At 59.3% G+C, this 136,251-nt stretch overlaps 5 protein-coding genes, 1 long non-coding RNA gene and 1 pseudogene across 15 annotated transcripts in view; 4 read left to right on the top strand and 3 right to left on the bottom strand.

Annotated features, from left to right (window-relative positions):
• Positions 1-621: 621 nt before the first annotated feature.
• Positions 622-12,078, top strand: PTGES (prostaglandin E synthase). Its single transcript, XM_015087867.3, has 3 exons — positions 622-1,242; positions 4,311-4,393; positions 10,970-12,078. The coding sequence occupies exons 1-3, from the start codon at positions 784-786 to the stop codon at positions 11,217-11,219; spliced, it is 792 nt and encodes a 263-aa protein (XP_014943353.3). The 5' UTR covers positions 622-783; the 3' UTR covers positions 11,220-12,078.
• Positions 12,079-22,241: 10,163 nt separating this feature from the next.
• Positions 22,242-63,185, bottom strand: PRRX2 (paired related homeobox 2). Of its 2 annotated transcripts, none has more exons than XM_053204510.1 (4): positions 62,735-63,185; positions 24,555-24,742; positions 23,561-23,739; positions 22,242-22,377 (listed from the first exon to the last, which is right to left on the bottom strand). In XM_053204510.1, exons 1-4 carry the CDS (start codon positions 63,009-63,011, stop codon positions 22,242-22,244), a joined length of 780 nt encoding a protein of 259 aa, XP_053060485.1. In that variant the 5' UTR covers positions 63,012-63,185. The 2 variants fall into 2 exon arrangements, with proteins under 2 accessions (XP_053060485.1, XP_053060486.1); XM_053204511.1 differs by lacking the exon at positions 62,735-63,185 and adding an exon at positions 39,430-39,768.
• Positions 63,186-77,756: 14,571 nt separating this feature from the next.
• ASB6 (ankyrin repeat and SOCS box containing 6) lies at positions 77,757-86,807 on the top strand. Of its 4 annotated transcripts, XM_015087864.3 has the most exons (7): positions 78,399-78,523; positions 78,965-79,114; positions 82,519-82,700; positions 83,766-83,872; positions 83,969-84,077; positions 85,122-85,208; positions 85,318-86,807. In XM_015087864.3, exons 3-7 carry the CDS (start codon positions 82,631-82,633, stop codon positions 85,983-85,985), a joined length of 1,041 nt encoding a protein of 346 aa, XP_014943350.2. In that variant the 5' UTR covers positions 78,399-78,523; positions 78,965-79,114; positions 82,519-82,630; the 3' UTR covers positions 85,986-86,807. The 4 variants fall into 4 exon arrangements, with proteins under 4 accessions (XP_014943351.2, XP_014943350.2, XP_026891167.1 ...); XM_015087865.3 differs by lacking the exon at positions 78,965-79,114 and having other exon boundaries at positions 77,757-78,523; XM_027035365.2 differs by lacking the exons at positions 78,399-78,523; positions 78,965-79,114 and adding an exon at positions 80,741-81,017.
• Positions 86,808-87,287: 480 nt separating this feature from the next.
• On the bottom strand, positions 87,288-98,101 carry NTMT1 (N-terminal Xaa-Pro-Lys N-methyltransferase 1). Of its 4 annotated transcripts, none has more exons than XM_053204515.1 (4): positions 97,952-98,101; positions 90,073-90,284; positions 88,967-89,219; positions 87,288-87,918 (listed from the first exon to the last, which is right to left on the bottom strand). In XM_053204515.1, exons 2-4 carry the CDS (start codon positions 90,232-90,234, stop codon positions 87,662-87,664), a joined length of 672 nt encoding a protein of 223 aa, XP_053060490.1. In that variant the 5' UTR covers positions 90,235-90,284; positions 97,952-98,101; the 3' UTR covers positions 87,288-87,661. The 4 variants fall into 4 exon arrangements, with proteins under 4 accessions (XP_053060490.1, XP_026891170.2, XP_026891171.2 ...); XM_027035369.2 differs by lacking the exon at positions 97,952-98,101 and adding an exon at positions 96,088-96,258; XM_027035370.2 differs by lacking the exon at positions 97,952-98,101 and adding an exon at positions 95,613-95,982.
• Positions 98,102-98,323: 222 nt separating this feature from the next.
• Positions 98,324-104,847, top strand: CD4H9orf50 (chromosome D4 C9orf50 homolog). 3 transcript variants are annotated; one of them, XR_008290902.1, is made up of 7 exons: positions 98,324-99,614; positions 99,856-99,946; positions 100,048-100,164; positions 101,527-101,612; positions 102,117-102,280; positions 102,673-103,487; positions 103,803-103,942. XR_008290902.1 is itself a non-coding variant. In XM_053204513.1 (7 exons), the coding sequence occupies exons 1-7, from the start codon at positions 99,119-99,121 to the stop codon at positions 104,685-104,687; spliced, it is 1,278 nt and encodes a 425-aa protein (XP_053060488.1). In that variant the 5' UTR covers positions 98,397-99,118; the 3' UTR covers positions 104,688-104,847. The 3 variants fall into 3 exon arrangements, 2 of the variants coding, with proteins under 2 accessions (XP_053060487.1, XP_053060488.1); XM_053204513.1 differs by lacking the exons at positions 101,527-101,612; positions 102,673-103,487 and adding exons at positions 104,162-104,336; positions 104,619-104,847 and having other exon boundaries at positions 98,397-99,614; positions 103,803-103,968; XM_053204512.1 differs by lacking the exon at positions 103,803-103,942 and having other exon boundaries at positions 102,117-102,816.
• Positions 104,848-132,178: 27,331 nt separating this feature from the next.
• LOC106989367 (40S ribosomal protein S2-like) lies at positions 132,179-133,070 on the bottom strand (annotated as a pseudogene).
• A 1,229-nt stretch (positions 133,071-134,299) lies between these two features.
• The window catches only part of LOC128312091 (uncharacterized), a 6,424-nt gene continuing 4,472 nt past the window's right edge, over positions 134,300-136,251 (top strand). Inside the window, exons 1-2 of the long non-coding RNA XR_008290903.1 lie at positions 134,300-134,479; positions 134,931-136,251. The exon at positions 134,931-136,251 is cut by the window's right edge and continues 1,766 nt beyond it. This is a non-coding gene — a long non-coding RNA (uncharacterized LOC128312091). The remainder of the gene's footprint in view (positions 134,480-134,930) is intronic.

The following is a 136,251-nucleotide window of genomic DNA, read 5'->3' on the forward strand; positions in this document are numbered from 1 at the left end:
CTCCAGCAGCAAGCACGGGTGCTTCCAAGAGCCTCCCTCCTGGCAAGCCAAGCGTTACCCCCATGTGGAGGAGGAGGAAACTGAGGCTCAGAAGCTCATACAGATGAGGGCTTCCTAGGTGCCCGGTGTTTAATGATTAGACACGACTCTCTTTCGTTGAAGACAAGGATTCGGAGGAGGAACCTGCTTGCCCGAGACCACACGGCTGCAGTCGCCAAGGGCTGGCTCTGGGACGCAACGTCAGCTGAGTCGGGCTCCGGAGCACATGGCCAGTGTCTCTGCCCTCTGGCCAGTCTTTTCTCTTGGTCTCTGCTGCTTTGGGGGCACAGCCCAGCCGGACACCGCGGTCCCTTCGGGGCAGGCGCCAGGGCGGAGAAGGCACAGGACACTGAGGTTTCCCTCTTGCCCCCCTCCCCAGGGGACCCCCGAGCAAAGCGAGCGCAAAACTAAAGGCAAAAGATTCCTGCCTCTGCCGACGTCTGACTCTCCGTGCCAGCTCAGGTCGTGGGATGGATGGAGCTCGCGTCGGGCCCCGAGCGGACAGCTCACATCGGGATTCTCTCTCCCTCTCGCTCTGCTCCAGCCTGCTCCTTCTCGGCGCTCGCTCGCTCTCCCAAAATCAATAACTAAACGTAAAAAAAAAAAAAATCAGAGTCACATCAAGGTAGGTACGACTGTGGTTCAAGCGTCCAGGCTGAGAGTGGGGACGGATGGCCCAGCTCTCCTGCCCGACACCCGTCCTGACCCGCGGGGACAGATACCAGAGCTATCGGCCACCTGTGGATGTCCCGCCAGGCGTCTTTGTCACACACACACACACACACACCCCCTCCCAGAAGGCAGGCCCTGCCGGACGCCCCCATGTTACAGATGAGGAGACAGACTAGAACGCGTTTAAGGATTTGCCAGGGGAGGGGTGTCTGGGGCCGGAGGCTGAACAGGGGACACAGCTCAGCCCTGCGCCTCCCCCAGCATCTGGCCGCTGAGAGTGGGCGTGTGCTGTGTGCAGACAGGCCTCCTGGCGGGCTCTCCCCGCCTCCTCCAGCTCATAGAGACACAGCCACACGCGCCTGCTGCGGCCGCCTGCCCCAGAGCTCCCGCCTGCCCATGGAGATGCCTGCCCCTGTCCTGGCGTTGGTAAGAGGCCAGGCGCTGCCGGCCTTCCTGCTCTGCAGCACGCTGCTGGTCATCAAGATGTACGTGGTGGCCATCATCACGGGCCAAGTGAGGCTTCGGAAGAAGGTATGCTCCCCTGGAGCACCCCCCCCCCCTCCCCGGCCCCAGCCCTGCTGGGAAACTGCAGGGATGGGAAACTTGGCCGAGGTGTTCTCAGGGCCAGAATGTGAGGGCCCTGGAGACCTTTGGGATGGCAGGACCCGCACCTTCTTGTCCTCTGTTGTAAGAGCATTTACTCACCCCGCCGTGTTACCAGGTAAGTTCTGGCACGACGGGTGCTGCTGAGCTCTGCTGGGTGTCTCAGAGAGAAGCAGGTCCCGGAGGGTGGAATGAGACAGCAAGAATGCCTCCATCAGACCTGGCAGCTTCCCAGCACAGGAGATCGGAGATTTGGGTGGAGTGGGAACCGGCGACGCAGGAACCCCAGGAATTTTAAGTGGAAATTCCCAATTCATTGGCGAGGGGGCTTACGAACGCACGGCAGCGTCCAGAGGCCAGGTCTCGGCCGGCCTGGGCTCCACTGGAATTTTCAAGGAGGAATTCCCCCCGCCCTTCCCCCCGCCACCCCACCGATCCCAAGTCCCCGGAGCCAAAACAACAAAGAGGCTAAGATCGGCGGAGGCTGGGTGGGCGGGACGGCCCATTCAGAACAGCTCGGCTCGCATTGGACGCGACCAGAGTCAGAGAAGTTTTGGGCCAAGCCGGCCGGCTGTCCTGTTTTTCAGTACAGGACTCGTTTCCAGAAACCGTGGCCCCTTTGTCCGCCTTTGTCCAGTTCAAAGGCAAGGCAAGGTTAGCTCTGGCATCACGTTGGGTGTGGACACCCAGGAGTGGGGGTCTTGCTGGGGAGTCGGACTCAGCCCCTGGCATAGGCGCGGGCAGGGGTGAAGGCGGGACGGCTTTAACGCCCAGAGGCACAGACACAGGCACCCGGATGACCCCTGCCTCCTCCCTGCGTCACCCCGGTCCTGGATGCGGGATACGGGGAACCCAGCAGGGACAGGTGCATTCAGCCATTAAGTCCTTCCTTGGAGCTGAGCGTTTAATAGGTGGGAGCCACATTCACCTTGTCTTCCGGGAGACGACACCTGTGAGGCCACGCAGCAGGGTTTGAACGGGGCTGTCCAGCCCCACAACCTGTCCGGAGGGGGCGGGGGCGGGGATAGAGTTCTCAACAGCAAAGCGCAGGGGTCCGGAGCCTCCCTCTTCAATGTGAATTCAGGGATAGAAGGAGGGAAACCCGAGAGTGCCTTTCTCTCTGGTGGGTGGAGAGTGCCAGAAAGAAACCTTCCCTGGGGCTGTCCCCCAGAGGCTCCTTACCGGCTGTGAGTTTCCCTCCCATGCCAGGAAGGAGCCTGGAAGCCTCATCCCTGGGCAGGTGACAGATAAGGGCTCTGACTCGGCCACCCTTTGCCCCTGGGGCGAGTCTGGGAGCCGTTTCCTCATCTGTAAAGCAGGGGATAGTCACGCTCGAGCCGGGCGAGTTCGGCACCTGGCGCAGAGCAAGCGTGACTTCTCATTACGTACGAACAACTGGAATTCACTCGAAGGCCGCAACCACAGCTCGGTCCCGGGAGTGCATCCAACGGCCTGCCCCCTTGTCCCAATTAAAGGTAGCAATTCTAGCTTCGGACGACAGCGGTTCCTCGGTCTGCCCTGCGACCGGCTCCCGGCCCGGCGGGCTTGTGTTCCAGTTCTGTCTTTAGGAACGAGCCACCCCTCGGACCCGGGCCTAGGACCCTTTGAAAGGAGTCGTGGGTCCACGGACTCTGTGCCGGCCCATCGGGATTGGCGATTCCGCGAGTGCAGGGCCAGTGGAGAGGAATTCTGGGTGTGGGGGCTCTGATCCTGACCCTGACGGGCCTCAGGCGTGGGACAGGTGGGACGCACCAGAGCTTGGGGACGGGGGTCACCAGGGCTCATGAGTCAGAGGCGGCAGTATTTGCCATTGGGTGAGCAATCCAGAAAGCGTGCTGCTGAGATTCGTGTTTGCTGTGGGGTTGGTGAGCGCTGGACGTGGGCCTCCGGTGACGGAAACGTGACCTGAAGTTTCTGCTGTCCGCAGACTATTCGTCGAGCACCTTCCCCATGCCGGTGCTCCCAGTGCCCGGCGTTGGGCGGAGGCCTCTCCAGTTCTCCCCTTCACTCTTCGCGCGGGAAATGAGCTCCGCTGGATCCAGAGTTCATGGATGAGGGAGCTGAGGCTCAGGGAAGCGAAGAAATGGGCAGCTAGTCTTTGTGGAACTGTCAAAAACCCTCTCACTGCTCTTAGTTCAAAGTCCAAAGTCTTAGAGTGCCCTCGGGACCCCAGCAACTTCATCTTGGGCCTCTGTCCCTCGCTCTCTATACTCCAGCCACGCTAGGTTTCTGTTCTTCAAACACCCCCATCGTCTTCTGACCCCAGGGCCTTTGCACATGCTTTCCTGGATGTCTTCAATGCTCTTTCTCCAGCCCGCCCTCATCGGGCTCATGTTGTTGCCTCCTTCAAAGCTTAGCTTGAATGCCCCTGCCTCAGAGAAGCCGCCTCTGACCCTCAGGCTTGATCAGGTCTCCTGGAAACATTCTCAAGGCCAACCTTGTCTTCTCTTTGTTTAACACTCACCACCTGGTCTTCCCTGGTTCGTAGGCCATTTCCCCATCAGACTGTGAGCTTCCCACAAGCCAGGACATGAGGGCCTTTGCCTTCGTCTGTTCTGGCTGCTATAACAGTGTCGGGGGCACATGGGGCCTGGACTGGGGGGGGGGGGGGGCGGGGCTTGTAAACAGCAGACTTCCTTCTCACCATTCTGGAAGCAAGGTGCCTGGAGATTCCGCGTCTGGTGAGGGCTCACTTCCTGCTTCACAGATGGCCGTCTTCCGGCTGTATCCTCTAGTGGCAGGAGGGTGAAGGAGCTCTCTGGGGTCTCGTTTCTAAAGGCACTAATCCCATTCCCAAGGGCTCTACCCTCCTGACCTAATCACCCCAGAGGACCCCCCCCCCCCCCCGCTCCCCAACACCATCACCTCAGAGGTCAGCTTTCAACATACGAATCCGCGGGGCACACGTTCAGCCCATAGCAGCCTTGGTCATGGCGAGTGCCAGCACTTGGCACGTGGAGGGGGCTAGGCCAGTAACTCTCGCTGACGTATTCCAGGCTTTTGCCAACCCCGAGGATGCCCTGAGACACGGAGGCCTCCAGTACTGCCGGAGTGACCAGGACGTAGATCGCTGCCTCAGGCAAGTACTGTTGGGCCCCAGCCTGGCCACGGTCTGCCCCCCGAGGCTCCGCTCTGAGCACCAGGGCCGGGGGGCACCCAGAGGACCGAGGTCTCCTGCCTTCCGGGGCCCCTCAGATAGTTCTAATTTATTCATTGATTTCATGTCTTTCTTTCTTTTTTAAAATGGTTTCATTTATTTTTGAGAGAGAGATTGAGAGTGCGAGCCGGGGAGGGGCAGAGAGAGAGGGAGACACAGAATCGGAAGCAGGCTCCGGGCTCCGAGCCGTCGGCACAGAGCCCGCACGGGGCTCGAACTCACGAACCCTGAGCTCAGGACCTGAGCACAAGTCTGACGTTTAACCAGCTGAGCCGTCCAGGCAGCTGCAGTGCCTCCACCATGGATGGGTATTCTGCCAATGGGATGGGTGAACATTTGCCACGTTTTGGTTTTATTTTGCATTTCTTTCGTTCGGAGTGAAGCTGAACGTCACTCCCTCTGCCGAGCAACCCCCCAGTCGATCAAAAACAATTTTTCTCATTATGAAAGTCAGAACTGCTGACGATCGCCGATGACCTGGGTCGCACTGCAAACACACGGAGGGCAAAGGGAGACCAGTCCCGACTCTCATCTCCCGCTAACCTCTAACACTGTGTTCACCCAACTCCTCTTTGTAGATGTTTCCCAGAAAATCCCGTGCGCATTGTGTGCCCAGGGTGGGGTTCTGGTATTTCTTTTTCCGTGAACGTTATTTGGTGAGCATTTTCCGTGTGGGTAAATGCTACTCAAAACCTGATTCTTTAAGAATAGCCGTGTGAAATGGGGCGCCTGGGTGGCTCCGTTGGTTGAGCGTCCGACTTCAGCTCCGGTCATGGTCTCGCGGCTCGTGAGTTCGAGCCCCGCGTCGGGCTCCGTGCTGACGGCTCGGAGCCCGGAGCCTGCTTCGGACTCTGGGTCTCCCTGCCCCCACTCTGCTCACACTCTGTCTCTCTCAAAAATAGAAATAATAAAAACATGGGGAAAATGGAAAAAAAAAATAGCTGTGTAAAATCCCATCGGAGACTAGATGTGGATTGATGTCACGTTCCTGATCTGAATGCTGTGGTTTTAGCAGTTGGCTCTCCCCTGGCTGACCCCGGTGGGGTGGAGAGGGAGGAGGCAGCACTCGCAGGGCACAGGGACTGCCGGCGGAGTTGAGGGACAGGCGGAAGGACGGGCAGCTGCCCAGGGGCAGACAGGAGACAAACTCTCCCGTAGTTCCCAGGGCATGCCCGTGCACCGCGGGCAGAAATGGGTGGGACACTGGAGTGTAAATACGAGATTCTTTTCTTCGAGGAGAGCGCTTTTTTTTTCTCTTCGCTTTCTTGCCCGTTGAAAATAATATGCATACTTGTGGTTTTTAAGAATGACAGAGATGTGTAAGGTAGGAAGTGAAATCCTGTGCTGTTCTAACATTTCTAACATAACTACGGTATGTAGTTCTTCCTATGAGGTCCATCCATCCGTCCATCCATCCGTCCATCCATCCGTCCATCCACCGGACACGTAGTGAACAAGTGGACAAAAGCCAACCCCCTTGGTTGGCTTGACTCTCCTGGGCGGTGGAGAAGGGCCTGAGCAGTCGAGGCAGCCGTGACCGTGGATAGCCTGGGCTGGCTCACCGCAGCCACCGAGGGGGTTTACTTGGCTTTTCACAGGGTACACGCGTCCTACGTAGCGAAGCTTTCTTGTGGCGCGGGAGCGGTTGCGTGAGCCGACGAGCACTTTGTTTTAGTTTTGACTGGCTGTAACCAAGCCAAGGAGAGATAACAGACCCGTGTGGTGCCCAAATGTTTCTACGTACCCAGTACACTGTCTTCTTCCGATCAAAATGACCCTCTACTGATAGTGGCGATGCTCCAACGGCTGGAGTTCGATTCAGCGCTTTTTAAAAAAAGGCTTATTTTTGAGAGACAGAGTGTGAGTGGGGGAGGGGGAGAGAGAGAGGGAGACACAGAATCCGAAGAAGGCTCCGGGCTCCGAGCCGTCAGCACAGAGCCTGACGCGGGGCTCGAACTTCTGGACCGCGAGATCATGACCTGAGCTGAAGTCGGACGCTCCACCGACTGAGCCACCCAGGCGTCCCAGTTCAACCCTTTTTGAGCACCTCTTACCAAATAACGTTTTATGTCCATTTGGCAAGTGTTTATCGGTGGAGGGGACGTGCGACGTACTGGTCCTTATTGGAGACTTACCACAGCAGGTCTGGGGGTTCCTGGTCCCCCGGGGTCTCCTCCACCTCCTGCCTTCACAGAACGTCGTGGAACCGTGAAGGTGCAGGGCTCAGAGGATCACACGTCCCGTCATCCCCTGCTGGAGAACTTGCTGGAACCTGAGGGGGACATGCCCTGGAAGCAGAAGTTAGTTAAATATTAGACCAGAGTTTATGGTGCAGTCAGGGTCACCCTCCTGCCCAAACAGGAAAGCACTTAGGTCTAGGTTCTTGGAGGAGAAATCTGCCTTGCAGATTAGCCACATGCCAGAGCCAAAACGAACGTGAGCCTGGCTCTGGGAGAGGTCAGGAGCCGGATTTCCAGGGAAATGATGAAACCCGGCCACCTTGTTTCATGACACCAACCCCAGCCTCCTGCTCAGGTGTCTTTGGGCCAAATCCCGAGTCCGTGTGTGGGAAACCTCAGGGAGGGAGTCTCCGAGTGGCCCCAAGGGAGGCAGACGGGCACGGGGCCCATGCTTGGCGAGGTTTCTGACTACTCGGAACACGCAGCCTGAATCCGACTGAACCGGTTTGTCCGGAGACTGGTCCCCGAATCGCAGTCCTAGAAGTCCCTTCGATGTTGTGGACGGTGAACCGAGGCCAGGGGGCAGGTGAGAGGCACGCCGAACCTCGGGCTCATGCCCAGCCCTCCTGTCTGCGGCTCCACGCCGGGTTCCATTCACCCGGCCGAGGCAGGAGAGGCTGGCAAAACCGAGAGGGCGAGATTAGCGTCCAGGGTCGTGCCCCAGACCAGGCTGGCGATGGTGGCGAGGGAGAGGAGGAAGACAGCAGGTGCATCGGGGCGCAGCCCCTCCGCGACAGCGGGGTCCTAAGCACCTTGTCGATAGCTGCCAACCCGCCGGGACCCCCAACAGCCTCCCCAGGGAGGGTGCTGTTATCTCTGGAGGCAGAGCAGGCTTGCCGAGGCCACGCGGTTGAGCCCGGGACCGTGGGCTCTGTAGGAACGCGGTTTTGCCCCGCTTTATGCCTGCCCTTGACATTGAGCAGCAGGGGCCCTGGCATCACCAGTGTGGGCAGCGGGGAGGGCCAGGGATGAGGACGGACGTCCCTGCCAGCTGCCTGGGGCTACTCGCACACCTTCTCCCCGCCCATCACCTGCCGTCATGCAGCCGGTGTTGCAATGTCTGGGGGGTGGGGAGGGGCGGCCCAGTGCGGCAGGAAGCCCAGCAAGTCCGGTCTGGCGGGGATTTGCTTTGGGTGACTTTTATGTTAAAAAGTGGCTGTTATTGGAATGACACGTTTTGCCCAACCACGTCTCTCCGGTACGTGACTCCCTCCACGTCTGTCAGTTCACATCCGGGCCCCCCGGGGAGGGGAATGAGTTTTCTTGCCTCACCTTTGATTTCCCCACAGCTCCCTGTCCTCGGCACCACTTGTGGCTTCGTGGGGAACCCCCGCTTTGATCCCTACCGGAGGGAGGAGGGAGAGGGAGGAGGGACGGGCTGGGCCAGCTCTCAGTGGGGGGTGGGGGGTGGGGTGGAGGGCGGGGTGCTGAGGGTCAGAGCCTCAGGGCTTTCTCAGCTCCCAGCCACCTCTCCTCCCTCACTGGTGACCTTGGGGCCCTCGGTCCGGCCTGGAGCTGGGAGGTGGGCTCAGGACCACGGCTTGGTTTTCTGCAGGGGCTGCACCGCCCCGCCTCTCGGTTCTGCCCCGAAGAATGGGTCCCCACCTGCCACGAACCTTGCCCATCCCACCCTCCTCTCCACCCTGCTCCCCTTTGTCGGCTCTTTGGGGTTTGGCCAATGTCAGCTCTCTAAAAAGTGACTCACTCGTCCGATGTGAATACCTGCTTTAAAGGACAGTATCCGGATGAATGGGTTTCCCATACTAGTGGGTGCTTTTCCTGAAACTTTCAGATGAGCGTGTGACAGAAAGGCCCATCCAGGTGGGTCAGCTGGGAGAGGCAGACCGATTTCTGGGACACGCTGACTTCATTTAATGTTTATTTATTTTTGAGAGAGAGAGAGAGAGAGCACGAGTGGAGTGAGGAGCAGAGAGGGAGGGAGAGACAGAATCCGAAGCAGGCTCCAGGCTCCGAGCCATCAGCACAGAGCCCGACGCGGGGCTCGAACCCACGAACCGCGAGATCATGACCTGAGTCAAAGTCGGACGTGACTGACTGAGCCATCCAGGCGCCCCATCACTGACTTCATGTAAAGTAAGCTTTCCAGGGGCGCCCGGGTGGCTCAGTCGGTTCATCGTGATCTCAGCTCAGGTCATGATCTCACGGTCTATGGGACTGAGCCCCACGTGGGGCTCTGCACTGACAGTGGCTCCCTCTCTCTCTCTGCCCCTCCCCCTGCTCTCTCCCTCTCTTAAAATAAGTAAATAAACATTAAAGAATAAGAAGAATAAAGCACGTTTCCCAAGGGTGTCCCTCTAATGGGGGGATGTTGGGGGGCACAGCCCCATTTCCATAGGGTAGAGGGGTCTGGAGGAAGCCTTGCTGTCCCCTCACAAGTGAGGTAAGGGACTTGCTTGATCAGGGAGCGGGGGGGGGGGGCGGGGGCGGGGGGGCCCAGCCTAGTTTTCCCTCTTCTTCTTTCCCACGGCCAGGATCTGACCAGGGCCTACGACTTGCTCTCAGGCACAGGCAGGCAGCAGGGCCTCACCCAACTGGGTGAGACCGGGCCTTCCTGCAGACCTGCTTTCCCCGAGGCTGGGTCCCACGGTGGCGATTTGGGAGAAAAGGGGAAGGCGGGCTCACGTTGGCTTCGGGATATGGGGCCAGAGACGCCAACCGCTGTGTCCCGAGTTTCACCTAAGAACGGTCCAGGCCCCGCTGGGTTAATGGGGGCTTTTGCACACGCGGATTGAATTCCAGGCCCCAAGCCCCCCTTCACGAGCCCCCCCTCCTGCTTTCAACCTGCCTCGCTCCCTCTCATGCCACCCCACTCCAGACACGCTCCAGGGTCACTTTTCTGTGCCGCGAACACCCTATGCTCAATCCCACCCCAGGGCCTTTGCGCCTGCCCCTCCCGCTCCCTGGAAAGTTCTTCCCCTGCACCGGTGGTGACCTGCTGATGATCCCTGATCATTCAGGCTTCGGTGCGAACATCTCCTCCCCGAACCCACCCACGCCGGTCACTTGGCAGAGACCCCTGCAGCACGGGGCAGCCGAGTTAGGGCCTCTCCCATGCCCTGCCCAGCCCCATTCCCTAGGTCAGGCCACACACCGGGCCCTTGCCTAAGGCTCTGCTTGCGAGTGGGAGGGAAGAGGAGGGCTGTGTTACAGGCCGTCCGTCACACAGGAGCTGCTGGGCCGGGCCCGGCCCGCGGGCGCACAGCGTTGGGGGAACGCGTCCCAGCTGGAAGGCGCACCTCGCTTCCCGCCCCGAGTCCCCCCTGCCTCACACATGCGGCCTTGTCCTCGGGGGAGGTCCCAGCCCCGGTACTAGGTTCCTGTTTATTCTTCCAACATACCGTCTATGGCCTCAGGCACGGGTTCGGTCTCTCGTTTATGAGACTTGACCTCCTCACCTCTCCCCAAGGAAGCTGTCCATTAGCGGGAGTCATGGAAAATGTGACCCAACTCTTAGCAGACGCGGGTGGGTTTTCTTTCTTGGTCATCGATTTACGCCAGGGCTATACTCAGCCCTTCCACTTCCCCCGCGCCACCCCACGTGCTCACGCGCTTGACCGTTTTGAACAAACAAACACAAAGACACAGGACAGCGTAGACGAAATGAAGAGCTTTACCGGGGCGGGGGGGGGGGGGGGCAGGGGCAGTGAGTGGCAGCTGTTCTGTTATTATTATTATCCCTGAAAGAGGCAGGAGGGTTTGCCGACATCTAGGGGCAGGACAAGACGGTTAGGCAAGGGTTTCAGACGTGTGCTCTAGCCCATGCCCCTGGGGAGGGCCCAGGCACCTGCATTCAGAAGGAGGGAGGGTGTCCCCCCCCCCGCCCCAAAAAGCCCTGCCCGGGGGGGTAAAGGGCGCAGGTTGGAGTCAGACCTAGGCTCCACCCCGGCTGTCAACCCCCTCTGAGTCCCACTGTTCCCGGCTGGCGTCCAAGGCCACACGAGGGAAGACGGTGGGGAGCGTGGCCGGGGCCAAGTCCTGGGGAGCCCCAGGGCTCGGGAGGAAAGCCCCGGCTAGCTGCCTGTCACGGCCACTGGCCCATAAGTGGGGTTTTATGTCCTGGCAGCAGCTGACTTGGAGTTGCTGTCGCTTCTGCCTCCATGGTACCTCTTTCTCCCGGCCACGAACGGACGCGAGTCGGGCACCCCAGGGGCGTGGGGCCCTTCGGGGCAGAGGGCCCCGGCTTCCATGAGCTTCTCCCTGCTGACGCCCGGCTGACCGCACACCCTTGCCTTCCCAGAGCCCACCGGAATGACATGGAGACCATCTACCCCTTCCTGTTCCTGGGCCTCGTTTACTCCTTCCTGGGGCCTGACCCCTTCATCGCCCGGATGCACTTTCTCGTCTTCTTCCTGGGCCGCGTGGTGCACACCGTGGCCTATCTGGGCAAGCTTCGGGCACCCACCCGCTCCCTGGCCTACACCCTGGCCCAGCTCCCCTGTGCCTCCATGGCCTTCCAGATCGTCTGGGAAGCTGCCTGCCACCTGTGACCAGCAGCCGACAACTGCTCAGCCAGCAGACCGCTGGCCACGAGCCCCCGTGACTGTACCCGGAGGGCGCCGGGCGGCCCTTGGGGATTGTGCTCAGCCCAGGGACCCGGTTTCTTGGCAACCCACGGAGCGCGGGATCCTGGGCACCGCGGGCCTGTGCGTGTTTGCCCATGTGTGTGCACGCGTGTGGGCGGGCGTGCCTCTCGGACTTCTGGGTGGAGTGGCTGCCCGGACCGTGCGGAGATGGCTTCTCAAGACTGACAGAAAAATCCTCCCACTCGAGCACCAGCGCATTAAAAGCCATGTTCCTTCTCCGTCCCTACGAGTGAGAGAAGAGTCCGTTCGGGTTCCTCAACGAAACCACCATCCGGATTCAGGGCTGTACTAGCCGCGAGCTTCTTAGACCCACCCCAGAGATTCCGATTCGGCTAGTTTCGAGGGGACCCTGGGCATCTGTGTTTTTGTAAAGCTCCCCCGTGTCCCGGCGGTGTCCGGGCCCCGGCTCCACACCACCCCTTTCCTCCAGAAGCAGGACCCGGCACAGGGTGGGGTGTGATATTGCAATTTCTTTTGTGGTGGGAGTTTAGCGAGGGGGGCGTGGGATTACGTTCCCCGGAGCCCTGTTGACACTCCCCGTGCTCGGTCTCCGTTCCTTTGCCGGATCCTTCTCTCCTACGTGCCGGTGCCGAAAGGCGGGGCCCACAGTGAGGGTCGCTTCTCTTCCCTGGGGAGTCACTCACTCGTTAAGGGCCATAAAGCAAGAGAATGGGCCCGGCATGACCAACCGCTCAAAGGAACTTTCTGGCTCCTTCTGTACCCGCAAGATTTGAAAAGTACAACTGTGCACCCCTGCGGGGAATCTGTGTGTGTGTGTGTGTGTGTGTGTGTGTGTATCTCCTAGACTCTTGTTCTAAGATGTGTGGGGCCTTGATCATTCAATGGAAGGGTCTGTCCAGCTTGGGCCACCACCCTGCAACCCCTTGGCTGCCCGCCCCTGGGGTCTATCGCCGCCCGAGTGGGTCATTTTCGCGGGACATTTTTGTTAGTGTGTGTCTGGGGCCACACTGACGGGACGACGTCTCTGGAAAACACACAAATGCGCCCTGAACGGGGGGGGGGGGGGGGGGGGAGGGGTTCGGTCCCGCGCAAACATGCAAGCAGGGTGCTCGCGGGCCCCCTCCTGCCTCCTTCCCACGGGTGAGTAAGGTGGTCTGTCAAGTCCATCCTTTACAGATGAGGACACCGAGGCTCCAGGAGGTGGGCCCCTGACGCGCAGGGCCCGCTCTGAATCTGGCGCGTCCGCCTCCAAAGCCCCGCTCTAATCACCGTCCCCTACTGCCTCACCTCCCCTGACCGCCTCTCAGCGCTGCCCCTTCTCTCCAGGGTCTGGAGAAGCCGCCGGGCAGGTCTCCCGCCCAACAGCCCGAAGCCGCTGAACTGCCCTTGATGGACCTGCCGGGCGGGGGCCTCGTGGGGACCCCTGGCCTCTCCAGAAATTCCAGCTTCCCCCGATCCCTGAGGCTCCGTGGGTGGGGAGGCGCTCACAGCTGGGAGTGGACAACACTGCCCTCTGGTGGTGAGATGAGACTCTAGTCTCCGGAGGGAGCCGAACGCTCATCCAGAACAGGGAAGGGCCCCCGTCGCAGCCCGAGAGCCTGCCTTTTGCTAAGCGCTGGCTGGGCGCGGTGCTTACGATCTTTTTTCACGCGATCCTTGCACTGATCCCGGGAGGGAGGCATTTCTGTTTTCAGATGGCGGAAGTAGGGCTCAGAGGGGAGAGGTCGCTTGCCCACTGTCCCCGAGCTGGGGTGTGGTAAAAGGCCAAGGGTGTGTGTGTGTGTGTGTGTATTTGTTTGTTTTAGAGAGAGGGAGGGCGCTAGCCGAGTCGGGGAGAGGAGCAGAGGGAAAGAGGAAGAATCTTAAGGAGGCTGCGCCTCAGCCCCACGCGGGGCTCGATCCCACGACCCTGGGATTGGACGCTCAACCGACGGAGCCACCCAGGCGCCCCCCTCCCCCCACTTGTGTGTATTTTCCCTCTTGGAGAAAGAGGGCCTGAGAGGGCACAGCTCAGAGCCGGGTGAGGAGGGAGCCCTGTGAACCTGGATGAAGGGGGTGGCCCCGTGGAGCCAAGGACCTGATGAGCCCCTGCGCCTTGCCCCCCAGCCATTCACCTCTGTGGAACCTCCTTAGATGCTGGGCCAGGCCTGGGGGACAGCAGGACAGCACAGTGACCACCTAGAGTGCCGGCACCCTAATGGGGGGGGGGGATGAGGCAGTGGGGGCACAGGGAGCGCCTTAGGAGCCCTGTGGAGACAGGCTTCCGTGGCGGGGGCGGGGGGGGGGGGTGCAGAAGTCACCTGGGAATAGAGGTGAGACAGATCTGTTTTAGGGGGATTATCCAAACGGAGGAAACTGAGGGGGTGGCAGGGAGGGGGGTGGAGGGAAGATGGGGGGGAGGGAAGGGGGCGGTGGAGGGGAGGTGGAGGGTGGGGGGGGCGTGGGCATGGAGGGGAGGGGGTGAAGGGAAGGCTAGCAGAGGAGCGGGAGGAGGGGAGGGGAAGGGGAGGGATGTGCAGAAAATGACGCTAAGGGGTCAGCAGCAGCGGGGCTCATTTGAGGCTCTGGGGCCTTGTCGGGGGTCTTTGGAGGGGGGATCGGTAGAGTTGGGGTCTGCGTCCTCAGAGGATGTCTGAGAAAGCCAGCAAAGTAGGGTTGACCGCCAGGCAGTGGGCGGAGCAGAGCGGGAGGGCCCAGGGGAGAGGCAGGTGTGAGCGGAGGGCTGGGGGGGGGCCAGCCCAGGGCGCTGTCCGGGGGCAGCTGGCCCGAGCAGGGGAGGAGGACGCCCAGGGATGTGCTGTGCTCCTGCGAGCCGGGCAGACCCAATCCAGGGTTGGGGAGGGCTGGGAGCCCCATGGCTGCCCACCCGAGCCCGGGAAGCTGAGCTGGCCCTGGTTGGGGTGTCGTGTCTGGGGGCATCTTCTCCTGGGCTCTGAGTGAGCAGGAAAGGCCAGAGCCGGGCTGGGGTGTCACAGAGACCCCAGGGTCAAGTTGGGACCCTGCCCCCAAAATGTTGCCAGTGTGGTCTAGCGTCATAGAAGCTATACCCCCACTCCAGCGTGCACACATTCTACGGAGGAAGCTCAAGACAGGTGGTGACTGGGGGCCCCTGTCCCGTGAAGGCCCCTGCCGGGAAACCCTGGGGCTCCCTGGTCCAACGGATTTCTTGGCTCGAGGCTTCCAAAAGCTTCCCCGGTGTGAGAGGGACCTGAAAAACCAGGAAACTATTGAGAAGGTGAAGAAGCCTGGATTTTAGTCCTGGAGGCAGGGACAGGATCTGGGGACCCCCTGCAGAAGCAGAGCCTGGTTCCCAGAGGACCCACAGAAGCCTCTGTGTGTGTGTGCGTGTGTGTGTGCGTGTGTGTGTGTGTGTGTGTCCCCAGGAGGCTGTTGGCCAGGGAGGAAAGACCTACCCCTTCTAAGCGGGCTGGGCCTTGGCGGGGGGAGGGGGGGGTCACAGCAAAGGGGCTATGTGTCTGGCTGGTGGAATCCAATCAACCTTGCCAGGAGAGGTATCCTTTGAACTGGAACCTGAAAGGGGGGTGTTGTTTGTTTGTTTGTTTAACTTATTAAAAAAAATTTTTTTAACGTTTATTCATTTTTTTGAGAGACAGAGAGTGAGTAGGGGAGGGGCAGAGAGAGAGAGAGGGAGACACAGAATCGGAAGGAGGCTCCAGGCTCTGAGCCATCAGCACAGAACCCGACGAGGGGCTCAAACCCACGGACCGCGAGATCGTGACCTGAGCCGAAGTCGGATGCTTAACCTGCTGAGCCACCCAGGCGCCCCGAACTGTGAATTATAGGTATGACCAGTGGTCAATGTCAAAGGTTCGGGAAGTATGGGAAAGCTCGAAGAAGAAAATAAAAACCTTCTGTACTGTCACCACACAGAGGCAGTCCTGGGTCACCCTCCGGGGGCTCTGGGACACTTGTTCGTGCCCGTTGTGATGAGGGCTGGGCCCGTGTCCCCAGGCCTTGGAAGGGCGCCTGGCTCCTAAGGTGTTTGTGTTAAGTGAACAGATAGTGTGTAAAATGAACGTGACTGTGTGTGTACGTGCAACACAAGATAAGCCTTCAGGATTGCCTTTATCCGGTGTGGGATTCCACGACCTAAAGTTTTTGTTAAGGGCTTCTTGGTGCGTCACAGACCCGGGTGGCATCCGGGCTCGGGGCTCCCACAGTCTTGCAGCGACACGCGGGACTGGCTCTTCTGTCACCGCTGGGGGCTTTTCCTTAACGGTACCTTTGCACTTCCTCCCGGGGCTTTCGACGGTCAAGAACGCGGATTTTATTCCCCTGGTTTTTCATCATCCCGGACAACCTCATCATTTATTTACTCGGCCCTTATCGTCGGATAAATCAATTTTCCCGGGCCGCGTCAGGATTAGCTCTGCTTCCACGAGCATCTTCGAACATAAATCTCCGTGCACGTCCGTTTCTTGAAGGTACGTTTCTAGAAGTAAAATTGCTCAGTGAGAGGCGTGTGTTTTTCTCGAGGCTCGCGGTATAGAGATTGTGCTCCAAAACAACAGTCCCCGTTTGGATGGGATTTAAAATTTTTTTTTTCTTTTCAACGTTTTTTATTTATTTTTGGGACAGAGAGAGACAGAGTATGAACGGGGGAGGGGCAGAGAGAGAGGGAGACACAGAATCGGAAACAGGCTCCAGGCTCCGAGCCGTCAGCCCAGAGCCCGACGCGGGGCTCGAACTCACGGACCGCGAGATCGTGACCTGAGCTGAAGTCGGACGCTTCACCGACTGCGCCACCCAGCCGCCCCAGGATTTTAAAAAGAGTTTTGTCAAGTTTTAGTGCCCGCGTGGGGAAATTTACAAGCGTGTATATAAAGAGCGGAGACCCCCCCACGATCCCGCGTCCTTGAGAAAAATCACCGTTCACATTATGGTTCATTACTTGCCAGATTTTTTTTTTAACCATGCATATCACAAACATGCATATGAGATGTAATAAGCATAATATATCTGTGCACATTAGATACATGTAAATGTGTCAGTGTATAAATAATACACCTATATATGAGTGTGTGTGTATATATCTCTCCAAAGAGAGAGAGAGAGAGAGAGAGAGAGAGACGGTGAGGCATGTCAGGTTTCTTCACCTCTGCTCCCTGGAGAGCCTGTCGTGTGGCCACCCACGGGACAAGGGTATCTGTGCCAGCCAAGAAGATTCTGAGCCTCTTCCCTTTCCAAAGCTCGAACCTTGAAAATAACAGGGTCCTCCTTTCCATTTCCAAATATAAAATGATGACATTGAATTATTCTTTTTCAAACTTCACACAGCTCCCCAGACATGCAGAGGTATCTGCGGGCTGTCTAGAACTTGACTTTGTTTTTTTAAAAAGCTGACACTCCAGGGGTGCCTGGGCGGCTCAGTCGGTTGAGCGTCTGACTCTCAATTTCGGCTCAGGCTGTGAGCCCGGGGTCCTGGGATTGAGCCCCGCGTTGGGCTCCGTGCTGAGTGTGGAAACTGCTTGAGATTCTCTCTCTCTCTCTCTCTCTCTCTCTCTCTCTCCCTCTACCCTGCTTTCTCTCTCTCTCTCTTTCTCTCTCTCTTAAAAAAAAAAGTTGACACTACATTGTAACCCTCGTTGGAATGCATTTTCACGGCCATAAGAGAGCAGCCAGAGGAAGGAACGAGACAGGGAAAAGGAACCGTCTGGAGGGATTGTTTGGAGAGTCTGGGGCGGGGGACAAGGAGGGGTTAAGGCTGGACAGGAAGAGCAGGGCTAGGTGGTGGAGCCCCAAACACCTGGCCTGGGTGATGGAACATCGTTGAGAGAGCCCTCGGGAGCCGCAGGAGGCTTTAGACGGGGAAGGGACATGATCAGAGCTGGGTTTTAGGGCAAGAAATCGGTCAGCTTGTACAGAAGGGCCCAGAAAGAGGTGAGAGGGGAGGCTGCTCCTGTGGCCTGGCAGATAATTCGAGCAAAGGCTCCAGGTCGCCTCTGTGGTGGGTCTGGGGTCCTTGGGCACCAGGTCCTTGGGTCCTGTGCCACGGGCAGAGGGAGGCCCAGCTCAAGGTAGACATCCAAGCTCTATCTCCACCCTGTGTTCCTGTCTATGCCGTGTAACAAGTCGCCACAAACATAGCGGCTTAAAACAACACCCATTCATGATCTGACAGTTTCTGTAGGTCAAGAGTTGGGGCACAGCTTAACTGGGTCCTCTGCTAGGGGTCTCGCGGCAGTCAAAGAGGCCTTTGGGGCTGGGGCCTCTTGTGGAACTCGGTGTCCCCTTCTAAAGCACATTCACGTTATACGGGGAATTGAATTCCTTGCAGTCAGCTGTTAAGACTGAGCCCCCCCCTCCCCCCCCGCTGCTGGGGGCCGCCGCCCCCAAAGGCAGTTCACAACAGGGCTGTTTGGTTATAAGGCCGGCAGGCAAGAGAGCATCTCTCTACTTTGAGCCCCTTCTTTCAGGGAAGACCGGAGTCTCTTTAGAAGGCTCACCTGCTTAGGTCAGGCCCACCCAGGATAACCACTCTCCCTTTTGATTAAGTCAAGTCAACTGATTAGGGACCTTCATTAACTCTGCTAACTTCCTTCATTTTCGGTTAGAAACAAGTCAGAGTTTCCACCCACACTCAAGGAGAGGGGATTTCACAAAGCTGTGGTTACCTGGGGGTGAGAATCACGGGGCCATTCTAGAATGATGCCAACGGCACACCTCTCCTTTCAGTGCCTTTTCTTTTCCATTAATGTTTATTTATTTTTGAGAGAGAGAGCATGTGAGCAGGGAAGGAGCAGAGAGAGAGAGAGAGAAGGCGAGAGAAGCCAAAAAAGGCCCAGGCTCCCAGCTGTCAGCAAAGAGTCCGATGCGAGGCTCGAGCTCATGAACTGTGAGATCATGACCTGAGCTGAAGTCAGACGCTGAACCGACTGAGCCACCCAGGCGCCCCAACACATTTTCCATCTTTGAAGAGCTCCTTCGTCAGTGGAGACGATTACGTGGGCCTGTTTGTTTTTGGTTTTCGATAGGGTTATATCAGCCACGTCGCAGAAAATACGCAGACGAGTGGATTGCAAGCCGCCCATAGAACGTAAGCTACAATGTTTACCTCTTGGTTCCCGCCTTCTCAGGGTTTTTACACCGCGGGGATGAAACGTGGGGCAAACGGCTCAGCACGCATTGGTTTTGATTCCCCTTTTGGAGTCTTTCTCAAAGTGGGGCTGAGGGATGGCATCAGATGGGACACGTTCCGGAAGGCTGGTGCCAGTGTTTACGCCGTGACCCCTGCTGGTGATGTAGGATTTGTTCGTCCCTTTGTGTTTCAAGAGAAGGGTAGGTCAGGGGCCCCCCTAATAGGCCTGTGGGTCTCCCAGCTCTGTGCCCGACAGTGGCCTCACAGCGCCCTCCAGGGAGGGATGACACAGGGGTGGGACGTGGGGATGCCATTTTGCTTTGGTCCTCAACTGGCGTTCCCCAAGAGTGTGGGCAAAGAAGGGGCCCTGAATGGTGTGCGCCAGGTTCTCCGGGCAGGAACAGTGTTCAATGCACCCCGGGACCTCAAACTCCACTCTGCGTGCTGTCACCATAAACACCAAAGTGCCCGTTGATAGAAGGTAACTCTGTGCCAACAATGCTGTGGCGCGGCTTCTGTGATCATTACCTGTTCTTACCCCCATTTTACAGAGGATGAAACTGAGGCCCGGAGAGGTGCTCTGCCCAAGGTCAAACCGGTCTGTTTCTCAGGTCTGGGGTTTTCCGAGAGCCGGGCTGCCTTTTCTCTTTCTCCCAATCACCTTCCTTTATTTCAAACAAACAAACAAACAAAAAAAATAGAGGCCGATGCTTGCAATCTCCTCTCCCAAGCGTGCTTGGCCAAAGGGGCAGAGGGAGGCCGAGAGAGGAAGGTTCCAAGTTCTCCCAGCCTGGGACGGGGCCTGGGGTACCTTATCCTCGTGGAAAATTCTATCCCAGGACGGCTGCCCACGCAGCCCAGCAATCAGGGCTACAAAAGTGACAGCAATGTTTGAATAGATTTTCTGTTACGGGGGCGGGGGGGGGGGGGGCTGCTGTGCTCCCCTCCCTCAGCTCCCGGAGCAGCATATGAAAACGATTAAGACGGTTTGTTTTCTCTAGCGTGCTTGGGAGGAAGTGACACCGAAATCCTGGTGGCCCAACGGCAGGGCCAGCGCCTCCGTGGGAAACGGGCCCCCAGCTTTTTCTGCAGCGGGTGTTGTTGGGACCCGCCTTCCCCCCACCCCCCAACCGGAGCCCTCCGCCCAGTGTGACCCCATCTCCGCCGCAGGCAGCCCCGACCTGGCGATGCTTCGTGAGACCCTCCCTTTGGATGAGAAATAAACCGATGGGCCTCCATCCAGTGGCGAGGGCACTGCTCTGGACCCCGCGGGCCGGCCCTTCACTCGTGCAGATTCCTGGGGTCGGGGGTGGGGGACACGGTCAGCTCCTCACGAGGGAGGGCGCCACTCCCTGCTTGGAAAAGGACGGCCCAGCTCTCGTGTGGGTAGAAGGGCAGGCCAGCTTCCAGAATCTTCCCCGACACCTCTGCCAGGCAGGCCCTGCTTCCAGAATCTCTTTCTCCCAGGCACGTCCGTGTGCCTGAGCCACATCCTGGCCACCTGGCCGTCCCCCTCAGCCCGTCATCTGGTCATTAACCCCTGCCCTGCTGTGTCCGGGACACCTCCCAGATCTGCCCGCTCTGTCCCCATCCGGTCCGGGCTCCTGTCCATCCAGCATCTGCCCTGGCCCCCGCAGGGTTCACTCTGCCTCCACTCTTAGCCCTGGGGCCACTCCTCCACACGGAGCCCCGGGGGGCGTGTCCCTCCACCACGGCTCCCCACCGCCAGGATGACATCCAGAATTCTCCATCTGGCCCCACGGGCTCCACTTAAGTCAGCCTCCACTCTTCTCCACCTTCATCCTGTCAGGAGATCCAGCCCGGGAACTGGCCCCGCCGGCCCCGAGAGACAGCTTTTGGCTCGTCCCGGGGCCTTCACACACGCTGTTCCCTTAGCTAGAAACACTGTTCCCCTCCCCACCCCCACCCCCGCCTTGGCCTGGCAAACTCTTCGTCCTTGCAGGACACCGCTTCCGGGAAGGCTGCCCAGATGTCTGAGACTAAGTTTGGGGCTCCCCGGGCCTGGTGTGGCCTCTGCCCCGAGGGACCCTGCGTCAGTTCTGTGCTCTCTCCTCACACAGCGTGTCATGCTTGTTCAGTGAATGAGTGGCAAATGGAGGCCCAGGAGCCACTTACCCGAGGCAGAGGCCACACGGAGGAAGACGACAGTCCAGGGCACAGGTGTCTCCCCCGCTCTGGCCCTCGCAGTCAGGGTGAGCCCGAGCCCCCTCAAGACATCCGCAGGACGCCCCCTCCCCACGCCTTCAGCCGGAGCCCGTGCCTCCCTCACCCTCAACGGTGCCCCACGCTCTCCTGCGGATGGAGTCCCAACTGTCCAGCCGCAAGGCAGTCACACGGGGAGCGTCCTGGGGCTCGTCTGCGCGTCCGAAGGAGGCAAGAAGCTCAGTGCTCGAGAACCCCGTTTTCATGGCGAAATTCCAGCTGAAGGGTGGGGAGGGGTCCTCGTCTGACTCGCAGGTATGATTACCATACCTCCCAAGACACAAATGGGGATCGTCCCCGACACAAGGATTGTCCCTGAGGCTTTGACCCGTTTGGGGTCATCAGGGGTGTGCAGCTGATGGGCGGGAACACGGATGCTTTGGGGCACTTGGCTGCACGGGCAGGGCAGACTACGGGACAAGAGGCCAGCTGATCTACCCCATGGGGTGTGACCGCCGTGTCACCGCGAGGGCCATCGCCAGGAGGGACTGGCCGCCTTCGTGCCCTCTGGGGGTCGGGGAGCGCTGTCCTACTTACTTGGGGGCTGACTGAGGGCCCCCTCAGCAGAAATGACTCTGAACTTCCCTGGAGGGTGCGCCCCACAGAAAGAGTGGTACGGGGCCAGGCGGAAGGGGCCCGGGCTTCCCGCAGGCTCCCTTACAAGTGACGTCACTGGCTGGTGGCACGTGTGTCCTCTGTGACCCTTATCGTCTGCAAAAAGGCGGCCAGACTTGGATAAGGTCTTCTGGTGTCCTTGGCTATTGGGACCACTCCTCCGTCCCGGGGGGCCACCTGGGACCTCCACTTTGCACCATGTCTGGGGCGTTTGTCTCAGCCGCTCTACAGTCAAATGCCCAGGAAGGTCCCATACGTCCTGCAAGCCCCAGAGATAAGGAATTGAATTTCTAGCACCTGCCCCACACACTGTCAGGTCAGCCCAGGAATCCACGGTCACCTACCCTGCCCCCCACCATAGGGCAGAGGGGATACTCCCTGCCCAGACAGGGAAGGGATCCCGCCCAGTGTCACACAGCAGGGCTTTCTCCCAGATGCCTGGGCGTCACGGGGTCCAGGGCCGGTCTCTTGATTTCCTCCCCGACTCCCCAGCCCTGGGGCTCTGCAGGGTGATGGAGAGCTTCGTGCAGAAGAAGGTTGGGACATGAGGGCATCTGGTCCTGCCATGGCTGCTGGTCCGAGCATGGCCCAGGGCCGGCCCCACGACGGCTGCAGGCCAGAGCAGGGCCCCAAAAGGCCATCCCTCAATTACTTTGCTGCCCTCGTCCGCCCGCCCTCCCTCAACCTTTCTGGGGCTTAAAAAAAAATTTTTTTTTTATTTCTTAAAGACAAAAGCTTTTTGGTTTTAATACACAAAATAAATGCAGTCCTTGTGGGGTTCCTGCTCCACCTCTGGCCCAACCCCCCCCAAAGGTCACGGGCCAAAGTCTCCCACGGCTGTAAACGGGGGCCTGAGCCAGGCTCCCGGGATCTCAGCAGCCTCTTGGGCCCGGGAGTCCAGACTGGAGAGAGGGCCCAGGAGATCCCTGTCCTGGAGACAGGGGACATGAGAAGGGCACTCTCCTGCATGTCTGCCCTCTCTGCCGTTGTGAGACCAGGCGGGCAGCTGGGTCCTGGCAGGCCGACCATCAGTTCACCGTGGGCACCTGGCTGTGGTGCAGGCTGAACTCCTTGGCCTTGAGACGGAGGCTGGCGATGCTGTTGGCCATGTTGACTCCCGGGGTGGCAGGGCCTGAGCCTCCAGGGCTGTAGGGCGGCACCGTGCTGGGGGCGACAGAAGATACCAGGACATGGGGCTGTGGCTGACATGATGCCCGAAGCCGACCACTTCTGGCTGCCAGCCCTGGACCCCAGCCTCTGGTCCCCCCCGCCTCCCTTCCTCGGTTTACGTTCCCGGGAAGCCCTCCCCGCCACGGGATGGGCATGACCGGGGCTGCAGAATTTGGGGAGGAGTCAGAAATGCCCACAGACAGCACGGGGACACAGGCAGCTCCTGTGGATCTGTAGGCGTCCCTCCCTGGATCAGGAGCCTCCAGAGAGCAGGTCCTGGGTCCCGTCCCCGCCCCCGCCCCCCCCCCCCCCCCCCACCCAGCACCTGCACTGGGCCTGGTGCACAGCAGGATGGAGACACGGTAAACCACCTCTTGGTGGCTCTTCTGCTCTGGGCAAGGACAGGGCAGGAGACCTGGCCAGCACGGGATCACGAGGACTCTGACCCCACAAGCCGACCCGCTGGATCTTGCCTCCCACAAGACCAGGGCTCCAGCAGAGTGACTCACACAGACTAAGGGACAGGTGTCACCCCCTGGAGTTGTGGGCACAGAAAAACGACTCCCTGGCACCCCTTCCCTCTTCCTTCCTGCCCTGCCGCCTTTTTCCAGCTTTGACCAGGACAAAACTGCCCCAGAACGTGGCTCTGGACCCCAGCCAGGTCCCTGGGACAGGGGAGCCGTGCCCTCAGCCCTCCCTGCCCTCCCAGGGAGATCGACACAGGGTGCTGGGGCTTTCTTGCGAACCCGGAAATCTTCCTCCAGGTTTTCAACTTCCTCAGGGTGGCCTGATGGGTCCTTCCCCGCCCCCTCCAGACAGGCCTCATCTTCTCGCCCCTACATTCATGCACAGTCACGCGCACAATCGCGCGTGCACATTTGGGCGCACGTGTTTGCACACACAGACGCACGCACAACCATGTGCACATACCGATGCGGAAACGCACGCGCACACGTACTCGCAAAACACAGCCACACGCGTGCTCGTGGAACACCCACGCGCATACACTCATGAGCGTGCACACACACGTGTCCCCACACGGAAGGCCCAGGCTTCAGGGGCGCCTGGGCACCATGCACAGCTGTCTTTAGATGCTCAAAGGAGCCCCGGGCCCTACGAGGCCGCACGGGTCGCCCAGGCTGCTCCCCCTCCCGCCAGAAGGGGTTCCTGCTCTCACCTGTAGGGGGACGAGGCCGTCCAGGAAAGATAATCGGGGCTCAGGGTGGCGGGCCGGGGAACCACGGGCTGCTCGATGGCGGCCTCCTGGCTGTAGGACTTGAGCAGCGAGGCGGAGCGGTTGGCCAGCATGGCCCTCTCGTTTCGGCGGAACTTGGCCCGGCGGTTCTGAAACCAGACCTGGGGGCGGGAAGGCGTGCTGAACGGGGCGCAGCAGGCCGCAAGGGGGGACCCCAAGTCCTTTGGGACGGCGGTGCGGGCCCGCTCTGCCACCAGCTCTGGACGGGCGGCCCCACGGACCCTCAGCTTCCTCATCCGGAAGATGGGGATGCTAAAGGCTGCTGGGTAAGCGTGTGCTGGAGAAAGGGATGCAAAAATGAGCACTTCACCGTGGTAAGGTTGCAATTAGAAAGGGGCACTTGGCTCAGAGCAGGGCTGAACACTGCAACACGGCGTTTATTCACCCAAACCTTCCACGCCGGGCACGGCTCCAAGCCCGCTTACAAACATATTAACCAGGGGCGCCCGGGGGGCTCCGTCGGTGGAGCGACGGACTTCGGCTCAGGTCATGATCTTGGGGTCCGTGAGTTCGAGCCCCGCGTCGGGCTCTGTGCTGATGGCTCGGAGCCTGGAGCCTGCTTGGCATTCCGGTCTCCCTCTCTCCCTGCCCCTCCCCCGCTCATGCTCTCTGTCTCAGAAATAAACATTAAAAAAAAAATTTTTTTAACTCCCAAATATATCAACTACTTTGGTTCTCATAAGAACCCCAGGAAATAGACCCACGCGATCCTCATTTTACAGGGAGGCACCAGAGAGGTTAGGTAACCTGCCCAAGGCCACACGGCTGGGAAGTGGCAGGGCTTGGCCTCGAACCTCGGTGCTCCGGGCCTCTGACGCTCCCGCTCTTAATTACCGCCCCTCCGCAGCAGCTGCGCCCCCCAGAGGGCGAGGGGGCTGCGCGCTCCCGCGGGCGCCCACGCGTGCGCGGCGCTCACCTGCACACGCGCCTCGCTGAGGTTGACGCGCCGCGCCAGCTCCTCGCGCACAAAGGCGTCGGGGTAGTGCGTGCGCTCGAACACGCGCTCCAGCGCCTGTAGCTGGCTGCTGTTGAACGTGGTCCGGTTCCGCCGCTGCTTCTTCTTTCGCTTGGCGGCGCCGCCGCGCCCGGGGCTCGGACACTCACCTGCGGAGGGATCGAGTGTCAGCAGGTGCAGCCCCGCCCCGCCCCGCCCCCGGAGGTGCCCAGGGGGTCCCGACCCCCCCACTGGCTCGGCAGCGTGCGCTGGGCGCTCTCCTTGTGTCTCCCTCAGCGGATGGATGGAGGGTCCAGCCCCGAGAGCGGGAGCAGATCCCTTGAATTCTCTCCTTCACGCATCCCTTCATTCATCCATCCGTTCATTCTTCAACACGTATTAACTGAGCAGCTACTGTGTGACCGGCGCAGTGCTAGGGCCCATAGGGAATATAACAGTCAGATTCCACAGGAGGTGGAAATGAGCCAGAGGGTGAATCCCAGCAGAGGAGCCGACCAAGGGTCTGTGCTGGCCTCTGGTTCAGAACTGGCGGCTCAGGTAAGGGTGCCCAGCACAACCTTAGGGAACGCACGGGGTCAGCAACTCTTACCTTTTAGGTTCACCCTGTCTTTTGAGAGGACGGGTTGGGGGGTATTCAGCCACTATTGCCACCTCGGTGGGCAGAACTGTTGACCCTTCGTCCCCAAGAGCCCAGTTCATTGCCCACTCCTCCAGGCAGCCCTCCGGATCACCCGGGTCCACGTGGGATCCCCTCCCGCGCTCACCGGCACCAGCCGCGACACTGCCCAGTTCAGCCCTTCCTTACGTATCCGATTTTCTTATTAAAAACGTACATGATAATAACAAAGTAATGTCATTGCTGGTGGCGGGAACAGATTCGAAAACCAGAAGGGGGTAAAAAAGTGACACAAAGTACCCTCCTCTCCCCACGCTTTACCAGATTACAGATGTACATGTAAAAAACTTACAAGCGTGAGACCGTGCTGAACACATTGGTGCTTCAACTTGCCTGTTTTTTACTTGATAATATTCCAGACATTCCATTTCGCATACGGCAAACACAGCCCTCTTTATTTGGATTGTTTTGCATACTCTATTTTCTCTCCTGCTCCCTCCCTCCACGCGTAGGGACTTATTTTTTTTAGGTCCGTTTTTGCTTTTGCTGGAGCATCGCTCTTTGCAAATATAATAAAATACGTACAATATTTTTCCTATCAAAAAGTCGCCTACGACGTCCTGCCCCCCACCTCACCTCTTCCCCACTTAGCACCTATCTCAGGGATCCCTCCATCCAGGGCACAGAAATCATTCACATTCCTCTCCCCAGCCCCAAGGCCCTTGGCTGGGGGACCGTCCCCTGGTTTATCCTACCAGGGTCCTATGGATGGGCCTCTGGCGTGTTTCCAATCTTCCACAACTGAAAGAGTGCCATGATGAATAAGCTCGTGAAGACATGATTTTCTATTTTTGCCAGTGCCTGTTTGGGATAGATTCCTAGAAGCGGGAATCGCTGGGCCAATAAAAAACAAAACAAAACAAAACAAAACAAAAAACCGCTAGATGTGGCCAGGTTCCCGCACCAGCCTTCCCACCAGCGGTGTAGGCGAAGGTCTGTTTTGCCCAGTTTGGACAACAGAACGTATTGTCGGCCTTTGGGAGTTCAGTCCACGCCTTGTGTTTTTGCTTTCCCCGGCGACACGTTCCCTTCATACATTCAGTGTTGTCTGCACAATGCCGGGTATTGGCTCTGCTGAGCATCTAGAACATTCCAGGCCTGGCAATGGCTACCACTCGGTCCCTGCTTTCAAATAAGATCCCACGTGAGCAGGGTTTATTGCCTCTGGGGCAATCCACTGATTGGACTTGAGGCTGAAGTGGTCCACGGGACTGGTAAATGATCGTGGGGGCAAAGGGGGGGGGTCTTCTCAGGCAGGACTCAGGGAATGCCCGGGCACAGGTGACCTTACAGCTGAGTTTGGACCAGAAGTTCCCATCTGAGGGCGGTTCTGCCTCCGGGGGGACATCTGACAGTGTCTGGAGATAGTTTTGATTGGGAGGACCGGGGGCGGGAGGTGCCATGGGGATTGAACGGGTGGAGGCCAGGGGCTGCCGCCAAATACCCTTCAGGACGAGAACAGGCCCCCACAGCGAAGAATTTTCTCGTGCACCATGCCCACGGCCCTGGCTCAGCGGGACGTTCAGGACGGTTGCAAACACAGGAGACACAGGCCGGGGAGCGACAGGGAACGCAAGTGGTCCCAAGGGAGCCGCCGCGTCCCCTGGCCTGGCTCCAGCCTTCTCCCCTCCCCCCCACCCCCCCAGGAAAACGGAAAAGTGGAGGAGAATGCCTGGTGCCTGTGACCGTGTCTCTGCCCCGCATCCCTGTCCCCTGGAGCGGGAGGAAATCTAAACCCAAACAACGAGGGCCCGTGAGCTGAAAACCGGGGGGTGATCAACAGCCCCGAAAGCGGGGACAGAAGCTTCTGGAACATCAGCCAACCCAGAGACGACTTCCGTCCCCCTTCAGGCAACGCCGATTGGGCACACACCCAACGCAGGAGGCATTTCGGCCAAAAAAGGAGACTTTTTCGAGAAGTTTCCGAGCAATCCCAAACGGAGGGTGTCTAAATGAAAACCAGTCTTCAGCTTCTGCCCCGCCAAGTGGGTGTCGGAAGAGACTGGGCTCTTTCGCCGCCGGTTTAAACCGAGTAGTGACTTGGAGCCGGAACCCTCATGCAAAGACATTTGTCGCCAGGTCCCCGACAACCTGCCACACCAGCCCCAGCTGGGCTCCTCGCCGGTCTGGGGTCCGCTCTCTCCGGGGTCACAGCAAGGCCGCTCCGACGGGGGCCGCTCTGCCAAAGCTGGTTTGGGGCCACGGGGGGTGCCAAGCGGGCCACCCGCTCCCTAACCCCCACCCTGGGAGGTGTGACCCCATTTCACACACAGGGAAACTGAGGCCAAGGTGGCACCTCTGGGTTGGAATTCATGTTTGTCAGAGGCTCAGCCGGCCCCGGGGCTGTAGGCTCGGCCTCTCCTCCCTCACCCGCCTTGCTCCCAGGGAAGGTGACGCAGGGGTCTGTCACAATCTCAGTCCTGGCTCTAGGAGGCCTAAGTGCGGAAATGCCCTTGGGTCTCCATCCCAGACTGTGGGAAATACGTCCCTCGGCCCCGCTTTTGTTCCGAAGGAAGACGACACCTCTGGAAGCGGCAAGGGACAACAAACAGCGTGCCCAGAGTCACATAAAGTTCCTAAGAGGAGCAGAGCTTAATTCCGTGCCGAGAGCATAGTAATTGCTCAATAAATGGCGGCTGCCTTTAGCATTGTCGCTTATGAGGAAGCCAAGGGTCTTTCTCCCCGGCCCTTGGGTCTCCTCGACCCAGTCCGCAGTAGAAAGACGGGTCTGCAGTCCCTGCTGGGGACTGAGAGGCTGAGAGGTGGCCGAGGACGACTGAAGCATCTTCCTGAAGGTGACCCAGGACTCGAACCCACTGGCTGGCCTCTGCTTCCCAGCGGATGTGCTGGATATTTGTTACCCTAAGTCCCTGAGTCACCGCCTGAGAAATGTATTGCAGCGGGCGTGTGTCCCCCTGGGGGATCCACGCTGGGACTTTGAAGCATTTGGAAAAGAAATAAATACTCACTAAGCCTCAGGCCAGCGATGGCTGGCCCCGCACCCCCCCCTTTCCAAGTCGGGCTAGTCCCCAAGTTTCCTTTTGTTCAGTAAAAGTCCTGCTTTTCTCTGGGGTTGAAAAAGAAAGCCTGAAACCGCCTCTCTCTCTCTAGGGGGAGAGAGAAAGGTATTCAGATGGGGGAGGCCCGCCGCCCACGCTCCCTCTCCCTTAAAACCGAATTACTTCGTCCCCCGGTTACATTACAATAAAAAAAAAAAAAAAAAGAATGACTTGTGCACAGTTTTCTGCCATTAAATTATTTCACACGTACCATTTATTTGGCTGACTGCGGGCCAAAGACATTTAAAAACTCCGCTCTCAGCCAGATAATCGAGTGGTCCTGGCTTCTCTCCCCTGCACCCATGGTTTTTCTTATTCCGTGTAATTTAAGGGTCTAAATAGTCTGGAGGGAATTAACTGCAAATTCTTCCTAAGACAAATAAACCCAGCCTCTTCGTTTCTGCCTTCCTCAAGCTGTTGAGAGACACCCTCTGTTTGTTTTTGCTTCAAATAGTCAGTTTGTGCCTGACCCCGGGGCCGCGGCGAGCTCCAACCCAAATAAATAACTTTTATTAATTAGCATTTATTCTGACCAGAAAAGCAGCCCCTCTCCTCGCCGCCCCCCCCCCCCAATGTGATCTCTGCCAACACGTTCGCAAAAATAAACAACGGGTCCCCAGGACCTTGATGTGGATTTAACAAATTAACACCGGCCCTTGGTCAAAGGAGCTCCAAGCTGCAGAAATATTTACAGCTGGGAAAGTCTGAGGAAGACTGGAGAAAAGAAGGTGGAGGGCCCGGAGGGGCCTGCAAAAGCTTCGGGCCCACCCCCCAGGTCTCCTGGAAGGGACGAGGGTTCCTCTGAAAGACCCCTGGTTCTGCCTTGTCGGGGCTCAGACGGGAACTCTGGAATCTGTCCTTAGCTGTCTCCTGTGCCAAGAGGGGACACCCGAAGGGAAATGTGTCACCTCTTCAGGTGAGACGTGAGAGGCCTACAGCCCCGTGGCTGAGGGGGAATGATCTCCAGCAGAGTGGCCAGGGCAAATCTGTTAGCGACTCCCAGCCTCTGGAATCTCCCGGAAAACTGGGAACAACAGAAATGACCTCATTAACCCTCCTATGGGCCTTACACGAGGGCTCCTAGCCCACGATTCTACAGATGAGGCTCACACGGGACAGCAACACATCAAAGCCGCAAGACTCGTCAAGGCCGGAGCTGGGATTTGAACCTGCCGATGGGCACCAGGCCCAGGTTCTTAAACACCTTGGCGCGGCGGGGCGACCGGCCCTGAGAGGCCCGCACCCTCGTTCCTCCTGCAGCGGGATTCTGAGAATCTCTCCGCGGGCTTAGGGTGAACCAGGAGGAGGGACACGGAAGGCAGCAGCTGGAGAAGCACAGGAGGGAAGGGTGCGCGGGCCGCCCAGCCTGGGAGACAGGGCCAGCGGGAAGCACGGCACCCAGTCAGGCCAACGTTCGAAGGAAGAAAGGAAGCAAAGACGGGAGGGGGGAGGAGGGAGAACGGAGAAAAAACATGGTCCCTGGAGCCTTCTGGACAAGGGCTTCCCTAGGCGGCCGGCCCCACTCCAGCCAGGATCCCAAGCGAGGAACCTTAAGAGCTGGTTTCATGTCCGGCCAAGCTGGCGTTGGTCCCGGACACTGAGGGACCAGGCCTAAGACACAGGGGAGGGGCTCGGGTCCTCGGGTGAGATCACACAGGCAGACTTTCCAGCATCACCTCCCCGGAGGCCCCCAACAGCCTCAAGAGGGGCGGGCAGGGCGGTCTCTGTCCTACAGAGAAGGCAGAGGGAGGCCCAGAGAGGGGCCAGGACCCACCCGGGGTCACACAGCAAGGAAAGCCCACCCCCGCGGCCCTTTCTCTTCTCGATACATCCCTGGTAGCCAGTCGTCTGGGATGATGGAGAGAGGAGGTAGCCCGGCCCCCAGCCCAGGGCTGGGCAAATCCAATGATGAGCACAACAGAAGGACAGAGGCTTTCTCTTGAGGGCCTTTCTGGCTCTATCCAGTGGAGGGGGCCACCCAGGCCACCCTGGTGGGCAGAGCCAGGGCCTGGACCTCAGGAGGGCTGGTGGTACTCACATTGGACGTGCCCACCCCTCACTGTGGACCCCTTCTGCATACCATTCCTGGGCTTTCCACCGCCCCCCCTCTGTCCCTCCCTGACTTTTACCTTCAGCAGCAGAATGCCCCCTCCTCCAGGAAGCCCTCCCAGGCCCCTGTCATAGCTGTGCCACACTGTAGAGTAGACGTGGGGTCATTCGTCCAGCAGGGACTGGAACTTACTGGGTTTTGTCTCTCTGGAACCCATCACAGGACCTAGCTCAGGGTAAACTCGTCACAAATATTTTTTTGAGTGCCCGGTGAACGCGTGAATGGAAAACCTGGGACTGTCACGCCCATACTCCCCTCACAGCCCCCAGGCCAGTGACCGGTGTGTCTACAAGGGGGCCTAAGCAGGCTTCGGCAGACCCTGGAGTCTAGAGGAGGCTGGGGGAGGCTCCCACGTGTCCCCTAGAAACCTCAGCAGAGCCCTGGAGGCAGCTGCCACGCATTAGGGTCTCTCTAGGCTCTGGAGCCTCTCCTTCACATGCACAAAGGTCTTGGGGTGCTGCATACGCTTCCACAGGATGACTGGACCCCCTCCCCACCCCAAGAAACCCAGTGCACCAATGGAATCTACCCTACAAGACCACATGAGCTCCTCCCCACCTCAGGGCCTTTGCACATGCTTTTCCCGCTGCACTCCTTCTGCCTCATGCTTACCCAGTTTTTAGTCTAAACCTAAATTCCCTGCCCTGAAAGGCTTTCCAAGCCCCCAGGTCAGGCCAGATCTCCTCGCCACAGGCTCCCGGGCTGTCTCCCTCTCCTGAACGTCTGCAATGAAGTTGTTCTTCTGTTCTGGTTCTCCACTTCGTGCTTGTCTCTTCCCTTTACCTCAGCTCTAGGAGGTAGGGACTGTGTGTGCCTTGTCACTGCTATATCCCCGGGACTGGGCAAGAAGTTTGGTCTCAAAAAGATTTCTCAATATAAAGGAAGGAAGGCCTCCCTCCAGAAAACAATGGGAAGTCCGAGCATCCAAACCCAGCTCCCCCTGCCCTTCAAAAGGCCAGACAATGGTTACTTAGATGGGACAACTCAAAGCACAAGCCAGTAAAGAAAGGAAGATAAATCAGACTTCATAAAGATTAAAACTTTGGTGGACACCGTCAAGAAAGTGAAAAAGGGGGTCGGGGCGCCTGGGCAGCTCGGTCAGTTGAGCGTCCAACTTCAGCTTAGTCATGATCTCACATCCGTGGGTTCGAGCCCCGCGTCGGGCTCTGTGCTGACGGCTCGGAGCCTGCCTGGGATGCTCTCTCTCTCCCTCTACTCTGCCCCTCCCCCACCCTCTCTCTCAAAATAAGTAAACATTTAGGAAAAAAAAAAAAGATAGTAAAAAAGACAACCCAGAGAACGAGGAAAATATCCACAAATCGCGTATTTGGTAAGGGATCGTATTTAGAAAATATGAAGAACGCTTTCAACACGACAATAAAAAGGCAAACCATCCCATTAAAAATGAGCAAAAGGTCCGCATCGGCGTTTTCCCAAAGGAGGTATGTGAATGGCCAACAAGCATGTGAAAAAGTGCTGGTCCTGAGTCATCAAGAAAATGCAACACGCAACCACAAGGAGATGCCGCTTCACACCCAGTATGACGGCAAGAATCAGAAGGCAGATAATAACAAGTGCCGACAAGAATTTGGAGACACTGGACCCCCCCGTGCACCGCTGGCGGGAAAGTCCAATGGTGCAGCCGCTCTGGAAGAGTCTGGCAGGTCCTCCAAATGTGAAATTCCGAGTTACCATCTGACCCAGCAGTTTCACTGCTAGGTATCTACCCCGGGGGGGTGGGGGGCAGGGAATGAAACCTACGTCCACACCACCATACTCCAAACAGCCCGAACTTGGAGACAACCCAAACGCCCGGCCAACTGATGACTGGGTAAACAGAATGTAGTCTGTCCACACAATGGAATGTTTTTTGACCGTAAAAAGGAACGAGGTGCTGATTCATGCTCTGATGTGGGCGAGCCTTTAAAAACGTTATTTATGTTTAAAAATACCGTGCTACGTAAAAGCAGCCCATGCCATCCAGGAAGGGCCGCATAATGAAGGATTCCGAGGACGAGAAACGTCCAGAACAAGCAAAACCTAGAGAGACAGAATGTCCGTCGGCGGCTGCTAGGGCCTGGGTGGGGTGGGGTGGGGGATGGACGGTGATGACCGAGGGGTGTGGGGTTTCTGTTTGGGCTGCCGGAAAAGCTCTAAAATCTTGGTGATGGTTGCACAAGTGAACATATTAAAACTCACTGGCGTGCACACTTTAAGGGGATGAATCGTATGGCCCGTGCAGTATATCTCAATAAAGTCGGTCTATAAAAAGAAGTACACAGGAAAGGGTGGGGGCAGAACGTCTCCATGGGAGAGGGGACATGTGGGGCTGCCACCCCTGGGGGAAGCCAGGGGGCAGATACAGACTAAGCCAAAGCCTCTTCTCAGGCCCAGGAGCCTTTTGAGAAATGGCGTCACTGGGCCCAAGGGGGGAGCAGAGACAAAGCTACTGGGCAGAGAATATCTACGTCCTATTCTCAGGCACAGAAAAGGGCCAGGGGGTCAAGGCCAGCTACAGCTGGCCATCTCAAAGGCTCTGGGTTTCCCGAGCCTCCTCCTGTGTCCCGCACCGAGGCCTCTGGCTTTAGCAGCCCAAGAGCCAAGGGTTCAAACTTGACATCGGCGGTCGGCCCAGCCTCCTCCGCTCCCCACACCCCAAAACCACCTCCAGAAAGTGGGAGCACAGGAGGGAAGGGAGTCGGGGAGTCATTCAGGAGGAAGAGGAGCAGGCCCCCCTCCCCCCGGCTCACAAGTTGGTCAGAGAAGGAGGGCAGTGTCTGTCCCGTCTGGTTTTAATCTGAGGTTGGTGGCCCAATGCCAAATTTATTGTCAGACCTACATTTTAATAAGGGGTTGGTATTTGGAGGCAAGCTGCCCTCGTTAACCACTTCCAGACCGGGGTGACGTTGCCGCTCAGGGGCCAGCGTGGGGTCCTGCCTCCCAGTTAGGAGCCTGGGGAGGGGGGGCCTTGCAAAGCCCGCCCCCGGCACCTGCTGGGAACCGCGGTGAGCGCTGATGGTCAGGGAGAGAGACGTTGGGAGAGCTCGGTTCCGAAGGAAACCCGCAAACAGCCCTGGGGGCCTCAAGCCTGGGACTCTCGTCTTCTCGAGGGCTCAGACCTGAAGGGCCCTCACAGCTCCTCTGTCAAAGCCCCTTATATTTGTAGATGCGGAAATGGCGACAAGGAGGGGGGCGCTGGCTTGGCCAAACGCTCCCAGCGAGGCACTGGGGTCCCAGGTTCTGCCCCCTGAGGCGAGGTGCGATCCCTGAGAACACACGTGTGCCTCCCCCCTGCTCCCCGCGTCCCTGGGTTCCCCGGGAATGGGGCGGACGCGGCTTACCCCTGACCCAGCGATGGGGCACGCTTGGGGACAGTGGGGGAGGGGCAACCCGCAGCCCACCCAGAGAGCAAATGGTGCCTCCCTCTGCCCCCCCAGCATCTGAGAATGGGGAAAACTCCCCTCTCCCTCGCTTCGGGGCCCTCAGTTTCACCATCTGTGCGCTGGGGTGAGAGGAGTTACCATCGCCCCCCTGTCCCCGATGGAACAGTCCGGGGCTCCCCTGAGAGCTTGACACAGACAACCCTTCTCCCCCGCTCTGACTTTTTTCCCCAAGGAAAACCTAGGCCCTGGCTCACTGGTCCTCCCCCCTGTTTCGACTGTGAACCCCCGGAGGAATCTGAGGAATTCTACGGGTCCTTCCCAGAAAAACACAGGTGCACACAAAATTCTGCCTGGAACCTCGTTCGGGTGATTCACGGACTCGGAGAATCCGGTCCGCAGACCCCACCCTGTAAAGTCAGCGTGACGGAAAGCCAAGTCTCTTTTGCCCCAGAAGGACCCGCCCCCTCCGCCCCCTGTTCCATCTTGGGGTCCCCACCGGTCGCCCCCTCCCACCCCAAGGGAGCAGGCAAGACCGAGGCCGTGCCCATTAGCCCCTCTCCCGAGGCCGGCGGGACCTCGCGGAGCCCTGGCTCTGGGTCCACGCCGCGCTCCCAGAGAGGGTAACCTTTAAAGCACCGCCAGAGGGTTTTTATGACCCGCTGGTGAGTTCCAGGCCTTCTGGAAAATGTGTCTGAGGCTCAGCTCAGAGGAGCTCCAAGGCTGTGTCTTGACTGTTAGGCTGCTCTCGTCACTGCAGCTGGGCCTGTGGGTGAGGACAGGGACTCCTTCCCCTCCCTTTCCTTTGCTCTTCCTTCCCCTCCCCTCCCCTCCCCTCCCTTCCCTTTTTCTGTTTTCTTTTTTCTTTTCCTTTCTTTTCTTTTCTTTTCTTTTCCTTCTCTTCTCTCTTTTCTTTTCCTTCCCCTCCCCTCCCCTCCCCTCCCCTCCCTTCCCTTTTTTCTGTTTGGCCTCCATTTACTAAACTTGATTACGTACCTGGCCCTGGGTTATAGAGCCCTGCCTTCAGAAAGGTGGAAGGCACCGTTATTAAGCCTTGTTCTCAGTGGGGGATGGGCAGGTTCAGAGAGGGGAAGTCACCGACCCGGTCACCCAGCCAGGCTATGAGGCAAGCAATTTATGCCTAGTCTGCTGGTCCCCAAAAGCGGTTGCTCCCTGGAGGAGAGAGGCTCTGGTTAACCCTTTCGGGACCAGGGTGACGTTGCTGCTAAGGGCCCAGTATGGTTTCCTCTGTCCCAGTTTATTTTATTTTATTTTATTTTTTTAACATTTTATTTATTTTTGAGACAGGGAGAGACAGAGCATGAACGGGGGAGGGTCAGAGAGAGAGAGGGAGACACAGAATCCGAAACAGGCTCCAGGCTCTGAGCCGTCAGCACAGAGCCCGACGCGGGGCTCGAACTCAAGAACCACGAGACCACGACCTGAACCGAAGTCGGACGCTCAACCGACGGAGCCACCCAGGCGCTCCCGCTGGGACTTTGCGGCAAAGTCTCTCCCACCCACAAGTGTGGCAACCGCGGGCTTCAGGGCCGCAAACTGGGAATGGCGAGGCACGACACGAAAAGCAGCGATGGGCGCTCTGGCTGTGCCCCGTCCCATGCGGTAGCCGCTAGCTACCCGCGATCGTCTCCGTTCACATCGATTCAAGTGAAATAACAATATAAATCCCGTTCCGCAGTCACCACGTTTTCAAGGGCTCAACGGCCACAAGTGGGACGGCACAGATAGGGAACATTTCCATCATTACGGAAAGTTGTATCAGCGGGAGCTGCTCTGGTATCCCAATTTTTCTTCTTCTTTTTTTTAATGGAAAGGGAACAAACCACAACAAAGACCAGCCCTGAAGGACCTTTGAAAGAAGAAAAAACACCCCTTGATCCCACCATGCCAGCCTATCGGCTTAGTTTTTTGCGGACTTTTTGGCCCGCGTCCACATGTATCCAGCTTGCACCTGACTCCACTTAATGGTGTGCATGAATAACATTTTCTTTTTTGGACGAGGCATCGGTGAAAAGGCCAGGATTAAGATCAGACGTGCGCAGCAGAGACAAACATGTACGGTTGCACAGGCTGTGCACTGCACGACTCCAAGGGCACCATCCCCATAGACTATAGTGTACTTGGTGCCCCCTATAGTTGTGCAGTGGACAACCCGCTAGACCGCACTCTGCTTTCTGGAAATAGCTGCATTCAAGTTCTGGCTCCACCTCGCACCAGCTAAGGGAGCTCTGTGGACACGTGGCTTCACCTCCCGGAGTCTGGTTTCCTCACTGTAAACGGAGGCAGCGGTACCTGACGTGCTCGGACAACGCCCCTGGCACCTCGGAAGTGCCCAAGTCACTTAGCTATTATGTCGGCGACTACCACCTCACAATTTTAGGGGGCGGATTCCCCAAGATTCACTCCCTTTTGCTGTGAGCTGCACAGACCAGGGCTCAGCACGTGTTAGTTGATGTTCATTTAAGCTCCGTCCTCTTCGTCAAGCTCACTGTGAGCGGCTGCATCATTTCACTTCGTGGGGGTCCTAAGACCACCTCACTAGTCATTCCCCTCTTGTTGGACAGCTACGTTCTGCCCGATTTTCCTCTGCCGTCAACCGCCGCGGAAATGGCTTTGTCCTCCCGCTGGATTTCCAAACTCCACCCACTTCAGCGGAAGTTCTTACAACCTCTCTTCCAGGACCTTCTGGGCTCTCTCCTGCCACCAAGTCGGCCAGAACAGGTTCCCCACAGGAGTATTGAAGCTGATGCACCCGGCACGATGGTTAAAAGCTGGACTCTGGAATCAGCCTGCCCGCCCCCTCCCGCCGGGGGTTCAAATCCTAGCTTCACTGCTCAGGACCCTGAGTAAGTTGCAACCTTTCTGTACTTTGGTGCTCCCGTCTAGAAAACGGAGATAACCACATATCCCTTACGCGGATTGAATGAGTTCACATTTATGCAATTCTGAAAACAGCATCTGGGACCTAGTACATGCTACGTCACATCAGCCAAGAGTATATCATGTGGGGTCAGATGGGTCTCCGTTAGAGTCCCAGACTGGCCATCTAGTGGCTGGGCGACCTTTGGGCAAGTTACTTAACCTCTCTGAACCTCACGTTTGCATCTGTGTTGTGGAGACCTTGGCTACTGAGAGGTCTTGGTGCACTGAAGTCTCACTCCCAAACACTCCTAAAGGTCACCTTTGCCCCAGGGCTGGTGCCCCGCCCCCCCCAACAGAGGCTTCCCCGAATGTGCCCCCAAAAGTCTGTCCTTCACGGACGTTTCCACAGAAGCTGGGCTGCTTCCAGCAGGAAGCCCTCCCAGTCTCAGACTGAACTTGCCTCTTTATGCTCAGAGCCTGGCACCTAGTAGGTGCTCAATAAATACTGGATGAATAACTCTATGAATGACTGATTGCAAGAATGAATGGATGGATGGATGGGTGGAATTGCGGCCGAAGGGGAGGTAATCCCAATTCTCTGGCCACCCCAATCCGTGAAGACTTTTATGCACTATAGATCGGGGTGAAGTGTACGAGCTTTCCCACTCTCCTGACCCTCCCATCTGAAGAAACGAATGTATTTATTGTTTCTCTAAATTTGGGGGCCAGAGCCTGATCCAGTGGGCCTGGGTCTCCTCACGAGTGATGTGCTCCAACGGGCCGGCGGTGGCGAGAACGGGAGCCTCCTCTGCAGCAGGGGGAAACGGCCAGCCGGTCGGCCACCCGCGTCTCACCCTCTCCACGCCATCCCGAGCCCCTGGGGATGGCGCAGCAGATACAGGAGCCCTCACCCCACAGGCACCTGCTTCCGGGGGCTGGTGTTTATGGGGCGGATGTTCCCTTCCCCCCATTCAGCGTCCCAGCTCCCCACTTCTAGGATCCTGGAAGGCCAGGAGCAAGCACTCTTCCCACATATCTTCAAAGGTTTTCTGTGCAACACTTCCCACGAGTCCGGGAAGGACTGCAAACCGAGGGGACCACCCCAAACCCCAAGGCCCTGGGTGACGCCCGCCTCCTCCGCAGCCAGACTTGGGCCGGCCCAGACCGACAGCGCCACCCTGTCCCGTGCTTCCTCTCTGCTCTCCACGAGGCCTCCATCTAGGGGGACCAGGGTGCCCCCTCGCCACCCCCGCCCCCATCTTCCTAACTTCCCCTGCTGGGAGTGGTCTTCTGCTGGGGGCCCAGTCCCTTGCTCACCACAGCACCCCAGAGGGGGCCCAGGGAGGGAAGGAGGGGGTCCGGAAGGGCAGGGCACCCCAAGACGCCGGGGGAGGCTGAAGCCCGTCCTGCGTCCTGCGGTCGATGCCGATTTGTTGCCAAGCGGGGACAGGCCTCGCTGAAACCTTTACCCCGGCGGGCGAAAAGCCCCCTCGCGCATCCATGCGCTTCCAAGCGGCTAACCCCCACGTTTCCTTCGCCCCGTTTCCTGCTCCCCTCCCCCCCCACGCTGGCATGTCTCAGTGTGGCCCAAACTCCTCATCTTAGGGGAAGCTCTGACTCAGAACTTGAAAAATCTTACGCACTGACTTGAGAAAACAAACTTGGGGGGCGGCCGGGAAGAGTCCCCGGTCCTTGGGGGGAGGGGGTGGGGCTCTCCAAGAGGCCATCCTTCCCTCCTGGGGAATGAGGCCAGCGGGCTGGGCGGACCCCAACCGGGGAAGCCCCGCGCCCCGGGGGTCGCTTTCCCCGCCGGGCGGGGCGCACCGGCGCTCGGCTGGCGGGTGGGGGGCTGGGGTCGCTTTTACGCACACGCGGGGCCGGGGTCGACCCCGAACCCCGCGGGGCGGGGGTAGGGGTGGGGGGGGAGGGGGTGGTGCCCGGCCCGGCGCGCCAGCCGCCGCCCGCCCCGCCCGGCCATGTGCGCGCCAGCCCGTGCGTGCGAGCGCGCCGCGCCGGTGGCGGCCAGAGCGGCGCCGCGGCACATCTGGTTCCAGGCGAGCCCCTGGCGCCTGCCTCGCCGCAGACCCGCGGCCCAGACACACAGACGTTAATAGATCGGCGCGCCCAGCCCCGCGCGGCCCGCGCCCGCCGCCGCCAAGCCGCTCAGCGGGAGTGCGAGGCGGCCGCCCGCGCGGGAGGGCGGGCGCGCAGGGGTGGGCGCGGGGCGCGCGGGGGCCGGCGCGCCCGCCCTCCCCCTCCCTCCCTCCCTCCGGCTCCGACACCTCCCTCCCACCCCCGCCCCCCAGCCTCCGCTCCGTCCCCGGCTTGGAACCGGGGCTGCCCTTTTCCCATCCCGGGAAACCGAGTTCGCGGAGGCCTCCGCCAGCCGGTGACCGGCGCTGCCCGCTTGCCCCCGCGCGCACGGCCGGGCCAAGCGCGGGGGTTCGGCGCCGCGAGGGCGCATCTCCGCGCACCGTGACCCTCTGCGAAGACGCCGCTACCATCGCCCGTCCATTTTACAGTCGGGAAACTGAGGCTGGGGCGGCCGGTCGCACCAAGGTTACCCATCGAGAAGGCACCCCAGCTGGCCTCCCACTGGGGCGGAGGACTCCGCCCCCCCCCCCCCCCCGGGCGGCTTGGCATCAGTTTTGCCGCCTCCTCAACTCCTCACGCGCACACCCGGAACCCAAGGTCACTGCAAGTCGGCGGAGGCAACACCGGCCTTTACCTGGGGCGCCCACACCCCCTTTCTCGGAGGAGAGCCTGTCCTCAGCTGCAACCCCTGAGGCTTCGGCCGAGGTCCTCCGACCCGAACACCTGGAGGCGGTGAGGCTTCCGGGGGGACAGCTCAGCAATGTGGGTGGATTCTTTCTCCCGGCAAGGAAGGTTCCAAGCCGACTCCTCATTCCGAAATGCTCCCGAAATCAACCCTGCAGCCCCGGGGTGCGCTTCAGGCCCACTCCGGCTCCTCCGGAGGAAGCCGCCCCGCTTTGGAAGCGCCTTTTTTATTATTCGAGGGTAGACGGCATGGGCATGTCCATGTCGGGTTTTGCCTTTAAAAGGAAGCTGTGAGCACCCCCCCACCCCCCCAGTGGCTCAGTCGGTGTAGCCTCTCACTTCGGCTCAGGTCATGATCTCACAGTTCGTGAGTTCGAGCCCCGCATCGGGCTCTGTGCGGCCAGCTCGGAGCCTGGAGCCTGCTTCGGATTCTGTGTCTCCCTCTCTCTCTGTTCCTCCCCCACTTGTGCTCTGTTTCTCTCTCAAAAATGAATAAATATTAAAATTAAAAATAAAAAGGAAGCTACGATCTTTAAAGGATCTCCATCTGAGCGGGTTAAAGTGGGTCGGCCAGTGGAAGCGGGTTTCCTTCTCTTTAGACAAACGCATACACACACATATGCGTGCACACACACACACACATGCATATACACTACGGCCTTTAGCCCCTAGAGGTAAGCACGTGTGCTTGCAAATTGCAAGTAATTTGTTGGCTCCAGGTTAAATTTTAGCATTTCCCCCCCTCGCAGGGGACTTTATAAGAAAACGGACCCACATCAAAGTGCCACGTTCGCCCTTGAAACTAGGAGAAGAGCTTTTTTTTCCCCCCGGAGCTGCTTACACCACCGGGGAGTTCTGTCCAGAACTTTCCCATTAATACCCTCTGAATTCACTTGGGGGGCTTGTTAACGTGGGCCATCAGAAACTCTGGGTTTGAGAACAAAACCACACTTTTAAAAAGTTCCCGGCCCGAAGGCTGATAGGCTCTGCGACGGCCTTGGCGAATGCGCGCAGGCGTCCAAAGCCCGTCTGGTTTTAGTCTCCAGCCAAAGCCCCACGTTAAAGTTCTGGGCTGGGGGGGCCCCATCCCCCAGCCTCGCCACCCAGAACAGGGTGCTGGGAGAAGGGGAGCCTGGTGCTGGAAGGGGAGGCTCCTGCAAACTGGGGGCTCCGAACCCAGCTCCCAGCCCTTTCCCCCCTCCCAGAGTAAGATATCCCTCCCCCCAACGGTAAGGCACGCCGAGTGGGCCTGGGGGCCACTGAAGGCCAGGCCACTGGCCGGGACTAACAGACAGGGGTTCCGGGTGTAAAAAGCAAACCAAAGAAGCAACCTGGCCGAGTAGAGCCTGGAGCAAATGACAGTGAATTTGGAGGGAAGGATTCTACAAAGCGGCTCCCACTCCCTAAAGGTGGTTTCTTTCTCCTGGTACTGAAGCTTGCGACAGTTTCTGGTCACAGGGGTCTGTGACCAGACCTTCCATCTGGTGGCCTCCGCCCCCCCCCCCCCCTTGCTTAGCCAGAAGCCTCTGGACAGGATGCCGACCGCAGGTGCCCAGGGTGGGTGGCTGGGGAGGGGAGGGGCGCTGAACGTCCCAAGCCAGAGGCCCGGCCAAGCTCTGAGGGAGGCCTTTGCTTGACCACCAGGGCCACATGCCGACACTGTACGAGTTCGTGTGACCCCGAAAGGGGCTCCCGCAGCCACCCTCCACGGAGACCCCTGTGTGCCAGGCCCCCTGCACCCGTGACTTTCCAGAGTCCCTACATCTGCAACCCCGGGAACCAGATACCCTCATCAACCCATTACACAGATGAAGACACAGGATCTGAGAGGCCAAATGGCATCCCCAAGGTCACACAGCCGGTTAGCGTGGGACTAATCAGGCACGCGACCCCGACGCGCCTTCCCACACCACTTCCAATCGCCTGGTACAGCTGTTTGGGACACTGTGTTAAGGAAGATCCTGAGGGGCCCTGGTTGTTTGCCATGGGCTCAGGAAGGGGGGTCTGATAAGAAGGCGAGCATCTGTCAATCCTGAGCCTGGCTGCAGCGCCCTTGTCGTACAGAAGCAGAAGACAGAGACCAGGAAGGAGGCACCGTGTGCTCAGGGGTGTGGGGAGAGTTCCAGACAAAGCCAGAGATGGGGCGTGGGTTTTGCTCCCCTCTGGGGGCTCTTTCGCCATCATCTCACTGCCCCTTGGCCCCTGACACACTCATCTGTGACACGGCTCACAGAGGTGCATTTGAAGAGACGTATGTTCGGTTCTGCCTCCTTAAGGAAATAAATGGGTGGCACTCTGGCATCTCCAGGAGGCAAGCCCTTGTCCAGGGCCCCAGTGGCGGCAAGAAAAGTCATCCTACCTCCTTTGACGTATTTGAAATAGGGATGGGATGCCTGGGTGGCTCAGTCGGTGAAGCATCCGACTCTTGATTTCAGCTCAGGGCTTGAACTCACGAACCATGAGATCTCACGGTTCGTGAGTTCAAGCCCCGCATCGAGCTCTTCACCGACAGCGTGGAGCCTGCTTGGGATTCTCCTCTCCCTCTCTCTCTCTGCCCCTCCCTCGCTCACATTCTTTCTCTCTCTCTCTCTTCCTCAAAAATAAATACACACTAAAAAAATAAATAAGTTAAAAAAATATAAAACAGGGACAATATTCTGCCCACTGCACGGGAATATCACGTTGCTAGTAATGTGGGCAAGCCAAGTTTCACCTCGAGAGAACAATTATTTTTAAGACCGTACCATGAAAAAAGTTTTTTACAAAATTATATTGTAACCAACCCAAGTTTTTTTTTTAATTTTTTAATGCTTATTTATTTTTGAGGGAGGGAGGGAGGGAGGGAGAGAGAGAGAGAGAGAGAGAACATGAGTGGGGGAGGGGCAAAGAGAAGACACAGAATCGGAAGCAGGCTCCAGGCTCTGAGCTGTCAGCACTAGAGCCCGACGTGGGGCTCGAACTCATGGACTTTGAGATCATAACCTGAGCCGAAGTCGGATGCTTAACTGGCTGAGCCACCCGGGCGCCCCTAAACAACCCAGGTTTACTCTCGTTCACGGCTGGTGGGCATACAAAATGGTGCAGCCACTTTGGAAGCCAGTTGGTCAGGTTTTTTTACGAAACTAAGCCTACTCTTAACCATGTGACCCAGCAATCGCGCTTCTTGGTATTTACCCGAAGGAGTTGAAAACCCACGTCCACACCAAAAGCCGCATGTGGACGCTCACAGCAGCTTTATTCATAGCTACCAAAACTTGGAAGGTGAGCAGATGAACCGTGGTCCATCCAGACAACAGAATATTATTCGGCTTTAAAAGAAACGAGCTATCAAGCCAGGAAAAGAAATGAAGGAACTTAAAAAAAAATTTTTTTAATGCTTATTTATTTTTGAGACAGAGAGAGACAGAGTGTGAGCCTTGGAAGGACAGAGAGAGAGGAAGACACAGAATCCGAAGCAGACTCCAGGCTCTGAGACATCAGCACAGAGCCCGACGCGGGGCTCACACTCACGAACTGGGGCTCGAACTGCGAGATCGTGACCCGAGCTGAAGTTGGATGCTTAACCGACTGAGCCACCCAGGCGCCCCAAGAAATGAAGGAACTTTAAATGCATCCTACTAAATGAAAGAAGTCAATCTGAAAAGGCCACACCCTGTGTGATTCCAACCGTATGACATTCTGGAAAAGGCAAAACTATGCAAACAAGAAAAAGGGGTGGGCATCCGGGGGAGGGATAAACAGGTAGACTACGGTATTTTTTAGGGCAGCGAAACCATTCCGTAGGATACTGTAATGGTGGGTAACTGTCATTATCCATTTGTCCAAACCCTATGGACGGGGTGCCAATGATGTGCCAATGTGCGTTCCTGACCTGCGACAGACAAACGGAGGAGGTTGACAGTGGGGCCGACCGTGTGGGAGGGGCGGGGGACGAGGATGAGAACTTCCTGCTCACCTTCGCTGTGACCCTGAAACTTCCCTAAAAAAAAATAAAGTCTATTTCGAGGGAAAACCAAAAACAATTTTTTTTTTTTTAAGTTATGGCTTGTGGTATGCTGCTAAACGTGTCACAACCAGTGACCCTTGATTTACGTTTGCCAATTTCTGGGGTATAACTGCTTCCACCACAACCAATTTCTAGCTACAATGTAACACCAGTGAAGGCAAAACCAGGAGCTGCCCAGAAGCACACGGGAGTCTAGTTATTCTTGCTGCCCAGATCCCATAATGCAAAGGACCCCAAGGATATAAATAATAGTAAATGTAGCAAAATGATAAGACGGGAGTTTGGAGTAAATGTTGCCCTTGTTTTAAATATAGCTTGTGTAGTTGGGAGTTTATGTAATTGAACTCTCGATGGCATCTGTGTTTGACAATCAGCTTCCAAAATCCTGCACATTTTTAAAAATGTTTTTTTTTTTTTGGGCGCCTGGGTGGCGCAGTCGGTTAAGCGTCCGACTTCAGCCAGGTCACGATCTCGCGGTCCGTGAGTTCGAGCCCCGCGTCGGGCTCTGGGCTGATGGCTCGGAGCCTGGAGCCTGCTTCCGATTCTGTGTCTCCCTCTCTCTCTGCCCCTCCCCCGTTCACGCTCTGTCTCTCTCTGTCCCAAAAATAAATAAAAAACGTTGAAAAAAAATTTTAATAAAAGTGTTTTTTTTTTAATTTATGTTTGAGAAAGAGAGAGAGAGACAGAGTGTGAGTGGGGGGTGGGCAGAGACAGAGAGGGAGACACAGAATCGGAAGCAGGCTCCAGGCTCCCAGCTGTCAGCACAGAGCCCGACGCGGGGCTCGAACTCGGGAACGGTGAGATCGTGACCTGAGCGGAAGTCGGACGCTTAACCGACTGAGCCACCCGGGCGCCCCTAATACTGCACATTTTCTAGCTGGCACTCCTGAGCCACTACGGTTTCTGGCCCACCCAAGGGAGGTGTTTGGCCCAGTTACCCACATCCTGGTCCAGGCACATCCGATTTAGGATTTTGAGAGCACGTATTGTGTTGACAGTGTTAGGTGTGTCTGTCCCCCAGAACTGTGGCCCTTGGGCGGCCCAGTCAAGCCCCCGATCCTGCTTACCTGGTCACTAAGGTTCAGATCCTTCCCAGAAACCTGAAGCAACCCGTGTGTCTAACATCACCTGCCCTGAACACAGGGGGCCTTTCTAAAGCGAGTCATTACCCTCAAAAGTGTGCCCAAAGGGCTGAAAAGTTCTGCCAGGGGAGACTCAGGTTTCGTGCTAATTCTCAGGGAAAGAGGGACGCACCCCCCAAAACACAGGCCATGAGGGAAGCAGGGGATGGGCTGGGGAAGGTGGGAGGGATGGGGGCTGCAAGCTGAAACGGGGGTCCTAGCTGTAGGTGCTCAGCACAATCCCTGGGGGGTGGGGTGTCCGCCTTCGGCTCAGGTCACGATCTCACGGTTCGTGCGTTCGAGCCCTGCATCGGGCTCTGTGCTGACAGCTCAGAGCCTGAAGCCTGCTTCGGATTCTGTGTCTCCCTCTCTCTCTTTCTCTGTCCCTCCCCCGTGCGTGCTCTCTCTCTCTCTCTCTCAGAAATAAATCAACGTTAAAAAAATAATAATAACATGCCAAGCCCCACCCAGCCCTCCACCCTCAAGTCTGACTCAACAGGTTTGGGCTATCACACCCGCCTGGAGTCGAGCCCCAGAACTAGGGTCACGGGCCGCTTAGCCCAAGCGGGCCTAGTTCTCCACCTGCAAAATGGATCCTCACCGGCGATAGCTCGGGCAGCTAACCCCACGGCACCGGGCGGAAGGCAGGGGACTGAGAAATGATGAACTCTGTAGACATCTGCGGAGCAACCCTCGCGTGCAGGGCACCGAGCCAAATGCACCACCCTGGGAGATGAACGCTGTCGCTTACCCCCGTTTTACGGAGGGGGCAGCCAAGGCTCGGGGAGAATGAGGGCCTGCCCAGGGTCACCCAGCTAGCTGGTCGGCAGCTTTAGGATTCAGACCAGAGCGGGCAGGCTTTTGCTCTAGACGTGAGTGCCCGGGGCGCCCAGAGAAGCCAAGAAAGCTTAAAGAGGAAAGATTTGGAGAGGAGGTGGGGGTGCGGTAAGGAGCGTGGGAGTGTCTCCCGGTGCCACGGGACCAGCACCTGTAAGCCACGGGCCTCTCGGCAGACGACAACATGGAACGTTCCCGCCAACGAGACCCTCGTTGTCCCTACCTCCCGGGGAGCCTCAGCGGAACAGTCAGAGCGAGCAACGTGGACCCGGGGAGCCCTCCCCCCCTTTCTCCTTCAGAGTCGCTGAGCCTCACGCTGCTGTCCGTGGTGCTTCCTGGAAAAAACAGGAGTTTGGTGTGCTATCGCAGGGGTTCTGGGGGCGGTTGCAGGAAGGCGCGGAGAGGCATGGTCCGTGCCCGCACCGTGGAGCCCGGGTGGAGGGTGGCTCTTCAAACAACCCTCCTTCACTCCCGGGGACCCTTCCGGCCCTCAAAGCTCTTTCTCACCCACCCTTAGAGACGGTGCAAGGGGGATCCGGTCACCGACCGGCTTTACGAAAGGGGAAAGAGCCCGGGAGAGTTGACGTGGGCCGCCCAAGTTTGCCCAGCTGGGATCTGAGCTCGAGTCTGCCCGCCCTTAGCTCCTGGGCCGTGCTACCTTCCTGCTTCCCATCTCAGGTGGGTACAAGAAGATAGCCATCCTCGCTGGGTGCTTAGGATGATTCCATGGGCTCGGGCACAGCGGCCAAGGCGGCCTGCAAATCAGGCTGCTGGTTCTGCCACCTCGGCAAGTCAGTTCATCGTTCTGCGCCTCAGTTTCCCTGTGCGTACAGCACACTACTCAGGGACTGTTGTGAGGATTCCGTGGGGTGATGCCCGGAAGGCGGTCGAGATATGGGACCCGCAGGTGTCACCACGGCTGACAAGCATGCGTTTGGCCCTCTGTACCCCTCACCGGTCCGGAGGGGGGGCAGTCGTACAGGCCAAGCTCCCTGCCGAGCCACGAGGCCCATCTTTGCCCCCTCCCTTCCACGAAACATCCTTGAATGCCGAGCGCAGCCCACTCGGAGTCTGGCAGGCTCCCAGGACTGAGAAAGCAACCTGCTCCCCACCCCCATCGTATGTCCCCAATCCCCCCACTGCAGGGGGTGCTGCGCTGCGGGTGGCTGTCCCTCAGCCGGCACCAATCAAATATGGAAAAGAGTCCGCCACAGGTTGGGCACATTTGCTTAATTCTACCCTAACCAGGGCCTGGCCCCCACCTGGGCAGCTCTGATTTCATTAGCATTTTGCTGAGACCCTCTCCCACCACCAGACCCACGGGGGGCCTGGCTAGAACACTTTTCCACCTTGCCCAACCCAGTCTTCACCTCTCACCTGGGGCACCCCTTCCCATGGGAACCCTCCCCTCCCCAGCCCAGAAAAGCTTGGGGACCTGTCTGCCTCCCCCCACCGCTTCACCATCACTGGTTAAGCTCCCTTGGACGGCACCAGCCTGTTTCCCTCTGCCCCTGTCCAGGGTCATCTGCGTTGACAATGGTGCCTGGCGCTAGGTAGGTGCTCAATAAACACCGGATGAATTAATGAATGACTCACAGCCCAGCTCCGTTTAGCCTTTAGAGCCACAATGTCTAGAGCCCAGGAGCTTTTTTTAAGAGCCCAGGAAAATGAAAGATGTGAAATACAGTTTTTTTTTTAAGTTTATTTCTTTATTCTGAGAGAGAGAGATAGGGCACAAATGTGGGAGGGGCAGAGAGAGAGGGAGACATAGAATCCGAAAGCAGACTCCAGGCTCCGAGACATCAGCACAGAGCCCAACACGGGGCTCGAACCCACGAACCTTGAGATCATGACCTGAGCCGAAGCCTGATGCTTAACTGACTGCGCCACCCAGGCGCCCCTGCAATAGAGTTTTCTATTGGCTCCAGGATCCAAGGTGGAAGGGTCATTAACAAACGGGGGAGGGCACATTGACCGCACATGACGGCAGGGCAGCCGGACAGGCAAAGTCTGCCACCGCTCTCAGCTGTGGATAAAGGGTACTTGCCATGGAGTCTTTGCTGTCATGGGAGGGGGACACCGCTACCGGAAGGGGGTCCTATGCCCAGCAAGACCCTGACAGGCCCAGCTCCCAGGCGAGGGCAGTGACAGCCTCCGTGTCTTCCTGCCACCAGCCTTCAGCCCAGGACACAGAGTGTCCTCACCGTGTCAGGGGGCCTCAGTGACACGGCTGCCTGCCCTGCTAGAAGGGGACAAGACGGCAGAAGGGTGGCCCCGGTGCCACCTGAAGAGACGCTGGTTGCTTTGAGGGTCACGGTTGAGACACGAGGTCCAGCTCCTCTAAACACAGGCTGGGTGACCTCGGGAAAGTTACTTGACCTCTCTGAGCCTTGGCTTCCTCGTCTATAAAGCGGGCACATAAAGGCCCCTCTGTGAGTATTAGGTGAGATAATACATGCCAAACAAGCACAGCACGCCCCCCCCCCCCGCCCCCCGTGCTATTTGGGGAACGACTCCTTATAAGTGCTAGCTCTGTTGTGTGGGGCTGCACCCCTCTGGAGGACCGGCCTCCTTCCTTTCCTCCTGGCCCAGAGGGTTTGGGCGAAGCCTCTACCCACACAGCCCAGCCCTCGGCCAATCGGCACGCAGCCCCTCTGTGATTGGTTCAGACGTGGGCAGGGACCCAGTCCTGGCAGAGCAAGACCCTGGGGGAGCGATGCTGGCTGCTCCTGGATGGAGCCGGGCCTGAAGTCCTGCCCTGCACTTTTGAGTTACGCACATCACGATCTTCCTTTCGCCTAAGCTCCTCGCTCAGGGCCAGTTTTCTCTCCGTTGTGGGTGACCGCACTGACTAGCACACTGCTGGAGCCTCACCTACATCCCTAGCCTAGCAGAACGAGGGCGGCGGGCCCCCCACGAGGGGAAACCCCTTCCTCCAAGTACAGCACGGGAGAGACCCGTGGACCCGCCTTTGGCAACCCCGCTCCTCTGCTCGTAGCCCTGCCCCTGCCACGTGGGCGGTCGCGGACCCCTCTCCCAGCTACTGCGGGCCGGGGATCTTTGCAGCCTGTTCGGAGGGGCCCTCCTGAGCCACAGCTCGCACCACGGGGAGGGCAGGGATCCCTCTGCCAGCGGCTGGCTGTGCAGTCCTGGGACGGCAACTCCCGTCTCTGAGCCGCGGAGGCCCCCCCTGTGCTTCTCAACTCGGCGGAATTTACTGGCACTGCACTCAATTCCCGTCTGTGTCATTATCAGTTAATTGCCTGTCTCCTGTTACCTGGAAGCCGCTAAAGGCTGACGGCTGGATGTCTGCCCCGTGGCTGCACATCGCATGGGGCTCAGGAAGTATATGTTGAGTAGAGGAACCTCCACTTGTCACCTGTAAAATGGGAGTGTTGACAGCCTCCTGTAAAGACGGAGGTGCGGGGGAGATGTGTGCCCTGGGCTCAGGCCTGCGTGAGAGCTTCCTCTGGGGGGGGGGTGATTTGTCACTCTTATGAAGGGGGTCCCCGCAGGGGCTCTCTGTGGACAGCGATGTCACCCAAAGAAGCGAGGTTGATGGCTCACCAGAGCAGGGCCAGGAGCGGCCTGGGGGGTGGGGTGCCCACCGCGGAGACCTCGGCTTGTTGCTTGCATGTACCCCTCCTCTCCTGCCTGTGCCAGGGCCAGCAGACAAGGGGAACAGATGAGCCCCCACTCCCCCTGCCCTGCCCACGGTGGGGCTCGGGGTGGGGAGAGAGCTGTTGCCTTAATATGGAGCTAGTCTCGGCTGCGACAGTTTCTGTCCCTTGCTGGGGAGAAGAGGGACCCTAGGGACCAGCAGCTGCCAGGGGTGGGGCGGGTTCCTCCTCCCATTCTCTCAGGGCCCCGCATGTGAGTCGCTAATCATAGCAATGGCAGTAATGATAGAGCACAGCCTAAGCACTTCCCAACTCTGCGTCCCCACAACCCACTTGTCATTATCCCCACTTTGCAGATGAAGAAACTGAGGCCCGAAAGGGAAAGCCCTTTGCCCCAGAGAGCCATCTGGGGTTGGTCGGACTCACTGGCCCCCACTCTGGACCTCCTCTCCCTGGGGCCCTTTGGACACACAAGGAGGCCACCAGGCTGCAGGCTTGGCTACGAACTCCTCAGAACTTCTGCCTTCCTGCTGGGGGGGGGGGGGGGTTGGGGGGGGTATGCATGTCAGAGACCTGCCTGCACCGGGGGAAGGTAGAGAGGAAAATCTGCCGTGCAGAGGACACCGGTTTAAAGAAAGCAGCGAACATTCTTCACGATCCGCTGAGCCCAAGAAGCTACTATGGAACTCTCCAGAACCCTGAGGCTCTTCTGTGGGGGCTCCGGGTTGACCCCTGGGTGCCGAAGGAGACGCACCCCTCCTCTGGCCCCTTTGGAATGGGACTGGCCCAGCTCTCCTCCCTCCTCCCTGACTGGGGCTCCCTCCCATGCCGTCTGCCCTGTCCACGGACCCACTCTTCACTTAGATTTCCATCCAGGTCTGGGTTTTCAGGGCTGGAGGGAGGAGAGGGTTTAGGGAGAAGCTGAGAGCTGGCAGCCAGCAGAGGTAAACCTGGTACCTTCTTTTCTTGGTCCCCCAAGCTCTGTGAATTTCCCCCCGCCATCTGCCCCCATGAACTTGGGGCTGCCTGATCATCACAGAACCTGCTTCCGGTGGGCAGCAGGAAACTGGGGTCCTGGGCAGAGAATGGAGCCCGCATCGAGATCAGCTTTCCCACGAAGGCAAACACCGTGTCTAAACCAGCTCTGCTGGAGCCCTCGGACCAGTTGAGTGTGTGTGTGTGTGTGTGCGCGCGCGCGTGTGTGCGTGCGTGCACACACACACACACACACACACCTGTTCTAGATATGTGGCAAGAACCCATCCGTAATCCCTGAGGGAGCATATCTGAATATCTCAGCTTTCCTCTCTGAGCCATCTTATGCACAGACCTTCTAGAAGTGGCAATTGATCTCTCATTTGAATTTTTAACCTCAAATGCCACATTATAAAAATACTTGCGTTGTGTTTTATAGACGGCATTTGTCATGAAATTATACGTGGTTACAATATGGGCCACGGGAAATAAAGCAAGAGGCTCGTTCTGCACGGGAACGAGCAGTCCGTATCAGCCAGGCTGGGGCTGCAGCAAATCCGTGCCGTCCTTCCAGAGAGGGGACCCCAGGTCACCAGGCAGGGCTGGGCAGGGGCAGTGGGGCTTGGGTCCTGCAGGTGTGTTGGGGGGGGCACCCAGGGCTGGATAATCTGTCCCCTCTTTGGAAAGCATAGTTAGGTCCCAGCAAAGGCCGCCAGAGCCAGCTCCTGGGACCCAGAACTCTGTTCCTGATCTCAGCTCCTTTTCCTGTGGGGCCTCGGGAAGCTTCTCCCTCCTTGGTTTCTCCATCTGTGGGAGGGCTTGGCAGTCCTAAACTGGGCTGCTTCCTCCTCCCACGCGGCAGAGAGAGCGAACGCGAAAACAAATTGGCCGGGGGGGGCATAGCACTGAGCCCGAGCTGCTTGATTTCACCAACTCCTCAGAACAATCCAAGCTCCGGCTGCTATCATTACGCCCATTTTGCAGATGCAGAACATGAGGCTCAGGGAAAGAAGGCACTTTCCCAAGATCGTCAGAAATCGGGGGGTGAGGCTGGGGCCAGAATCCCACAGCCAGGCCAGACCCCACCAGCGACATGTCTGGCCCCTGACAAGGCAGGGGAGCCACTGGAACTCTCTGGGACCAGCTGTCTGTTTCCATGCCGGTGTCGCCATGGAGCCACACAGGGGTCCAGGGAGGCTGTCCCTGTCCCAGGGTCAAGCTGGAGCCTCTGTTCTTTCCCGTAAGCAAAGCCTAGAGAGGCTGGATGAGGTCGGAGTGAGCACAGCCCCAGGGGCCCCGGGCCAGCCAGGCTGAGAAACACGCCGAGAGCAAGGGCCTCAGACCCGGGACCCCCGTGTCCTCAGTACATAGCTCATCCTTCTGGGCCTCAGCCTCCCTGTCTGGAAAACAGGGCCAGAAGACTACCTTCCTCCTAGAGTATCCGGGAGGGATTGATGAGAGGAACTACGGAGGGCTGAGCAAACAGCAGGTGCACGATAGATGGTCCGGACTGGTGGATGATCGTGATGAACATGAACATGCCCACAAATCAGCTGGCCCCACTGCCCCGACCCAGCCACGAGCACCCCAAGTCCCCTCCGTCCTCCCAGGGATTTGCGGCTGGATGGCCTGGGCCAACCTTTCGCCTTGTTAACGGACCCGTGAATGAAGCTTCGATCTCAGGACTGTTGCAAAGTCTCTCCTCCCCAACTCGGGATCTCAGATCTCAGGGTGACTGGGCCCTGGGCAGCCAGTTAGGGCTTGTGGTCAGCTCCTTTGGAGACAGGGGCACCCTGGGTGCTCTGGGCAGCCAGTCACCTGCTGTTCCCAAGTGAGCCACTCATATCCCACACGACAGGCTCACTGGCTCACCAGGAGAGCTCCTGGGGAGGCCCTGGATGCTCTGGATACTCCAGACACCCACAGACGAGCAGGAAGCGTTCTCACTGCTCCTCATACAAAAAACGGTGGGTCTTGGGTCAGGCCTTGCTTGCTGGTGCTCCCTCACACCCCTCTGCTCCTGGAACAGCCAATCTCTTTCCTACCTCTGAGCCTCTGTATCTGCTATTCCTGCCATCCAAGACACCCTTCCCCCACCTCTTCTTCTGGCTATCTCCACTCATCCTTTAGGTACAGTCTGAAATTCCGCCTCCTCCAGGAAGCCTTCCCAGAACCTCCAGGCCAGGTAGGGGGCCCCTTTATCTGTCCTCAGGGCAGCCAGGACATCTTTGTGGCGGGGACCACACTTCCCTTGATCCCGCTGGGACCCCAGGACCTAGCCCACCCCCCGACACGGAGTAGGTGCTCGACAAATATTTGTGGAAGGAGGGAGGGAAGCGTTCACGGGATGCCTCCCCCATTCTCTTCCTCCCTTGAGAGAGAAATCAGCCCCTCGAAAAGGCCGCCCTCTTGGGAGCTCTGCTCAGCCCGGACTCGAGTTCACGGCAACAGCAACGATCACCTTTCAACAGCGACCTCGCTTTCGGCCACGTTAGATCTTCGCCTTTTCCTCTTCCCTTCCCGGTGAAACCAGAGCAGTCCATTTTTACTTCTTGTCTCCAGCAATTTCCCGCTTCGAGCCCTGACACTCGCCCTGCCTGGGGGTCAGCCTGGGGTTGTGATGGCAGGGCAGACGGCTCCGGGGGAGGGGCCGGCCTTCCCGGGGAAAACACGACGTGTCTGGGAAACACGAGATTCCCAAAGGCTGGGGTCCCTTCCTGGCCCCCCCCCCCACCCGGGCCCCCGGCCCCAGCCCCTGCGTCGCAGCACAGCCCGGAGTCCCCCTGCCTGACCGCTGGGGGCGAGGCTCTGCACAAGGGTGTCCCTGGAAAAGCAGCGCCCTCCTCGGGGTCACTGCAGAGGTTTCCAGGTGAGAACCAGGAAGATGGGAGACGCAGTCCCTCCCTGTCAGGGCTGCTTGGCCACCTAGGGGCCCAGCCTGGGGGTGACCAGCCTTGTCCCTAGGCTCTGGGGATCACCGCACATTTCCTCAGCGGCTTTGGGCCACCTCGCTCTGCCTTTCTGAGCCTCCGTTTCCTCATCTGCAAGATGGGGATAATGCTTCCCTGCCCTCCTAAGGCCGCTGAGAGAATTCAGCAGCAGGCTGCACATGAAGTGCTGTGCTGAGCCAGGCAGGTGGGGACGCCGGCTGAGACCGCAGGCCGCGACCCTGCCTTCGCGCTCCCCTCCCCCGTGAGGGACCAGGGCTCCCCCGTCCCCCTGGTGTTTTCTCCCCGCACGATGTCTCGGAACAACACCACGTGTGCCCTGAATGAACGGGCAAATTAACGCGCCCCAGCCCGTCACCTTGCAACCCCAAAGCAAGGCGTATCTTAGAGAGGGGCGGGGAGGGCTGGGGCTTAACGGTCTCTTCGGGGGACGACGAGAAGACCTGTTTTCTGTAGCTTCACCGTGACGGGAAACAGGGGACAAAGTGCCAATCTGTCTCTTCCCCCACCGTTGGGCTGTTTTCCCGGACTGCCCTCCCTCGGTCTGGGAAGCGGCCAGAAGACGCTCCCAGGTCCCGGGAAGGGGGTGGCGCTCAGGTCTCCCGGCCTCCGTCTGGGAAGATACGGCATCCACAGGCCCCTCTGCCTTCCGGGCCCGTGCGGTTAGTGGTGGGACTTTGAGGGGACGTGGGGCCTCAGCGAGGGCAGGGCCGGCCTGTGCTCTCTCGGGCCTCGCTTCTCCGCCCCCTGTGTAACCCCAGGCTAGTCGCTTGACCCCTCGGAGCCTCCGTTTCCCCGACGGTAATCAAAGCAGCAGACACCCTTGCTGACCACCTCACGCCACGTATCCCCCGCCAGCCAGCTCTCGTGTTTCCCCAGATCTGTGAAATGTGCCGAGGCCACACGGCTGGGGGGGGCGGGGGGGAGGACCCCGCTGCACTGTCCACCCCCCCCTGCAAACACACCTTCGGATGACTGCTTCTCATCAGCAGGGAGACAGTCAGAGGAAGGAAAGGCGGAGAAGGAATCCCCCGGGCCGCACAGGGTGCAGGGGCCCAGGAGAGACGGGGGACGGGTGCCCGGCTCCCCCGAGGGCCCTGCGACCCCCCCTGGGGAGGGGGGCAGCCAGAACCCGAGCCCTGATCGGCCTGGCTGCCCGCTGGCTGGACCGGCCGCCCGCGACACCATCTTGAGAACATTAGGGGCTGCTGTTAACAGATGTTTTCTGTTACGTGTTATTTGTTAGTCTAATGAAAGGAGGTGCACTGGCTTTCAAGACCTCGGCGTTCCGCGGGGGTTTTATATGGGAGGCCGGGGCGCGGAGCTCTGGCGGCGGAGAGGCCCAGACCCCTGCCAGGCGCGCCCGGCGGCTCGCGCTTTGATTCCGAGGTTTGCAGCCATCCGCGTGGTTAATTCCAGCTCTGGTTAAATGTCACTTTTAATAACGCCATCTCTGGTGTGGAGATGTCTGTGCCCACGGCAGGAGGGGAGGATGGACCGGGAGGTGGGATGGGGGGGGCCAGGTGGCCGCCCTCCTGGGGCCCCCCGGGGACCCACCCCCGCGAGGGAGAGCCGCGGGCGGGCGGGACGCCGGGAGGGGGTTTTGAGGGTTGGGTGGCACCCGCCATTCTAACGTGCACCCCCTAATGCACGTGGAAGTGCGTGGGAACCTGTTAAATGCAGGTGCCCGGGCCCACGGAGCACCATTCCACGGGCTGGGGTAGAGCCCAGGAACATGCATTTCAACCGGCTGCCCAGGTGCGTCTTTCTGGGGCCACATGTTGACCCACAGCTGGGTCCAAACCCCCTCAGACCAGCGACAGGCCATGTCCAGGGCCCCACCTACGACCCCCTGAGCAGCAGTGTCACAGACGTGACAAACCTTCACCCGGTCGGGTCTCAGGCGACCAAGGTGCTTTGCTCAGGGCCCGCTGCGGAAGCTCCCAGGGGTGCCTGTCCCGGCCTCCTGCCCTTTCACTGCCCCACACCAAGGAGCTTCCCCAAAGACCACGGTCCCCCCCTGGGCCGCCAGGTCCAAGCTTCTTGGCTTCTCTGTAACGCCTCGCCCCCCGCCACCCCCCAAACTGGAAGGTCCCAACTGCCCCTCCCATGCACAGAAAAGCAGAATGGATCACAAAGAGGGACCAAAAATAATGCCTTCCAGAGCCCGCTTCATCTTTTAGGACGCAATAAAAGATATCGCCGGCTGTAAAGTACCCCATGTGGACGGCGCCTGTCATCACGGTGGCCCCTCGGAGCCAGGCTGGGGACAGGCAGCTTCCCAGATGTGGAAGGGACACAGAGCAAGGGGCCAGACTCCCAGCGGCGGTGACAGCATCTGGGTTGTTCCGCGACCTGATTCCCAGGACATCTTAAGATGCCACGACTCCTGGGCTCTGGCTGGGGGCAGGGGTGGGGGGGTGGGGGGGGAAGGGGCTCTGCCCCTGCCATTGCCAGCAAGCCCACGCTCCCGGGGAGGCCACAGCTCCTTCCTGGCAGCAGCCCTGGATGGGGAGCACCCTGCCTCCTGCCCCCTGCCCCCTGTGCCCTCGCCTACCCCCCAGAGCACCCTGTCTGCTCAGCACGGGAGCCCGTGCGATGACTTTCCCCACCTCTGTCTAAACAGGAAGCTCCCACGGTGCTCTCCTACTCACCACCTCACAAAAGGCACTTAACCCTTGGCCCGTTCCAGAGCCTTTTGGCCGCTCACTGCTCACTGGCTGCCTGCGGCCGCCCTGCTCACTAAAAGCCTGGACGCGATCGCTTGGGCCAGGCTGGAGCCCTCATGGAGGGGCGTGAGCATGTGCGTGCACGTTCGTGTGTGCTGATGAGGGGGTGTGTGCGAACGAGTGGGCTTGTGTGTACGGATGTGAGTGTGGGTGGGCATGAGAGGGTTTGTGGGTGCGAGTGTGTGTGTGCGGGGCCGGGGGGGGGGGGGGGCGGGCGTCTCTGTGTCTGAAACGGACGGAGGCAACTGGATGATCCTGTCGCGAGTAAATGGGTTTCTGGGCAACTTGTACAACTCGCCACTCTGGGCCAGTGGCTCTAAGCTCACTGGGCTCGAAATCTGAAAGCCTGGGCGGCTGGTAGGGGCTCGAGGCCTGACACACAGTGGGCACTCAGAAAATGACTGTGGAATGAATGAATGAATGAATGAGTATGGGAACTGCGGTCGACTAGGAAAGGGGGCCGTCCTATCGATGTTCCTCAGAGTCAAGGACCCTCCACTGCTCTCCTGTGTCCGGGAGGCTGGAGATAGGCCTGCGGAGGGTGGGATAGGCCATTCTGGATGTTTCTGGGCAGGAGAGGGTCCCCCACTCAGCTCACACCTTCCCAAACCCCCCAAGCTGGGCGGCCCCCCAACACTGCCAGGATTGCTCGTCTCCCCCAGGCCGGGCTGCTGAAAAGACCCCTCCACAGGCTGCCTCATGCCCCCTGAGTGCGGCCCACATCCGCCTGGGAGTGGCCATCCCCGGTTGGACCAGCCCGCGTTCTGGGGGCTCCGGGGATGGCTTTAGGCAGTGGTGGAGGACAGGGCCTTCAGAACTGGACAGACCTGGGAAGCTTCACGGGAAGCTGTGACTTGGCGAGTGGCTTATCTCCCTCGTATAAAATGGGGATGGGGGGCCGCCTGGGTGGCTCCGTTAGTTAAATGTCCGATTTCGGCTCAGGTCACGATCTCGCGGTGTGTGGGTTCGAGCCCTGCGTCGGGCTCTGGGCTGACAGCTCGGAGCCTGGCACCTGCTTCGGATTCTGTGTCTCCCTCTCTCTCTCTCTCTCTCTGCCCCTCTCCCATGCGCACTCTCTCTCAAAAATAAACTAACATTAAAAAAATGTTTAAAAAAAGATTGGGGGTACTAAAAAGAGCCACTTCTGTGGTTGGTGGGGAGACAACAGGGGTGAGGCGGGTAGAGCCCCGGCTGGCACGCGGTAAGCACTCAGTGAACGTGCCTCTCAAGGCCGCTGGCCACGGTCACGGCCTCACCGGCACGTCCCCTCTCTCTACTCCCGCAACCGACTTCTCGCTCCAGGGCAACCCCGGGCCAGGTCCCGACCTTGATGTGCCGTGTGTCAGATGTGTTCAGGGGGCCCACCGGCTCCCCGTCAATCACCCCCCAAGATTCATTTCCATCTGGGGTCAGCCACTGTCCTTTGGGTCTTAGACACCACGACCACCCCTCAGGTTTTGCCTCATCCCGTTTGACCCCACGTCCCCGCCTAGGACGAGCCACCGGAAGCTCTCCTTTGTCTTCAGACGTTTAGAAACCCTGAACACGGCACAGGGCCTACCCCCACAGCCCCACTCTGTGCAGCCCTCAAGGCCTAGCCCTTCCCGCCTCTCCATCCCTTTAGTTCCCCAAACAAACCCCACCCCTCCCTTCCCAGCTGGGAGGCCTTGGGCAGGTTGCTTTGCCTCTCTGGGCCCCCTCAAAATAGGGATGGTAAATCACTAGCCCTGCCTGATTCACAGGGCAGGCGTGGGCATCCCAGTGAGCTGCCATGGAGGCCCTTTATTGAGAACCTACTATGTGCTGCCTCCTGCACCCACTCAGGGCGCCCCGCACCTACAGGGACATCAGGTCCGCTCTCCCCCTGTCGTCTTTGGCAATGCCTTCTGGGCCTCAAGTGTGGTGTGCAAACAGGCGTTCTCACCACTGCTCCAAAACTACTTTTCCGGAATCTTCCGCGAGGGAACAACGACCGCTCGGGCCCTGTTGAGCTTCTGCCCTTACGGGGTGCTAGTGGGTCCGAGGGTCCTGTGCCACACCCCAAGCTCCAGGCAGATGATTTACTAGAGGACCAAGACGACCCTGGAACCTAGAGGACAATGAACTAAACAGGGAGTGCCCACCCCGCTGACAAAAAGCCAGAGACGCGCCCCTCCCGCCAGCCGGGCCGACCCAGCAGTTCTCAAACTGGATTCCCCTGGGCTCCCAGCTTCTAGGCCTGGCTCTTCAGCGTCTCGCTCACCCTCCTCTCTCCCTACCCGGGGCATAGGCTGGGGGGCTGCCCTCACCAGGCCCTGCCAGGATCCAGACCCCCCGAGACTCCACGTTCCTGCGCGTTTTCTCAGCCTGGATCAAATCACGATGAAAGGCAGGAGGGGCCCCTCCAACATCTGGGCACTGCCTCCCCCTTTCAGGTGGGAACTGAGCCCAGAGAGGGATGTGACATGTCCAAGGTCACACACGGAGGGGGCAGCAAAAGCCAGGGCTCCCACTGCAGACGGCTCTGCCCCCGCCCTCACACCCCCCAGGGCCCCCTTGAAATGGATGCCAGGAAAGGAAGGCCAGAGGGAAGAAGGGTAGGCTCTAGGCCCCCCGGGGGGCTCAGTTGGTTGGGCGATCGAGTCTTGGTTTCGGCTCAGGTCATGATCTCACGGCTTCGTGAGTTCGAGCCCCGGGTCGGGCTCTGCACCGAGAGCACGGAGCCTGCCTGGAATTCTCTCTCCCTCTCTCTCTGCCCCTCCCCTGCTCACTCTCTATCTCTCTCTCAGAATAAATACATAAACGTTAAAAAAAAAAGGAAAGGAAAGCAGGGATTTGAAAAGGTATTTGCACACCGTACTCACAGCAGCATTTGTCACAACAGCCAAAAGGTGGAAAACATCCACGTGTCCACTGACAGATGAACGGATGGTCAAAACGTGGCACGTGCGAGCACACGCGCACACACACACACACACACGCACACGCACTCGGGGAAATACTGCTCAGCCGTAAAAAGAAAGGAGATTCTGACCCACGCCTACGACATGGACGAACCCAGAAGACATCCTGCTAAGTGTCACAAAAGGGCAACATCGTAAGCTCCCGCTTACGTGAGGTCCCTAGAGTTGTCAGATTCAGAGAGACAGAGAGGAGAGTGGGGGGTGGGGAGTCAGTGTTTCAAGGGGGCAGAATCTCAGTCTGGGACGCTGAGAAAGTTCTGGGGACGGGCAGCAGTTGACGGCTGAGCAACGGCGTGAATGCGCTGAGCGCCCCTGAATGGCTAAAGGGCTGAATCTTGGATACGTTTCACCACAATGAAAGTTTTAAGAATTGAAGGCAGGTCGGCCAGTTTCTAGAACTCAGGGGTCCCTTCAGGTCCGCTACTCCGGGGAAGGGGCAGGCCCCCACCCTAAACCAGGTTCACCCTTGGCCTCCTGGCCCCCCATTGGCAGATGTGACTGAGGGAGCCCAGAACCCCCCACCCAGGGCTCCAGCCCGCCCTCCGGCCCAGCCTGTGCCCTCAGCCTCCAAGCACCCGGCTGTCCTGAATCTCCGGGCAGTGGACCCGCGTGGTCCTGAGGTCTCCAAGCCAGGTACCAGCCAGATGGCTTTGGGGGTGGGGGAGAAGGGCTCCCGGGCTGGGGGCCTCACCCGGCTGGCTCCAGGGGCCGTGTTTATTTTCACAGTGTGTCCGCATCCCTGTTTCCGCCCTGCCCACAGGAGGGAATGCTTTAAAGAAAATCTCAGTTATTAATGTGGTTTCTTTTGTTGTAAGTCACTGCAAAGACAGCAAACGAGGGTTTATTTTCCTAACGTGCTTGGCATAGCTCAGCGCCCGGCGCAGACCTCAGCGTTTGATTTGGGAGGGACACGAGACCCCGCTTTGCTCTGAGTCACCGGCAAAGCCACAGCCTTCCCGGCCAGTTCCGGGGACGCCTGCTCTGGGAAAATCACTGGCGAGGCTCGGCTACATCTACTGGTGGCTTTGTGAAAACAAAAGAGAAGAAAAAAAAAATTTTTTTTTTTAATTTTGAGCCTGCTCTCCTGGAAGACTGAAAATGTACCAATTTTCTAACTCATGAGTTTCTCCATTAGCCCTTAAATTTTTAATTTTAATTTTTAATCTCTCTTTGGTGTCAGTTGTTTTCTTTGGACCCAGAAACAGCTCCAGAAGCCACAGGAAAACCCACTTCTGAGCATGGGCAAATCTTCGGCGAGGCGCCAGGGCTCCAGGCGGGCCCAGGACTGGGGGACGAAGTCACAGCCCAGGGCCCCGTGCCTGCTGGCCTGGGGTCTAGAGTCCCGACACCCTGAGGTCTGGTTGCCTATTTAGGAAAGGGGTCCCGTGATGCAGGCTGGGTTCACCGAGATCCCGGGAGGGAAGGTTCCTTCTCCCCCACTTTGGAGACTTCGAGACTCGGGAATCCACAGTGAGTGGCAGTGGGAGGGGGCACCTGCCTGAGGAGGGAAGGAAATGGAAAAAGAACAGAGCAGCCGGCCTCTGCCCTCTCTCTGCAGGCCCAGACGCAGAGAGCAAGCCGAGGGAGTCTCACGGGCCAGGGGGACAGCCATACAGTGTCCCCTCCCCCGCTGCATCCCGCCTGCCTCTCCGGGAGGAACTCTGCCGGCAGCGGGCACCCCTGGAATGCGCCCAGTTGGCCTTGGGGAGACGCTTGACTCTATATAAAACATTTGGATTTCATGGACTAGTGACTTGCTTTCAATCTAAGGAATGAGTATAGGGTTACCTCCTTTTAATTTTGCCAAGTAAGGACATTCAAATCAAACAATCTCCAATTATTATCCCCAGTTCATGAAAGAAAGGGCGTTTTAACACCAAACGTGAGGGGGAAAGATGTGATCCCCAACACAGAGAAGCCTTGAAACTGAAACGTGTAGCTTCCCGAAGAACCCTCCACGGTGGCCATGCACGTTTCAATTTCACAGCTGAGTGGGAGATGCTCGCTTCTGGGGGCCAGACCGCTGCCGCCGCTCTTGCCCCACCCCACCCAACCCCACACCCAGTGCGTTCCCTGTCCCCCGGGCCTTGGTGCCCCCAGGGTGCGGAAGCCCCATCTAGGAAAGGAAAGCCCCCCCCACCGCCACCGCAGGCTCTCACTGAGGGTGGCCGGGCTAGGGTGGACAGGGGGGTGCTGGGGAGGCCCCCTACCCACTGAGCTCCCTGGGGGCTGCCAGTGGCCCTGTCCAGGCACTTGTGTCCGCAGATGACACAAGCAGTTCTGGGACACCCCCAGAAAAACCCTGTGTTTGGGAAACCTATGCTGTGTCCCAACAGCGGCGATGCCTTCCACCGTCTCTCCCCACGGCTGGGCTGGAAACAGGCACCCAGCCCCTGGCCAGGTCTCGAGGGCAGGAAGCCCGTGCCTCCTTCCTTCTTCTCGCGGCCACTTCTGCGCCCCTCTCTTCTCTCCTGTCCTTCCTTTTGGCCCTTCCTTCTTGGCTTCACCTTCAATTTGCTCCTCCTTCTCTCCCCAGCCCCAGCGGGGATCCCCCATTCGTTCAGGTAAAATCAGAGACCTCTCCTCTCCTCTTAGGGGAAGCCAGCTCAGAGCCAGCCGCTCCTCCCAGGAGCCCTGGGGTCCTGGAACGAACTCAGGCTGGCAGAGCCCCTCTCCTCTTGCACCAGAAGGCACCCACTTTGCCCCCGGCCCAAACCAGACACCTCGCTTCCACTTTTCCATCAGGGAAACCCCAGCTCCCGCGGGTGGGTTGGCCTGCTTCGTGCTCACCCTGGAGGGTGCAGAGAGATGCCGGAAGGCTGTGGCTGGCGGGCAAGTGGACGCCCCCGGGAGGGAGCCAGCAACGGCCGGACGCGGCTGGCACCAGCTGGGTGCTCTGTGAGGTCCCGCTGGGAGTCAGGCACGCCTCACGTACACACGTGCTCCTGGACAAGGTCTCAGGCGAGGCTGGAGTCACCTCGGTGCCCCCTGCACCTCCTCTCATCTGAAAAGCAGGGCATGTAGCCAGCCGGGGGAGAGGGGGGGAGGCTCCCCTGAGACCTGGAGGCTGGTGCAGGAAGTGGGGGTCCCCAGGAGGGGGTGGGAAGGGCTCTTAAAGGGGCCCAGAGCTTCCAGCAGGCCAGCTGGCTCCCCGGAGCTAGGGGACCTGGCTGTGGTCTCAGCCACCCTAGCTACTCTACAGGTTGTAGGCGAGCGGTGAGGACTCCCGTCCTTCCTCCGCTCCCACGAGAAACGTCCAGGGCCAGGCACCTTCGCTGTATCTCCATCTCTCCCTCCCCCCCACTCCCCGTCTCACCCAGGGCTCAGGCCCCAGTGATCCAGTACGACTTTCTGAAAAAAGCCACTTGGGTGGGTTGTTTGTTTTTAAAGCCCTTTCCTGATGACCTTTAACCTCGGCAGAGGAGCGAGGCCTCGCTGGCTCCTTAGGGTTGGGCCAGTCCATCTAGGAAGCCGCCGGTGGGGTAAACTGGGGGTGGGGTGGGGGGGGGGGGGCAGGCATCCCCACCCCCGCCAAGGAGCCCATCTTAAGACCTAGCCGCAGCTGGGGTGGGACAGGAGGAAGCGGGGCGGCCTCTGAAACCCAGGCGTGTGACCCGGCTGCCCTGCCCCTCGGAAGCCTCGGTTTCCCCGGCTGTGACTTGGCAGTGATCGCACCCACTTCCCGGGCGACCTGGCGGGGCGGCCGTGAGCGCTGCCCACCCCCCCCACCCCCCCCACCGGGCCGGGCACCAAGGCGGCACACGTCCCCGCCGTTCCCACGACCTGCGGCGGCGGCCGTGGCCGAGGGCGGCCGAGCCCCTCCCCGGGTCCAGAGCCCCGGTCCCCGCAGCCCGCCCGATCGCAGACCGACGGCCCCCACCCGGCAGCCGCACCCCCGGCGGGTCCCGCGCCGCGTCCGCGCCCCGACTCCCTCCTGTCCCGGACCCCGCGGAGCGCGCGCCCCCGCGGACCCCGCGCTTCCGTTCCCACGCCCCCCCCCGCCCCCACCCCGGGCCCCGGCCGCCCCCCCTCCCCCCCGGGCTCCCCACCCCCCGCCCCCGCCCCGCCCGCACTCACCGTCCTGCGGCGCCGCCTCGCTGCCGCTGCTGCCCCCGGACGGCTCCCGCACCGCGCCCTCCCGCGCCTCGGCCCGGGCCGCGGGGCGCGCCGCCAGCCGCCCGGCCGCCGCCACCTCCTCCAGGTCCAGGAGGTGGCTCACCGTGAAGTTCTTGCGCGCCTGGGCGCAGTCGCCGGGCCCCAGCGCCGGCGGCGGCGGCGGCGGCGGCGGCCCCGGGCCCAGCGGCGGCTTGTCCAGGGCGAAGGCGGCGGCGGCGGCGGCGGCCGCGCTGTCCATGCCCGCCAGGGCCCCGGGGTCGCCGGCGCGGGTGGCAGGCGCGGGTCGGAGCGAGCGCGCCCCGCGGCCGCCCCGCGCTCGGCCCCGCTCCCCGCCGCCTGCTCGCCCCCCGGCCGCCGCGGCCCGCCCGGCGCTGACGTCGGGGAAGCAAACTTTCTCCCTCCCCTCCGCCGCCTCGCGCTCTCCAAGTTGCTAAAAACGCGAGCTCCTCCGGCCGCACGCCCCTTCTTGAAGCAGACCTCGCCCCTGCCTCGCCTCCTCCTCCTCCTCCTCCTCCCCGTGCCGCGCCTCGCCCGCCCCCACCCTGCGGCTGCGGGGAGGGAGGGGGTCCTGCGCGGAGTCCGGCGGGGGGGGGGGGAAGGAGGAGGAGGGGAGGGGGGAAGGGGTGTCCTCCCCGCGCCCTCCCCACCCACAATGTAAGGAGTGAGAAAGTTCAGTGTTCGTGGCGGTGGGGTGGGGGTTGTAAATCCCGCCCCCCCCCCGTCTCCATTCACAAAGTCCTCCTCTGGTGGAGGGGGGCGACTCTGAGACAGCTGAGGGGGAAGGGCCGAACTCCCAACTCCACCCTCATCACCCCCCCACACACCCCCCACACTGTGCACCCCAACGCGGTTCCTAATCTTCTGGGAAGAACCCGAGGCCCGTCCTGTTCACTCCACCTGGCGGGAGACCCAGAAAGCAGCACGTTCTCAAGCTTCTGGGGTGTAGGCGCGGGCGGCCCCCAATACACACGCCTCGTAGCCCACCTCCAGGATGCTCCAGGCCCTCCCCGGGGGAAAATCAAGCCGATAGGAAAGAGTTTCCCTCCAGAATTCCTACTTGACGCCCAAAGGACAGACAGCCAGACGGCAGCCAGGCTGACAGATGGGTGACAGGGTAAGAGAGCCACAGGCTGGGGTTTTTCAAGGAAAGCCCTCCAGATACCGCAGGTATCTCCCCGGGGACAGCCGCTTGGAGACCTGGCCCTCTGTCCTCCCTGCCATCCCTGCACGGTGGTAATGTCAGACCAACAAAAATAATAAGCCCGTGGAGGGGGGCGGGAGGGGGGGAGGCCTTCCGGGTGCCCTTCCTGGGCCTCTGCACAGATAAAACCCAGCCTGTGCGCACCACCCCCCCCCCCCGAGGATCTGCAGAACTGGCCACCTGGGTTCTGCAGGAGTCACCCCCCCCTCCCAGAGAGAAGGGAGCGACCCCTAAGGTGGGGCGAAGTGTCCCCCAGGTGGTGGTCACCACAGCAATCCACGGAGGTGCACACGTGGGCAGATGGAGGGTTTGGAGAAAATGGAGTTTCTCTTCTTCGGAAAGAACCGGCTGAATGAAATACCAGTCTCCAGGGCGCTCCTGGCGGGGGGGGGGGGGGGGGGGGGTTCAGCAGGTGAAATCTAGGGCCGGTGGTGGTGTCAATGTCGGCCTGTGGACCTGGGAAGGGCCCAAGAGAGTATGTAGATCCCATTCCCCGGCATGACAGGTGGGGAAACCGAGGCAGCAAGGGCAGAAGCTCCCTCGGGGGCTGGGAGGACCATGGAAATTGTTCCGTCCGAGCCCTTCCTTTGAAGAGGGGGCCGTGAGGAGTACGGTGGTCGGGTCTCAGTCCCAGTGGCTTTGTCCCTGAGCTCGTCCTTCCATCCTGCACATTCAGAGACGTAATGTGCTGTATCTGTGTATGACGGATGGTGCTCCGGCCCCAGCCTCCTGGCTTCAAATCCAGACCTTGCACTTCCTCGCTGTGGGCCTTGGCAGTCTATTTAGACTGCCCCTCTTGGTTATCTCCTCTGTAAAATGGGCCGTTAGGGGGACTAAATAAGTTGATACGTACATCGTGGGGCACCTGCCATCCAGTGAGCAGCCAGAGAGCGTCAACAAATTTGTTTTTTTTTAAGCATTTATTCCTAGAGGCGGTGCAAGGCAGTGATGGCGAACTCAGACTCTGGAGCTGGAGGGACGTGGGCCTGCATCTCTTCCCTGCCTCTTGCTAGCTGTGTGGCCTTGGAAAGGTCACTCAGTAGTTCTCTCTGAGTCTGATCCGTCACCTGTACGTAGGGATAAGAAAAGAGACCAACCCGATACCTGAATTCTTGTGAATCGGACCCTGTTGCAACCAAGGTCGTGGCTCGTTTTGAAATATTTATTTATTTATTTAGAAAGCGTGAACACGAGCAGGGGGAGGGGCAGAGAGAGAGGGAGACAGAATCCCAAGCAGGCTTCGGGCACAGAGGCGGATGCAGGGCTCAGACTCAGGAACCACAAGATCATGACCTGAGCTGAAACCAAGAGTCAGTCGCTCACCTATTGAACCACCTAGGCGTCCCTGGGTTTTTTTTTGTTTGTTTGTTTTTGTTTTTGTTTTTAATTTTATTTGATGTCATTGCTATTGAGTGGTTATGACCTGGGGCCGGGGGCATAGGTCACTATTCCAAAGCTGAGCCCTTGAGCAAGAACTCCGGGCCTGATGTGGGGAGGGGGGGGAATTCCAGTTAACCTGGAGAAGGCAAACTCATTACCCCCCAGGGACGCGGCTAGGAAAGAAACCATTTCCATGGTGATTGAGATCAAGGCCGGGATGTCAACCCAGAGGGGGCAATGAAGGGGAATTAGGATCACAGTTTAGAACCTCAGTTCAACAAGGGTTTACTGAACCAGGCCCTGGTCCAGGCAGCAGGGATGGGGAGGAACAAGGGGGCACAGAGAAGGTCCCTGCTCTCCAGAGAAGGTTCCGCAGAGAAGGAGCTGATCCTTAATTAGTGACTCTGCTGGAGGTTGGATCCTAGGTGAGACCATGAGCTAAAGTGCCTGTTTGTCCCAGTCTCAAAAGCTCACATGCTTTAAAAAAAAAAAAAAAGTTAAATTCTTATTGCAGAAATAAGATGCTTGATGTGGAGATTTTAGAAAACATCAATAAAATTAAGAAAATAATGGGGCGCCTGGGTGGCGCAGTCGGTTAAGCGTCCGACTTCAGCCAGGTCACCATCTCGCGGTCCGTGAGTTCGAGCCCCACGTCGGGCTCTGAGCTGATGGCTCGGAGCCTGGAGCCTGTTTCGGATTCTGTGTCTCCCTCTCTCTCTGCCCCTCCCCCGTTCATGCTCTGTCTCTCTCTGTCTCAAAAATAAATAAACGTAAAAAAAAGAAATTAAAAAAAAATTAAGAAAATAAAAGTCACCGGGGCCTCTGGGTGGTTCAGTTGGTTAAGAGTCTGGCTCTTGGTTTTGGCTCAGGTCATGATCTCCTGGTTCGTGAGTTTGAGGAGTTTGAGCCCCACGTCGGGTTCTATGATGACAGCACAGGCCCTGCTTGGGATTCTCTCTCTCTCTCTCTCTCTCTCTCAAAATAAATAAATAAACTTAAGAACACACAAGAGAAAATAAAAATTACATATGACCCACTCCCAGATGTCTCTGACACACTGTAGGTATTCAATACATGTTTTTAAAAAGTCGGTTTAATGAATTACACCGTAAGTTAACCAACTTGGATTTAAGTCAAAAATAAAAACAATAAAAATAAATAAAAGTTTGTTTAATGAAAGAAATTGAAGGTAATCACTATATTTATTTAATATTGAAGATCTAGAAAAGCAATAAGACAAGGAAAAGGAATGAGCTAAAAATAATCTGAGTATATCTTTCCAGCTTATATCTGTATTCTAGATAGATGGAGAAAGATCATCATTCATATTTTAAAAGTCAAGCTACATTGTAACAACTTTTTACTTTTTTTATTTTTTTTTCAACGTTTATTTATTTTTGGGACAGAGAGAGACAGAGCATGAACGGGGGAGGGGCAGAGAGAGAGGGAGACACAGAATCCGAAACAGGCTCCAGGCCCCGAGCCATCAGCCCAGAGCCCGACGCGGGGCTCGAACTCACGGACCGCGAGATCGTGACCTGGCTGAAGTCGGACGCTTAACCGACTGCGCCACCCAGGCACCCCTGTAACAACTTTTTATAACTTGCTTACTGTGTCTTGTCTACCACTGTTTTTTTTAAATGTTGATTTATTTATTTTGAGAGACAGAGAGAGAGGGAGACAGATCATGAGTAGGGAAGGGGCAGAGAGAGAGGGAGACACAGAATCCGAAGCAGGCTCCAGGCTCCGAGCTGTCAGCACAGAGCCCGACGTCGGGCTTGAACCCACAAACCACAAGATCATGACCTCAGCCCAAGTGGGATGCTGAACCAACTGAGCCACCCAGGTGCCCCATTCCACCACTATTTTTAATGAAACCCTAGTGATACGTCATTCCCTGCTGCTATACATCCATACTTAGGTTCTTGCTGATAAATATCCGGATGTGATAGACAAATAATAGCCTCCCAAAGATGTCCCCAGCATAATCCCTGGGATCTGTGGATTTGCTAAAGCGGAATTAAGGTAGCAGATGGAATTAAGGTTGCCTGTCTACCCAAAGGAGATCCTTGTAGATGACAGTGTAATCACATGGGCGCTTCCAAAGGGAAGAGGGAGGTAGGACAGCCTCTGTCAGAGTGACACAATTTGAGAAAAACTCAAGTGGCCAGTACTGGCTTTGAAGAAGGAGGAAGGCGCCCACAAACTCAGGAAGGTGGGAAGCCCCTAGAAGCTGGAAGAGGCAAGGAAAACATTCTTCCTTAAGACATCCCCCCCACGGGGGAGACATGCAGCACCGCCCCCCAGCCGGGCCTTGATTTTAGCCCGGACTCTCCGATCTCCAGAACGGAAAGGTAACACGTTTGTTATCATCTTCAGGTACTAGGTTTGTGATCCTTTGTCACAGCCCAAGTAGAAAACTCCCGCGCTGGGTCCGAGATTCTGCGAGAGATGGAAGACTTGCGATCATATTGCCATAGAGCCTCCTCCGGAAAGGTCGTCTCAGTTTGTGTTCCTGGGTCTCTGCATCCCGGTTAGCACGAGCTCTTTTATTTGTTTGTTTACGGCAGTGTCTTTGTGGCTTTAACACAAATGAAACATGCACATGGGCTGTCTATTCATTTTCTTCCCCACGCAGCCCGGTGTGGGGACTGGTGACCGTCGGCCCGCTGGCTGCCTTTTCTACAACCGCCTTGCAGTCCTCGGAGGAACCGTTGTGACCAGTCCCATACGGTAGGATCTTTTTTGCACACCGGCATCACTGTGACTTCCGGCTCCTCGATGTTGTGGCCCAGAAGCTTCTGGAAGCCACTGGGTGGCCCACCCTTTATTTTCTTGTTGCTCCTAGAACCACCGTGCGGCATCGAGAACTGGCCCCAGAATCTCCTCCGCGTCCTGGGGTCAGTGCCAGTCACACTTAATTTTGACCTGTCAGTCGGACTGGCACCAAATGAACTTCTTGGTGTGTGTGTGTGTGTGTGTGTGTGTGTGTGTGTGTGTGTGTTTGATGATCTTGGACTTCACCCGGGGCCCGAGGGCAGCATGATGCCAAGGAGTGAGTACCTTAGGCAGTGCTGAGGCAGAGCAGTACTAAGAAATTATTTTAAATTTGGAAAGGCGTCTCCCGTTTCAACCTGCCTACGTTGAATGGCTGCGGAAGGTAAATATGTTTGGTATCTAATGACCTCTCGCGTTTCTTATCTGTAAGAGGTCCGTCTATAGTCACTACCCATTTTTCTCCCACCATGGTTCTATTTCTTCTGGAGTTGAATCGGTGTCATTCCTCAGCCATAACAATACAAGACACTCGACTGTCCGTCGTTCAAGGGCAAGGCCCATTTCACAGATGGGTAAACTGAGACCGAGGATGGCACGGAACCCTGCGGCTCTTCTGGTTCATCTAATCGGCCCCTGTGGCCGTGTACCCAGGAGCCTCTTCCGAAGGAGCCAGTTCAGCAGGGACAGCCGAGGCACACGGGCTGAACTGCCCTCACTCTTGTGCGTCTGGGGAATCGTAAACACCGCAGGCTGATGTGACTCAGACGTGACCAGGCATGACCGTGACAGATCACAGGGTTCTGTAAATATTGTGTCAGGCCGCGATCACAGCGGGGCTCCCTGCTCATCCCAGACCCCCGTCCACCCTGTGGGAAGTGGAGTCGGGCCCAACGGGGCAGGACATCTGGTTCTCTCCCTCAGCTCACTGCCCGGACTTTTCCCAGCCTCAGTTTCCCCCCTGAGGATCTCCCGGCCGGGATATCCTGCTGAAGTGACTGGTCCTCAGCTCTTGGCAAGGGTTGAACTATTATGCCCCTTTGAAAAATATTTCCGCTTTACCTGCAAATCCAAAGATTGAGATGGGCTCCGTAATGGCAGCGGCTCACGTTAAACCACATTGTCTTACCTCGTCCTCCCAACTACTGTGCGAGGAGGGGAAACTGAGACCCAGGAAGCATAAGCTTTGTGTTCCAGTAAGTTTGTCAGGCTGTTGACCATCATGCCAAGTGGTTCCATGGGAATTTAGGACTCAGAAGCTCTGTGTTTCTCTTGAAGGGTTACGGTCTCCTTAAAAAAATAAAATAAATAACACAAGACACAAACAAAAAAACTCCGGATATAACTAGACATGGCCGACGTTGCATTTCCCTTTTTGCCTTGGCTAACCAGGAACTCCAAAGCTAATGCTAAGACATAATCGTTGGTTCTTGGGGCTCCTGGGTGGCTCAGTTGGTGAAGCATCCGACTTCGGCTCAGGTCGCGATCTCATGGCTCGTGAGTTCGAGCCCCACATCGGGGCCTGCGCTGACAGCTTGGAGTCTGGAGCCTGTTTCAGATTCCCTGTCTCCCTCTCCCTCTGCCCGTCCCCACTCATGCTCTCTCTCTCTCTCTCTCAAAAATAAACATTAAAAAAAAAAAGACATAATCATAGTAATGTTATCTGTCCAGATGGCAAGTCGCTGTATTAGCTTGTCTTTTCTTCTCTTTCCATGTCACCTTTTTTTTCTTTCTTTTTTTTTTTTAAGATGAGCCAAATGCAGTAGTGAGAAGGGGGCGAAGAATAGAATGAGGAGCCCGATCCGTAACGGACTAAAATTTTGTTCACTCACCACCTTCGGACCAGCCTCCACGCAGCCTTTTGGTTTTCCTGTTTTGGTTTCAGAGTTTGGGGGTTCAGAGTTTTTGGTTCAAAAACCAAAAAGCCTTTTGGTTTTCCTGTTTTGGTTTCAGAGTGTTGGGGGCGCAGTAGCCTTGGGTTTGACACTTTCCAGCAGCGGGACTGGGTCACTTAACCTCTCTGGATTTCAGTTGTCCTCGCCTGTCAACCGGAAGGAATGACAGGGGGTATCTCCCGGGGCTCTTGCGAGAAGCAGATGAAGCCGGCCGTGTAAATCGAAGGCCTGATATGGGCCTGGCATGGGGAAAATATTTGATAAACGTCCCCTGCGGGTATGAAGAAAAGGCTTTGATAAGAGCCAAGAGAGCAGAGGGAATGGCCTAAATGGGGAAACTGGACTGGACTCGAGGCTTGCCCCACTGTGGACGTGCTGTGACTTCGGGTCACGTGCCCCCCTCTCCGAGCCTCCGCTTCCCGTCCTGCCGGCAGACGGCCCGCTCTCTCCCGCTCACCGTTGCGTCCCCAGAACCTGGCATTGGGGAAAAAAAGGAGAAGCTGACGCGGGCCCTGCCCCAGCACACAGTACGCCTCCACATGTGGTTGTCCTGAGAGTGGACAGCTGATTGGGTGGCCGGGGGTCAGAACCCCCACTGCCCAGGAAACGCCCGGCCGGCATGGTGGACCGTGCCTGGGCTGGTGCCGGGGCGGCAATAAGGCAGGTCTGGGGTCCCGAGGAGCCGGCAGGGCCAGGACAAGCCTGCATCCAGGCCTAGGGCCGAACAAGCTCCTGTTGAGTGCCTACTGTATGCACGGCTCCAGGAGGGCACAGCTCCGGGCCTCACTGCACTCTAGACCCGCAGCAAACCCCTTGCCGCCCGCACACTTCACGGGGAGATGGGGCAATGGGAAACGGTCCAGAACAACTCATTCCATGGGGATTTATTGAGCACCTACTGTATGCCGAGTTACCTCCGGGGAGCACCAGACCCTGGTGGGACTCCTGAGGAGGTATTCTCGTCCGGCTGAGCCGCACAGACTAAACTCGGTCGGGCCGGTCACTCTGTTCCCGTAAACACACCTTCCACGCCGCGGGCTTTGGGCGGCTGGGACCCACATGACTCCCAGGATGACCCCTCTTGTTACAGGCGGAGAAACTGAGGCTCAAAGGGGAAAGGACCCATCCCACACTGGGGATCCACCTCGCATGCAACTCTCCAGCATTCTCTTCTGGGAAACTGCCCGACGCCCCCCCAGCCTTGCCACGAGTCAGGGGAAGGATGCCCAGGGCCGGGGGGGCACAGGCTGAGGCCCGGAGAGGCCTGAGCCTTCATAAAGGCTTCCGGAACCCTCAGGCCCTGCTCTGGCTCCCTCCCGGGCCCTGCAACATCTTGCTGTGATTAGTTTGTGGCGAGTGGGGTGGGGCTTGGGAGGCTCCTCCTTGCACACAGCAATGGCGGGGGGAGGGCATGTTCAACAAAAGGGGGGCAGTGGCTGAGGACCAGGCAGGGCTGGAAGGCGGGGGGACGAGGCTTTCAGCTCACCAGCTTAATTGGGGATATAATATTTATTGTTATTTATAACTTGCTCTTGAACCCACGGCAGGAGAGTGTGTTTGCAGCCTGCACAATCCAGGCAGGCGTTAAATAATTAAACCAAGGGCCTAATCGGCAGTGAAACTCCCCAGGGCTCCCACTTCCTTTAGTTCGCTGATTGCTGATATTTTGGGGGTGAAATATGACCATTTTTATCATCAAAGAGATCAGAGTTCCAGAGGAAAGAAATGGGGGGGGGGGAAAGGGAGGGGGGGTGGGTTCTCCCAGTTTTCTTTTCCTCTGACTTAGTGGTCTGGTAAAGTTTCTTTAGACACGCAAAGATTTACACACCTTTCTGCAGGGAGCCTTAAATTACTCCCCGATTCCTCACACATTTCCCCGAGCGCGGGAACAGTAAGTCATTGAGGAATGAGCGGGCCGCCCCATAATCGCTCCGGCGGCCTTTGAGAAGGAGAATGTCTAATGACTTTTTTTGAAGTGGAGGTCAAGGTTTTTTAAATAAAACAATCTGTATTAATGCAATTTCCTTTTTAGCTGTAGCATTGGATTTTTTTCCCCCTTTGGGGCGGGGGCGGGGGTGGGGGGAGGGGGGCGGGAGGCAGGGGTGGGGAAGGGCATCATTTTTCTCCTGCCAGACAATACGGCCCTAATGAGATACATTTATTTAAAACTCTGTATATCATCACCCTGTCAGGGCCTGCAAGAGGGACCCCACGTCTCCCTCTGCGTTTGTTTCGGATTAGTGCGGGCCCACCGATGGCCTTGCGGATCTGGTGGCTCTTGGGGACTCTGGCCTCTTGCTCCCGCCCTTAGTATAGCCTTGACCCTTGCATTCTGTGCCCCTGCCCCACCACCCCCCATCTGATCACCCGGATCGTAGTACAGCCCTTGGGTCCCAGATCCCCTGCCTTTCCCCACCTGCCTCTCGCTGCTCAGACCTGGTCCCCCCGGTCCCTGGAGGCCTTCCTCCCTGCACCCGGGACGAAGTACGGCCCTGAGGTCATGCCAACGATGCCGCCCCAGACACAGCCGAGTTCCAGTCCTAGCTCTGCCGTTCAACCCCATAACTGTGGGCCAACAACCCAGTTTCTCCAAACCTGCATTTCTTTATCTATCAAATGGGGTAACAAGAGTTACCCACCCTCCCTCCCTGGGGTTGCCATGCGGCCGTAAGAAGGTTCTGCCAGGCTCCCCGAGCATCTGCCTGGTCCCCAGCGCACAGCACGTGTCCACTTACAGCCGCAGCCCCTGTCAACACCACCTTTACAGCTTCCCCAGTCCTAGAGCAGAGCCGGCGGGCAGGACCTGGCCTCTTCCCCGCCCCCGCCCCGGTTAACAAGCTGGCAGGACCTGAATGCAGGGCTCAGTACGCCTACAGACACGTTTTCATGGGGCGCCTTCTGGTGCGGGGACCGGGCTGGGACACGGGGATGGAGTGGTGACCCAGACAGCCCAGCAGAGAATCTAGAGAAGCAGGAAGATCCGGGGAGCATGGGGGAAGGGGTGCGGGGAGGGGGCATTGAGCAGACTGGTGAGGCACGAGCAGGGTTCGGCAGGTGGAAAGGGCTGGGGTCCAGGGACGGCCAGGCAGGGGACCCACAGAGGCTCCCCCCTGACCTGGGCCCTGCCGCAGCGTCCCTTTTGGTCTCACCGTGACTCACTTTCCCCTCCCTGCCAAGAGCTTGAATTACATGATTAAGGGCTCCGTGTGCACCAAGGTCATGAGACGTCCATTCCACAAATGTGTGCCACGCTCCTTCCTGCGCCCCCTCGGGGCTGGGCCTGGGGCCACTCTGAGGACAGATCGGAGCTGGCTCCCACCCTCCCGGCTCCCGGCCTGCAGAAGGAAAGGACGTGGGTGCTGGATATGAGCTGGACTTCGGCATCCCAGGGGCAGGGTGTGGTCAAGGGAGGCTGTGCGGGCTGCAGGGCGGGAGCTGAGTTTTAGGGGAGGAAGGGAATTAACCCCAGCGTCTGTCTGCCTAGAGCAGAGACCATGTTCTCCCCCTACAGCCCTGGCTGGCAGGAGCCACTGGAGCCTTGTTTGGGCCCAAGGGCTCTGGGACCCGGGGGGGAAGAGGGGGGAAGCTTGGAGACCAGGGGCAGGATTGCTAATGTGCTAAGGCGGCCAAAAGAGGGGACTAGGCCGGTGGCGATGGCTCAGCCATGGGGTCAAGGCTGAGAAGCTGTCCACTCGTCCCCATTCCCACGAGCACCTACTTGACCCAGCTCAGGGCAAGACCCTGGGGCCCGGAGGGTCCTGCTCCTGCAACAGAGAGACCCCGATGCCTCCGTCCCCACCTCCTCTCTTAGGCAGCAGCTCCTGCCCAGGCATAGGACCCACGTTAACCGCTGCCGACTGCCCAGGCGAGGTCCGCTTGCCCTGGCTCCTGCCCGCCGGACCCGCTGAGTTTCACGCTGCAGCCTCCCCAGAGCCTCGCCCGGTGCCTGGCACTGGGGAGCGCGACACAAATAGCCACCAAGTAATTACCAACACAGTGACCCACGCAGCATGTCTAGACAGCATCCAGATGGGCCTGAGATCGGACACCAGCGCTGCCCCGCGTGTGTTCTGTGACCTTAGCTGAGTCACCTCCTTCTCATCTGTAAATGGGAGGAGCCACACCCCTCGGCGTCTCAAGCGGGGCCGGGGCTTGATAAACGCTGGCTACCCGAGGGGACCCTGGCCAGGCGTGTGGTGCTCTCTCGGGCTACACGGGGGCCCTCCTCCTCGTCTCACTTTTGACACCTCTGAGGCCAAACCCCGAGGTGCAGCCCTGACCCCACAGCCCTTCCTGCCCCCAACCCCCCTCCCCGGGCCCTCCCCCTACATCTTTGTCTCAGCCTGTTCTGTCCCTTCTGTCTGCATCCCCACCGGTTTCCCTGCCTGTGGTTTCTCTCCGCGTCTGCCAGGAATCCTATCCCAGAGGAACCCATACTCCAGGGCTGTACTGGGTTCCTTTCACGCAGTGAGATGGGAAGAGAGAAGGAGAGAGAGAGAGAGAGAGAGAGACAGAGAGAGGAGGAAAAAAATCAAAGCCCACATATTGGTTCCAGATGTGGCCTGCTCCCTCAGCCCTTCTCCAACTATTTAATTAAATTCCCCCAGACAGCCAGGAGGGTTTCTTAATGATCAAATTTCCCGGCTCCCCTCCACTCTGTCTCCCTGACGGATGGCCGGCCAGATTCTTCCTGCGTTCGCTTTGCCAAGCAGGGCCGGTGGGGGTGGCGTGGAGGGCTTTCTGGGGAGCACAAAGAACCCTGTGCCCGCCTCTTGCCCTCCCTCCTTCCCCAAGGGATCTGAGCCATCCCTTGGTGGAGCCTGAGGGGGCCTGGCGACAATGGCTGGAGGGGGGCCCCCGCGGTCCCGTCCTCCGAGCTCTGCCTCTGGGCAGGCCTGCCGGGAACTGAAGCCGACTAGGCACCAGCAGGTTTCAGATGGGGGAGTCTCTGGGATCAGGACTCTGGGCTCACGGACCAGCCAGAGATGGGGCTCAGACCTCCCGGGGGCCCTCCCCACACCCACTTGGCTCAGAGAGGGCGAAGCCTGTGCCAAGACCACACGGACCTGCTTGCCAGGGGAGGCGGAGGCAGGGTGGCCAGCATTTAGGAGGTGAGCATCTGCCAGGGAGAGGCCTGGGCACTATTTCTCAGGATGGTTCCCCCACGTGAAGCTAACAGTGTCTCTCAGGAAGCCCCCCCTGACTTCTGGAGCGGGAGGACACGTGGGCAAGCCTCGAGACCACCAGCTTTTTCTTCTTGGTTGTTTTTTTTTTTTTTTTAAATGTTTATTCATTTTTGAGAGAAAGAGAGGGAGAGAGACAGCGTGTGAGCGGGGACTGGGCAGAGAGAGAGGGAGGCGCAGAATCCGAAGCAGGCTCCGGGCTCCGGGCTGTCAGCACAGAGCCCCACACGGGGCCCGAACTCACAGAACCGTGAGATCACGACCTGAGCCGTAGTCGGACGCTCAACCGACTGACCGCCCCCAGGCGCCCCGAAACCACCGTCGTCTTGTGTAGACGGGGCAGTGAGGCTGGGAAAGGGCCAGGCCCGAGCCTGGGCCCCAGAAGCCTTCCTGTCTTGGGGCGAGGGGGCCTGAAGGGCTCTGTATGGACCGAACGTTTGTGCCCCCCAAGTTCATATGTTGAAGCCCTGACCTCCGAGCTGATGGTATTAGGAGGTGGGGCCGTTGGAAGGTAATTACCTAATTAGGGCGGATGAGGTCATGAGGGTGGAACCCCAGGATGGGATTAGCGCCCTTACCGGGAGGACAAGAGCTGCCAGAATGCGTTCTTTGCACGCGCAGGAAGAAGTGAGCACAGAGTGAGAGTGGCCGCCCATGAGCCAAGAGGTGAGGCCTCAACATGAAGCCCACCTTACTGGCGCCTTGATCTTGGACTCCCCAGCCTCCGGAACCGGGAGGAATGAATGCTGTTTAAGCCTCCCAGTCTACGGTATTTTGCTACGGCAGCTTGAACAGCTAAGACAGGCTCGGAGCACCTTCACAGCCTGTCCGCCTGGGCTTATAAGGCCCTGAGGACCCACCTCATCTGGAAAAGCCAGGCACCAGGACCTCCTGGTAGTGTCTGGGGGGCCTGGGGAGGGACCATGTCAGGGAGGAGGCTGCCCTTGGTCAGCAGGGGTGGGTTCCCCTCGGTGCTTCTTAGGAGAACAAACGGAGGGAGGGAGGGGACAGGAAAGTCTTCCCCGGCCCAGCCAAGATCCCACCACCTGTTCCTCCTGGCTTCCTGGTCCCTCAGTTTCCCCCTGCGCCCACAGAGGATTGGGCCTCTGGGAGAGGAGAATCGGGGCCTCGTCCTTCCAAAGAGGGCCAAGCAGGTTCTGGTCTTGAGGGTCCGGCGTCAGGGTGGGGTCAGGGTGTGGGGGCGGGGAAGGAGGACGGGGGAGGGGGCGAGCGGCGGGGGGGGGGGGGGGGCGGCCAGGGGAAGAGAGCAGCTTGGAGGAAGCCTGGTGTGTGTGTGGCGGGGAGGGGGGGGGTGGTGAGGCGGGCCCATGACCGAGCTTCGGAAATATGCCCAGCCCTCCAGCTCTGTGCCTCGGTGCCCCTGTGCGTGTGCATGTGTGTGTACAACGACGTGTCTGAGAAAGTATGTGTGAGAGAGGGTGGGTGTGTGAGGCTATGTTGGGGAGAGTGTGACAGGGTGTGAGCACGTCTTGTGAGTGTGACTGGTGATGGGCACACACGTGTAAGCGTTTCTGAGAACGGGTGGGCACGTGAGGGCTGGGACAGGGTCTTCAGAGCCAGGGTGTGAACCCCGGCTGGGCCCGCTGGCTGTGAGTCGGCCCGTCTCTCAGCCTCAGGCTACGATGACGTAGGAACCCTGCCACCACTTCCTTCCGGGGGTGTCACGACTGGTCAATGAGCTCACACACGCGTCAGGCTTCTAATTCAATTCACAGGACACAGCGACGCACTCCACCAAAGTCCACCGTTGTTAACAATTTATCCCTCACCGTCCCGCTGGGCCCTGTGATGCCCCAGGGGACAGGGGGGAAGGAAACGAATCAGGTGCTAATTCCAGGCTGGGAGGGCCCAGAAGAAGGGGGCTCGGGGGGGCCTCCGGGGCAGGTGACCTGTGTGCTGGGCGGATGTCACTTGACAGCGTTGGGAGGAGAAAGATTTTGTGGACAGCGCGGGGCCCGGCCCTGGTGTTCATGGATAGATGCCCGAGATACGGGAGGAGTGTGCAGGGCCTGATTCGCTGCCTGTGGCTGATTCGGCGTCCCGAGTCTCAGGCAAGAAAGACACCCATTGGTACAAAGGTAGGAAATACACAGAAACACAAAGAAGATAAAACTTCCCGAGATCCCGGCGCCCGGAAGCCATCACCGCTGACATCTTGCCATGGGGCCGTGGCAATGACCCCTGCCTCCATACACATGCATACGTGGGCACACATATACACGGCACTTTTTCCCAAGGGGGAATCGTACCGTACCTACTATTCTCGGACTCACTTTGTTGAACCGCTCTGGGGCAGAGTCTCATATGAGGTAAGTCCCATAGGGCAGCTCTTATCACTGTTGGTGTTGGACACCTGGAGAGGCTAGACTTCTGCCTTCATGTCTGTTAACAGCTTCTCATCCTTTGTGACTCACCGGGGTGTGTCCTCGGCCCATTTTTCTGTTAGTGCTTTTGTCTGCTTGTTGTTGATTTTCAACAGTTCTTTATATATTAAGGCTATCCCTCTCTACACATTGCGCAGTCAGAGGGACTCCCAAGCTCCCTGGGGCAGGGACAGATCAGCCAGAGTCCGAGCACGCAGTGCCTGGCTCCAGGACACCCAGGCTGCCCAGGAATCCTGGAATTAGGTGGCCGGAGGTGGCTAGGCTGGCAGGGCAGCGAGGGGCAGTGGCAAGGAAAGAAGAGAGAAGGTTCAGAACTTGAAAATCAGAGGCTCTGAGTGACAGGGCCTTAATGGGAGGCAGATGGAGAAAACAAGGTTGCCCTTGCTGACAGGAGGGAGGGCAAGGGTCAAGGAACTTTCTAAAGATAGGGGCCTGGGCGACAGGCAGGCGGCAGGGCGGCTCCACAGTGTGATGCCCAGGGGCTGTGACAGAGCAGGGGTCAGCTCCTTACTCCTGCTTGTGCAGACCCTCTGAGGCCCACACCCAGAGGAGCCGCGAGGCAGAAGGCCAGATATTTGGAAGAGCACCCCCGCCCCCAGACCTGGGTTGGAGTCTCAACCCAGCTGTGCAACATTGGGTGAGCCTCTAAACCTCTCTGAGCCCGTTTCCTCGTTTGAAAAATAGGCAGATACCATCATTCACTTAATGGGACTTGTTGAGATTGGCGAGTCAAGCATTTAGCACAGAGCTTGGCACATTAGAAGGGCTCAGGACACGAAAGTTAACTCGTTGTTACTTTACGGGTCACAAGACAATCCCAGTCTTCTTGTCGGCAGAGCCCCTCAGCGGGCAGCAAGGACCTCTTTGTGGGCTCCGAGACCGTCAGAGCTTGAAGCACCTTCAGGTTACAGGTAAGGAAACTGAGGTCCAGAGACCAGAAGGGCCATGCCTGGGGTCACCCATCAGAGCGGTCTCAACTGGGTCCTGCAAAGAGACATGTTCAAGCCCCGGCCTCTGGTACTTTTGACTGGGACCTTATTTGGAAGTAGAGGTTTGTTTTTCTTTGGCAAATGCGATCAAGTTAAAACGAATTCATACCAGATCAGGATGGGCCCTCAATCCAAGGGCTGGGGTCGTTCAGAAAGGACAAGGTGACTTGGACAGGGACACGGATATAGGGAGGAAGGCCACTTGAATGCAGAGGTAGGCAAAAATTGGAGTGAAGCGGCCATAAGCTAAGGAAAGCCGGGGGCCACCAGAAGCTGTCAGAGGCAAGAAAGGAACTCTCCCTTAGAGTCTTTGGAGGGAGTCTGTCCCTGCCGACGCTTTGATTTCGGACTTCTGGCTCCCAGGACCGCCCAGTTTGTGACGCTTTGCTACGCCAGCCTTAGGAAACCAGTGGAGGCAGGCAGAAGCTGGCCTCAGCTGAGGTGGTCGCCCCCGGTCTGCCCTGGACCCCATTCTCAACAGGCCTCCTCCGGTCACTCACCACCTGCCCTGGGGTAAGTCAGGCCCCTCTGGGTGCCTCAGGCCCCTGACCTGTGCCACGGAGCAAGGGACCTTGAATCAAATGGGAAGGGCTACGGAGGCTCTGGGTTGCCTGTCGGCTGCTACACCATTCAGGACCTTGGAATCAATCGAGAGGCAGGCTGTGGACCCTTAAAATAGAGGCAGACATCCCTCCACCCACCAGGGTAACACCTTGGGGGACCGAGGCACACGGGGGCAAGTGCCCCATTCAGATGCTCATTGTGGCCAGATGGGAATTTGGGCCCAGGCGCCCAATCTTCTGATTTTATGAGATAGCGCCGTATCAACGTGAGCAAAATTTCCCAGTGTCACTCAAGACGACGCTTCTTTTCTGGGGTGAGGGCCAAGGCAGGCATGTGCTGGGAGCCACAGACCCCGCGGTCTGCATCCCTTCTGCCAAGCCCAAGCTGCCCACTCCCACCCCTCTTTCTTGCCCCGTTAGGCAATGATGGTGGAGGCCAAAAGGTGTTTTGAGCGCCCGATGAGGATTTTGACAGCTTGCCACTTGATCGGCACAACAACCTTGTAAACTTAGCAACAGTAACAGCCAGCAATGAACTGTGCAGCCCCTGCCGCCTACTAGTCGCTGCTGGGTCCCCAGGGAGCGACCTAGCAAGAGTGCTTGATGGTGTCTCCTGGGTCAATCTGTTCTGCTCTTGGAGGGGGTGGAGGGGAGCACACAGACAAATCACAGGCACGTCGGATTGTCTTCAAATGCCTCTCTAGACCTTCTCTCCTTCGCTCAACAACTCTGACTCTGGCAGGTACCAGATGGGAGGGATTTCCAAGGGCACGTGGTGGGGGCAGGAGGCCGAGGCACCATGCCAGCGCCGGGACCCGCACACCTCCTCAGAAAGGGCTTTTCCAGAATCAGGAAGACATCAGGCCTCCAATATGGGACTCCGGGTTGTGGAGGTTCACATGTATGGCCTTACAGGAAGATGCCTAAGTGGCTCCAGGTTTGGGTTCCTTCCTGATAGATTCCACTTCCCTGATAGTAACAGAGTTCTTGATCCAAGAATCTCGGGTGCGTGCGAGTATCCCCTCTTTAACGGATTAGAAAATTAAAGGTCACTGAGGCCATCCAGGCAGAAATTGGAAGGAGCTGGCATGGCAGCCTGAAGGGCCAGGAGCTCCTGGGGACAGAGAATAAGGAATTGTCCCCACCACCCGTCGGGGCGTGTGGGCATCCACTCAGCGTCGGGGAGAGGCGAGAGCCAGGCCAAGCCGGAGGGAGTCCTGGTCCGATCCGAGTCCAGGGCGGCTGGGCGGCGCCCGGGGTTCGAGTCACCTCCACCGCCCGGGTGCTAGCGCAGCGGCCAGCCAGGGCGCGCTATGGGCGGAGCTCGGACGGCGCCCAGCGGCCGCGGACGGGATCGCAGGGCGGAGCAGGGCCGGGCCGGGCCGGGCCGAGGCGGGCCCGCGGTGGGTGGCGATCAGGTTGGCCGGCAGGTCCTCGCCCTCCACTCCCCGGGGGCGGGTGTCCGGGACACCCCCAGCGCTCTCCCCGGGTAGCGCCGCGGTTCCTCCGAGCCCGCAGGGGGCGCTGTCGCCGCCGCTCGCTTTCCTGAGCGCCGCGGACCGGAAGTGCGGGGGACACTTCCGGCGCGGAGCAAGCGGGGTGGAAGGCGGGCCGGCCGGCGGGGCGCGGGGGCTGGACCTGCAGAAGCCGGGTCGAGCCCGCTGTCTCCGGAGCGCGCACAGTCGGCGTCTGGGCCTCGGCGGAAGGTGCGGCCACCCTGCCGCGCCCGGGGCCGCCGCCATGCCGTTCCTGCACGGTTTCCGGAGGATCATCTTCGAGTACCAGCCGCTGGTGGATGCGATTCTGGGCTCCCTGGGGATCCAGGACCCTGAGCGGCAGGAGCCTCTGGACGGGTAACTAGCTTCCTCGCCGCCGACGCTGCCGCCCTTCGGTTGTCACTGCAAGTGTGGCGGGGACGGGGGCGGCTGCGGCCCCGCTCCGCAGATGAAGTTGCGTTGCTTCGAGCGTGAGCTCCTGCACCTGGCTCGAATCTTGCCCTCGGCAGGATGGAGGGTGCTCGAGGCCGGCGGAGGGAGGCCTGCAGGGTGGAGTGGCGGCCGGGCCTCCGCCTCGGTGCCCCACCCTGTGCGCTGTCGGCCTGCTGCCGGTTGCAGGGGAGCAGGGTGGAGTCCGAGGGCCTCGGGTTTTACCCCAGAGCGGTGCGAACCTGAACTTTCTGTAAATGAGTTTGCATTTTACGTAGACAGGAGCGGGTGTATCCGTGAACTTGTGGGAACGGTGTCAGAGAGTGAGGCGTTCACGGATACGTCAGCGAGCTAAACAAAACCCCCAGCCTTCCTGGTGCTTCTGCATCAGAGGTGAGAGACTGAGGATCACGAGTCAGGTGTCTGCATATTCCGTGCAATGGAGAAGAGCGCAGAGGAAATGGGGAAGCCGGTGTGTGTTTCTGGGATCCTTTGGAATTTGAAACACAGCGGTTATCATGCGTCTCTCTAGGGACTTGGGTGGAAACACAGGTTTTTCTTCATCACCGCTCTGTTCACTTTGAGACTTGTTCTGAAAACACAGTGTAAGGTGTTTCCTTAACTCCAAGGCAGTTTGGGGGGGGCCTTTTGTAGTCCCAGAATTTTTGCTTTGTATGCATGGTGCGCTCCCCCCTCCCCGGGGCTGGGGAACGAGAGGGATTCCTGCCCAGGCAGTAAGGATGGAACCTTGATCTTGACGACTGAAGGGTGGCGGATGGATGACGCCAAGGGAGTGGGGAGCACTGGTGGGGAGGGGAAGCCTCACTCAGAGGAGCAGGTGGTGGCCAGGGAAAGAGAGCTGCGTGCAGGTTCACGGAGCTGTCCGCGGGCCTGCGCTTTTGGGGAAAGGCTCGGCAGGTCTTGGAGGTCCGCGCTGGCCGGGCAGGTGGCGTTGGGGCTGGGGTGTGAAGGGCCACCTTCTGGGGACTGGGAAGCTAAAAGCCTCCGAGTGTGGGCGGGGGAGGAGGGCCTGGCTGCGGGGGTGTTGCCTGGGCTGCTCTGGCAACTTCTGCAGCTCAGGGATGGTCCGTGCCCGGGGAAGGAGTGGTCGCAGCAGCACGGCTGTGTGAGGCTTTGTTCCCAAGCCAGGGACCAGATTCTCTGGGCACCTTGGGAGGAGGCTGGAGAAAGCCCCAGTTCTTTCTCAGCAAACCCGAGGGGCCGGCTGGGGTTAAAAGATCCAGCTCGCTCTGTCTTTACCGCAGACCTTTTCCGAAGAGACATTCTGCCCCGCAGAACCAGGGCCCTGCCGTGGGCGGGGGGGGGGGGGGGGGGGGGGGAGAGGGGAGGGGAGACCACCCGCCCGCCCAGGCTGGCGGGTCCCACAGCCGTGCCCACCCTCACCCGGTCCGCCCCTCTCCCGCCCCAGGTCCAGTTATGTTGCCAGCGAGGAGAGCCGGATCCTGGTTCTCACTGAGCTGCTGGAGAGAAAGGCCCACTCCCCGTTTTACCAGGAAGGTGTGAGCAACGCCCTGCTGAAGATGGCCGAGCTGGGGCTGACCCGGGCGGCCGATGTTCTCCTGCGCAACGGGGCCAACCTCAACTTTGAAGGTCAGCTGGAGCCCAGGGGGGCCAGGGGCGGGTAGGTGGCCTGAGTGTGGCTGGGCTTTGGGTGGGCCACGTCTTCAGGCGCTGCTGTTCTTGTTCTCTCGGGAGCTGCCTCCCTCCTTCCTTTCGCGGGGGACCACTGAGGCAGCCCGTCCCCCTGCTTCCCACCTCTGCTCCAAGAGCGAGTTTGTTGCTGCTTCCGCCGTGTGACTGATTCAGCAAACTCTCCTGGCTCCCAGCGAAATCCCTGCTTCCGTTATCGTGAAAACGCGGCTGGTGGCACTGTGCCCAGAGCGCGGGGAGAGCAATTTCTGCCGCTCGTTCTGAGCCATCTCACATTTTGGCTCACGCCAGAGGGAGAGGGGCAAACACAGAAGCTACACTGGGTGTAAGTCACGGCAGGACCGGGTTGGCTTCTAGCTTCTAAGTGCCAGCGGTGGGGATGGAACCGTTTTCCTCTCTGGCTTGCTCGCCGGGAGGGCGGGGTCAACCAGGAGACGTTCAGGGCTGACCTGGGACCAGATGGGGGTCTTTGAGCTGACCCAGGCTGTGGCCAGGCGTGCCTTCCCCCCCCCCCCCCCGCCCCATCTGATGACAGGCTTAGAGGGCGCTAGGGTCCTAGGCTCCCGGAGGGCCAGCCCAAGAGCTGAGGGGCGGGGGCTGTTACAAAGTCAGTTACCCGGACACTGGCTTTGAGGACATGGCTGTCACTACTGGGGTTGAGGAGTTGTCACTCTGGGTGTTTCTCCCAGCCGCCCGAGAAGGGGCGCCCTGTCTTATGGTTCCGTTTTACGGAAGAGGAGAGTAAAACCCAGACAGATTAGCTGCCCCCCCCCCCCCCCCCGCCACTGGAATGGCGCCAGGACCCTGACCGAGCTCTGACTGCAGAGCTTGTGCTCTAGTATCTGATGAGGACGGCTGTGTCCTGACCCTGACCCCTGGTGGTGCCGGGAGCCTGGGCCACCCCAGGGGGCGGGTGTGCTGGGGCTGAGCCCGAGGCCAGGTCCTGGGGTCCCGCAAGGAGGTGGTGATAGGCAGGACTGACATCAGCCGTGTCTGTGCCTTCAGACCCCGTCACCTACTACACCGCCTTGCACATCGCTGTCCTGCGAAACCAGCCCGACATGGTGGAGCTGCTGGTGCGCCACGGGGCCGACATTAACCGGAGGGACCGGGTAAGGGCGGGGCCCAGCCTGCTCTGAAGCAGGGACGTGGCGGGGGGGGGCACGAGCAGCTTCCCAGGCCAACTCCGCTGTGCTCTCTTGCCTCAGATCCACGAGAGCAGCCCCTTGGACCTGGCCAGCGAGGAGCCGGAGCGCCTGCCCTGCCTGCAGCGCCTCCTGGACCTCGGGGCAGACGTCAATGCGGCCGACAAGCACGGTGGGTGCCCCCGGCGGGAAAGCAGGACGGCCGTGCGCCAGGTGCCTTGTGCGGGACACCCACAGCAGCCCAGGACAGTGGCTAGGTGGGCGTGCGGGCTGGACGCAGCTCGTGCGATGACGCAGCGCAGCGGACGCACGGGTGCATCTTGCTGACCCGCCGCAGAGGCTTTAGGGAAGTAGAAGCGGCACAGCCCTTGGCCCCGCGCCGGCCGCTTGAGGGCTCTCTGGGGGAGGAGGCGGGGCACGCGTGCGCTCAGATTCTGCCGAGGGAGCCGTGGCTTCTCGGGAAAGCCTCGGCCCAGGCCTCAGGCAGCGTCTGAGTGTCCAGGAACCATTCTGTTCCTGGTTTTGTGCGGGTGGAAAGACAATGACCAGAAACCTGTCACCCTCAGCCCTGGCTCTGAGAGGTCAGTCCTTTTTGAAGTTGGCCTTCTGGGGGTGTCTGGCTGCAACTCTTGATCTCGGGGTTGTGAGTTCGAGCCCCACGTTAGGTGCAGAGATGACTTAAAAAAATAAGATCTTTGGATGGGGTGCCTGGGCGGCTCGGTCAGGCACCCGACTCTTGATTTCAGCTCAGGTCATGATCTCAGATTTGTGGGATTGAGTCCTGAGCAGGGCTCCTTGCTGACAGCACGGGGCCTGCTTGGGATTCTCTCCCTGCTCCTCCCCTGCTCATACACACATTTTCTCTCTCTCTCTCAAAATGAATAAACTTAGGGGCGCCTGGGTGGCTCAGTCGGTTGAGTGTCCGACTTCGGCTCAGGTCATGATCTCACAGTTCGTGGGTTCGAGCCCCGCACCAGGTTCTGTGCTGATGGCTCGGGGCCTGGAGCCTGCTTCGGATTCTGTGTCTCCTTCTCTCTCTGCCCCTCCCCCTGCTCACGCTCTCTCTGTCTCTCTCTCAAAAATGAATAGACATTAAAAAATTTAAAAAGACACAAAAAACAAAGTTCATTTTCTGATCCTGTTTTCCCTGCACCTCAGGGGTTGCCCTGACCTTGGCTTCCTGGCCCAGACTCCTCCTCATTCTCTTTCTCTGTAGGGAAGACCGCGCTGCTGCACGCATTGGCCAGCAGTGACGGGGTGCAGATCTACAACACCGAGAACATCCGGCTCTTGCTGGAAGGAGGTGAGGCGCGTCCGCAGTTCCCTGTCCTCTCGCTGTGAAACGTTAAGCGTCACTTTGCAGGGGTTTGAGATCTTCTCCCACCTTCTGTTTTCTTGACCGGCCCTTGCAGGGGCAGACGTCAAGGCCACCACCAAAGACGGGGACACCGTGTTCACCTGCATCATCTTCCTGCTCGGGGAGACGGTGGGAGGGGACAAGGACGAGGCCCAGATGATCAGCCGCTTCTGCTTCCAAGTCACGAAGCTGCTGCTGGCCCACGGGGCCGACCCCAGCGAGTGCCCGGCCCACGAGTCCCTCACCCACATCTGCCTTAAGAGCTTCAAACTGCATTTCCCTCTCCTGCGCTTCCTGCTGGAGTCCGGAGCAGCCTATAACTGTTCCCTCCACGGTGCGTCCTGCTGGTCTGGCTTCCACATCATCTTCGAGAGGCTCTGTTCGCACCCGGGCTGCGCGGAAGACGAGAGCCACGTGGACCTCCTGCGCAAAGCCGAGACCGTCCTGGATCTCATGGTGACTAATTCCCAGAAACTCCAGCTGCCCGAAAACTTCGACATCCACCCCGTGGGCAGCCTGGCAGAGAAGATCCGGGCCCTTCACTTCTCCTTGAGGCAGCTGGAGAGCTACCCCCCGTCCCTCAAGCACCTGTGTCGCGTTTACATCCGCCTCTACCTTCAGCCCTGGCCTGTGGATGTGAAGGTCAAAGCCCTGCCTCTGCCCGACAGGCTGAAGTGGTACCTCCTTAGTGAGCACAGCGGTACCACGGAGGAGGACATCTGATCACTCCCCGACTGAAGGCGGCGGGGTCTGGGCAGCTCAGACCGCTGGCGGATTTCGGTACCTGTGGCAGCCTTGGGGAGAACCTTCGGGCCTTCTGTCAGAAGGTACGGGTTGGGAGACGAGACTTCATCCGTACCGAGTACCAAGAAAACCAGGTGGGGCCTGGCAGCTAGTCATTCCAGTGGGAAAAGGCTCGGTCTTCCAGGGGGACCGCCCCCCAAGTCTCAACCACACTGGGAAAAGGGACAGGGTTTAGATTTGGGACAAGCATACACTCTGTTAATTTGAGGGGAGCACCGGGCAGGGTAGCTGTGAGGCCGGGTCCCGCTGAGAGCCGCAGGAGGCTGGTCTGTCCTGCGAGGGGCCCAGCGGACGCGAGGAAGCACGTGGGCCCGTCAGGGCACGGGCCCGGCCTAGGCCGCCCTTCCCCCCTCCCCCCGTGAGATTACGTCACCCACAGAAGCGCTTCTGGCGGACTAAGGAGAAGAGCGAGCCGGGCCCTGCTGCCTCTGGCAGCTCTGGGGCCAGGTCACCCAACGGCCCCGGACCGGGCTCTGGTGGCAGCTCTGTGCCAAACCTGGGATCTCGGGGGACCGTGCCTTCTGCTACAAAGTAATCCTGCATGACCAGGACAGCCCTTTCCAAGATGTCTCCATGTTGCGCGGGGTCCGTCTGGCGAAGAAAGTCACCAGTGCTGACGGCTGACTGTGCTGCTGTACAGGCTGAGCCCCCAGCAAGCCGAGTGCGAGTCGCGTGGCTCACTGAATTGTGTCACTGCCTAGGAAGGAAGCTGAGGCAAGTAAATGATTCACGCTAACGTGAGACGTTGTTCTTGGCTCTCAAGATCCTTGTGTAACGTTCCGGCCCCTCGGTGCCCCTCCCCAGCCTAGGATCAAGGCTCCCACCGCAGCCACTGTGTGGGCAGCACGAAGGGACGGCGGCACGTGGGGGGCACGGTTTTCAGGTAGCACGACGCTGCTGCCCCGTAAAGACGACCTCCGCCCCAGACCGGCTAGGACCTTTCCAACACGGGATTCACCCTTTTATTCTGTGACTTTGGCGAACGTTCACCGAGAAGCCGCGAGGCACAGCCCAGAGTGAGGCTACGGACTCCCCTTGCCGTAGGCTGTTGTGACGCTCACGTTAGGGACACCAGGGCTCAATCGCCAAACAGAACTTAGAACGTGAACGTCCCAGCGGCTGCAGGAGGCACCGCAAAGGCTCAGGCAGGGAGGGTGCAGACGGCCGGCCACGGCTCCGCTGCCCCGGCCCCCCTCCCTCTCCGCCCCCCTCCCCCCCCCCCCCCCCCGGGAAAAAGTCCTCAACAGCCAAGAGTTCTCTTCAGGCACCCAGGCCTGGGGCCGGAAGATCAGGTGGCGGTAAGGGGCATCCGGGGACTCGCCAGGGGCCCTGGAGTCACACGGGTCTGTACCGCGGTCCCTGCCTGCCAGGGCGGCAGAGCCGGGCTCCAGCCTCTCTGCCCCGCGTGGGCCACACCCTTCCCCGCTGGGTCCCCGTCAGGCCTTCTGAAAAAGAGTCCAGTGAGCGGCGGCAGACAGGTGTATTTCGAGGTCTTGCTCCGCATCCCCGAGCCGCCGTCATGGAGCCTCCGGGTCTTGCCCCGCTGCCAGCCCCCACCCTGCGCGGCGCTGGTGCCTTGCTCCTGCCGTCCCTGCTCATCTCAGCGCTAAGCTGTACACGTGGTAGATCTCGTCGGGAAGGTTCTCCTGGCGCTCCTGGGCTAGCAGGCTGAGGCCCGCGCTGCGGATGATGCTGTGGACCACCTCGAGGCCCCGGCACACGCTGCTGTCCACGTCATCCAGGATCACGCCCTCCTGGGCCATGTTGTCTTTGATGACAATGACGCCGTTGGGGCGCAGGCCCTGCTTGCAGCGCCGCAGGAACTCGGCCAGGTGCTGGTCAGTCAGGTGACCTGGGGACCGCAGAGGCTGGGGTCACTAGGGAGCGGCGCGAGTGTGTACCTGCCACTGGCCGTTCCCTTCAGCTTCCTGACTCACTGAGCTCGCCCTCTGTGTGAACACAGCCTCCCTGGCTCTCAGCAGCCCGGAGACGTTTGCCAACCCGCAGGTGACGAAGAGAAAACCGGCTCAGAAGTCCCCCACCCAGGGCAGTCACGAAGCATGCAGCTGGGATCTCACCCTCACTGGGCGACTTCTGGGCTCTGCCCAACCCCACGCTCCACCCGCCCCCGTCAGGCCTGGATTGCGGGAGCACACCGGAGTTCCTTCCCTTCCCTGCCCTAAAACTCCAGACAGGCTTTTTAGAAGCCCAAAATACAGGGCCGGGCCCAGTGTGTCCCTGGCAGGTCTGGAGTCCACCGCGGAACGGGTGGCCAGCTGCTGGTACGGTGGCCTGCGGCCGGGTCAGCAGCCCAGGAAGAGCACGCGGGGTGCGCCGTTGGGCTAAGTGGGTGCGGGAGGGGGCGGCAGGGCGCAGCTCGCTCTCTGAGCAGCAGGGACAGCCACGGCTTCGGTGCTTCCTCTTACTAAACACTGGGGTGCCTGGGTGGCTCAGTCAGCTAAGCGGCCCGACTGGATTTTGGCTCAGATCATGGTCTCAACGATCCGTGAGCTCAAGCCCCGCATCAGGCTCTGCGCTGACAGCTCGGGATTCTCTCTCTGCCCTTCCCCTGCACGCGTGTACGTGCTCTCTCAAAATAAACTTAAAAAAACTTACAAAAACTCATTCCCACTTTCTTCAATGTGCCTAAGTTCTTGCTCATTGACGTTTTTTCAACACAAAACTGCCCCCAAATGGGTCCTATAACAGGTACTGACACAACACGGAAAGGGTACTTGCAGGGAATGTTTCCCACAGTCCTGGCGGACCCAGGGAGGACCGGAGAAATCCCCGCCGCCCCGCCTGCTGCAGGGGCCCCCAAGGCCTCAGGGCGGTGGGGGGGGGACCCACCTCTGCCGCGGGAGGGGTGTGGGAGGTGGAGAGGGCCGCGAGAAGCTCACCTATCACCCACTGGATCCAGATGACGTCGTAGGAATTAGGCTCGGGGCTGAAGTCCTGGAGGCCGCAGCAGAAGTAGTTCCTCACCCTCTTGCCCTCCTCCCCCAGGTAGGTCTTGGCTTTAATCAGAAAGTCTTCGGTCACGTCCACCATATCCACCACTCCAAAGAGCGGCAGGAGCAGCCGCTTGGTGATCCGGCCTATGCCGGCTCCACAGTCCAAGGCACAGGAGGTCCCCGTCTTGTTTGGGCCTTCCTAAGAAGCGGGGAAGGCACAGACTCCGTGAGGACGGCTCAGAAAGCCAGAGGGACCCTGTCCCCGTGAAGGGACTGTTCCTCCCGAGCTCCCAGAGTTACTCAAATCAGAGGACCGGGCACAGGCTGGGGGCTGGCAGGCGTGGGGTCGTCAGTGGGTAGGAGCGCGGCACGTTCTCGTCCCGGGCCACACGTTTCTAAGCTGAGCGCCAACCCGCACTTACAGGTGAGCGCCTGAATGGGTGCGTTTAATCCCTCTTACTCCCGAGACCCCGGTAAAACAACAGAACGTGAAAACTCAAGCAGTGAGAGAATGAAAGGGCGGCCAGGGATTCTCACCCGTTTTCACAGACCTGGGAAGATGGAACGTGGGCGGGGGAACAGCAAGTAGCGTGGGCAGCACGCAGCCTCTGACGCTCACCAGGGGAGAGAGAGGAGGAGGAGGGGGAGGGCTAGGGAGACGCCAGCCCGGCACAGAGGAGGGCAGAGCGGGCGAGGGGGTGAGGAGCTGGGAGCCCGCCTTCAGCAGAACAGCCAACATCATGGCCCAGGGGCCCGCACACTCGGCAAGACAGCAAAGGACTCGGCCTCGGCAGAACCGAACAGTTAAGGGGAGACTCCGTTCTGGTGTCCGGGAGCCCCGGCACGGCGGCCAGCGCCCGTCTGGCAGCCTCGAGACAGAGGCCCCGGCCCACGCGCCACCCCCGCCCCAGCCTTTGAGGCCTGGGTCACTGACGCCAACAGCTAACCAGAGGCCTTGCGGGGTACACATAAGAGGTGGCGCCCCGTGCAAGCCAGGTGGGGCCGCCAGGGCCACATCCTCTGCTCCTGGAGAGCACACCAGACCTGCCTACCCTCAAAAACCTCTGCAGGAACTTCCGGGAGCTGCTGATGTCGATGCTGGAGATGTGGCCATACCCCCCGAGCATGCCGTCCACGGTGGGCGGGACTTCCTTCCAGTACGTCTTAGCCTTCGAATAGAACTGTTTCTCATCTTCGATCACCTCACTCGTCATGCTGTCACCAACCGACTCAGCTCAGGCACCAAACTCAGCAGCAGTGCCTCCTGAACAAGAAAAAGAGCAAATCGACAAGGCAGAGAGCCCCAGTCTCACCTCCACGCTTCAACGGTCACACAACCCTGCCTGCTGCAGGGAAATGTCCAGTGTCCCCAAAACCACGTATACGCGTTGGATGACAGGGCTTTGCCTCTTGTACTCAAGTCATTTTGCAAAGTCCCCTTTGTACCCGAGGAGGAGACCCAGAGTCCTGGGCTGCGCGTCCTTCCCTTACTGTACGTGACACCTGACCCCACGGCTTCTCCCCCTCGGCTAGAGAACCCCAATCTACACTTGAGGAAAGCAAAGCAAGGAGCCCCAGCCTTCCACGGTAGACGTCCCAGCTGGTCCCGGGAGGGGCTGGGGGAGTCCACACACCTCCCTCCCTCTCTCTGCTGAGCACAGAATGAAGCTCGCTGTGGGGTCCGGTCCTTTGTTAACCATGAGCCGGACCCTGTGCCAGGCGCTGTGCTGGGAACGGAGGAGACAGCCCCACGGAAACCGCCCCCCACACACAATGGCAACCGTGCAGGGCCGCAGACAAACACAAGGTGCGGGCGCGGCCCACCCCAGGGGAGGCACTGCCCCGGGGAGTCAAAGAAGGAATCCCCAGGGATGACAACACATCAGCCGAAAGGAAAGGTGAGGAAGAGCTCACTAAGCCAACAGGCAAGCCTGCTCCAGGGGGGGGGGGTGCGAACGGCGCACGGAGAGCCGTCGCGGCGGGAAACACAGGGTCTGGGGGGACATGACATTAGACTCCTCCCTAAAGAGCAGTGAGCCTGAGCTCCTCTAGGTTAAGCAGGCGGACGTGTTCTGGAAGGCTGTGTTGGCAGCTGTGTGGAATCCGGGCAAGAGTGAAAGCAGACACGGCAAGAGGGTGTCGGGAGAACAGGGGAGGGGCAGCTACAAAGCAAGGGCCGGGGGGCGGGGCCGGCCACTCAGGCCAGGGAGGGACAGAAGGGTCACACCTCTGCCGGGAGGCGCGGGGAGGCGCGGGCACTCTTCCGCCAGCTCACTACACACTTGCAAGTGCTGGTCTGGTTGCTCTGAGATAAAGCCCGGCCCTCAGAGAGCTTCCGGTCCAGCGGGAGACAGAAGCGAGCGGAACACAAGGCAGAAACAGGCCGCTTGCTGAGCCACAAGTGCTGTGGGAACTGAGAGAGGGGCAGATGGGTGGGGGGCGGCCGGGTTGGCAACCCGAGCTCGGCCCTCAAAGACCAGGAATGCCAGGCGGCCGGGGAGGGCACAGGCAGAGGCAGAGACGGCCTGGGCTGGCAGGAACGCAGACAGAGGAAGAGGGTGTTATGGGAGGGGGGCTCAGACAGGCAGACTGGGCCTGGATTGCAGGGGGGCCCCCCGAGGACAGGTGGGGGACGTGGGTCTCGCCTGTTGGTAATGGGAAATCAACCAGCCGAGGGTTTCTGAAGGGCCCCGGGTGGGCGGCTGGGCCGGGAGCTGCGGCGGGACCACGGGCACACGGGGACCAGCAGGAGCCGGGGCAAGGGGTGGCGGCAGCACAGAAGCGAGCCCAGACAGGGTCTGGGGCGGGGGCGGCAGTGCATGCTCCGCACGCGCGCGCGTCCCATCAGCCACTGGATCGTCACGACCGACCGTGAGCCCGGCGCCACGATCACCCCACCTCACCCCGCCTCACCCCGCCATGCAGCGGGATCTGATGCAGAAGAGGGCTGGGTGCCTCACCCAGGGGCAAGAGGCCACGCTCCTCCCTCGTGGGCAGCTCATCCTCGGCACAGGCTCGCAGCCTGAGTGTCACGTGCTCAGAGGCCCTCCCTGACCAGCCCCACCAAGGAGGCTTCCTCCAGCCCCCAGATCCAGTCCGCTCGCTGCCTCCAGAACGCGTACGTGTATCTGCGATTGCACTGTTGCCTCCGCCCGGATGGAAGCCCCGGAGGCGTGACCGCACCTTTTCACCACTGTGTCCCCAGCACCAAGCCCGCACGAGTCCCTTAGCGCAGGGGTGAAAGCCCCCCGATCCGCCACCTTTACATCACTCCACTGGGTGGCCGCTAAGTCGCTGACTCCTGGAACGCAGGGCAACTGAGGAAAGCCTCGTGTGGAACCCGGGGAGAGTGCTCGAAAACAAGAGAAAACCCCCGGGATGGAGAACTACTTAAGGGTTCCGAGACAAGTAATCAGACCGGAAGCAGGAAAGTGCCCCCCCCCCTGCCCCCCGAGGACGGGCACGCAGCCCTCAGATCAGAATTTAGAGACCAAAGAGAAGGACGGGGAACGGAACACGAGAAAAGCTGAAGCATTTTCACCGGCCACGTTCATTACGAGCCTAGCCCCCGATGCACAACTGTACTCTGAACTTGTCCTAGGAGACCAGGAATCTTCCAGAAGCAGCAGGCTCACCTCTGCCCAACAACTCAGGACTGCTCCTCACTGATGCCTCGGTGAGCCCTTTCCGGGCAACCCAGCCAACCAGCGGGGCCACCAGGGGAGGGCCCTCCTCCCCACCCCCCTGGCTCCTTCCCAGACACGGACGAGGCCACACACCAGCCCCCTGAGGAACCAGAAGAGAACCGACAGCTTCCATGTGCCCTAGCGGGTCCAGTTCTTAGATCTGTGACTGTCACCGTGTCCACCCTCTCGAGCCCTTCTGCGGCGCAGGGAGAGTCCTCCAACCCCCCTCAGATCCTCCAATCAGCTCTCAGGCTGATGTTCCAGCTCCACTGTTCAGGTACGAGGGTCTGGGACCACAGTGAAGACAAGTTCCCACCACCGTGTCCGTCGAAGAGCCCTTCGGGGGAGCAGGCCGGAGGGGCCCTGGTTCTAAATACGGCGTCTCTCCACGCTGGCTCGCCGCCACGTCCCACCCAGAAAGAGACAGCGGCACATGGCCCGGCAGGAGTGAACTCTCGCCGCGACCCTGAGATACACGGTAAGCAAAGGAACGCAGAAACCTCCCGATACCCAGGAACACCAGCTGTGGTAGAGTGGGCATCGCTGCGGGCCCCGGGCGGGCCACTAGCCTGAACGTCACGAAGGAGCTGGGTTTGGGGGCCCCACAGCCACCACCACCCAGGAAGGACGGCATCGGCCGGCGGCGCCCCCACACAGCGCTCACACGGGAGCCTGGCAACGCCGACCCTTCCCCACCAGCCCCCATCAGTCTTGGCGAGCCGCTGGTTTCGCCCTCGCAGCTGTCTCCCCACTGGCCCGGGAGCTCCTTGGAGAACACCCGCGACACCCTGAGATCGACCCCTGTATCGCTCTCGAACCACACGCAGCACACAGGCCTTCAACAGAAAGTTCACTCCCGCCAGCTGACCAGAATAAATGTGGGGCCCGACCCTCCCCTGGCGGTGTCTGCCTTTCCTCCCAGGAGGTAAGCTTCCTGGAGGCAGGGACATGACCTCACACCCCCTTAGCGCAGCACCTGATACAAGGTGGCTGTCTGCTAGTTGGTTGTTGAATGGCCCAAAGAATGAGCCTTGTCTGGCCACAGTCATTTTCCACTTTTCAGAAAACCCACAGAAATCCAACCGTTCCAAACTGGGAACACTGAAGGCCATTACCGACAACGTGAGTTTTTGCTTTACCGAAAGCTTTCCAACATGGTCTCTTTAAATGTCAAGGTTCTCTGAATAATCTAATTTACAAGAACTCCACTTACAGGCAGATTCTAGGAACAGGCCAGGGGAGGGACGTCTGGGCCGAGACATGGCAAGCATAATTTTGACATTTGTTCCAACAGCTGATTCATTAGTAAACGTGACTCCGTGGGGCCCTGTCTACACTTTGTCTCCCAGCGTCCCGACTGGAGTGGGCAGGAGGTCCCTGGGAGCCAGAGGGAACAGTCGTCAGTCAAATGGCAGGAAGTCCCCCTATACTCTGCCCGGCGGGGGTGAGGAGCTGCAGGGCTCCAGGGCTAGGGAAAGGGCAGTCTGGCTCTGTGCGCACGCCAGGCGAGCCGGAAGAGGAAGAGAGGCCCTTTGCTCATAGTGGGCTCTGTCACCTCCTCTTTCCCTCCAAGGTGTTTAGGGTGACAGGTGGGCAGTCGCCCCAGCTACCACTTCTCCCAGGATCCCTGGAAAAGAACGGTGTCCGAGCCGTGCCGGTCAGTGCTTTGTGGAGGCATCACACCCTCTCTGCAAAAGCCTGGAGGCCACAGGAGGCAGGAGTCTGCCTGGAGTTACCTCCTCCCTCTTGCAGCCTGCTGGACAGGGCCTGCTCTCCCTGGATCGGTGACAGCAGCTGGACATAAGGGAATGGCAAGGTGCTCTATGAAAAAGAAAGCAAAGGAAGGAGAAAGAAGACCAAAAAAAAAAAAAAAGGGGGGGGGCAGTGGGGAGAGATTTAAAAACAAACTAAGGCTCTGGGGCACCCGGGTGGCTCAGTCGGTTGAACGTCCGACTTCGGCTCAGGTCACGATCTCCCGGCTCGTGAGTTCGAGCCCTGCATCCGGTTCTGTGCAGACAGCTCGGAACCCGGAGCCTGCTCGGATTCCGTGTCTCCCTCTCTCTCTGCCCCTCCCCCGCTTGTGCTGTCTCACTGTCTCTCTCAAAAATAAATTCAAACACATTTTTAAAAATTTAAAAAAAACAACCAAAAAACCCAGGTCTCTGGTGGAGTCAAATACACCAGGTCTGAATCCTAGCTTTGCTTCTCACTGGCTGTGTTGTGTAAGCTCACATAAGACACTTCACCTCGGTTAAGTACACTTCTTTATCTATAAAACAGGAACAGCAATGCTGACGTCACAGGAAGGCTGGGATGATTAAAGGTGGGTAGAAAAGCATCAAGTGACCCATAGACTGCCAGGCACGCATTATTTCCGCCAAATGAGATTCTCATCAATTCTCACTGGCAATCCCAGAGATCAAACGAGATAAATACCCTGAAATGCCCTATAAACTGTAGAGCGTTGGACACATCTAAGGGATTATTACTGTTACGCTGGGTGGTGGATTCGGGACACTCAAACAGCTCTGCAGACCTGCAGGAGAGGGGAGTGGGACGCTATCTCTGTGACTCTATAGCTTCTGGTCGCCACCAAAGCGTTCCAACCCTCCCCCCCCCCTCCCCCCTCTACCGCTAGAAAACCATTCCACTAAGGGAGTGATGTGCCTTCAATGCACGCAGGAAACCAGGAAGAGCACACGGAGGGAACCCAGACGTCTTACCACAGTCAAGGCCCTACCAGGGCAATGATTCTATACGTCCAGACCGTCTGCAATCCTGCCCCACCCCACCGTCAGGGCCTCTGACACCAGCTGTCTCTGTCCCAGAGACATCCCGCCGCGCTGATGGGCAGCAGAGCCCGGGCCTTTCGTTCGATCTGGCAGCCCCTCCGCAAACAGGCTGACCTTGGCTCCAAGGGCTCTTGGCTGGCGAGCTCTCTTCTGAGCGGCACCTGTGTCGACCGTAACTGGGGCTGGATCCAAGGTGAAATAAGATAGCAACTCCCATGCAGCGGGCACTGCTCTGTGCCCGGCTCTGACCTGAGCATTTTACTGAACCCTGACACCGACTCTCCGAGTGCCTGCTCTCCTTGTCCCCGCTTCTCCAGGGGAAACTGAGGCTCAGGCAGGGAAAGGGACTAGCTGCGACCCCGGAAGGGCGTCGGGGGAGGGGCTGCCCCGTCCAGGCTCCGGGTGCCCCGGCCTTCCCCTTCCACCAGCCCCCAGCGACCCCCTTGTCCGACCTCCCCGGGACGCGCACGTGGGGCCCCGGCAGCTCGCGCCGGGTCACGTGACGAGCCGGGACCTCAGGGCGCCGAGGCAGTTGGCGGTCGGGGCCACCTCTCCCCCGCCGGCCGCCGCTCCGCCTCGCGCTACTCACCCCGGGTGGGGGCTCCCGGGACCCGGGAAAAGAGGACGAGGAACAGGAAGCCGAAGGGAGGGCGGCGGCGGCGGCAGCGAACCCCCCACAAGCCCACCGCCAGCTCCGTCAGACCACGGCCAGACGCGACACCTCGCGGCGCGCGCTGCCTTTGTCCGCACACGTCACTTCCGGGCGCCCGGGGGCGGGGCCGCGACTAGCTCCGCCCCACGGCCGGTTTGCCCCGCCCCGGTCGGCTTTCTGGGTCCTGGAAGCACCTCTCAGACCTAAAAGAGCCTGGGCGCCGCCGAGCCTCTCCTGCCTCCAGCACGTGCACCGGTTCGTTTGGAGGCTGAAGGCTGGACTTTAAAAAACGAGCGTTCTGTGGGTTTTCCACCGGGGAGAAAGAGGGGAGGAGCCTCATTCCCCAAATCGTACCCATAACAATTTGCACCTTAAAATAATATGCAGAGCCAAGAGAGAGAGAAAGAAAAAAAGAAGAAAAAGAACCCTTGATGGCGCCAAGGGGATGCTACCTCAAGCAGAACAAATCCTTGAAGTTTCCATTCCAAAAAGCCTGCCCTCCGACAGGTTCCTCCCATGTGTAGAAATTCTGGAGGGATACCTGAAAGCAATCTTGATGGAAATATGATGGATTTGCACGTGGTAGGACTTGTGACCCTCTCCAAGGAGTCCTCTTCTTCCAGACTGGCGTGCTTACTCACTTCCCAATGCTCTGAGTGTTAAATCTGTAGGATATTGCCGGTGGAGCCTTCAGCCCTGTGCCTGCAGTGTGCTGTCAGTAAATAGACAATATTTATCATAAGTTCATTTTTCCTAAACTGACGTCCTGGTCTTAGATGCCTTCCTCTGGGCTTTGCACACAGGAAGTACTTCAGGTGTGTTTGCTCTAATGACATGAAAGCTGGGGAGGGGGACAGGCTGCAGCTGAATCCCCCAAATCTGTTTATGTATATATTATTTGGCATCCTCTCCAGAGTACTCCAAATCAAACTTGGTTCCCCTGGCCTGGGCCCCTCTCCCAAGCTTCATTTTCCGTGGTCTCTAAGGGAAGAGGATAAATCCCGAACAATCTCAATTGCCGGATGTGGATTCTTCCTTTGGGGGCAGCTCTGAGCCCAGCTTTTCCAGGAGTGCCTAAAAATCCACCCCTACCTTTTTTTTGGATGGCTCAGTCGGTGGAGCATCCAACTTCATCAGGTCATGATCTCATAGTTCATGAGTTCGAGCCCCGCGTCAGGCTCTGTGCTGACCGCTCAGAGCCAGGAACCTGCCTCAGATTCTGTGTCTCCCTCTCTTTCTGCCCCTCCCCGCTCATGCTCTGTCTTTCAAAAATAAGTAAACATTGAAAAAAAAAAAAAAAGAAATCATGTAGTCTGGTGTTCCTCATCCATTATTTTAAAAAATTCATGTACTCTTAGAATAAACGTAAAAAATGTTCACCCTCCCCACTCAATATTCCAACTTCCCAGGGAGGTACACCCTTCCATCCCTGGTTGAAGAGTATTTGCAGAAAGTGGAAGTACATCGGCTATGATACTTCCTCCAGGCCGACTTGTAAAATTGTCAAATTATACCATGCCAGTGAAATTGCTGGGCCAAACAATCCTTCTCCCCCACTCCAATTTCACAACGCAAGCTTCTCCCCTGCCTCCTCCCAGCCAAGAGTCACGGATGGGGTCCAACAGTCTGTTTTACCACGGAGCCCTGAGAAAGGACAGCTTGTCCAGCATTTTGAACCAAACAGAAGCAGAGCCTGGACTGGAAATCAGTTCTCTTGGTTTCCAAGCCCACTGCCTTCTTACTGCCCAGCCTTCCAGTGGAAGCTGGGCTTCCAGACCTACCCAGCCCAAACTTGACCCACCTGGGCCTCCCAAATCCAGAGAGGGTAGCGGAACCCTGGCGTTTCCACCGCTGGCTTGGGCCCGGCTGCCCTGGTCAGGAGTCCCACCACCCCCTTGTGCGGGCAGCTTTGGCTTTCTGGGCACAAAGCCCCACCCTCTGTCTCCAGGCCTGAGAGACCATCGCTCCTCGAATGGCCTTGGGTGAGGGGCGGATCACAATGACCCTGAAGAGGCCCAGGAGGGAGGCCTGGAGGGAGAGCAGGGAGGGTCCAGCAGATGGACCAGGCCGGGAAGATGGGCTCTCTCAAGGACCAACCCACCAGTTAGGGGGCTCCAAACTCAAGGGACCTCCTCAGGACTCACCCAGAAGCCCCACTAGGGTGAGTGTGATACCAGGAGCCAGCTCAGAGCTGACAATAATCTGGGGGTGGGGTGTGATAGGGAGGAACCAGGCTCCAAGACCTCCCCCCTGACCCCCAACCCAGTGTCAAGATGCTGGGGGCAGGCGTGGAGCTCTGTCTCCCAAAGGGGAAGTTTGTTAAAAATAGGTGTCTTGGCCCCACCCCAGACCTACTGAGTTAGAACCTGGGGCATCCGCATTTTCAGCAAGCTCTCCACCCAAGGGGCCCTGGGGCCCCAGCAGGACCGCGCAACTGCTGGGCGGGTCTCTCCTTTCAAGCCTAATTCCCCGTGGTTTCCTAATTCCCCGTGGAGCGCTAACAGCGTGAACAGGACAGCAGCACTCCCGTGTGCTGAGCCACAAAGGGGGCAGGTGCTCCGTCACCCCCATTCTACAGATAAAGGCACTAAGAAAAGGTAATCGATTGGCCTGTCCAAGGTTGCGAAGCTAGTAAGCAGCGGAACTGAGACTAAATCCTGAATTTCAAAAAGTTTAAAATGCTAACAACATCGATAATAGTAGCGCGCCCCCTCACCTAGACGTCACAGCAACTCAGAGAGGTCACAAATGACGTGACCATTTGGCAGGTGAGGAAACAGAGGTTAGGCGAGCTCTAGCCTGAAGCCGCTCACTGCCTGGCGAACCGGGGGCGTTACCCCCAAACCACACGACCCGGCTCTGGACACTATGGCCTGGGGGCTGGTCTACGCCCTCCTCTGCACTTTACAGGGCACCCCCCGCCCCCACTGAGGCGTGAGGACGCCCTGAGCTGAGCGCAGGGCCAGACATGACCCGGCGTCACCCCAACCCCTGGACCCAGCAGGAGGCGCCCAAGGGGCTCCCCGGCGACCGCGCTCGCCGAAGGAAAGACCCGCTGCTGCCCAGTGTGCCCCTGCCCCAAATCCGGGGAGTATCTGGCGCGGGGGCCACCCGGGGCTCGAGGGCCTCGGGGAGCGACGACGGGTGGTGGGGCGGGTCCTCGCTCCCAGAGCTGGGGGTGGGTGTCAGGAGCTCCCCGCTGAGCCTGCCCACCCTGCCCACCGGGGCCCAGCGGGCGGCGCAGAACCGGGCGAAGCTGAGGTCGCTCCCGCTGCCGCCCCTGCGCCGGGCCGGTGCGCCCCGGGACCCCGCGCCCCGGCCTGGAGAGAGCGAGGACCCCTGCAGGGGCTCGGCCAGGGAGACCCCGGACTCCCTGCTCGCGCTCCAAGGAGAGCTCCTCCCCAGCAAGTTCCGGGAGTTCCTGCAGCGGACGGGGACAGAGTGCGTCCGGGCGACGCCACCGAGTGAGGCCCCGCCCAGGACCCCAGGGGGCGGGGCGGAGTCATTTCTGGAATGAATGAAGCTGCTGTTAGTTGAGGACGCCTGGCAGAGCCCTGACGACCGCCCCTTGAGGGCGGGTCTACCATTGCCCCTGTAGTACAGATGAGGAAACTGAGGCCCAAGGCCGCGTAACTGGGAAAAGCCTAGTGAGGACTGTCCCCAAGGGAAGGCTCATAGCTCTTTCCCCCTCCTCCTGGCTCCCAGCATCCTCAGCACGGCAATCAAAAAAGAGTGTGTCAGAGCACTGCCAGCACCTTCCCCGGTGTCCCCACTGTTCCTTCCCTTCAGACCTGCGGTGAGTGTCGCTGACCTGCTGGTGGGGACAGGGTTGCCATCAGTGCTCCGAGGGTGGGGACCCTGGCCACTCACGCCAGGTGTGGCTCGTGTGTCTTCAAGGGGTCAGTCATCGTACTTCCAGATTAGTCTTAAGAAGATTTTGCTGCGTCGGATACCTGCCCTGGGGACCCTGAAGAGAGATCGCTCGCAATTCATCACCTTCAAAAAGGCCAACCAGTGAGTTACAAGAGGCTGGCATTATGGGGGGTGGGAGAAAGCGTTTCTTCTGTTCTTTCCTCTGTCTTTCACCTGTGAGTCTATCCATCTGTCCACCGATACATCTATGTGTCTATCCGTGAGTCGGGTCTTCTGTTGATCCGTCAGTCCCTCCATTTGTCCATCTAGCCGGTCATCCCTCTATCCGCAAACTCTGACAATTCTACCCACCATCCAGGAATCCAATGATCAATCATCTACAAACCTTTCCACGCACTTGTAAATCCAGGATACTGTCCATCTGTAATCTCGTTATAAAGCCAGAGATGAGTCCACATGCCTGTCTGTCTAGGCATCCATCCACCCGTCCATACGTCTATGCCTCCTCCTAAGATCCAGTCCTTCTATTCAGACCTTTTCCTGAACTCATTCATCAGTCCGTCCGTCCATCCACCCATCCAGTCGTTCGTCCCATTCATCGGTCCATTTCTTCCTCTAACTCTGATTAGAGTTAGAGGGAAATATGGGGGGAAATAAGACAAGGGATGGAGGCTGGAGAAGAGCCTGGGCATTAGAGCTTACCTGCACTCGATGCCATAGCTCTAATGGAGAAGAAAAAGAATGCAGAAAAAATTCCCCCAGCATACACAGGCTTAGACAGAGGTGAAAGGTGAAAAACATCGCCCATGAGTTTAAAGACCAAAGAGTAAATACGTGACATCCATGCCGTTCCTTCTCGTTCTGGGCCCATGGCTGACAGTACCGTCGGATCACAGCATTTTTTTCCCACTGGGCCTCGAACCCTCCCTGACACAGCGCTCCAGGCCGGCGCCACCAACGGATCGGCGCCGGTGCCGGGAGCGGAACCCATTTGCCAACCCGGGAACTTTAAATCAGTGGGGCCAAATAAACACACTTCTCCCAAGATATAATAAGGAAAAGTGTGGAACACGTTATCCCCACTATGACACACGGCAGAGAGAGACACATTCGCAGCGTTTCGCATTGAAGACCGAATGCTTGCGCACCTTATGGTGTGCGAGATTCCCTGGTAGGCCCTGCAGGGGACAGCGGGGTGCGTCGGATTAGGCTCCGGGAGCCTTTGACGGGAGAAGCTGAGATTCCAGTCCTAGGGGCAGGGCCGGGGTGCACCTGTATATGGCCCTGCGGCCAGCACAGAGCAGGCAGCTGGGGGAGCGCTAGGTCCCAATGCCCATAGCCTGGCACTGTCCTGACATCTCCTGGCTTCCTGGCTCCTTAGTGGGCTGATGATAGGATCCCTTCCGGGGATCCACTCAGACACAGAGATGCAGTCGGATAAATGGCTGCGGATACGTCCATCTGTGTGTACTTAAAGTTGAACGTGCCGTTTCTGAATAACAGATCCACGGACGGATCGGGCTGGCCCTTCTGCAGCCTTGCCCTTGAGGCTGAAATTAATAGCAATAAATGCGTACTGGATGCCTCAAGTAAGTTATCGGAGACCTAGCACCCTCTTATAAGGATGCTGTTATCATACCTACAATACACAATACGTAACTTAAAGGGGGAAACTGCAAAATGGAGACGTGAGTGCGGGCTGCCCCGGGTCACATGGCCGGGAGGGCTGTATTCTCGCTGCTGAACTGCCTGATATATAAGAGTGCCGGCTCTGGAGCGAAGATTCGGATCTTGGCTCCACCCTTTACCGGCCATAGGACCTTGGGCAGTTGCAGAACATCTCTGTGTGCCTCCGTTCTCCTCGTCTGTAAAATGGGAATAATAATCATGTCGCCCAGGGTGGTGTGGGCGTGACGGGTAGACTGATGCCCGTTACGTGCCTGACCCCATCGCCCGGCCGGCGTGGGGTATTCAGGAGAGGCCGGCTGCTGGGGCTCTCAGGATGCACGGCGAGCTCTGGTCCAGCGGGTGTGTGTGGCCCGGGTGGAACGTGGGGCTGGGGACTCAGCCGGCCCCCTTGCCTCTCTCGCCAGGCCCCACGGTGTCCAGGCCCCCAAGCTCAAGGCTGTGCTCACTCACAGCTCCTCGGGAGAAGGCTCGGGGAAGAAGCGTAGGCGCTTCTGCCCCTTCCGCGTGCGATTTGCTGATGAGACCCTGCGGGACAGCGCGCTCCGCTACTGGGAACGTGCCTTGGCAGGTAAGCAGACAGCAGGGGGAGCCCCAGGACTCCAGAAAGTTCCAGCCTGGAGCCCAGAGAGCAGAGGCCGCGGCCCTGGGTCCTGGGAGTGAGGGCCGCCCAGAAAAGGCCAGGAATCCACTGACCCTACGGAAAAGGTACCTGCACTGGCTTCTCCGGAGAGTGTCAGAGGCTCCTCGAGGGCCAAGGAGAGGGGCTGAGGTCCTGCAGAGGTGTACCAACGTGGGTGGCACCAGGGAGCAGCCGCCATGGAGGGAACAATGGGTGCCCGGGCCCGGGCACCACGGGAGGACTTCTTCCTGCCAAGGGCTCGCACGTGTCATATCTGCCCACGTTGGGGACAGGCCCCACAGCCTCCTGACCCCACGTCTGGTCCCCTCCATGGCCTACAGGGGCTGAAGAAGACGGGAAGCCACCGAAAGCATCTTCTCCCCGTATCCATGAAGGCCTGCCTGGCTGAGGAGATGCCCAGAAAGGTCCAGAAGATCAAACCGTCTCTCTGGGGGAGGCAGGCACTGCCTGGTCCAGCAAAGAAGCCGGCAGCCACCGGGCCTGGGTTCTGGGATGGAAGTTTGCTCTCAGCTCTTTGGCGGGGGATGGATGTGGTAGTGTCTGCGTTGGCATAGTTTCCAGTGTTTTCTAAAGGTGTCAAGAGGCAGGTGGGAAGAATACCGTGTCCTTGCTCTGGTATAACCTTTATCACCTGCCCTGCCCATCCCCCCCCCCCCCCCCGCCCTGCCCCCTTCTCCATCTGCCCGGCCTCTTCACTTCACAGGATCTAGCTGCCCCAGGGCCTCCAACAGCTTGCATCCATTTATTGAGCACCGACTGTGTGCAGTTTGAGCAGAGGCTGCTCCAAAGCCTAGCTGTGGGTTAAAGCCCCCAAATCCCGGACCTTCGCTGATTAGGAAGGGACTGCCTCCCCAGGCCCCTTAAGGTCATAGGAAATTGCAAATAGAAGCTGCGGTTTCGCCCAACTTCTCGTCGTTTGATGGGGAAGCCAAAGCCCCGAGAGCAGGTGACACACGGTGGCCGACAAGAGAAGCCGCGGTTCCCCCAGGGAGACACGGTTTCGTGGGAAAGGCAGTTGGCTGGAAGAAGCTTCCTTGTCAGCCACGGGCCCCAGGAGCTGTGGTCACATCCCGGGGCGCCAGAGTGGGGCTCGGCTGCTGACTTCCCAGCCCCCTCCATCCCTGCAGAAATCTCGGTATTGTCTCTGGATTTCGATGGGGCGTGACTGGCCTTCCCACTACGGGCAAGAAGGCCCTTGTGGGGGCTGCCGCGGGAGTGGGCATGTGTGTGGTGGGGCACAGCGTGGGTAATAAAGGCAGAGACAGTCACGCAAGATAGTTTTAAAACCTGAGCCTTCTCTGGAGGCAGCCATAAGGCGCTGGGGAGCCTTGGGTTGCCATGGAGACGGGGTTCGGCCCGGCCTCGCCTGCCAGAGGGAGGAGGGGAGAGTGGGGGTGCCACCCGGTGCCCCCTCCAGGTAGAGTTCTCACTGGAGCCCTCTCTCCTCCAGTCCGGCAGGGCCACATCGAGAAGGGGATAGCCACCGGGTCAATGACATCAGAACGGGTGTTCAGGAGTGTCGGGAGATGGCTGGAGAGTTTGCCCAAAGCCCTGTGCCCCAGGGCCCAGGAGGAGGCCATGGCCAGCATCTCGTTCGGCTGGGACTGCCCGGGCCTGTGAGGCTTCCAGGGGGAAGAGGCAGGATCCACACGTATCGCCAGGGCGCCCCCCACCCCGCCCTCGCCCCGTAGACTTCCCCACCCCGCAGCCGGCAGGCTAAGGGTCTGGGCCTCTGAGGGCCCGGGGGAAGCCACGGGGGGACTAGGGATTTCGGGGGCCGTGCAGCTCACAGACCTCTGTTCCCCTCAGGGCCCCCCAGGAGCCACAGGGCCACCTCTCTGAGGATGCCTCCATGAAAAGCAGCCTGCCCTTCATCCCCAGGGCCACCACCCAGAGGCCGCAAAGTGGCCTCAAAACCTTCCTGGAAGCCCACAGCATCCTGGAGCAGGTGGACAGATCGCCCAGCTCCTGGAGCCAGAAGCTGGTAAGCCCCTGCTGGCAGCGTCTCCTAGAGCACCCCTGCCCAGCGGGGTGGCCGGGCCCCCTGGGGCCAAGGGGTGGGACGGATCCGGATCCCAGCCCCCCAGCCCAGTACTTGCGAGCGCTGGGCTCTCTTTGCATTTCCGTCTCTTCCTCTGGAAAACGGGGGCTGACCCCAGTTGCCTGCCCTCTTGGGCACTGGCAGAGAATCCCCCTGGGCCCAGAGAGCCCTGTCTCCTGGCCAGAGGCCCCGCAGCACCCAGCTGTTCCCTCCCTGTCACTCCAGGAGTCCTTCCTGCCCAGCGTGGCGCTGGTCCTGAACCGAGGCCGCCCTAAGGGCTCCTGCCTTCTGTGACGCCACAGCAGGTGCCCAGGTGAATGACCACTGGAGCCCAAGCCCACGTGTGGACATGGGGCTGAGAAGAGGCCCTTCCTGTCCCACAAATAAACATACATTCTAGGTGGCTGGGACCTGCTGCCGGGTCTCACCCTACAAGGCTCTCTAGATGCCAGACTGCTGCTCTCTGGGAGTCCTGGACCGAAGGGAGGGAGAGGACAAGGTCATGGCTGGGATGAGGCTGAGGGGTGCAGGCAAGACACCCTCAAGGCCCAAGGCTTATTCCAAGTGAACCCCTCTCCTGGAAGATGGGAGGCCCTGCCACGCCTCAAGTCTGGGACCAAGCCTCTGTCGACCTAGATCAGCCCACACCTGCCCCGAGCCCCAGCCCCAGCGTCTATCTACCTGCTGACCTCCACCATGGAGGGAAGGGGGCCAGACTCCCACCGGGTGGACAAGCGTTTGCCTTCTGCGTTCCCCAGGCCAGGTTCACACCACCTGGTCCCGGGGGGAGGGAGGCGGGGGGGGGGGCGAGCAGCAGCGTGGGTGGGGGCCAGATGTTTCTCCTCCAGTGGTGGGTGGGGGGAGGAGCGGGCGGTGCTCAAAATCACATCAGGAGGCGGCAAAAGACGAGGCGGAGGTTATCTGATCCCTGCACCGACCCCCACCGCCGCCCCCGTACAGCCGTCTGCCAGGTTGGGCCCAATCTCCTGAGCGAAGTTTAAGCCCCCTCCTCCCCCTTCCCTCTGTCCGCGAAGCTGCGCTGGGGCCCAACCAGGTCTTTATCGCCACCTCCTGGCCAGTGAGGAAACAGCCACGGAATCCACACCCAGGCACCTGCGGAGTAGGGAAAGATGGGACGCGGCGAGGGTAGGGGAGTTGGGGGAGGGGGGGTAGGGGAAGGACGGCTGGAGGGGACAGGCTGTGGAGATCTTAGGGCCAGGAGGGTAGTGGATGGGGAAGATTTGCTTTTCAGGGGTGCCCTGCTTCCAGAAGAAAGGCCACAGGTCTAGGCAGTTTGGAGAAACCCTGTGGGGAATGGGATGGGGGCAAGGCTACACCTCCCCTTCCAGGGGCACCGGATGGGGTTTCGGTCCCTGATCCCCTTTTCTGCGCATTCACGACACCCCCACCCCGCCCTGCTATCTCCGTTTCCTGGAGAGCCCGCGGGTCTCAGAGGAGGCCTGGTTCTACCGCACCCCCTCCCCGCGACCTTGCGCCGCCCCCACCTCGCCCTCTCTGAACCTCAGTTTCTCCCGGAGGGCCGAGGCGCGCCCTCGCCCCGCCGCCCGCTGCAGCGCCGCGCCGCGCCCACCAGGGGGCAGTGTTGGCCTGGCTTTGGCGCCGCCCAGCGCGGCCGAAACTTCTCAGCCTCCGGCGAAGGGGTCGGAAACTTTTCCCCTCGCGCTGAGCTCGCTCGCGTCTCCCGCCCGCGCGCTCCTCCCGCCGCGGGCCCGCGCCGCCGCCTTCCACCTGCCCCGGGTTCGCGGCGGACCTCGGGGGGACGGCCCGCTCCCCACACCGCGGCTTCCCACGGCGCTGGAAATCGAGGCCCGCGTGGAGCACACGAGGGAGGGGGAGGGAGTGGAGGCGGCTGGGACCATCCCGGTTGGCGTCCGGGGCGGAGGGAGGGGGGACCCTGCACCCGGGGCGGGGAGGGGGGGGGGTCCCGCGCCTCCCCGCCTCCCCGCGGCCTCGCCCATCCCCTCCTGGCTTCCTCCCCGCCCCGGGTTTCTGCTTTTCCTCTCTGCCCAGGCTGCCCTCCTCCCTTCTCTCTCCCTCTCTGCCTCTTCGACAGCAGGGATTCTGTGTCAAGAGGGCCCGCCCCAGTGCCGGCTGTCCTGGGGGCTCCTAGAGGTCCAACAGGCCCCTGGGCGGGCAGGGCTTCCTTGAACTTGGGGTGAGCAGCAAGGTGGGGGGGGGGGAGCAAGGGACGGAGGCTGCAGGAGGATGGGCGCCTTTCCAGGTTCTGTCCAGCTGTCCCCGGGTTCTGGGTCTCTCCCTCCCTCTCCTCCTCCCTGATAGCACCCAGGGTCCTCTCCCCGAGGGGTCCCCATAGGGCCCTTTTCGCGGGTGCATTTTCCCTGAGAGCTGGCAGGTGGCCAGCCCCCTCCTGGGCTGCAGGCAGAAGCATGTCTGGAAGGCCCGGAAAGTGGCCACGGCGGCTTCTGTCCCCCCCCCCCCGAAACCTCACACCCACCGGAACGGACCCCCATGGGGGGCGGGGTGCACGGGCAGGTGCACTCTCCCCCACTCACCCTAGCTCTTCTGCCTCGCCCTGAGCTCTCATATCCCGGGGCCCCATTCCATCCTCGGCACCCCTGCACCCCTGCCCCTGCCCCGGGCCACGTGGCAGAGCTGTGTCAGACCCAGGTGGTGGCCGTGGGGGCTGGTTCCGGCTGGTGGGTGGCCGAGAGGGAGGAGTGACCCCTGACCCAGGGCAGAAGGAAGTGATGGAGAGGCAGGACAATGGCTGCTCCTCTCCCCTGTCTCTCCCTACCTCCCCGGACCTCTCCACCCTGTGAGGGCGTCGCCCGAGCCCCATTTGCTCATAAGGACTCCAAGGTGCAGAGAGATTAGGGGTCTTGCCCAGGCTGGCACACATGTGGGAGCCGGAGCTGGGACTGGGTCCTAAGCCAGCGCCCGGCCTCCGGCTCTTCTCTCAGAAACTGCTCTCAGTACAACCGTTCATGTGGGACCGGGACCCAGAGAGGTTAAGCTCTTTCTCAAGGTCACACGGATTAAGTGGCAGAGTCAGAATTCAAATTAGGCAGATGACACGAACACACAACTGCGTCACTTAGCAGGTGCCCGTGTCCCCATGCGGTGTGGGCTCCCTCTCCCCCTGGGGTGAAGTGGAATGTTCTGGAAGACGCTTCCTGCCCGGGTCCACACTCCAGCACAAGGGCACCGAGGAGAAGCAGGGCACGATCAGGGAGAGAGGTTTTTTTGTTTAAAACAATTTTTTTTTAATGTTTGTTTTATTTTTTAATTTTTTTAATGTTTATTTTTGAGAGAGAGAGGCAGAGTATGAGTAAGAGAGGGGCAGAGAGAGAGAGAGAGAGAGACAGAATCAGAAGCAGACTCCAGGCCCCAAGCTGTCAGCACAGAGCCCAACGTGGGGCTCAAACTCACGAACCGCGAGATCGTGACCTGAGCCGAAGTTGGCCGCTTAACCGACTGAGCCACCTGGGAGCCTCGATTAGGGGGAGAGGTTTATTTGGAGAGGTGGAAATTTGGGGAGGGCGTGGAGACAGGGAGTCGCAAGATTTCCCAGGGGGGATGAAGTGGGAAAGACCGTCCTGGCTCCAGGCGGAGGGGCCAGCCAGAGACAGGCTTCTAAGTCCCTCTAGCAATGGGAACCCGAGTGAAGCCAGTCCCCAGTGGGGCTCTGGGGACATGAGCCGCCCTGGGGAACTCAGCCCGTTGCATTACGAAGGCACTTTGTTGAGCACCTACTGTGTGCCACACACAGGCAGGGCCCTGGGCATGCAGCAGGCACCAGAATGATCAACTCGGCTCTCAGGAAGCCACAGTCCAGCGGGGGACATGGGCTCAAAGGGGCAATTCCGGGACAGAGTGTCAAGGCTATGGTGGGGGTCCCGTGGCTTTGGGAGCACAGAGGGGGACCCAAGCCACTTCATGGGGCATGGGGTGGACACCTGGGCCTTCCGGGGCCATGAGATGGGGGCGGGGTGAGACCTGGACAGAGCCACGGGGAGCTCCGGGTAGGGAGGTGGCAGCCACGGTCTGCCGTGAGGCTGGTGCCACAAGTCCCAACACGGGCTGGGGGGGGAGGGCAAGGGGCCAGAGAGGACTGGAAAGAAGCAAAGGCCGGTGTTCCACGAGCCATGAGGGGCTGTCCACTGCTCTTTCCAGTCCCTCTGCCTTTGTCATTTATCTAAATCCCTCCCCCTCCCTCTCCCCAACATTTCTGCCCCTCTGGGCCCCTTTGTCATTCTCTCCTAAATATGTCCTGAGTGACAGATGGTCTGTACCTTCCAGGGGCTCCCGTCGAAGGCCATCTAAGCCCTGCTTGGAGACAACGCATGCTGCCTCCTCCAAGCAGCCCCGTGTAAGCCTCAACATTCTCCTATAAACAGCCTCAGGAAGCAAGACGTGCTCATTGTGTCCCCGGGGCCCATCGGAACCAGTTTTGGGTGCTGGGCAGAGTCCAACCCAGAAGCAGGGATGGGACCCACCAGGATGGGCTCCGGAACTTTCCTGAAGGGTGCACTCGGACCCCAGGAGCGGCTTGCCTGCCATCTCTCATCAGGGGGCCTTGGGGACCACTAATGACTCACCCACCAGGGTTTGCCTGGTTTATTTTCTGCACCTGGCCGCTCTGGGGACTGCGGTGACACCCCCAAGCTTCCAGGGAGCCCCCCTCCCCCTGCTGGGCTCTGGGCAGGCTTCCCGCTCTCCCGGCAGCAGGGCCCAGCAATCCCCTAAAAGGATCTTCCTACAAGTACCTGCTGGCTGAGACACTTTCCAGGCACCTTGAGGACCCGGACTGTGTTCTCCGGGGGAAGATGCCCCTGCCCACCGCCACCACCCCCCCCCCCGCCCCCCCGCCCCCGGCCAGGTTGGCTCGCGAGTGACTTGTAACAGCCACAGCCATTCTGTAATATCAACGAGGGCGAGCAGGACAGACCTGGGCCTTGCCCTCACCGAGCTTAGAGCGCAGCCGGGAGTCAACAGAGGAATGATGACTGTGTGGCACTTACTGAGCTGGTGACTGCTGGTGGCAGAAGGGGTCGAAAGATGGCCAGGTTTAAAGCTTACCTATCCGGGAAGGAGGGTACAACTCTGGGATGCAGTAGAGCCCCGAGCCCAAAGTTACTGATGAAGAACAGGGCACAGAGAGGGTAAGTCACTTTCCTAGGGTCACACAGCCAAGCTCCAGAGAAGATAACAGTGGCTCATGCCGTGATGGGAGGGGGGGAAGCACAGGCGGGTGTGCGGGGAGTGCAGGGCAGAAGCTCCAATTTCCTCTTGCCAAGAGGGCAGGGCTGCGGCCCCGTAAGCAGGCTGGCTCTGGCTGCTGCTCCTCGCTCCTCGGTTCCACTGCTGCTCCTTCATTCATTCACAGAACACATTAATGGAGCACCTACTGTGTACCAGGCTCTGTCCTGGGCTCCAGGAACAGAAGAGATGGTGTTCCTAGCTCAGGGGGCCTTGGTGAGGGAGATCCAGAGGGGCCCGGCTTCACCGATGTGTGACTCCTGCGGGAGAAGGGCCCTACCCCGGGCTTAATGGTCTTCTGGAGTGATCTAGAAATTCTCAATCCATTTTATTTATTTTTATTATTTACTTGGATCGATCTATCTATCTACTTATTATTTTGAGATGGGGAAAGGGCAGAGAGAGAGAGAGGGAGAGAGAGAATCCCAAGCGGGCTCTGTGCTGTCAGCACAGAGCCCCACAGGGGGCCCGATCTCACGAACCCGTGAGATCATGACCTGACCTGAGCCGAAATCAGGAGTTGGACGCTTCACCGACTGAGCCAGCGAGGTGCCCCCGCGATCGACTGTAAGCAAGGAGCCTTGCGTTTCCGTTCTGCCCTGGGGCCTTGCAAATTGTGTGGCTGGTCCTGGACACAGACGTTAAACTGGCGAGTGCTTTGCGGGGGCCACACAGACTGCCCAGGAAGAGGGTTCGAGCCACCCGCAGGTGCACTGGCCTGAAGCCTGGACCCCCGCCTGGCTGGTTGGAAGGCTTGTGGCGAGTTCCGGCTGGCTGGGCAGAGACGGAGAGGCCAGACAGAGGGAGGCTGGGCAGATGGGCAGATACAAGCCCCAAACACCAAACCCCTCCCAGCACCCCCCCCCCCAGCACCCAGTCCTGGCCCCTCCCATTAGGTAACCCTGTTTCCTGGGCACCTTCCAGAGATACTCCGCGCACAGACGAGGGAGTGTGGACAGGCCTCTATTTTCATAGTGTAATGTCAACTCTCCATACGTTCTGTATCATACACACTATTTTGCACTTTGTGTTCTCACTTCACAGTCTGAGATACCATAGAAGGCTCTTTCGGGGGGGGGGGGGTCGTTTAACTTTACTGATGGAGACATCCGGACTGTCACCCAGCAAGGGTGGGCGTTCTGGTCACCCATGCACAGCGCCTGCCTTGGCCAGACACCCAGGCCTCCCCCGCAGCCCCTCTCCTGTCCTCAACAGGTAAGAATTGGGCAAAAGACCCTTCCAGCCTGACAGAGGCACCAGAATGGAGCTGGTGGGGGTCCCAGCAAGGCCAGGAGGGTGGGGCTGGGCCAGGTGGCCTGCTGGGGTGGGGGGGAGCGAGGCAACTGAGGATGCCTGGTCCCCCCGCCCTCCCCCCCAGGCCCCAGCCCTAAGGCCCTGCGCCTATTGTCAGGGAGGGCTGGCCTGGGGCTGTGATTCAGCATTTGGGTTCCCAGAGTTATTTTTATTGTGTTTTGTTTATTCAAAGCTGGCCTTTGAAGTCTGTTTCTAAGCCTCCCCATCCCGGAGAAAGGAGCCGGTTTGGATACAATGTGCAGTGTTGCTCGGCCTTAAAAATACTTCCCTTTGAGTTAGGGTCTCATTGTCTCTGCGCACACATGCCCGCCCCCCCCACGTGTGGGTGCCGGTGGTGGGTATACAGGACAGCTTAGCACCCACCTGCAGGGGCCCAGCTGGGAGCGGGCAACACGCAGCCCCTCGAAAGTTCTATAAAGGTGGACCCTCCAGGCACAGGGGACGCCGTCCACGCTGGCTCCAGGATGCTCAACTTTTGGGGGGTCGTGAGACTTTGTGATAAAGGCTGAGGATCTTCTTTCTCAGTTCAGAAAAACGTACCTCCGCCCAAAGCTTTACAGTCAATTCTGGGAGCTTCTAGGACCTTCGGAGGACCATCCACAGACCCATTCCCTTCAGTTTGTGTATTTATTTACTTATTTATTTAATGTTTATTTATTTATTGGGGGGAAGGAGCAGAGAGAGAGAGAGAGAGAAGAAGAAGAGAGAGAATCCCAAGCAGGCTCCACGCTGTCGCAAGGGCTCCATCTCACAAACCTTGAGATCGCGACCTGACCCGAAATCAAGAGTCGAACCCTTACCCAGGGGACTGAGCCACCCAGGCGCCACTCCCCTCCCTTCAGTGTAGAGCCCGTCCCTAAATGAATCTTCTGGTCAGCCTTTTAGTAGCTAAAAGTGAGCACTTACTCTGTTTCAGGGGCTGTGCTATGGGGTTTCTCAGATTAACTCATTACCTCCTCACAACTGAGGCACAGAGAGGTTGGGTCGCTCACCCAAGGTCACACAGCCCGCAAGTGGCTAAGCCAGGATCTAAGGCCAACCAGTCTGGCCCAGTCTGCACTCCTAACCTAACATCTGCGCGCGTGCGCACACACACACACACACACACACACACACACACACACGGTGCCGGACATCTGAGTAAACCTGTGGGTTAAGTCCGGAGAGACGTGGGGATGGAGAGCCCCAGGTTAAGCGGCCAGGCTTGGGGTCTGGCCAAGCAGGGTGACTGGGGTCCAGTCCTTTGTGAGGGTCAGATGAGACCCACCTGGAGGAGATTCCCTTGGCCTGGTGCCAGCACAGGGGCACCCCCACTGGCGGAGGTGGTGTTACCGTCAGGGAAGGAACCCAAGGAACCGACAGCGGGGGTCCCCGTGGTGCAGACGCCTCCTTGCGGTGACTGCTACCCGGCATGGCCTTCCCCTTCCCTCCCTTCTCTCTCCCTCCTCTCTGCCCCTCTTCCTCCTTTTCCCTTCTCCCCCCTCCCCATCCACAGAGGAGGATACGTCTTGCCCAACCCCCACAAGCAGCTGTGCGTTCTGTGGTCCAAACAGCCCACGGCACACTTCTGAGAAGCCCAAACCAAGTCCGGGTAGCCCTGGGCTCTCCCTGGGAGGCCTCCCCTTGGCCTCCTGCATCGGCTGAGCCCACAGCACTGACTTGGCCGAGGCAGGCTCCCCCAAGACCCGGGTCCTGCCCCCTCTGTCTCCTCCTGGCTTCTCGGCCATGCACTGCCCCCCTTACTCTTGCCGCAGGCTTCTGGTTTCTTTACTCTCCTGAGCCAAACCCCTTCATGCCGCAGGACCTTTGCACATGTCTTCCCCGCCGCCTGAAATGTTCTTCTCACCAGCTTCACTGACTCCTCCTTAAGATCAGTCTCAGCTTAGATGTCTCCTCCTCAAGGAAACCCTCCTGGGTCAGAAGCGAACAACGGTAAGATTACTGCCACACAGGGGACCGTTCTCGGCAGGCCCGGAGCTCAAGGGCGTAGCCACAGAAGGGGGGTCGACAGAGTCCGCCACACAGGAGGCCCTCCATAAATGCTGGGCAAGGAGAAGGGATCCTCTCTGTGCGACTCTCCCTGCTATGTTCTGTGCCTCAGTTTCCCGGCCTGCAAAACGAGGGGGTGGGTCACCCGCCTGTACTTGCCACGCGATGATGTTCTGATGCTCCCTCTGGGTTTCTGGCAGGGATCATACTCATTTCACGGTAGTTGACTTCCTTGATTATCTGATTTTCCAGGGAGGAATTTTAAATCTGTGGGTTGGGGTGGTATTTGCCTCATACCCGGGCACCCATCCCGTCCCACCAGCCTGAGTGCACCTGGCATCCTGGGGAGGCCCGTTAAAACTGCCCCCTCTTGGCAGCTAAGGCCCTGTGCAGAGAAACCCTTCAAGGGTTCTTTAACTGCGTTGCCTGGCCCATGGGGGTGGGCCAATGGCCATGGCAACGGCAGTCCTCTCTCCCATCAAAGCTATCAAGTGGAGCGCTGGGGCCCAGGAGCCAGACAGGCCTTGTGCAAAGTCGGCCTCTGTCACTTCCCGGCCACTGCGGCCCATCCTCCACTTCTCTGTGCCTCTGTCCCTCTGCTGAATAGCAGGCATAGACCCGCACGTCCCAGCTGGGGTTCAGGGGCTGACTCAGCTGGTTCCTGGCCTGGAAGTTGACATACGGTTAAGTGCTCTGGGGGTCAAGCGCTCCGGTTTTCTCACCCCCGCGGCAGCGGCTGAGCCTCAAGTCCCTGGAGCCAACGGAAACCTAGGTCAATACCCGACCTGGCTGCTTAGCTGGCCGTATGACCTCCCTGTGCCTCAGCTTACCCATCTGTAAAATGGGGGCGACGGAGACACCTTCCTCTTGAGCTACTGCCGGCTGTCCGTGCCAAATCAGTCATCGACCCTCATTATTCCCATCCTGGCCTCACCCTACCCTTCGCCTGGGTCCTGATCAATACGGGGACAGCGGGCCCGAACAGCCGAGCGCAGAATCCACGGGAACCAAGGGCATCGTGTCCACACAGCGTGCCTCTGGCTCCGGTTTTTTTGGTTGTGCGACCTGGGGCAAGTCCAGACCCCTCTCTGGGCCTCAAGCTGTTCACCTGAGGAAGGATGTCCCTAACCACCCTGTGAGGCTTCGGTGGGACAGCGTGTGGCCATTATCGTTGTTACTGTTGTGACTTCAGAAAGATTTCACAAGAAGCGGTGTGTTCAATCTCAACCGCGGGGGAAGGACGGGCAGCGTCGACTCCTTCAAGCTTCGGGGCACAGTGGGCCGGTAGGGTGGGAACGCTGCAGGGGCTGGGGGGGGGGGCTCGGAGACTTCCCTCCCGCGGACTGAGGGGCAGTGAGGGGCAGGTGCGCCACCGCGGGCCCCGGCTCCCTGCCCGATCTCGTCGGTCCAGACGTCCCCAGTGTCCCCCAACGTCCCTCCCAAGAAGGCCCCGCGCCGAGGCTTCCTGGGCACGGGGGTGGGGTGGGGGTGGGGGTGGGGAGAGGTGCCCGAGGCCCGGAGAAGGGCAGGGACCGGCCCGAAGTCGCGCCGCCCCGCCCGGCCCGGCGGCGCTGCTCGCGGCCGTGCGCGGACTTGCCCGGCAGGGACGTGCGGGGCCTCCCGGAGGTCTGCGCCCGCCCAGCCGCGGGATGAAAGGGGAATCCGCCGAAACCTGCCTCCCGCCCCGGCTCGCCCGCCCCTTCCGCAACCGGATCTGGCTGGGGGCGCCGGGCTTTGAAGTCGGCGCAGCGGCCCCCCCCCCCCCCCCCGCCCGCGCCCGGCCGGCTCGGGAGCCTCCGGGAGGCCGACTTGAAAGGGCGGCCGCGGTCTTCCAGCCTTTCCCCGGGCCCCGCCCACGGAGGCGGGGGTGGCGGGGGTGGGGGGTGGGAAGCCCCGCCCCGCCCCAGGAGCGAGAGGGCGGGCTGTCCTCGGCGTTCAAAGCCCCGCGGGTGGGTGCGCCGCCTCCGCCACCCGTTGCCACGCTTCCCCTCGGCCCGCGGGCCGGACGGAACGACTGTGGTTCCCCGATATCGCCCCGTCCCGGGCCCTTGCTGTTCCTCCTGCCAGAAACGCCCTTCCCATCTTTGACTACCCGGCCTTAGGGTCGGCCCCTCGGTCTGGGCTTCATCTCTTTGCGTGGGCCTGCCCGGAAACCGCTCCCCCTACCCCCCTGCCAGGCCCCCACGGCCTCAGCGATCCCCCCCTCCACCGCCCCCCGCGCCGTCGCCGCACAAACTCTCCTAATCCTCCACCTGCTGCCCCCTAGCTGTGAGCTCCAGGAGGGCACCCTCGCAGCCCCCTGCCTGGCCCTGGGTGGGTGGGCGCCAGGAAAACAGAGAGGAGTTCTTCAGTCATACCAGTCATGATACTAAGAAGCCTTTGGGGCAAGCCAGCGTGAGGGGGGGGGCAGCGGAGAGAATTCCAGACTCTTAGGGTACATCACAGGTAGGCATCCGCCATATCCTTGGATCACAAAGCTGGGTGACCTTTCTCCCCACCTCCAGCCGGGGCCTTGTCCTGACTGCACAGGGCCCCCAGCTGCTGCCCTTGGCATCAACCACTGACGGCCCCAGCCTCTTGATTCCCTGCCCCGGGATCCCATGATGCTCTGCGGCATCATGGGCGCTGAACCCTCTGCTCAGTCTGCTGGTTTCCTGGGCCTCTCTCAGCGCAGTGCTAGGTAGGGCTCAGCAAAGAGAGCCCCCCCCCCTCCCCTGTCCCACCCCAGGCTAGATTCTATCCTGGGACTCTGTTCAACCAAGGCGCCTCAGAGGGGGACAGGGCCCAGGTACCCTCCTTTGGGGGGGTTTCCATAAGTTAAAAAACACAGGAGCAAATTGGCCAGGAGCCTCAAGTAGGTTTCAGTGTCTCAGGAACTGAGGTTTACACACACACACACACCCCACCGTATAACTGGCTATGTACATGCACACAGACCCCAGGACAGCTCTGAAAGGGGCCCTCCAGTGCCTCCCCAGGAGGAGGAGAATGGGGGGGGGGTCAGGCAGGGTGTAGGGGGTGGTAGTGATGCAGGGATGAATGCGCTACCCGCAGGAGCGCCTGCCTGGGTGGGCAAAGCCAGATGTGAGCCTCAGCCTCCCCTCCCCGCCAGCTCCAGCTTTTCTAGAGACCTCAGAGCTCAGCTTTCCTCTCCCCAGGGCATTGGGCATTCTGTCTGTAGCTCCCTACTACCGCTACTGCTACTCCCGCTTTCCCCAGCCCAGCCCACCCCACTGTGCTGTCTGCTGGGTTCAGCAGAGGAGAGAGAGGACAGAAAACAGGGGGCTCCCGTTATGGCGGGCAGCAGGCAGGAGAGCTGACCCCCACCGCTGTCAAGCTTCTCAGCCTGTTTTCTCCCGTTTCCCGGAGGGCTGGACTCATCTCCTCCTTCCCACCTTTAACAAATGTTTACTGAGCACCTACTGTGTGCCAGCTTGGGCAAGGGCAGATCCATCCCCGAGTGGGGGAAACAGACAAATAAAATAGACCCGCAAATAAGGGCTATGATGATAGAACTACACCCAGCGGCAGACATCAGGGAAGGCTTCTTGGAGAAAGTGGCAGCTTGGAAGCAAAGGCCAGGACGGGGAGAGTTAAGTGGTGGGAGGGCAGAGGGCACCGTGAGGGGGCTGGATTGTGTGAGTGGGAGACACGGGAAGGACGGGCCGCAGAGGGGGAGGGCAGGTTGGTGTGGCACAGGCCAGGGGGACCGCGCAGGGTCTGGGTAGGTGGAGCAGGACCCCGCAGGACCTGGGCACCTACAGAACCCAGCCCAGGCTGTCCCCACTCCTCCGGTGAGGGGACTCACTGAGTGGGACCCACAGAAGCAGGAGGGATTAAGTTGGGCTAGAAGAAAAGCCCAGCTTGGATTTCAGACCACCTGGAACGGACTGGCCAGAGGTGGGAATGGAGAAACGGGAAGCGAGCCTCCGAGGAGGAGGAGGCGTGCTGGCCGGGGCTGGCCCCAACGTGGCCGGAAGTAGAAAGGGCCTGACCCGCTAGCCTAGAATACCCTTTCTTCCGACTACCTCTTATGGAAGAGATCCCTGGCAGACTGCCTCCAGTCCCGGCCTCCCGGCTTATAACAATAGGGAGAATCATGGTCATTGCCACCATCATGGCAGCTAACGGGTATGTAGTATTGTCCTTTGAAGTCATTCCTATAATCCTCACAACAATCCTTAAGTATTGGTCAAGTCAGCTGCCCCTGGCCACCCAGCCGGTAAGTAGCAGAGCTAGGATTTGAACCTAAGGCTGTCTGGCTCCAAAGCTGATTGTCTCTATGGTGTTTGACTTGACTGAATGTGCTGTTGTCTCCGTGTGCCCCATTAATGGACTGGGTGCCCCTGGATAAGGGTTCCTCCCCCTGCCCCTTGGGCTGGCTCGGGGCCCGGGCTGTGGCCTCCAGGACTGAGCCTGGCCTGATCCAAGGCGACTCAGAGAGGCCACCTCCTGAAGCTCCTTAGACACCGATCACCCGTCTGCCAAGCCCCCACCAGATTCCCCGCAGGCTTCAGCCTCAGCTTGTCCAAACATCCAAGGTCCCGAGCCTTTTCCCAGCAGTGTGTGTGTGTGTGTGCGCGCGCACATACGCAGGGCACGGGGTGGGTCATGACTTTTTCTGTGCCTGAAACACAGCTATCAAGATTTTTTAAAGACACGTTTGTGATGTCGTAATAAGTGTGCTTCTTTATTAAGCACGAACAAGGTGCAGCAGCGGGTATAAAACGCAGGAGTGAGGAAAGGCCCTGATAAAAAAGAGGCAGGAAGATCAGCGTCAGAGAGAGAGAAATCGGAAGATGCTTTGCCGTTGGCTTTGAGGAAAGAGGAAGGGGCCGCAAGCCAAAGACTGTGGGCAGCCTCTAGAAGCTAGAGAAAGCAAGGAAACAGATTCTCCTCTAGAGCCCACGAAGGGAACACGGCCCTCCGACACCTTGGCCTTGGGTCTTCTGGCCTCCAGCCTGTAAGAGAATAAATGCGTGTCGTTAACGCCACTAAATTTGCGGGTCATGGGTCACAGCAGCCACAGAAAACTGATGCAGAAGGGCCGCACCACCTCACCTCCAGCTTAGCCGGGTCTTAGCCAGCTCTGATGTTCCAGAAAGAAAAGAAATAATCTGAGTGACCCTGCTTTGCAAACGATTAAAGGGCCAAGGGGCAGGGGTGGGAGCTTCATGAAGCCACCTGGTCATACGAGGGTCCTTCTCTGGGCCTTTCCATCTGTAGTTTCCCCAGGGAACAAGTACAGCCTGTTTGACCGGCTGGGCCTCTGGGCCCGAGCCTACAAGGTGAGTGGAAGGACACATTAGCACCTCCTTCAACAGGAGAGCTGCCCTCTAACCCCCTGTCTGTCTTCACCAGGAGCCCTGTGGTCACAAGCACAAGCTGGAAACAAGTTGCCCAGGCTCGGAGTCTCTGAGCCATCACGGGCATCTCTGGGCAAATCTCTCCATCTCTCTGAGCCTCGGTGCCCTCCTCCGTAAATGGCACAGATTAGATACACTGGATGCCGTGTTTGTGAAGAGCTCTGCGCGGGGCCGGGCACGCAGGTGTATCCCTGTGTAGGTACTTGTGAACAGGGGCACACGCGCAGGTTCGCTTGCACAGGAACACGTACGCAGGTGTATATACTGCGTGCAAGAACATTCCGAAGTTTACCTTTGACCTGGTTCTCCCCTGCTCACAGCCCCTCCCTACCCAAGGGAGAAGTTCAAATCTTCACCATGGCCTACGAGACCCCAGCCCCGTCTGGCTCCTGAGGCCCCTGTCCAGTCTTTGGGTCTTGGAAAGCTATCGCCTCCTCCAAGTAGCCTTCCCTGAATGCCACCCTTACTGGGGTGATCGTCCCTCCGGTCTCACTACGTGGTCCCTCCCTCCTGTGTGCTCCCCTGGTCTCAGCACTACCTTGTTCAATAATGGCTCCCGAGCGTCCTTCTTTGAGGCCATGCGCCCCCAATGGCGGGAACCCAGAATCCTGTGTCCTCCCCTGTCACCAGCACCCAGCACAGAATCCGGCCCAGAGCAGGTGCTCAGAACACTACTGTATGAATGAATGAATGAATGAATGAATGAATGAATTCACACATCTGGATGCATGAGCAAGGAGGCTGCAGTCACATGCATGTGACTCAAACCCATAAACCATGAGATCATGACCTGAGCCGAAACCAAGAGTCGGACACTTAACTGTCTGAGCCCACCCCGGCACCCCTGTTCCTGCAGTTAGTGATGGGGGGTGGAGGGGAGGACAGTGATTTGGCCCAGACTGTGCCTTGGAGGGGGCTGGAGCAAGGGGAGGCCACAGCGCGTGGCTCCCCACCTTTGTCCCCTCCCCCCACCTCCCCACGGAGCAGACTCACTGAGGCTCCTTTGTTGTTGGAGAGAGAGCAGAACACAGCCCCGGAGGACACATTCTCCTTCCTTCCTCCCTGACCTCCCCGTGACCCCCAGCCAGCCTGGGCCCCTCCACTGAATGGGGGGAAGGGGCTGGAACCTTTGGTGTGTCCAGGGGATGGTGCTTCTGGACCCCCCCCCCCCCCCCGCTCTGGGTACTACCATTCCCACCCCACCCCCCACCCCCAAACCTCAGGTCTGGAACCTGGGGAGGACCTGGTCAGGCCCTGAGGCAGGAAAACCAGGCTCTGTGGGAAGGTGGGGGGCAGGGGCCTGGCCTGGCCGCCTCTCTGACCCTTAATCCTGTCATCTGTACAATGGCCCAACAGGGCTCGCTCGCAGCCACGAAGCAATGAAGGAGATCGCGTTTGCAGAAGCCTGGACACAATGTCTGGCGATGGAAAATTCTCGGTAAGTGTAATTTCGTCATTAGCATTAGCTTTTCTGTCTCTCCCTCCCCCTCTCCCTCCCTCCCAGCCTTCAGGACCCTGGAGGTCCAGCTAGGCTCCCCCTTCCACCCCCACCAGCTACCCCACCCCCCACCCCCACCCAGCGCAGCAGGACAGATCTGTCTGGCTCGTCTCTGTATTATCCCCAGACCCTAGCCCGGCGCCTGGCGCCTAGTAGGTACTCAGTAAACTCAGCTGAATGAATGAACTGGCAGAGTCACGTGGGGGCAAGACGGTTCCTCTCTCTGGGCCTCTGTTTCCCTGCGCCTGTAAAACCCCTGTGTCCACACGCTGGGAATCTCGGAGGCCCCCTCCCGCTTTGAAATCAAGACTGGATGTTATTGCCCCGCTCCTGTGCGGAGTCTTGGGTCTTTTTTTTTTTTTTTTTTTAATATTCGTGCCAGCTGTCACTTCCCCAGGCCCTCTCACCTGGACCCAAGCCAACCCCTCGCTTTTCTACCTGCTTCTGTGCTCTGACCCTATTCTCCATCCCAGACAGCTGATTGCAGGGATCTTCGATACACAAATCTCTGCTGAATAGACAAGAACCTTTAATGTGGCTCCCAGGGTCCTGCACAGCCCAGCCCTTGGGAGCCCTTCCAGCCCCTTCCAGAAGCCTCCACCAGCTCCAGTGCACAGGCCTGCTCCTTTTGTCTGCCCCGTCTCCTCCCTCTGTGCCTCCCTGTACAGGCCCTTTGCACAGGCTGTTCCTTCCCCCTTCACCTGGCTAACTTCTCCTCGTTCTCCAGATCTGCCACTCCCGTTACTGACCGCCTTCACCCGTCCCAGCATCTGCTGAGTCTGAAAGTTACAGCTGCTGCTGGGATAACTGGGTGTGTTTTCTCCACTAGACCAAGCGCTCCGGGGGTCAGAGCCCAGGCTTGGTTCCCCCTTCCATTGCTATAAAATGACCAGGAGCTCGGCACGTCGGAGGTGCTCGCAAAAGGTTGGTCTTTGCCTACGTCCCTCCCCGCCACCCCCCCACCCCGCCCCCGCCAGAGTGGGATCTTTGATGGTCTCTACACAACACCCTTTTGCCTGAGGGTCAGGTGGCCACACAGGAATGAGCGCAGACTGGACGGAGGTTCATACTTGTCCTTTGGAGGATGGAACTCTCAAGGGCCAAGTGGTGGGGGAGGGAGCGACCTCTGGCTGTCCTGCTCAGTCCTTGCCCTCTGCCCCAAATTGCAGTCTGCTCTCAGGGAGAGTTCCGTGACATCTTGGAATAAATTCACTTCTCTTGAGTTTGGCCAGGATGAATCCCAGCCCTATCGCTCACTGCTGTGAGTCCTTAGGCAGAGCCCTGTCCTTCTCTGGGCCCCAGTTGCTCCTGTATGAAATGGAGACAATACCAGTCTCTGCCACAGGGCGGGCGGGAGCCAGTGAAACGATCTGAGCACGATTCCCGGCGTGGTGCTCGGCACAGGGTGCCGCTGGGGCAGGAGGGGGCTCACTTGGGCACTGGGGGACACAGGGAGGGACACGGTGTGGTCTTCGGCGGGGGGGGCATCCCCAAAGCCACTCTGCAGCTAGTCTGCAGCAGGCCTTAGGGAGGGTGGTAGAGAGAGCCTCAGAGTGGCTGCCAAAAAGAGGTGAACACCGAGTGTGTGCGCGTGTGCGTGCTTGCGTGTGTGCGTGCACACGCGTGTGCGCTGTGAGCGAGTTAGCTGGTGAGGAAGAGCCTTCAGAGGAGGGGAGGGAGGGAATGAGCTGGAAGAGCTCAGCACTGCCGCAGCAGCCGTGAAAACAGAGGCCCGGAGGAGGGGAGCCGGAGGGTCCTCCAAAGGCAGGGCAATCAAAGCGTGTGGACGGCTGGTGGGGGACAGGGGAAGAGGGGCCCCTGGATTTCTGGACCAGAGGCTCTCCCTTGGTTCCCTAGCACCTCTAGTGTCAAGGGCTTGCCCTCCACCGCCCAAGGACCCCTGTTTGAATTTGGGCCCTGCCTCTTACCAGCTGTACCACCCGGGGCGGGGCGGGAGGGGGGGGTCCTTTGCCATTTGAAGCCTCAGTTTCTCTGGTTGTAAAAACTGGGATGCACACAGAACAGACCTGTGTATTAGTTCGCCAGGGCGCCTGTGACACAGCACCACGGACTCGGGGGGCTTAAGCAACAGAAGTGTGTTTTCTCACAGTTCTGGAGGCTGGAAGGGCAGATCAAGGTCTGGGTAGGTTTGGTTTCTCCTGAAGCGAACCTCCCTGGCTTGCACACAGCCATCGCCGCCCCGTGTCTTCGCACGGTCCTTCCTCTGTGCATGTCTATGTCCTAATTTCCTCTTCTTAAAGGACGCCAGCCATGTTAGATTGGGGCCCACCCTAATGACCTCATTCTACCTTAATTCCCTCTTTAAAGGCTCTGTGTCCTAGTCCAGTCACATTCTGAGGTACTGGGGGCTAAGACTTCACCAGACGAGGGGCGCCTGGGTGGCTCCCTCTGTCAAGCCTTCAGCTCCGGCCATGATCTCGCGGTTTGTGAGTTTGAGCCCCGCGTCGGGCTCTGGGCTGTCAGCACGGGAGCCTGCTTCGGATCCTCTGTCCCCCTCTCTCGCTGCCCCTCCCCCCCAAATAAATAGACATTAAAAAAAAACGACTTCGCCCTATGAATGGGGGGGGGGCGTTTACACAATTCATTAAAAACAAACTTAAGAAAAAAGACTTCGCCCTATGGGGGGGGGCCGTTTACACAGTTCATTAAAAAAAAAACTTCAGAAAAAAGAAAGACTTCACCCTATGAATCTGGCGGTGGAGGGGTACACAAGCCAGTCGATAACGCCTGTTTCGGGTCCCTGAAAGCAGGTGAAAAGAAGGGCCAGGGGGTTGGCTTGGAAGCGTGTGCCCAGGGGCAAGAGTGAGGGGTGGAGAGGGGGGAGAGTGACACAGAAAAGAGCAGATACAAACACACAGTATTGAGCTCACCATTAGGGAAGTCTGGGTGGCCAGTCCCTCGGGCTTGTCGGAGATTCCTCATGACGTGCATCTCAGGACCACCTGCCGGAGGAAGAACGGGGGAGGCGTTTATCCCGAGGCTATGTCTGCCTGTGGGGTGTTGTGGCTGGGCCTCTATGGCTGCTGAGCGGGTTCCCTGGGCAGGGAGGCGTGTCCCACCCCGGGCATCGGAGAAGCCTTAGGACAGGAAGTGAGACACAAGAAAGACACAGGCCGAAGCTTGGTGGGGGCTGTGGCTGCCTGGAGCTGGCCCCTGCAGCTGGCCTGGCTTAAGAGGCTTGAAGTCCTGCACGAGAGCGGCTCATACAGTCCACCCCTTGCAGCACTCGGCTCTGTCCCTGTCCTCCACGGGGTCCAGGCCATTAGAGCCCCCTTCGCGTCACCGGCTACCTGCGGGCCCTGCAGAGACTTTCTGCAGACAGTTGCTGCCTCTGGGGTGGACGACCCACGCCTGAACAGTTACTCCTGTCTTTGCCCGCTGGTCTCTGGCGCGGGGACCCCAAAGTGGTCAGAGGGCAGTCAAAGCTCTGAGTTCAGTGACACCCCGAGAGTGCGGGTTGCAGCCCTCCCCAACTGTCCACAGCCCGGCCTCCTGGGTCCCCTCCCCTCCCCCTCCCCCAGCGCAGGTAACCGGGACCTCTTACCCGACAAACCTAAGGTGGCCGGCAGGAGAAGGGCAAATCCAATAGAGGAAGGAGGGAGGACATTGGAAGGGACGGAGGGAGGCAATCTTATTTCCACAGCTTGATCCCGGACGGCGGGTGCCAGCTACTGGGGACGCAGCATCATTGGCTGGCCGTGGCTTCTGTGTACCGGGCAGCAGAACGCCAAGGTGCCAAGAGGCCAAGGAGCCTGCCTAGGCCACCAAGGGGACCTAAGTCTGGCCTTGAGTCCCCATCCAGTGTTCCCACGACCACACTCCCCAGAGAAAATGTGGGGGTCGTGGGGAGAGGGAGAGGATGGGCCAGGTCACTCCCCTCCATAGTGCCTCGCACACAGTAGGTGCTTCCTAAATGTGCCGAACGACTGACCGGAGGTCTGGGTAGGTGGATGGATGGACGATCGGACAAAAGGGTGGGCGGGGCTTCGCCCGGTCTTGTTCTAAGTCCCGGCCAGCCAGCCCAGGCCCGCTTCCCACTTCCGGCTTCCTGGGCTAGCCTCATTTGCTTGCTAGCAATCTGCCTTTCAATTCTGCGGAGTCACTGCTCTCTCTCAACCCCTTGCGGGCTCCGTGTGCCAGGAATTTGGAGGGAAGAGAAACTGACAGAACCTCAGAGCCCCAACAACACCTCACCTTTCACAAGATGAGAAATCCGAGGCAGGGGGAGAGTCCTGAGGTTTGCTCAGCCCTGGATTGCACACCCCCTTCACTCCCAGCAGCCTGCCCGCCCCCCCTCCCCCCCCCCCCCCCCCCCCTCCTGCCCGGCTCCCCTACCCTGCAGAGAAGCCTTAGGACTTCTCTGTCAGAGTTTGGTAACTAGTTTGCCCAGATGGGGGCAGGGAAGGGTCTGGTCAGCAGATGGGATTCCCTGAGTCCCAACCAGTCATTCCGAATCCTCCGGAAGGTGTAGAAGTTGTACTGAGCCCCGGGGAAGCTCTGGCTGGCCTCTGAGAGGCACAGTTAAGGCTCCCCAGCGCCTCCTGACCCAGCCTATGGGCCGCCCCCCACACCACTCCCTCCCCTCCGTAATTCTCTCTTCTCTCCTTCCCCTGGGCCTCTCACCCTTCTCCAGGGTCTGGAAACAGTAGCCAGGGGCCCACTGCTGTCCCCCTCCTATATACTGTGGCATGGGACAGACTCCTGCCCCTCTGTGAGCCTCAGTGACCCGGCTAGGGCAAGTCAGCTACCCGAGTCCCTTCTGCCCCTGGCCCTCCAGGACTCCTTGGCCATCAGAACTCTTGCCCTCCCTTCTCCCTCTGCCTGCACCCCCTTTCTCTCTGGACCCCCTCCTGCCGCCACTCTGGCCTCTGACTTGCCCCCCTCTTTGACTCCTCCGATCCACGTCGTGCCTCCTCCCTCCTCTTTCTCTCCCTCCTCCTGACCACCCTCCTCGAGAGAATGCCAAGTCTGCAGGTTTCCTGCGACCTTGAGCAGCCAGCAGGTTGAGAGCCGGCGGCAGCGCAGAGCTTTGCCAAGGGGCCTCTCCTTCTCTCCCATCCCCTATCCCACTCGCCCTGCTCGTTTCCTATCTTCTCACTGTTTACGTCGCTTATACATTATATCTATCGTGCATCTCGCGAGAACACGAGGGCAGGGATTTTCGTCTGTCCCCAACGCCTCCAACGGGCCTGGCGCACAGTAGGTGCTTAGTAACCGCTGATTTCCTCCCCACTGGCTCGCTGAGAGCCACCATTGATGTGCACCGCCCCACTGCCTCTGATCAACAGCTCTGCGTGCCCCGGACTCTGTCGGGCCCCTTTGGGAAGACGGGGAAACTGAGGCTCAGAGAGGCAGCGCCCAGAGGGAGGACCGAGCCCAAGGTCACGGCTGTAAGCGCTGGAGACCGGGTGCGAAGCCCAGCGTCCGGACCCAGGCGCCGGCGCGCTCAGCCCTTCCACCCTGCTGCCAGGGGTGGCTTCGCCCTCCCGCTCTGGAAACAGTGAAGGGGGCGGGGCCGGCCCTGCGTCGAGGCCTTCGGCCACGCCCCTAGGCGTAGAGTGGAGAAACTGAGGCACCCCCACGCCCTCCCCTCCGGCTTCCTCGGATTCCCCGAGAGCCTCCTTGCCGCCTGCGTCCCCCCCACCCCCCGCCACTCCACGCCCTGGGCCCTCCCCTCGTGCCCCCCGCCCCGCCCCTCCCCTCCAGCCCCCGGCCCGAGGCGGGGCTTATTAGCCCGCGCCCACCGGGAGCCGGGGAGGGAGAGAAAAATGAGTTTTCCTGCCGCCCGGTGGCGATGTCAATTGATCGGGCGCGGGCGGGGGCCGCGCGCCGGGCCGGGGGCCTCGCTCGCAGCTGCCGGCGCACAATTATCGGGAAAAAACTGGGGCGGCCGCTGCGGTGAAATTAGTTATCGATCCCTCGGCGGGGCCGCGGGGCCGCGCTCGGCGCTGACGGCGGCACACCCGGGCCGGGCCCGCCGGGCGGGGGTGGGGGTGGGGGGCGGGCAGCCCTCCCGCTCCTCCTCTGCCCCCTCCCCCTCCCCCCCCTCCCTCCCCGCCGCCCGGCTCGCCTCTCCCATTCATCCCGCCGCAGTATCGACCCACGTCGGCCGGCGCGGGGCAGGCGCCCCCTCCCACTGCCCGCGCGTCCCCGCTCACTCGGCCACCCCGCCCGCGGGCCCTGCTTCGGGGGAGCCCTCGAGCTGGCCCCGAGGAAGGACCGACGCTGGGGGGGGGGGGGGACGGGAGGGGAAGGGAGGGCGGGGCAGGGTGGCTCCCGCGGAGGCAGGGCGGCAGGTGCAGAGGGTGGGAGCCGCTCCCGCCCCTGGAAGCTCGGCTTCGGGGCCCTGCTGCCTGGGGAGGTGGCGTGACCTCTCTGAGCCTCAGTTTCCTCCTCTATAAACCAGGGTCGTTCCCACGTCTTGCTTACCGAGAGGCTACAATGAGAGGGTTCGTGAGAAGCGCCTGCGTTTGTGGCTGCCTGGGAGCCTGTTGGGGGGTTATTTTGAGTTTATACCACCGATTCTCCCCAGCGCCTCTGGGAGCTGTGTCTTATCCCCATTTTGTAGATGAGAAAGCGGAACTCAGAGAGGGGAGAACGCCTCATCTACGGCCACACAGTGAGCTAGTGGCCCCAGGAGGCCACACAGTGAGCTAGTGGCCCCAGGACTCTACAAAGCCACAGCTCTCAGAGGGGAGACCCCAGGGGGGTGGGCTCTTCTCAGCAGGGTGCTGACATATCCCAGAGCCTGGGCTAGGGGTGTGGTCAGGGAGGAAGGAGCCGCAGGTCAGGGACCTCCAACCCCCTGTCTTAGGGCAGTTTGGCCCTGCATCCTCTAGGAAGGAGGGAGAGAGGAGAGAGAGAGGGGAAGGGGGGTGAGGAGGGAAGGGTCTCCCAACCCCGAACTGGGCTGGGGGCTGGGGAGGATCTGAGTTTTAATCCTGCCTGTCCACTCACCAGCTCGTGATCTTGGGCAAGTCCTTGTCCCAAGCCCAGACCTCCCACACAGAGGGTGCAGAGGGTGGGAGCCACTCCTGCCTTGGCCACTTAGTCCCATCCTATCCTCATCCAGTCACAGGAGGCTCCTGGCCAGTCCTCAGAAGTCTCCTGCCTCTGAGCCTTTGCCGAGGCTGTTCCCCGATGTTCCACCTAGCAAATCCCTCCGCATCAGGCCCCTGTTTGTGCTTACCAGCCTTCCCTCTCTCTGCTGACCTTCCCCTGCCTGCCAGCCTGCCACAGGCTCATTCATCCCTCCACTGAGCACCTACTGTGTGCCAGGAAGCGTGCTGCGCACAGTGGGCGCAGCTGAAAGGAGACAGCGCCTGTCCCTCCTCTCCTGGGGCAAGATGAGTACCGAGCCCCATGACAGCTGCATATCGATACCTGGAGTCCAAAAGGCACTGGGGTCATCGATCTGGGAAGGACCAGTGTGCTAGTGGGCAGGAGAGGCGGGTGAGGTTGGCAGGGTCAGGCCATGGAGGGCTCAGGACCTGTGAAGGAGGTTTGTCCTGAGTGAATGGGGAGGACTTTGAGCAGGGGAATGCTGGGGTCAAGTTCAGCCCCACAACCGGAAGCCTGGCGTTCAAAACTCCTGCATGGGAATCTTGGTTCTGTTCTTGGTCTCTCTGAGCCTCAGTTTCCTCATCTGTAAAATAATGGTCGTGATCTCCGCTGCTGAAGGGGCTATGGAGTTTGGAGTGGGTCGGCCCTGAGTTCGAGTCTTTCCTTAAAGCCATGGGGCCTTGGGCCGTGTCAACAAGAGGCTCAAAGGGGTGGGCCAGCATAGACACTCAAGGGCTCTGTGCTCTTTCCCCCCCAGCTTTCCTGGCTTCCAAAATGGGGGCTCCAGAGGTGCTGCTCAAGATCTGGAACAAGGTCTCTCCCCCGATAGGGGAGATGGTGACCCCTCGGCTGGGACCCTGGCTAACGTGAGAAGATGAGGGTGTGGTGGCCCGGGGCAAAGGGGTCCTGAGCTGAGTGTCCCCTTGCTGGCTACAAGGGAAAACAAAGCTCGCAGTCCGTGCGTGCCTTCGAGCCCCCTGAGTTCAAGCCCCGCGTTGGGCTCTGTACTGACAGCTCAGAGCCTGGAGCCTGCTTCGGATTCCGTGCCTCCCCCCTCTCTGTCTCTCTGCTCCTCCCCTGCTCATGCTCTGTCCCTCTGTCTCTCAAAAATAAACATTAAAAAAAAAAAGACCCTCCCTGCCTTCTAGAGAGTGGGATATGTTGTATTTATTTATTTATTTATTTATTTATTATTTATTTAGATAGATGCTGGTTATACAAGTAGATTCACTTTGTAGACTTCCATATAGCGGATCGCCTAGAATGTGCTTCTGGGGGCTCCCAGGAGAATCAAGTCCTCACCCTGTGACCTGCCTGTGGGTCCAGGACCTGCCTACCTGGCCTCAAGGCCATGTGTTTCCTGTGACCCCTCTCCCTCCTGCCCTATGTTTTGCCCCCCCTGCCAGTATCTGACTGCACCTGCTGTCAGTACAATGTGAGGGGGCGTGGGGGGAGTGTGAGTGGGGATGGAGGGGAGGCGGGGTGCAGGGAGGGAGGTGAAGCCCAGGAGGGACCTGGCCCTGAACACCCCCTCCCCAGTCGACCACTGGAAGCCTTGGCCACCCAGTCCCATCCTATCCCCACCCAGTCCCATGAGACTCCTGGCCAGTCCTCAGGAATCTCCTGCCTCTGAGCCTTTGCTGAGGCTGTTCCCCGATGTTCCGCTTAGCAAATCCCTGTGCACCAGGCCCTGTGCTGGGCATCAGGGATGTAGCTGTGAACCAGAGGGGCGCTCTGCCCTTTCACTAGCACGTGAAGCTTTCCGCGGAGCGTGCAGATATCTGTGTATGTCTCTAGGAATGTGCCCGAGCGCTTGCGTTCCTAAGCATGCAGGAATTTATGGAGACACATACATCCTCGCAAGTACATCTTTGTATGTGTACAAGTCTATGCACGGTGTACGTGGGCGCGTGTGTATTATTGCTACGTATGAGCGTGAGTCACTCCGTGTCTGCGTGAATAACCATGCACCTGCCCATATGCCCGCATGCGCTTACGTAGATGTGCCCCTTTGCACAGGTTTGTATGTGCATCTTGTATGTGCCTGTGTGTATCTGTTTGCACCTGGTTTTCGGTGCCCATCTGCGTGCGTGGGCGCACCTCTCTGGGAACGCTTGGAAGCACACGGGGCGCGTGGAGTTGCGTGAATGTGTACGGAACGCGTGTGTGCCTGTACATTTGAGGTGCATTGGCGTTGTGGGTGCACGCACCTGGCGCACACGGGGATGCACGTACCCATGTTTTGCACACCCACCTTTGTGGTTTCATTTCCGCCCCGCCTCCGTGCTCGCGTGTGAACGACAGGGCAGGGGACGCTCCCCAGCGCGCGCGCGCGCGCACGTTTCTGAGGCTGCTTATGTTTCTGCCTGTGTCTGTGTTGGCCCCCGCGCACGTTCCAAGCCTACGCGCGGGGGTGTGCAATCCCACCCTCGCTAGGGAGCACAGCACACTGCCATGGGGAGGTGGGTGCTTTGGATATGGCGGCAGAGCCCTGGAGAACAGAGAGAACAGGGCAGCGCTTGGCTGTGGCTTGCCTGCTAGGGGATGCTGAACAGGGAGGCAGAAGCCGGCCAGGACCGCCCAGCTGCCCCCCTGCGCCCAGCTGGGGTCCAGGAAATGGCCTCCAGGGCCGATGGGGGGGGGCAGGAGACAGCAGGTGGCCTTGATGAGCGGGCGGAGGGCTCACCCCTACAGGGTCCCCTGCCAGGCGAGGCTCTCAGGAGCTTCTGATCTTTCGGAGGCCAGCCTCCGCCGCCCTGCACCTGCACCCCAGCCTCCGCTCAAGCCGTGGGGGGCTCCGGCGGCCAGGCCGTGGGGTCTGGCTCCTCTTGGCTTTCTCGCCATCCTGCGGCCCCGGCTTCAAGGCCCAGGCTGGGGCTGGGCCGGGGGTCCCCTCCTAGGCAACCAGAGCTGCCTACGAAGGCGAGATGCGCAAATCACCTTCCTCAGGTGGCAGAAACGGAGCCCGCGTGCAGGAAACCAGCACGCGCGCGCCCTCGCTCTCCCTCCCTCTCTCTTCACTGTGATCCCTCACCTAAGTCCGGGATGCCCCTCCGCCCACCACCGCGTGCCTCCTTGTGCACCGCGCCCCCCGCCCCCGCAACTTACTCACCCCCCCACCCTTGTGGCTCCTGCACCCCCGTCCCTGGGGTCACTACTCACCCCAGGTACAGCTACTCGTCTCTGGAAGTCCTTGGAGGCCTCCTCTCCCCGCTCAGAGGAACCCTCCGGGGCACCACGAGGACCCGCGGGCCCACACGCTGGCCTTGCCTTTCGTCCACGCTGTCATCGCGGGGGTCCACCGGTTGCCCTGCACTGCGGTCTTCTCCACCTGTGGTCACGGCTTGCGGGGCTGTGCCTCTGAAGCTGGAAACGCAGTCACCCCCGCCTCCACCCCACCTGCTGCCCAGAGAGCCCTCTCGCTCCTGAGAAGTAGCTTGCGCTGGCCGGTCCCCCACCCCGTCCCTTCCAGAAAGCCCTGTCCCATAGGTCCTGCTCCTGCCCGGGACCCCTCACGTCTATCACTTTCTGTACAGTATTGTGGGCCAGTCCTGCCCTAGGGCCAGCCCAGGGCCCGGAGGAACCCAAGCCAGCCTCACCAGGCTTCACCTCTTAGTGACATCATTGCCACCTTAGACCAAGCTCTCCTCAAGACGGCTTCCTCCCCACCCCCCGACGCCACGCCCTTTGGATTTCCTGTGCCCTCTCTGCGTGTCCCATCTCCCCTGCTGGCTCTGCTGGCTTTGCCTTTTGATGAACTGAGGGTGAGCCAGGGCGGATGCCCTCCCTGAAGTGCCCACTGCGTCCACGGGCTCCTGGACTCCCACCTCCAGGTCATTGCCTTCTCAATGCCAGACCCGTCATGTCTGCTGTCACCGTGTCCCTACGGCCCCCCACGGGTCCATCCCACCCCACGTGTCTCCCACTCAGCGGGTGGTACCCCAGCCCTTGGCTCCCGGGCAGGAAGCTGGGACCTCACCCTTGCCTGATTCTCCTTCCTTACCCTCCACATGCAATCAGTCACCAAGTGTCTGCACTTGGGGTTCACTGAGCTTCTTGGACATACATTTTTCTAAGTCTGGAAACACAGCAGCCACCATTTCCTCCAGTGTTTTTTTTCTGTTCTTTTTCCCCCTTCCTCTTGGACTCCAAATACCAATACATCAGGCTGTTTGGAAATGTCCTACAGCTCACTGATGCTCTTTCCACTAGAAAATTTGTGTGTGTGTGCGGCACCTGGGTAGCTCAGTCGGTTGAGTGTCCAGCTTTTGATTTCGACTCCGGTCTTGATCCCAGGGTCGTGGGCTGGAGCCCTGCATTAGGCTCTGCATTGAGTGCGGAGTCTGCTTAAGATTCTCTCTCTCTCTCTCTCTCTCTCTCCCTCTCCCTCTGCCCCTCTCCCCGGCTTCCGCTTTCTCTCTCTCTTTTTAATTTTTCGAGGTTTATTTATTTTTGAGAGAGCATGAGTGGGGGAGAGGCAGAGAGAAAGGGGGAGGAAAGATCCAAAGCAGGCTTTACTCTGACGGCAATGAGCCTGATGTGGGCTTGAACTCATGGACCGTGAGATCATGACCTGAGCCGAAGTCAGACGCTCAATCCATGGAGCCACCCAGGTACCCCCTCTCTCTCTTTTTAAAATTGAAAAAAAAATTTTTTTTTCTGTTTCATTTTGGATAGTTTTTTCCTGCTATGCTTTCAATCTCCCTAATCTTTTTTTTTTTTTTTAAACATGTTTATTTAGTTTTGAGAGAGACAGAGAGAGAAGAAGAAGCAGGGGAGGGGCAGAAAGAGAGGGGGACAGCGGATCTGAACGGGGCTCTGCACTGACAGCAGTCAGCCTGATGCGGGGCTTGAACTCATGAACCTAGAGATCATGACCTGAGCTGAAGTCGGAAGTTCAACCGACTGAACCACCCAGGCGCCTCAACTCACTAATCTTTTCTTCTGTTTTGTCTAATCTGCCATTAATCCCATTCAGTATACCTTTCATCTCAGACATTGTATGTTTCAACTCTTCTAAGTTCAATTGGGATCTTTTTTGATATCTTAATGTCTCTACTTCACATTTTGAAAATATAAAATACAATTATAAAAACTGTTTTAGAATCCTTCTCTGCTAACTCTAACATCTGTGTCAGTGCTGGGTCAGTTTCAATTGCTTAATTACTCTTTTCTTTACAGATCATTGTTTCGTGCTTCTTTGTATGTCTGGTAATTTTCTCTCTCTTTCTTTCTTTTCTTTCTTTCTTTCTTCCTTTCTTTCTTTCTTTCTTTCTTTCTTAATGGGCTTTAACTCACTTTATTTTTCTTGTGTAAAACCATGTGGTGGCCACAACTGGAGCCTGGGTCTTCTGCACAGAGACTCTGGTGTGGGTCTTCGCAAGCTGGTCAGTGAATTCCTGACAGGGAGACTTGGTGAATACCGTCTCTTTCCAGAGGTCAGGGGCACAGTAGCTGTAGGTCTTGGGAATAGCATCAAAAGTGGCCTTGGTGAAGTGGCCCAGGGTGGCAGTGTAGCCCCTGGTGGAAAGGTAGCAGTCGTCAATGCCTGCCATCATCAGTATCGTCTTGGGCACAGGGGCCGAGATAATGCCCCTGCCCCTGGTGTAGGGGATAAGGCGTCCAGCACAGAGTCACAGTGTCTGGTCCCCTTGCATGGGATAGTGTGGGCCTCGCCGATCTTGTTCCCCCAGTAGCTTCGCCACATGAGATGGTGGAAAGCTTGCCAGGACGATGGCCTCATGGAAGGCAGTGGCTACCTCCTTAGAGAACTTAACACCCAGACCTACGTGTCCTTTGTACTCTCCAATGGCAACAAATGCCTTGCACCTGGTCCTCTGGCCAGCCTGGGTCTGCTTTCGCACAGACATAATTTTCAAAACCTCAAACCTCATCACTTCCTGGGATGTCTCTAGGAAAAAGTCAATGATCTCAGATTCCTTGATGGGCAGGGAGAAGAGAGAGATCTCTTTCAGGGACTTGATCTTCATGATGTCGACCAGTTGGCTCAGCTTGTTGATGGAGATCCACTCCTTGTCCTTGGTGTTTCCTCTGTGAGTTCCGTGGTCCTGGCCCAGCCTTGACCATGGCCATGACTCTGGCCCCACATGTTGCTGCCGAAGCCTCTGTGGAAGCCACAGGTCTGGGCTCTCCAGGCCCTTCCGTGGCACCAGCATCGTTCTCCATTTGGTGTTTTGTCAAAGAAGATGTCTGGTAACTTTCTTTCTTTCTTTTTTATTTTTTTAACGTTTATCTATTTTTGAGAGGGAGAGACAGAGCGCGAGCAGAGGAGGGGCAGAGAGAGAGGGAGACACAGAATTGGAAGCAGGCTCCAGGCTCTGAGCTATCAGCACAGAGCCCGATGTGGGGATGGAACTCACGGACCGAGAGATGATGACCTGAGCCGAAGTAGGCTGCTTAACCGACTGAGCCACTCAGGCGCCCAAATGTCTGGTAATTTTCTGTTGGATACCAGACATTGTGAAGGTTGGATATTTTTGTATTCTTATCAATCTTCTTGAGTTTTGTTCTGGAAAGCAGTAAATTGCTTGGGAACCAATTGATCCGTTTGGGTCTTGCTTGATGATTTGTTAGGTGGGTTTTAGCAGTGCTCGGTCTGAGACTAATTCTTCCCCATCTCTGAAGCAACACCCTCCTGAGTGCTCTACCCCCTGCCCCGTGAATGTTGAGTTTACCAGTCTGGCTGTTGGGAATGGGCACTATTCCCATCCCTGTGACAGCACCAGACTATTGTTCTCTCATGGTTCCTTCTTCATTTTTTTTTTTTTATTTTTTTAACGTTTTATTTATTTTTGAGACAGGGAGAGACAGAGCATGAACAGGGGAGAGTCAGACAGAGAGAGACACAGAATCTGAAACAGGCTCCGGTCTCTGAGCTGTCAGCACAGAGCCCGACACGGGGCTCGAACTCACGGACCGAGAGATCATGACCTGAGCCCAAGTTGGCCGCTTAACCGACTGAGCCACCCAGGCTCCCCTACTTCCTAATAATTCTTAAATCCATTGGCTTCTCTCCCAGCCCCTGTCGTGGCTCCCCAGACCCCATTACCTCCTGCCTGGGATGACCGTGTCCCCTAGGTGGGGCATCCCCGAGGGCGAGACCTTGGCCCCTCATGCTGAGCCCAGCCCAACATATCTGCTGAATGAACGAATACGTGAATGAGTGAATGGATGAATAGAATGGAATCGTGGACAAGGCTCAATAAGGAGGGAGGCCGGGACCGCAGCTCAGGAGACTAGCAGCCATCTCCCAGCCCTGCCCCAACTTGCTGCGTGATTTCACGCCATCACTGGACACAACCCAGTGGTCTCCGAGGTCTCGTCGGGATCGGTCATGACACCGACGCGTGTCCACGGCGTCATGGAATGTAGACGTCATGTAGAGGATTGCCACTCTGTAGTCCTGCCGAAAACATCCCCCTTGCTTGACTGGCGGGGAATCCGAGGCCCGGTGGAGGGGGGCGGGGGACAGCTGGGCCCCAGAGGGCTCAGTGCATCAGGGACGGAGCCCAGCTGGAGGCCCGTGTGCCCGTGCTCAGTTCTGCCCCTTCTGGGCTTTGGCACAGAGTGTGGAGGTAAGGGAGTCCCCGGGGAGGGGGTGGCCTCACGAGCAGGGTGGAGGGCCCCAGGGGCAGGGCCACGACTTCTCTGCGCCTGGCACTTCCCCGTGATGCCGATGCCCAACACAGCAGCAGGGAGGAAGGGAAGGGTCACTGAGAATCGGTCACATATCAAGACTGGGGGGTGGGGGGGTGGGGGGAGGGCAGGGATGACCTGTGGGGAGGCTCAAGGTCAGCCTGAGGTCAGATCCTGTCCAGCTTAATTATTCATTAACCAGGCAGGTCCAGGCACCGAGTTAATGACCAGCACAAGGCTGGGGAGGGAGCAAATTCCTCCCCGGAGGGTGGGCGTGACCTGCAAGGATAGGGGAACCTGTAATGAGCAGTTGGTGGAAAGGCTCTTCATTCATTCGTTCGTTCGCTCGTTCGTTCACTCCCTTATCTCCCTGCGCCTGTCAATGAGCAGAACCCTAGAGTGCCAGCTGGTGCGAGGACAGAGCAGTGGAGACAAGGACAGCCCAGAGTGGTCAGCGCAGGGGTCTGGGGGAGCACAGAGGAGACCCCCAACTCAGCCAGGTAGAATGGGCTAAGATGCCTAGAGAAGGTGAGGCCGCAGAGGACCCCCTGCAGACCCCCTGTGGCTGGACCACATCTGGCGGGTCCTGTGCCCTGCGGAGGGCCCCTCACCCTCTTGGCCCCAGCCCATCCCAGCTCAACTTCTGGAACATTCCCTGCTGTCAGGATGGCACCATCTGAGCCCACCTCTGCCTTTGCTCTCCTTGCACCGAGAGACCAGGTTGGGGATTTCCTCCAACGGGCTGGCTGTCCCGCCGCCCCCAGCCCCAGCCCCAGCCCCCGACCCTCGGCAGGGCAGTGCTGGTGGCCTGTTGGCTGAGGAGAGGCTGAGGGAGGCCTCAAGTGCAGGCTGAGAAGGGAGCGAGGGGTCCCCACGTGGGGTCCAGTGGGTGCGCGCCTCTGAGGCCGAGGTCCCGTCCAAGGGCAGCAGGCTCCGTGGATGGAAAGGTTCCAAGGGCCATTTGGTGGTCTTGTCCGTGGTCTTGGCGGAGTCTTGCGTGCTAGGACTGGGTGCAGATGGGAATTGGGGGGGGGGGCAAGGGTGGGGTTCAGCCATGGGAGGGCAAGAAGGGAGGTAGGAGGGGGAGGAGGGGGCTGGAAGGAGGTGGGTTCTCAGGACAGGGAGGAGGGACAGGAAGACGGGAGGGAGGCCGAGCTGGGGACCTCAGCGGTGGGGCGGTGGGTGGGCCAGGGCATCTCCTGGGAAAGCGGCCGAAGCCACCACAAGGCTGGGCTTTCCCGAGGACACTCGGGGGGCTTCAACTGTTGGCAGCATTGACCGACCTGGGAGCTCTGTGGGAGGCAGGTCCGTGTGGCCCACGGGTGCCCGTCTGTCATCACGGGCGTAGGTCATCGTGTGTGGACTGCAGGTCAACACTCTCAAGCCTCCGGCGTGGCTGGCTCCTCCCCAAAGGCCCTGTCTTCACCCTGGGAGAAGTCTGAAGGAGAGGGGCCGGCGGTCACCAATGCCCCTCTGCTCCCCAGTCTTCTTACTTGGGAGTGGGACTAGCCTGGGGCAATCTGCAGACAGGGCCCCCCACAGAGGCCACAGCCTCGTCCCAGCCCCATGGCACTCTGGGAGCTGCAGGAAAGCCCCGGTCAGCGGGGTGCGCAAGAGGAGGTGTGAGCAGGTGGCAGGTCCCCCCCACCCAGGGTGGCAGGTAATGGCATCCCACGACCTCAGTCGCTGCCTCCTCCCCCCAGGGCCCTGA

This window comes from Acinonyx jubatus, chromosome D4, assembly GCF_027475565.1.
Source record: "Acinonyx jubatus isolate Ajub_Pintada_27869175 chromosome D4, VMU_Ajub_asm_v1.0, whole genome shotgun sequence".
Lineage (NCBI taxonomy): Eukaryota > Metazoa > Chordata > Mammalia > Carnivora > Felidae > Acinonyx > Acinonyx jubatus.

Coding starts and splice junctions, on each gene's coding strand:
- PTGES (XM_015087867.3), top strand. CDS start 784: ATGTCCCGCCAGGCGTCTTTGTCACACACACACACACACACACCCCCT. Junction 1,243..4,310: donor AAGTGAGGCTTCGGAAGAAG/GTATGCTCCCCT, acceptor GACGTATTCCAG/GCTTTTGCCAACCCCGAGGA. Junction 4,394..10,969: donor GACGTAGATCGCTGCCTCAG/GCAAGTACTGTT, acceptor TTGCCTTCCCAG/AGCCCACCGGAATGACATGG.
- PRRX2 (XM_053204510.1), bottom strand. CDS start 63,011: ATGGACAGCGCGGCCGCCGCCGCCGCCGCCGCCTTCGCCCTGGACAAG. Junction 24,743..62,734: donor CGAGGCGGCGCCGCAGGACG/GTGAGTGCGGGC, acceptor ATCCCTCCGCAG/GTGAGTGTCCGAGCCCCGGG. Junction 23,740..24,554: donor TCAGCGAGGCGCGTGTGCAG/GTGAGCGCCGCG, acceptor TCCCGCCCCCAG/GTCTGGTTTCAGAACCGCCG.
- ASB6 (XM_027035365.2), top strand. CDS start 80,905: ATGCCGTTCCTGCACGGTTTCCGGAGGATCATCTTCGAGTACCAGCCG. Junction 83,873..83,968: donor ACATTAACCGGAGGGACCGG/GTAAGGGCGGGG, acceptor CTCTTGCCTCAG/ATCCACGAGAGCAGCCCCTT. Junction 84,078..85,121: donor CAATGCGGCCGACAAGCACG/GTGGGTGCCCCC, acceptor CTTTCTCTGTAG/GGAAGACCGCGCTGCTGCAC.
- NTMT1 (XM_053204515.1), bottom strand. CDS start 90,234: ATGACGAGTGAGGTGATCGAAGATGAGAAACAGTTCTATTCGAAGGCT. Junction 89,220..90,072: donor TCCTGCAGAGGTTTTTGAGG/GTAGGCAGGTCT, acceptor CCCGCTTCTTAG/GAAGGCCCAAACAAGACGGG. Junction 87,919..88,966: donor CTGGATCCAGTGGGTGATAG/GTGAGCTTCTCG, acceptor TGCGGTCCCCAG/GTCACCTGACTGACCAGCAC.
- CD4H9orf50 (XM_053204512.1), top strand. CDS start 99,119: ATGACCCGGCGTCACCCCAACCCCTGGACCCAGCAGGAGGCGCCCAAG. Junction 99,615..99,855: donor CGTCCGGGCGACGCCACCGA/GTGAGGCCCCGC, acceptor CCTGGCTCCCAG/CATCCTCAGCACGGCAATCA. Junction 99,947..100,047: donor TCCTTCCCTTCAGACCTGCG/GTGAGTGTCGCT, acceptor TGTGTCTTCAAG/GGGTCAGTCATCGTACTTCC.